Source organism: Adiantum capillus-veneris, chromosome 2, assembly GCF_014529385.1.
Source record: "Adiantum capillus-veneris isolate H3 chromosome 2, ASM1452938v2, whole genome shotgun sequence".
Classification (NCBI taxonomy): domain Eukaryota; kingdom Viridiplantae; phylum Streptophyta; class Polypodiopsida; order Polypodiales; family Pteridaceae; genus Adiantum; species Adiantum capillus-veneris.
In genome coordinates, this window is record NC_140932.1 from 10,934,690 (window position 1) to 11,078,868 (window position 144,179).

Genomic DNA, 144,179 nt, shown 5'->3' on the forward strand with positions numbered 1-144,179 from the left:
AGCAAGGTCTATGGCTTGTAAGGTAAAGATATTTGATAGGGACAACCACTTATTGCAATTCAAGAAGCCAACAGTTAGAAAGCGTCATGATCAACCCATTTTCGACAAGCCGGGTCAAGGGTAATTGATAATGGGTGCATGCAAGCAATATTAGGCAGCTCAGGTAAGCTTTATCTGTGCACTTACTATATGTATTTTTATGTTTCCAATACAGTATCCTACTTGGTAAGGTTGGCAATCGGTGTGGTTAATTTTCTTTTAACTTAGACATCGGATACAATGGGCCAGGCATAAAAACTTGTGGAAGAGCAAAGCTACAAGCTAAATTCAACATAGACTATCACACCATGGGGTGATTCATGCAAGCCACCAACGGGGTAAGTAAATGTTGATCTTCATGAGAAAAATTTTGCATTTAGATACAATTTGTGTGAGCACGGTTTTTCCTAAGCTATCTACTATCAACATTGGACAATCTAAGGGACTTTTATGATTCTCAATAAGATGCATGATTTAGCAAGGCTGATTCTCTATGAGCACTTGACAAGGTTGATTTCTCTTTTGCATTGACATCTATTTAACACTAGGAGCCTATGTTAGCTATAAGCACGGGCTGTCTCTTGTCTTATCTTTTGATGTATGCAAAGCAAGGCTTCAATTTCAAGCATATTGCATAGAGGCTTCCAAAGTTTGGAATATCCTATCACCATACTAATTGGAGGGGAACTTTGCAACAGGTCTGAATATTTTTTCATTACAGGTCAGTATGAACCAAGCCAAAGGGGCATGCACAATTTGTACGATAGAACTCTATTTCTTAATATGCTGGGCTATGAGCTAGATTCAGGCAATGACAACTGGCCACAAAGTGGTGAAAAGGTTAGAAAATTTCAAGTTTTTCTTATTTTTCTATGTTCTAATCTTTTATTTGGAAAAGCTTTCCCTACTATGCAAAGAAAAATACTTTGGCAGATTTAAAACAAAGTAAGGCTTCTACTCCATGCCAAAATACTACCCATTTACATAGGATCCAAGATAATGGCACACAAGTTTGGAAAATTGGCAATAAGAGGATATTAACTCATAGTTTACATTTGCTAATGACGAACTAAGGTGTAGCCATGTTAGTACAAATTGTGCCCGTATGAAATCGGCTCACACTGTTGAGACCTTCATTGTAGCCAAGTGCTTATTGTTCTATTTTTTATATATGCATGTATGGCGTCCCAGTATGGTGGATTCATTCCACTGAATCATTGTTTACACTTTTGCTATAACATAAACTACTCTATTTAGGAAGAGTTGAGGCTAGTAGGTTTGCTTGTGATCGTTGTATATGTCTATTGTGGCAGGCACTTTACATCATTGGCTCTATGCACAAGGTGTATCCACTATGGATGATGCTTTCTATGGATAGCAAGTAGGCATAGCCTTACTATCAAGCAACTTATTCATGGGATGACATGAATAGACTAAGAGTGCCTCAAAGCAGGTAATCTCTTATTTGAACACCCAAGAAAATATAGTATGACTATCTTCTTTTGTTCATAGAAATGGATATGATTATTTCAAGATCTAGTTGTAGAGATTCCAACTTAAGAGGATCTGTTGTTTGATTTATAGCGTTGATTGTGGTTGTAAAAATTGCATTTCCAAGGGTATGACCTAGCTAATATGAAATTACTCCATAAGTGTTGTTGGTCTTTGATTGATCTCTTCACATTTGTATTATCAAGGAAAAATGTACCAAGGGATAGTGGATCAATCAACTTTACAAGTTGATTACAATCACTATTGGATTTGGTAGACTATCTTGGTCATTGTTAACTACTAGTTTACGTAGTTTCCATGCAAAATCTAACCAAGGAGTTTACAATGCAAAAGTTAACCAAGGGGTTTGGATTGCCAAGGCAACACCCACGGATACCAGTTAATTATTCATTGATTTTTTCTAATCTTCATTTAGTGTTTAACAAGTCAAAGGCATACTAGCTCCTTCGAGGCTAGCTTTTGGGTAAGGTACTGATGGCCGGTTTTTGAAGGCCTTAGCCGTGGGTACTAACCCCAAGAAGGGGAGAATTATAAGTCCCAAATAAAAAACCGCCACCACCACCCCTCCTTGTCCTTGCACTCATAGAGGGGCCATCTCTCTCTCTCTCTCTCTCTCTCTCTCTCTCTCTCTCTCTCTCTCTCTCTCTCTCTCTCTCTCTCTCTCTCTCTCTAACCGGGCAGAACCCTAGCTTTTTCCCTCTCTCTTCCCCCCCCCCCCCCCCGGGGCGAGGGGCTGCCCTGTGGGGGGGCGTTAAGCTTTAGCTTGCCCCCCACCCGACTCAAGGCCTGGTTTGTTGCACGACTCTGCACGCCCATGCCCTGCTCGATTCCGCTTGGCCCTGTTCGACTTGGCGGCTCCTGCACGGCCTGGTTGCTGCACAGTTCTGCACGCCCACGCTTTGTTCGATCCAGCCCTTCTCGATTCGATGGCTCCTGCACAGCCTGCATCTCCCGTCGGCCCTGCCCCCAGAAATCGACCCGATTCCACCCTGCAGAATCCTCAAAAAGAGATTGTCCTTACTAAGGTATCAACTTCCTCAAAGAATCAACCTTACTCTGGTTTTCGAATAGGTCTGTGTTTTCGAATCAACAAGAAGGTGAACCTCTTTCAAGCTTTCAAGAGCCCTGAGGTAGGTGACTCTACTGTCAAGAAGGTGATTCCTCTGATTTCAATCAAATCTATTCGGCCTGTCGACCTGAGCTAAGACCTCAAGAATTAGCATTTGAGTTTTTGGGCTTTTGAAGAATATGTTCTCACCAAAGCCTTCAGCAAGCGAGAAGATGGCGACCAATAGTCCCAAAACCTCGGGGAGAGCACGAGGTAGCTTTGCCGCCGTCCTTGCAGCTCCGAGCAAGACAGACCGCATCGGACAATTGCAAGCTGCCCTCGACATGGTCATGGAAGAAAACCGCAACCTCAAAGCGCGCCTTAACACGCTCGAGGCACGATTTGACTCCATGATCGGTCTCACAACAGACAAGGTGAAGGAAGTCGAAGGAAAGGTCACTCAAGTTCACACGATCGCACTCGCCAAAGTGGAAACTTGTGTGAAGACAGAACTGCGGGAACGCCAGCTCCAAGAAGAGAATGCCCTCAAGCTTCGCATTGGAGGGCTGCCCCAAGCATGGGATGAGTGCCAACAAGATTTCTGCAAGTTAATCGACCTCCTCAACGAAACTCTTAAACCGGTCCATATCGACTACGATCCGGTGGAATGTATCGTCAACAAGTTCAACACCAAGCACACACCTAGAGGACATGCCATTCTTGAGTTCAAAGACAAAGAGGAGCGGCTCCGATTACTCCATCAATCGCGTCTCCTTAGAGACACCGGATTTTGGATCGCCGAAGAACTCACCCCGACACAAATCAAGCACAAAGGTGAAGAGCTGAAAAAAGTGCGTGAAGCACGAGCCAAAGGCAAGTGGGCAGTATACCGCGGAGGGAAGGCCATCATCCAGGAGTTTCGAACTCCTAAACCGGCCTCTACCCCATAGGAGCCCCTCTTAGGCTTTTCTTTTTCTTTTGATGGACCCTCAGTCCCTAACTAATATGTATTCATTGCTCGCACTTAGAAGAAGTGGTTGTAATGCTTTGTTTTTGGTCCCATGGGTCATATCTGACCTCCGTGGACGATAATTCAATCTATCTCTCTCTCTCTCTCTCTCTCTCTCTCTCTCTCTCTCTCTCTCTCTCTCTCTTTTCCATACATACACACACACACACACACACACACTCACAAGCACATGCATACACTACACGCATAAGCACGCACACACAATCACATACGCACCAAAAACGCAAACACACGGCACGCACAAGAAGGAAGAAGCAAAAGAAAATGGACATTGATGCATCGACAAACGAAGAAGGACCAAAAAAACATGATGGCGACAACAAATCAAAGAATGACACCGAAGGCATGCCCCAGCCGGCACTCAAATTGACGAGCACGCTACATCAATGCACCAGTAAAGCCTTAGACTCGTCGGAATCTCAACCACGACGCACCTCCTCAGTAACATCCGTAGGGTAACTCATTTTCCGTTTTCCAAGCCAGACTTTGTATTAAAAAAACCATTCTGTATATTCCACCTCTCTCTAGGTGATGGTCACAAAGGCCCACCTAGGAGAATATCATTTTCTTATTTGTCCCAAAACAAAGCACCAGTCAACCGTCCGAGACCCAACTGCCTGCTTTGTCTCTCCAGCTTAGGGCCCTAAACCTAATTAGTTTATACTAAACTAAGCAGCCTGCACCTATAAAAGAGCACTGAGAGGTCACTATCAAGGGAGTCAACACTTGAAAGAGAAGTCATGTACATACACTAACTCCAAGGGTCACTATGCACAGGAGTAGGATCTCCGTACACATGAAATTTCCCTAGAGAATTCACTACTCTCTCTCTCTCTCTCTCTCTCTCTCTCTCTCTCTCTCTCTCTCTCTCTCTCTCTCTCTCTCTCTCTCTCTCTCTCTCTCTGCGGTCTCTATCTCGCCAAAACGAAGGGTTTTGTAAATACCATCTTAAATCAAGTTTTCCCTCACATTCTAAAGGGTTTTCATCGCCATCTCTCTCTCCCCCTCTCTCTCTCTCTCTCTCTCTCTCTCTCTCTCTCTCTCTCTTTATCTCCCTGCGGTGTGTTGTGTTAGTGTTATTTGAATCATTGTTGTCCGCATCCTAGTCGCTCAAAGCTAAGTGGTGCCCCCTATTCACTCCCCATGACAAGATCTGTGTGCACGGGCGTGGCGTAGAGGGCGTTGGGATCCGTTTTGCGCTTGCGCTTGTCATTTGTTGCCCCTACGGAGGAGGGCTTCTTGGAATCCTTCAGTTTACAACGCTGAAAATGATGCACGTCATCGACTATGGACGAGTGGCTGCGAAATTCTCCAATTGGAGAATGGAGGAGGAAGAAATTGAAGAAGCACTAAGAACCTTCATCGAAGTACTGCTGCCGAAATATACCGTCGTCAAGATCCAGGAAGTAAGTTCTCCATCTCACATCTCTCATTCCAACCGTGAATCAAGTGCCACCAAAGGGAGGGTAGCAGGCTGCTCTCATTGACGTCACCCACCGCACTCTATCAATAAGTGCCATTAATGGAAGTAAAGGAGAAGCGAAAGTCCTCTACATCGACGTCCACCGCAAAGAAATCCTCCATATTAAGGAAGGAAAGAGGTTAATGAATCCTCTCTTCCCCAAGGAATCTAAAAATAGAAGTGTAGCCTCGGCTCCTAAGTGGCCCAAAGGGGCTGCTCATGCCAACGGAAAAGGAGGGCTAGGCCAATCCTAAATCACATGACCCCCAAGGAAGAAGAAACACCTGGCCACACAAGTGCTTAGAGTTCGGTTCTAGAAAACAGAATCGTGCCCAAGCTAACAGAAAGAAATTCATCCAAGGTAAAGCGGCGAAAGATCGCCAATCGATTTGCGGTGCACATGTGAGTGCTGCCAGTTCACTTCAACAACCCCCAAGCAGAGGTGATAAGGAGGTTCCCATGCCCTAGAGAGGAGTGGTTTGGCTACTGTCCTCGCTGCTTTGGAAGGCGGGTAGAGGGTCTTCCTTCTCTCCCCATGCAGCTTATCCCGAAGAAACTGTCGTGACTATAGGTGAAACTCAGTGGGCCGAAGATGAGCTACAATTAAATGGTGTGGAATTCATGCAACGAGCCGATTACGGTAACTACTTGCAATTGCTACTAGCTAAAAGGCTAGGAGTGGTCAAACACATCGCCATCACTCCATATGTGATGAGCAATGAAGGGAAGGTGGAGCCTATGAAGGGCGATGACCTCCTGTGGATGTGCCGACTTGTAAACATCGGCATGGTAAGGGTATAATGAGTACTCTACACTTTGTGCATCATGGATAACGGACCAACCGCTTTTCCGTTTAGGTTTCTGCAACAGATGCACGTACACATTTATGTAGATAGGAAGATCTTCTATCAGCAAAATATTGTGTTCTTGTTTGGTGTTGCAGCGCTAGGAGAGATCCTTAGCTCCCCAAATCCCATTATCCTCCCCGTGTTGGATTACCATCACTCCTTTAATGTTTCAATTTTCATCTTGTTTTGATATATCCACCCAACCTTGTAAGAAGCCGCTATAAGCCGCTAAGCTACTTGTGTTTAAGAAAAAAAAGTTTGAAAAAAAAATCTTGTTTTGCAATGGCAAACGTTTCCTTCCCAACCTTCACGGATAAGGTGGGAGAAGATGCTTCGGATTTCCTAGCTAATTTTGAAATAGCATGTATCATCTCTGGAAGGAATGATGATGCTTTGCGTCTACGTATTTTTCCATTGTTAATGAAAGTGGAAGCAAGATCATGGTATAACGCCTTGGTGCAAGCCACCAAGGAGAGGTGGAACCTACTAAGAGCAACATTTCTAAGGCGCTTTGGAGAAGGCACCACATCAAAAAAATTGTGGCAATTGCTCATGGATTTGAAGCAAGGAGGTATGGCTGAATGTGCGCATACGAGTCAAAGTTTGTGGACCTATGGGGACGATGGGTTGCATCGTTGAGGGAGGGCGAAGGGGCACCCGATTTCCTAAAGAAAGACCAGTTTGTGGCTGGTTTATGGCCAATTCTTAAGGAGAAGGTGAAGGGAAGGTTTCTTGCTACGTATGAGGTAGAAGTTGAAGTAGCCCGCCTTAAAGATAAGAAATTGTGTCTACAAGCCAAGACTACCGAGGAAGAGGAACCGGGTAGGGCCCAACCACACCTAGCCGCACTTGCAACAACTGTCCAGAGGAATCAGTCACAACCCGTTGAAGATCAACAAGACCTGCTCAACCAAATCACCAACCAGTTAGAGAATCTTTTAGTACATCTGGTGCAGAAAGGGCATGCACCTGCCAGAAATCCAAACCAAGGAAGAGGGCAGCGAAGACAGAATCAAGACTACCATTGTTACAATTGTGGAGAGGACGGCCATGGCATGTACTATTGTCCTCATCCAAGAAGGCAGAACTTCAATAGAGGGGAAAGACAAAATCAGATTTCTCCACTAAGGGCGAGGCCACCACCACCCAGGCAACCAAAGATGATTCCACCGGTACAAATCCTTCGACCGCCCATACAACCGCCACCACTACCACAACCTCTCATTCCACCCCCACCTCCACCACCTACTGGAAACCAAGCATTAATTGTCATTAGTCTTGAAGCTAAAGGAAAGGTGAAGGTAGAAGAGCCTGTCAAAGAGAAGGGCAAAGAAAAACGAAAAGTAGAAAAAGTAGATGCCATGGGAGTGAAGCGTGCTAGACACGAAGAGGCCTCTCAAAGGGAGGAAAAGATGAAAGGAAAAAGAGAGTCTAGCAAGCATGCATTCAAAAGATCGATATCGTAGATTTTTCGATGGGCGAGTATGCTAAACCATAGAGCCTAGTTCAAGATGTTTTGATGCAGGGTCCGAAAATAACCTGGCCCCAATTACTCCATCTTGCACCAAGGATGAGGAGACAATGGATGAAGATGGTAAGTAGTAGAAATTCAAGACCAAGGATAGTTGGGGCTATCTCTGGGAGGAATCTAGATGACATCCTACCTATCATGGATGCCCATATCAGGGGGCAACACATTCAAACATTTATATAGATGGTGGTGCACAAATATGCATCATGAGTGAGAAAATGATGCACCGTCTAGGCCTAGAGGTAAGTAGGTCGGCACCTTGCCGAGCTAAAATGACAAATAACGTCAAAGTGAAATGTGTAGGCATTGTGAATGTAGTCAAGGTGAAGGCATTCAACACAGAAGTGGAGTTAGACATTTTTGTTATGCCACAAAAAGGGGAGGGCTATCCTATCATCTCGAAAGACCATGGCTCATGGCTATGGAGGTTAAGCAAGACTGGAGTATCGGGATGATCCAGATGATGGATGCTAAGGGAAAGCCCATATTCTATGACATGAAGACTGGGAAGCAACGCAACATGATCTTGGAGACATCGGAAGATGAATTTACCAGTGACTCTTCGATCGCCTCGGGAGAAAAGATGACAACAACTGAAGAGAGCGACAGTAGCATCAAAGTGATGGGAGTCATCCTCAGGGATCCAAAGAGGTTGACACAGTCTGAAGCACCATCGGAGAACCAAGAGGGACCATCAGGTACGCAACCCTTGGTGGATACAAGTAAGTTACATCGGATGCTCTCCAATGAGTTAGCTAGTGAAGAGAGAGAAGAGTACATCTCTATGCTTGGTAACTTCACCACACTTTTCATCGATGGTTATGACATTGAGATCACAGGAATCACAGTGGTGCAGCACCACATAAGACTCAAGGAAGGAAGTAAGCTTGTAGTGCAAAATCTCAAAAGGCTTGGGGTAATTCAGCAAGAGGCATTGCTCAAAGAGATAAGGAATTTGCTATAGGCAAGTTTCATTTACCCCGTCGAAGACTCAGAGTGGGTCTCTCCAGTGGTGGTCATGCCAAAGAAGAATAGTAAGTGGAGATTTTGTGTAGACTACAAACCTCTCAATGCAACAACAAAGAGGGATCATTTTCCCCTCCCATTCCAAGACGAGATTCTCAATGAGGTAGCAGGTCATGAGCACTACACAGTTTGTTATGGCTACTCAGGCTACTTCTAGATTAGCATTGTAGAAGAAGACCAGAAAAAGACAACCTTCATAACACCATGGGGATGTTTTGCTTACAGAGTGATGCCTTTTGGCCTCACCAACACTCCAGCCACATTCCAACGCTATGTGACTTTTGTCTTCCAGCCATACTTTGGTAAGTCAATATGGGTTTTCATAGATGATTTCTATATCTACAACTCTCGCTCCCTCTATTTGTGCAAGGTCTATGATGGCCTGGCTAGGCTGCAAACCTTGGGTGGCCAGCTTAACATAGATAAGTGTCACATCGGTGAAAGCAAGGTCACTCTTCTCGGCCATGTAATTTCAGCCGAAGGAATTGAGGCTGACCCAAGCAAGGTTCAAGCTTTAGTATCTTTGTTATCATCCACAACAGCTAAGAAATTGGTCTCTTTCCTTTAGAAGGTAAGGTATTTGAGCCGGTTCATTCACTTGTTCTCTCAAGTGGTTATCCCTTTACAACAAGTCACGCATGGAGACGTCTTCCTATGGAGTGAAGAAAATGAGCAACAGTTTAGCGAAGTGAAACAAATTCTGGATTCACTTCCCACCATTGCACCCCCTAGATGGGACGAGCCATTTTATTTTAACCCCAGTGTAGGAAGTGATACACTTGGGGCCGTACTAATGCAGAAGGATCCCCAAACCTCTTTCATGTGTTCTATCTACTTCTCTAATCGTGTCATGACCCCATCAAAAAAAGGATTCACCACGGTAGAGCACATGGTGCTTGTATTGATGTTTGCCACTACAAAGTTCCTCTCTTATCTATTGCCTCGACCCTTTGTAATTCTAGCAATGGAAGGAGTCTTTCCGTATGTAATGCAGCACATGGATGTCTCATCTAGAATCTCTAAGTGGCTCCTTAGATTACAAGAGTTTGGTTACACTATGCAAGTGGAGAACTCCACCATAGCTAGTCTAGCAGGTATTCTTACTCATCGTCACTCTATGAGAAGAAGCTAAAGGTCAACACAGAAGGCAAAGGAGTGACACCAATGGTGGAAGTTCCTAAGCTAGAAGGAGCTCACTCTCTTTTCTTTAATGGAGCTTACAAAAGAACAGTGGACCAGGCTACAGCTAGCATCGTCATTTCAATGAGCAAAAGGAAAAGGTCTTCTCTATTGGGCAGTTACTACACTCCCACTCCAACAACAAAGCAGAGTACGCGACCCTACTTCTTGGATTAGAACAATGCGTTTTGCAAGGGGTTCCACGGGTGATGCTATGCTCTTGATAAAGCAGATAAATGGCACTTGGGTTTGTAAAAATCAGGTTTTGCTTGGCCAATTACGCCAAGTTAAGGATCTTTTAAGAAAGTTTGAAGCAGTGTAGTTATTTCATGTCCTTAGGACAGAAAATCAAGAAGCAGGTGCTCTAGCTAAGGAAAGAATACAAGATGTTCCCACAAGAGCAATCAAACTAAAGCTACCTGTCTTCCAGGGTAGCAATGCTATGCCTGATATCATCAGCTTCTTAGATACATGAGAATGTCCTGAAGGGTGTACCAAGGGCCAGAAACAATGGCTTGTCCGAAAGGCAACAAGATACCTACTTATAAACAACACCTTGTACTGCAAGAGAAAATATTAGATCCTTAGGCCAGTGCCAATCTCTAGTGAAATCACGGAGGTGATCTCAAGTTTCCATGATGGTGTTTGTGGCAGTCACTTTGCTTTAGATATTACTAGTCCGAAGATTCTTTAGGCAGGATTCTCTTGGCCTAGTCTGAACAGGGATGTGTATCATTGGTGTAAAACATGCAGATCTTGTCAAGTATCCAATGATCAAACACTAACCTATGAGCCACAGACTCCTATCATCTCATATGGCCTCGGGGGGTTCACCATTCAGTAGCCCCCTATATAACGTGAGTTCGTGGGGTATTAAAAAAACCCCTCTTTTAACATGTCCAAATGAATAAAATGACCCCTTATTTTAAGAAATGTTTCCAAAATTGAATATAAAAACCCCTTATTTTAATGTATCTCTATTAAATTGCCTAGATTTTTTGCATTTTAAAACCCCTCCTTTCTCACGTTATACATCAATATGATTACATAGTGCACCCCCCAAGCCATATGGCCCGCTTGAGAAGTGGGGATGTGATTGGTCCTTTACCAAGGGCCCAGTCGGGTAAACTGTACATTCTAGTTGGTGTAGACTACATGACCCGATGGGTGGAAGCAGCAACCACCACACGCATTACAGCCCAAGAAGTGGCGAGGTTCATATTTGAGCTCATCTGCTGCCACTTTGGTACACCTCTGGAGACAATATCTGATAGAGGACTAGGTTTCAGAGGTGACTTGGTGGAAGAATTGATGAAAAATCTAGGCATTACACGCTTACACTCAACTTTGTACTATCCCCACAGTGCAATGGTCTAGTGGAAAGGTAAATGGCATGATTTGTAAAATCACAAAACAGGTAAATAACCATACAAGTGATTGGGATAAGCATCTCATGGCCGCTCTTTGGGCCTACTGCACGACATTATGAACATCACTAGGTTTCACCCCTTTCCATCTGGTATATGGGAAAGAGGCCATTCTACCCATCGAGGTGCAGATAGCCAGCTTGCGAGTCATGGCTAGCCGATTACAACGCCCAATTCCCATCTCAGCAACCACATCTTGGATCTAGAAAGGCTTCAGTTAGACAGGGAAGATGCGATCAACTACTATGCAATGCAAGCAGAACGACGTCGGCTCACATTTAAGAGAAAGGGTCTAAAGAAAGGCATGTTAGTATTGAGATACGACAACAGATTCGACACTAGGAAAGATAAAAAGTTTCAGCCTAGATGGGGAGAGCCATTCATCGTCAAAAGGCGATACGCCAATGGTAGCTACAAATTGATGGAGACAGATGGTCAAATTCACAAGACCAGAGTCAATGGATGGAGGCTCAAAAGGTACTTCTTAAGGTTTGATCCGGAGTTCATCGTAGATATTCCAGAGGAGGGAAAACCCTCCAACTCCGCTGCTAGAGAATCAAAAGCAGAGCTAGAGGCATGAATGCCTCTAGCCAGAAGGGGAGGGCTAATGATGGACGATTTTTGAAGGCCTTAACGGTGGGTACTAACCCCAAGCAGGGGAGAATTATAAGTCAAAAATAAAAAAGAAAAAATTATTTTCTGTTGGGCAGGTTGCCGCCACCACCCCCCTTCTTGTCCTTGCGCTCACACAGAGAGGCCGCCACTCTCCCTCTCTCTCTCTCTCTCCCTCTCCTCCATTATAAAAAAAGCCAGCTCTCTCTCTCTCTCTCTCTCGCGTTCTGTGTCAGCAATCAACACAAATATATATATATATATATACACACACACACACACACATGTACACACACTCACACACACATACACACACACTCACCCTCACAACTCTCTCTCTCTCTCTCTCTCTCTCTCTCTCTCTCTTATGGAAGCGTCTCAATTGAAAGGAAAAAAGTTATATATATATATATATATATATATATATATATATATATATATATATATATATATATATATATATATATATATATATATATATACACACACACACACACACACATGTACACACACACACTCACCCTCACAACTCTCTCTCTCTCTCTCTCTCTCTCTCTCTTATGGAAGCGTCTCGATTGAAAGGAAAAAAGTTATATTGTTGCTTTGCGGATTTCAAGACAGCTTTTGACATGGTACCACGAGGAAATCTTTGGAGACGTATGCAAAGCCTTCAAGTGCCGAGAGAATTTATGCATGCATTCTTTCGCATCTACCAAAAAGTGATATGTCGACTACGTATGGGAAATGGAATCTCAGAATTTTTTGCAAGCACCATTGGTGTCAAACAAGGATGCCCACTTTCCCCAACCCTCTTTGGGCTACTCATTGATAAATTGGAATGCATGGTTCTTGATTTTATGCAACAAGAAGGCATAGCAGAGGTTAAGATCGGAAATGCGGTGATCATGCTTTTGCTTTATGCCGATGATGTAGTGCTCTTGGCACATACCTTAGAAGACGCACAAACGCTTATGAGTGTCTTGGAACGCTTTTGCCTACATAGCGGGCTGATCGTGAATGGATCCAAAACCAAGATTATGCTTGTAAAGACCCTCAATGTTGAAAATCCATGCATTGTATACAACAATGAGCATCTTGAAGTGGTAGATAGCTTCAAGTACCTTGGCGTTGAGGTTCCATCCAATCATAGATGGAAGGATTGCGCAATGCGTCGCTTGGAAGCCAGAAAGAGGGCTTATTATGCATTTGAGAACATGTGCAATGCTAGAGAGATCAAGTGTTGGGCTCTCAGAAAGTACCTCTTTGACACATTGGTGACATCGGTGCTTCTTTATGGAGTGGAGGTGTGGGGTGGTAGAATCGGGAAGTCTACTTGGAAAGAGTTTGAGAATGTCCAAAAGCGTTTTCTCGCCAACTTTCTCCAAGTCAAGACACAAACACCCTACATGCTCTTACTTCTTGAGTCCGGATTGCTTCCCATTGAGGTCTTGGGTATGCAAAGGGTTGTGGAGTACATGCTTAAGACACAACGTAGCCCTTTGTATTGACTTCCTAGAATCGCATATGAAGCAAGTCAAAAGGTCCAAAAGACATGCAAGAGCAAAATACTAACTTCGGGGCGGATGCTTGACATCAAGGAATGGTTTGGAAGATGGGATGCATGTCACTTGGTCAAGGATGCGTCGGTTGACTCCCAAGTTAATGAGGCCTTCTTACAACGCCAATGTATCACGGCTTGGGAGAAATCCGGAGGTTCTCGCTGCAGTCATTACCACACACACATTTCCCCAAACTACAAATCTCTCTTCTTCTTCGAGCACGATAACCGGACCCATCCCTACATCCTTGAGCCCATCCCATTGAGTGCAATCCGCACCATTGCCTCCATTCTCTTAGCTCCCATTCTCTACGCTGCGAGACAGGATGTTAGGGCACTGGTGAGGAGTCTCATTGACTTTGCACCTTATGCCCTCGTCAAGTGTGAGAGAGTGAGTACCACACACTACTTGAGTGCTCAGCTTTTGACCACATTAGGTCCTCTTTTTCCCATATATTCAGCCATGAGCTCTCCCTATATACCTTCCTCTCCCAACCACGTTGTGGACTATCTATTGCGACGCTCATTTCAGTCATTTTTGAGCATCGAGAGTCACGTATGACCTCCACTCACACCATGTGACATGTTCATTTGGTCCCACAGGTCATATTTGACCTCCTAGGACGATAATAGAACTATCTATCATCTATCTATCTCTCTCGTTCTGTGTCAAAGAAGGAAAAAAAATTTCAGCTCTCTCTCTCTCTCTCTACACACACACACACACACACACACACACAAGCACATACATGTACACACACATACATACACTGAATGCATAAGCACACGCACACAATCACATACGCACCAACAACGCACACACACGGCACACACAAGAAGGAAGAAGCAAAAGAAAACCATTTTGTATATTCCACCTCTCTCTAGGTGATGGTCACAAAGACCCACCTAGGAGAATATCATTTTCTTATTTCTCCCAAAACAAAGCACCAGTCAACCGTCCGAGACCCACCGGCTGCTTGCTTTGTCTCTCCAACTTAGGGCCCTAAACCTAATTACTTTATACTAAACTAAGTAGCCTGCACCTATAAAAGAGCACCGAATCTCTCTCTCTCTCTCTCTCTCTCTCTCTCTCTCTCTCTCTCTCTCTCTCTCTCTCTCTCTCTCTCTCTCTCTCTCTTCTCTCCATGCGGTGTGCTGTGTTAGTGTTATTTGAATCGTTGTTTTCGTCTTAGCCGCTCAAAACTAGGTGGTTCCCCCTATTCACTCCTCGTGACGAGTTCTGCGTGCACGGGCTTGGCGTAGAGGCCGCTTGGGTCCGTTTTGCGCTTGCGCTTGTCAGTACCTTTCACGTTGTATCTTTTAGGTTTTCATAGTGCACTTGACTCCAGGTAAGTGAACAATATTTTCAACCTCTAGGTATGCCTATGATTTAGTTTCATTTCATTTTTGCACATGATTTAGTTGACTTTTCCAAGTAGGATGTATATGGTAGAGTGATTTCATCCATTTTTCTCTTCAGACACATGATAAGGTCATGTAGAAGCAAAGAATGTTGGGATAGTAGTTTGCCATATACATTTTTACACCCTGTCACAAGGGGAGCAACATGGTCTAGGAGCTCATGGAGTTTGGTTTATCCAGTGTGGAGCAAGAGTTATGAGGGCCCCTCTCACTCATGTTGCTGAGTCTTTACAGCTAGCTCCACACACAAGTACCTCTCGTACTTGCTAGATGTCATTTTTCTTGACGTCAATATATGAGACATATTCCACATGTAGAGAATATGAGTCTCTAGGACTGGCACTGGCACCTATTTATTTTAATAATGTTTCATGATAGAGTCCCTGGGTGCTGGTCAAATCCGTTTCATGTACCATTTTAAGCACCTAGTATCAAGTTTAGGCCAAAAATTGTTGGGTACTTAGAAAGACTTATTAAGGTTACAATTGTTATTGAACAACTTAATGGATGGTTGTTTACGCATATAGCAAGGCTATGTATTGTTAATGAAAATATTTCATTGCTTGTACCTAGATTTGAGTTCTGTTGGCTCAAATGTTTTTGCAAGACGTGCAAGCGATTGTAGTAGGAAGTAATTATTCTTTTCAAAACTATTTTTTCTCCTCTTTCATGTGTGCTATGAGCATCATACGCGCCATACACATTGGAAATTATAGTCATAGAAATAGAGTTTTGATCATTTTTTGCTAAATGCATGCACACTAGGTGTTATGGGCCCTAGTGTTTAGCAAAGGCAAATTTAGAGCCGCATGCAAATTCATTAAATTGATAGTTTATAAAGCATTTTATACTATTTCTATGAGATTAATTGTGGGTCTACCAAATACCATCAGAGGTCATGGCTTGGTGTGGATGCTTGTAGATAAGCTTACTAAACTTTGTACAGTTTATCCATTGCCTTTTTCAATCTCTAAAGTTAACCAAGTTGGTTGTTCATAACATTGTTGGTTATTTAGCAATGTTGCAAGTATTTGTGCCCCAAGTTTACCAATCATTTTGGAAAGACTGTCTATAAATGGTTGGGAAACATGGCTCAATATTGCCGATTATCCAGAGATGGACCTTCCCACTATTCCAAATTGCATTCACTTGTTTGAGGGCGTCAATTGCCTCAAAATCACGGACTGGATGTCGATCTGTGAGTGGATATCTCTCCATATTCTTTTTTCCAATAAGCACCTTGAAATAAAAAAATCATGTCTTCCTTGATTGTTAGCCTTCCCACTTCTCCAAGAAATCCTTCAAGAAACATTGTTGTTGCCGATATTCTCCCCCCCCCCCCCCCATTCGACTTCTTCTTCTTTTACTCCTTTTAATTATAACCTGTTCTTTTCTCTACCAAAGTTGAGATCAATTCTTTCAGAACTCTATGCAAGAGTGCCGATGTCGAATCACAAATCACCAATTTGTTCAAAGTTCTTCAAAATTTCCTTCTTCTCAAGTCCTCACACTTTTGCCTTCACAATCCACAAAAGTTTAGAAGCTACGATGAATTAAAGGCTTGTCATACCGATTGTGATCATCAATAAGCATAACTTGTTGAATAAATTGCCGGATTAATTGTCGGTTGATCTTCAATTTGCAAATCTGGTATAACAGATTTAAAAAATCCTCCTTAGAAATTGAAAATCAAGTTGTTGATTTCCACAAACCTTGGCTTTGATACCACTATGGGGAGTTTGAGAGAAAGGATACTTTAACTATTCATTTTTTCCCTCATACACATACCCAACAACCTCTCACCATCTCTCCCAAAACCCAAGTACACACAATTAGACAAGGACACCCCCCCCCCCCCCCCCCCCCCCCCCACACACACACACACACATAATAGACTTGATAGTGAAGCATGTAAGAGTAGGAGATGTAGATATAATTTTTTCACACATAGCTTAGCATAAGAGTTGAGAGAGGAGAATCTTGCACAAGAATGGCCTGAAATTGTAGCCCCCAAACTCCTCGACATCTTGTGGAGTTAATTAATTTTATTATGTAACGTATTTTAGGTGCCAAGTATTTGAGGCCCATCTTTTCACTTTACTCCATGAGTGGTGGCTTCCACTTATTGCATGTCTTTTTATAGGGTGAGTTCTCACTAGATATATACAATGAAGCCATATTGTCTTATTGGCAAAAATAGCTAAAGCGCTGTGCAAATATAAATGGCCGAGAGATATTATTTGGCACCTTCTTCCTAGTTCGCAGAGTTCCAATCTACAAAACATCAATCTCACTATTACTAAAAATAAGAGACAACACCGTAATTAACCATTACATGCCATCTATCCCAATTGTAATGCTAACCACATACAATAGGAGGGTGCCCAAACTCATAAGAGTTAGCTACTAGCATGATTGCCTACTAAGAAGCATTATGTCATGTGTATCTAGCATTGGAGATATGCTAAGAAGTGTGATGGCAATGGCCAAACTCCTAAGAGTTAGCTAGCATTATGGCCTACTAAGAAGCATTATGGCATGTGTATCTAGCATTAGTGCTATGCTAAGAAGTGTGATGGCAATGCTAACTATGATATTGGAGTGTTAGCTAGCATACAAAGCAATGCTAGCAAGCATGGTGGCAATATTAAGCAGCATTATGTCACTTATATCTAGCATTGTTGCTATGCTAAGAAGTGTGATGACACTATTAACTATGATGCTAGAGTGTTAATCATCATATGATGCAATGTTAGTAGCTAGCATGGTGGCACCATTAAAGATCATTATGCCACTTGTATATAACATTGTTGCTATGCTATGAGGCGCGATGAAACTACTAACTGGCATGGTGGCATTGATATCTAGCAGTGTACCTAATACAAATATCATGATGAAATTGCTAGGTATTATATTGTGATTGTTATCAGCATACAAGCAAATCTTATTAGCATAGTTGCCCTGGTATGTAGCATAGTGGTAGTTTTATGAAGCATAGGGACAAAAAACACAAAACTAGCAAAATGTAAAGCTCTTACCATCTCTTCATACCACACTCAACTGATCATCTCATGGAATTTCCTTGGAGAAATATTGAAGCTCACCCATTGATCCCTATAGGCACACAATGTTGCTAATCTCACTGAATGGTATGTGTGCTTGCAAGGCAAGATGATTGGCATGATAGTTTCATCGATGTTATGCATGCCCACACCCAACACAATTTTCAAATAAAGTAGGGGTATCTAGGGTGGGGGGAAGTACAGAAGGTAGAGGTGGAAAGATAAAAACTTGGCACCCACTTTGACCCTACCCATCATCTATTGAAGAAGGGCATGTTGCATCTCTGTCTCCTTGACAATAGCAAGATAGATCTCTATGTTATCATGCAATCAACCAAATGCACTTGACTCATAAGGATTGCGAAATACATCCATGTATTCAAACAACGTTTGGAAATCAAGCCCGATCAACTTACGCTAAGCATGGATTCATTATTCACCTCGGTTGTTCCCCCTCCAAGAACTGCCAACATTGACTCTTGTGCTTCTAGTTGTGTAGCAAGGGTGCTTTTTGTGACATAATCTTCCTCAACCAAAATTTCCAACTTTAACTATGTTACAACAATTTTCTCGTGCAACAATGCAAGCGCTCGAGCAAATTTCTCATCACTCAGGTTTTGCACTTTTGAAGCCTCCAATTTGTTAAGGAGCTTGCATGTTTATCTCACCATTCTCAATCTTAACTTTGCATCTTCAACGAGAGCTTTCAACTTCCATGGTTGGGGAATTTAGTTTGCATGCTGGACTAGTAAGTTGTGGCTTGTTGAGGTGCTCTTGAGATAGGGGTCAAGCCCAAGCAAACACTACTGCCCTTCCAGCTTTCATAATGCATGGGTTGAACTATAGGACATACACTCTAGCAAAGGACACACTGACCTCCATATTCATAGGCTGCTTCTGAAAGACCTTGTTGTAAAACACCAGAAGGTCATGGAATTGCTCTAGTCGAATGCTATGACACTTGGCAGTGCCATATCTCTCGAGTGTGTGAAGATTGAAAGCTAGCATGCCTTGGAGACATCAAAGTCCTTCAATAGCCTTGGGTCCTTGCCTTCTATTTGAAGGCCATAGTGGTTGTGAGAATCTTCCTTTGTATGAAAAAAAATGATTGGAGGGGGTAATGCACCTTAGGTGACCTCCATGTAGCTACAAAAGATTAGAGCATAAGCACTAGGGCATTGACTAAAAATGCACAGTAGGTGGTTGCACGCTACTGGGGAGAGAGAGAGAGAGAGAGAGAGAGAGAGAGAGAGAGAGAGAGAGAGAGAGAGAGAGAGAGAGAGAGAGAGAGAGAGAGAGAGAGAGAGAGAGAGGGAGATATTCAACACACCCTTGTCCATTTTCTGCATCCTTGCTGCGTCTATGTCACTATCGATGTTGAGTGGGCCGCAGATGCTCGACTCCACTTGCCTAGCTTAAGCCAATCAAGTGGAGTCTCTTCTCTTGCCAATGGACTTCTACGCTAGTGGGGAGAAGCTTAACCTTAGACTTGTCAATGTGGAGTTTTTTGAACCTATGGGGAGCTCTCTGTGTGACCTCATAGTTGTGGCTGTGGGGTTCCTTGCACCGATGAGGAGCCCTGCATTTCGAGCAAAGTAGAGAGCGAGCTTTTCCTACTCTCCCTCATGCTTCCATAGTGTATTTGGGACAAACGTGGTACCCACACACTAGTATGGAAGTTTCTTCAAAGAGGTGGAGCGATGATGCCATGCATGAAGACTCAAGTTAGTCTTCATCATTGAGCTCAGTGCTTGAAAATGGGGCATCAAGGCTCGAGTGTGCATGTGGATTTTGTTATCATTTCCAAGTATTTTCTACACCACATAAAATCCATTCGATATATGCTATCATTGAAGTACCCCTTTCTATATTTTACCTAGCATAAATAATATTCTATGCTAACATGCTTCCCCCCCCCCCCCCCCCCACCCCCCCCCCCAAATTGCCAGAGCTATGAGGTGATGCTGGTTCTATTGAAGGGTTGTTGCTTAAGCAATGGTGATCGCACAACAGAAAGGTCAATTTCACAAAAGGTTTTGAAACCTTACTATAGGCTTTGATCCATAAAAAAGATTGACCAAAAAACCAACCTAATACTAAGTGCGTTTATACATTTTTTAGTATCAGGGGACCTACTCACTCATGAAAGGGAGAGTTGTAGCTATAGAGGATTGCACAACGAACCATTCATGTTGAAATGAACATAATGATTGTATTAGACTTCGAGACAATACAAGTTTAGCACGTGGCCTTATATAAGCTCCAAAAAGGAAGGTGACATTAAATGCTAGAAAGTGATATTCATCGCATGTGGCAGAAAAATCAAGCAGCATGTGGCTATACCAAATAGCATGTGGTTATATCAAATAACACGTGACTATAAAGAAGCATGTGTTTATGGAAATCTATGTAGTGGGATGCATGCACACACGTAAGGGTGCATTTTCGTATGCTTGGCTTTAGGGGTTGTTCATGTATCGAGTGTAAGCTAAACAACTTACCCCAACAACTCACCCACCTACGCGCACACGTTTCAAAGAATTACCAATAGTAACTTGTCAGATGCCAAGCTTCCCTCAACCTTCCTACATACGTTTCTCTCCCAACTCCTGAGTTCGCCCTCGCCATCCTCCCAACTTGCATATGTAGGAACAACCACTCCCCCCCCTTTCCTTCTGCAGCCATCAGCTATAGGTGTAGACCCCGATCACCCCAAGCAACGGGAAGCATATTTTACAAAAACATGTGTTCGCCACGTCCTCACACGCACCTTGGTACTCAACGTGTGAAAGCCATTGCCAGTGGGAAAAAAAAACCCGCCTGACAAAAGATGTCAAATCCCGTTGCATGCTATTTCCGAGCGCTCATCGCTTCAGCAGCAATTATGCGAGAACCTTTGCGTGTAGGTATGGAAAATATTGGCTTTTGTCGAGTAGAGTGTAGCATCCAAGAAGCAAGCTCCTACAATGGCTCTGCTGAGCTCCTGTCTGTCTGGGGAGGTTCGTCCTTAAATTGCTAGTGTGCTTGAAACAATTGATGTGCATGTGAGCTGTGTGCGTGCGTGTGCGCAAGGAAAATAACGGCGTTTAGCTATTACTTTTGCGGTCTTTCACTTGCAGATCTTTTAGCTGAGTTTCAGGGGTTTACTCAGCTTAACCGATTGCATTCATGGACTCTTTTTGGTCCTTGTATGTTTGCTTGAGTATGCGAAATTTAGTGCTATTTTACTCATTTTCTGTCCCTTGTCCTGACTTGTATATTCATATCTTTTGGACCTTACACAACGCCTTCATTGCAGCCTGATTGTCACTTCTTCTTTCAATGCAGGTGGCTTGCCGTTTGCTTTTCTCTCCAGTAGGTTCCAAAGTGCTTGCTCGAACAGCATGGTAAGGATATGGAAATGAGACTAATACCGAGTGCTCTTTTTGTTATATGGGTATCTGATATACAAAATTTGTGAGACAGTATTGTTGGGGGATTAGCCATTCCTGCATATTCATCATTTAGAGCTATTGAATCGAAGGATACAGCTGAGCAAGAACAATGGCTTTTTTATTGGACAGGTAAAGAGTTAATTTGGTTTTTAGGAATAACTTTTAATTGCCAACTTTATTAACCTAAGCTACAAGCTCTAAGGTTGTTCTGATCACTTCAAATGTGAGAGGGATAATGGATTATGATCTCTTATTGCAGCTTGTGGTGTATGGTCATCTTTTGTCTCATGCTCACTGCTAAACCTACTTCCAGAGCCAAAAAGCATCTATAGAGCCGAGGGGATTTAGTTCGACAATTCTTTGGGCTTGTTCGCAAGACTTGCATGTCCTGATAAATCCATCAGATTTTGTTTTTGTCAATCAGAACCCTTTGCGCACACTTGTGCTACACTTCAATGGGCATCCAAAAACACCAGCATGTAGCCTAGGATTCTGCAATTTGTTGGTACAGTTTCTAGGTCAAATGCATCACCACGTTGAGAGGCCTTCAGTCCCCTAAAACTATTTGTGTACACATGTGCATGTTGCTACAGTTCCTAGGTCAAATGCATCACCAGGTTGAGAGGCCCTCAGTCCCCTAAAACTATTTGTGTACACATGTGCATGTTTTTGCAATTTTAAATAACTCAAGGGCTGCTTTTTCGAACATTCAATGCACCCCCCTGATCTCCATAATTATGTAAGAGCCCCATACAATGTAGATTGCTTATTCAATGTTCACTGCGTAAAGAGCAATGATTTGTAATCTGCACAAAAATAATCAAAGAGATTAAAAAGAGACACAATGAGGATTGAAAATGGGCAAACCGCCTGAAGGAATATATTTTTGCGAACTCTAGGTACCTTAGGATTGAGCTTAGTTACAATCAACTTGGGAGAGATCTGAAGTACACACTCTCATAAATCATGCAAGATGTTCAAACATCTAAGATGTTTGGCAAATCACACAAAAGAATCTCTTATTTCACATATGTGCAAGAGAGATCTCAATCCATTCTTAGAGCTGGAGAATATTCCATCCTCTTAACTATTTGCATGGTAGAAAGAGCATGAAACTTTGACTAGAGGGTAAGGGTAGCATAGAGGCTTTCTTGGGCTGATGTAGAGGGAATTCTCAGCTAAGGGGACATGTAAGGGTCATATTCTTAGGTCAAGTTGCTTCATGACAAAAAGAGAATGAGGGTGCATTGTGACGACTCTCTAGACGCATGTCAAAGAGGTGGACGAGCTTCCCATCTTCTAGACTTTTTAAAACAAATGTTCTCTCGTTTATTCTTCTAGAAGCTTTTAGAACCTTCCTTCTTGATGGAGATGGTGGCATAGGAGATAGTGAGTGTGGATGAATTGGAGATGACATGACAAAGGTTGTGTGGAGTGCCAGGGTGATTGGTAGATGAAAAATGAACATAGTGCATGTTGTCAAATTGGGTAGTGTGAATGATAGTGGAGGGTGAGGTGAGGCTATTAGATGGTATGCCAAGGGTAGAAGCAAGAGGTAGCGGAGAAGTTTGCAATATGTTAAGATCAAGGTTGACTGGGAAATAAGTTGTTTAAGGTTGGGAAAATTGCTGGTGGCAATGAAAGACGAGAAGACTTAGAAGAGGGAGTGGTAGAAGTGGAAGGTGAACATCGGTGGATGTTCTGCCATCGAGCGATGGATGGAGGAAGATTGGCTGTGCCAAATGTGTGTGTAGAAACTGTGGGGATTTGTCTCTTTGAGATGGTTGGAGATCTTGGACAGTGGACATGGTAGTTTCTCTTTTTGGGATGCCACGTCATTGTTTTGTGACAGATGAATCAACACAGGTAGATACACCCAATGCAACAAGTGACAATGAAATGGGTGTGGATTCAAGTGTAAGTGCGAAGATAATTTCGAGCATTGACCAGTATGGATCGTTTCAGGATCCTTCGGTACCTTAAGATACGCCCACATCCCCTCCTAGAGATTACGAGGCTGTCGATGCTGGTTAGCATAAAAATTGGCTTGATCTGGGGTGCTCATTATACTTTCCTTAGCAATCATGAGCATTTCCTGCATGTCGTGCAGGAAATCGGCCATGAATTGCATCTTAATCCCCTTGATTCCAATAGCAATTGGTGGTTTTGGCTCATAATAATGTGTAAGCATGAACGAGCTATAGCTTGTAGGTGAGGGCTTAGTACTGTTATAAGCAAATTCAATCCGTGGAAGATAATGTGTCCAATTAGATTGATGGTAGGAGACATGTACGTAGCATATCCTTCATGGTTTGATTAGTGCGTTTTGTCTGTCCATCGGTTTCTGGGGACGATATAGCCAAGCAAGCCTCCAGTTTTTAGAAAACTGTTTGCCAGAAATTGCGAGTGAACTTCGGGTCACGGTTACTAATAATTTCCTCAGGCAAACCATACAACTTATATAAGTGCTCCACAAAGAGCTGAGCTAACTCATAGCTCTTTACGGTGGTGCGAGTAGGAATAAAACGTGCCATTTTTGCGAGCTGGTCAACAACGACCCAAACGACATCATGAACATGATTGGTGTGGATGAACCCTTTGAGGTATGGACGGATGCGAGCGATGTTGTGCTTCAGCAGCATGGCCGTCTAGTTGCATTTCTTAGTCGGAAGTTAAATAGTGCAAAAAAGAACTATTTAGTTTATGACAAAGAACTTCTGTCTGTAATTCACTCTCTCAAGCATTGAAAGCATTTTCTGTATAGTAGAGAGTTCACGGTTCGCACAGATCATCAAGCCCACAAGTGGCTTCAGTCTATGCCTAGTGCACATTGGAGTGATCGCCAAGCACGGTGGTCACAATTTTTTGAGCAATTTGGTGGTTTGATTTAGTATATGCCTGGTAAAGCTAACCCTGTTTTGCAGGTGCGTTAAGCCGCAAAGGACAGATCCTGGCTCTTGAGTCAAGATCCACAGTTTCTATTTAGGGTTTGTCTTTCGACATCATGAAGAACTAGTATGCAGATTCCGAGTTTGGTAAGCAATGGTTGTAGGCTCTTGCTTCCCAAGGGCCCAACAACTATCTCATTCGTTTGTTGTATTTTCGTCAGCGTCTATGTGTGTTGCCCTCTCTCAGGACAGCCATATTGTACGATGCTCATGACTCTCATGGGTGGGCATAGGGGAATGAACACCACTTTGGAAGAGATAGAAAGATTCTTTTATTGGCCTAAAATGCGAACAGATGTGTTTCATTATGTCACACAGTGCTCTATTTGCCAAACGGTAAAAGCTCCTCGGGGTAAGCAGCAAGGCCTCTTGCTACCGTTGCTTATTTCTGACAGGCCCTTTCAGGATATTTCTATGGATTTCGTGACTAACTGTCAGGTGCAACGGAAGAGAATAAGGATTTTGCTCATATCTAGTACTTTGCATACAAACACAAGGGACACTTTACTTCACTCAAAAGAACTAAACCGAACTAAATGATAGAGAGAGACGAGAGAGAGAAAAGAGACGTGGATGTCGGGTCCCAACCCTCAAGGGGTTTCTTGCTCTTTTTCCAGAGCAAGTACTTTCTTTATTCTTGCACAATGCTGCTACAATGACTAAATGTCACAAGACGGGCACCACGTGCCAATAGAAAAGAATAGACTGAACAGACTTTCAACACTTCAATAACAACTGAAACTGAAAGAGAGAGACGACACGCGACACCGAGTGGCGAAATTCCACCCCAAAGAGTATTGGCCCCAAACCTTGGCGCCCCTTTCGGTATTTCTTTATATTGCATCAACACAGTACAAGCCGGTACTCCAGACTTTGCACCTTCGCCATGAAGCATGCCAGAGAATGAGCCCTAGCCTCATATTTAAAGGCCCTTGGCTTGAAAAGCAGTTACAGTAAAACGCCTTTAAAACTCAAAAGCTTTTGGTCCAAAAGCAAAGCCAAAAAGCTGCCAGCGTAAATCACGGAAATCCGTACAGCCTGCCACGTCATCAGTCAACGCAAAACGCAGAAATCCGTACAGTCTGCCACCCAACGCGATTTTCGGAAATCTACCATGCTGCCTTAGGGCTAGGGTTAGGTTTGTGCAGTTTTAGGGTTAGGGTTTTCAGAATTAGGGTTTGCAGGTTTTAGGGTTAGAGTTAGGGTTTTCAGAATTAGGGTTTCAGCAGTTAGGGTTTCTGGCAGAAATTAGGGTTAGGGTTTTTGCTCTCGAGCAGCCATGTCATTTGTAAGTTGGCTCCATTCTTTAGGCTTTGACACGTCAGTAGTTTGTTACACTAAATGCGGAGATGTTGATGCTAATGGGTATTGATGCTACTGATGCTGGATACTGAGATATTGAAGGGGACTATGTCGAAGACTATAATGTCGACGACGGGTACTGCGGGTTCTATGTCGAAGACGGGGGGTCGACGACGAGGTCTATGTCGAAGAAGATGAAGTCGACGACGAGGTACTAAGGGTCTTTGTCGACAACGGTACTGTGTCGAAGACGATGATGTTGACGACGAGGTCTATGTGGAAGACGCTGATGTGGACGACATGTACTACTGGTTTATGTCGACAACGATGATGTCAATGACAAGGACGATGGTTACTGTGACGATGACGACGATGGTGTCATCGTCAAGTTTGGGATTGCGATGATGATGAGAAGGTGTCGTCGTTAAGATAGGGATTTGCGATGACGATGGAGATGGTGTCGTCAAGATAGGGACTTTGACGACGATGACGATGACGACGACGACGACGGTGTCAAGGCTGAAAACTGAAAACGCTGGGCTCTATGCTGAAATCTGAAAACGTTAGGCTGATCTGGGTCTTCTTCTTCTTGAGAAAACGCTAGGGCTCTTGTTAAGGTGCTGCTTGCCTGTTGGGTGCCTGCCTCCTTCTGTCCCTGCTTCTTCTGCTTCTATTGATTGCCCAATGGGTTTCTTTTATAGATCTTTAGCAATTTGCCCTACCTACTTTTCCAACAAACTTACAAAAAGAATTCCAAAAGTCACTTTTATTAAAATGACTTATAAGAGGTGGTTCACGCGGTAAAATGCTTGCATGATGAAATGATTGTTCTTGTGCAAGAGAGGTATGCATCTATGACCGGCTTGGGCATGCACGTCTTGCTAAAGGCTCACAAAGGTGCCAGGCTCAGTCCTAAGCTAAGACTCATGCTAGACTATGGTAGAAGTGTGTCCATGTGGCGCAAGTGAAGTGCGGACGTGACATCCCCCCTTGTTAAAAGTGAGGCACAACTGCCGAACTTCTATCTGTACTTCTAATGCTGATTGTGAATGCTTCTGATGCTGTGGATGCATCACCGATGAAAATTCCTCCGAAACTAAGGATTGATGGTATTGCAAGTGCTGTGGGTACTGCTGGCGATGCAAACACCGTGTAAGGGTCACTGTGTAGCCTTACTACGATTGTCGAATATCAGCCTGGGCTCTATACCAGATAGTGCTGACTCTGTCTGCTATAGCAAGAGCTGTTTCCCGAACACTGACTGTGGTGAAAACATTACTGGTGTTGATGGACTGAGGTGTGGTTCCGGAGTCCTTTCCAAAGGTTCAATGACGAGGGAAATGGATGCACGCTACATGCGAATGTGAATGCAGAAGAGGTTAGGGATCCTGTCTCAAACTCCTTCCATATCCGCATACAAGGCTAGAAGATCTTGGTACTCAAGATCTGGGTTCTCGTGTATCCGATGTTGATCTTCCTTCAAAGACATGGCAATGAAGATGGGATCTGGTAAGTCCATGGTCGGGACTCAAAGATTCTCCAGGAAAAAAAAAGTGAGAGGTTCCTTGGGTTCTTGATGGTTCTTGGTTCTTGGTTCTTGAGGTTCTTTGTAATTGATGATTCTTCCCTCGAGTTCGCAAAGTCGAAGCACACACAAAGCTCTAATACCAATGTCAGGTGCAACGGAAGAGAACAAGGATTTTACTCGGATCTAGTACTCCGCATACAAACACAAGGGACACTTTACTTCACTTGAAAGAACTAAACCGAACTGAATGATAGAGAGAGACGAGAGAGAGAAAAGAGACGACACATGGATGTTGGGTCCCAACTCTCAAGGGCCCCCTTGCTCTGTTGCCAGAGCAAGTACTTTCTTTATTCTTGCAGAATGCTGCTACAATGACTAAATGTTGAGATGTTGATGCTAATGCTTATTGATGCTACTGATGTTGGGTACTGAGGTACTGAAGGGGACTATGTCGAAGACGATGATGTCGACGACGGGTACTGCGAGTTCTATGTCGAAGACGGGGAGGTCGACGACGAGGTCTATGTCGAAGACAAGGTACTAAGGGTCTTTGTCGACGACTTTACTGTGTCGAAGACGGTTCTGTGTTGAAGACGATGATGTCGACGACGGGGTCTATGTCGAAGACGTTGATGTGGACGACATGTACTGCTGGTCTATGTCGACGATGATGATGTCGACGACGACGACGATGGTGACTGTGACGATGACGACGACATCGTCGTCGTCAATGTCGTCGTCGTCAAGTCCTGGACTGCGATGATGATGGGAAGGTGGCATCGTCAAGATAGGGATCTGCGATGACGATGGAGATGGTGTCGTTAAGATAAGGACTTTGACGACGATGACGATGGCGATGACGACGATGGTGTCGACGACGACGGCGTCAAGGCTGAAAACTGAAAATGCTGGTTTGTCTGCTGAAATCTGAAAACACTAGGCTGATCTGGGTCTTCTTCTTCTTGAGAAAACGCTAGGGCTCCTGTTGAGGTGCTGTCTACCCGCCGCTGTGTGCTTGCCTCCTTGTGTCCCTGCTTCTTCTGCTTCTACTGAGTGCCCAATGGGTTTCTTTTATAGATCTTTAGCAATTTGCCCTACCTACTTTTCCAACAAACTTACAAAAAGAATTCCAAAAGTCACTTTTATTAAAATGACTTATAAGAGGTGGTTCACGCGATAAAATACTTGCATGATGAAATGACTGTTCTTGTGCAAGACAGGGTATGCATCTATGACTGGCTTGGGCATGCACGTTCTGCTAAAGGCTCACAAAGGTGCCAGGCTCAATCCTAAGCTAAGACTCATGCTAGACTATGGCAGAAGCGTGTCCACGTGGCGCAAGTGAAGTGCGCACGTGACACTAACCTTCCACCTAGTTTGTATTCAAGGAACACTCAATGTTTGACAATTGTTGATCGTTTGAGCAAATTTTGCATGTTGATTTCTTGTAAGGCCACAGTCATTGCACAAGATGTAGCACGGTTGTTCATAAAGCATTGGTATCCCCTCTATGGTTTGCCAAAGTCATTCGTTTCAGATAGGGATGTTAAGTTCACGTCCAATTTTTAGCGCGCTCTCTTTGAAAATTTTGGCACTAAGTTGAATTTTTCATCTGCTTTTCATCCACAATCAGATGGTCAAACATAAATTTACAATCAGTTGGATTTCGATGTTTTGAAGTCGTATGTGCATGATCAACAGTCTCATTGGGAGCTCTATCTCCTTTTGGTCCAAGCAATTTTGAATGACTCTTATTCCTCTGCCATTGGTAGAACTCTGTATGAGGTAGCTTTTGGCCATTCGTTTCAGTCACTTTTGACTCGCTCGGTCAGTCAAATGCCTGATGCCAATACTGAAAGTCAGTCATTGGATGAGATTTCTAAGAGTGTGAAGCTTCGACTAAGCAAGGCTCTGGAATCTTACTCATGACAGGCTAACAAGCATCGTCATGATGTTTCCATCAAGGAAGGAGATTGGGGTTATTTGAGAATCATGAAGCAACGTCTTAAGCAAGTCGGAAAGAAGTGTTCTAAGTTGTTTTTCAGAATGTATGGTCCATTTCCTGTCATTAAAAAGATCAATGAGGTTTCTATGAATTACAATTGCTTAACTCATGGTCAATGCACAACGTTTTCCATGTTTGCTGGTTGAAAGTGTTCAGGGTACACCTCCAAAGGACATTCCCAAAGAAGAAGAGTCCGAGATTATCGATGAAGCTGAAGTCATGGAGCCGGAGCAAGTGTTGTTGCATTGGTTTCGCCATGGCTCAAAGAAGCAAGTTCGACAGTACTTTTTGAAGTTTAAGGATTGGGGAACCCACGAGGCAGTGTGGGTCACTGAAGAATTTTTCAAGAGATTATCCAAAGTTGTTGGCCGACTACAAGGAAGCCATGCAGCTCGGTACCAATACCTCACTTTGAAAAGGAGGGGATGTCACGTACACATCTAACCCTATGTGCATGTGGACAAGCTATCTCAGGTCTAGGGTTCAGGTTAGCCTAGGAAGTGTTCTGGCACCTTTGATAGCCCGTGCGCAGGCCGTGCATGTCCAAGCACTTAATTTAGTTGCATATCCTCTGATTGCACACAACATAATCATTAGCATGGCATTTAGTACTCATCATGAGCGTTGAGCATAGAGCCTTTTTTCCCAAAATACACTTTTTTTCACTTATTTATTAATAAGTGACTTTTGTTGGAAAAGTGAGTAGGGCAAATTGCTAAGGAAATATAAAAGAAACTTGACAGTCACTCAATAGAAGCAGAAGAAACAAAGAGAGAACATGCAATTTCTTGAAACAGGCCCTCTAGTGTCTTCCTCAGCAAGACTCTCATCCTCAGCAAGGCTCCCTCAGCCATTCAGCACCAGCGTTTTCAGCAAGCCCTCTCAGCGTTTTTCAGCAATCTTCATCAGCAGCGTTTTCAGCCAGGTAGTCATAGCGTTTTCAGTCTACAACAGCGTTTTCAGCCCTACAGCGACAGCGTTTCAGCCTAGCAGCAGGAGTGTTTTCAGCCAGATAGCACCAGCGATTTCAGCCGGATAGCATCAGTTTTCAGCCCTAGTCGTCACTACTGTCGTCGCCGTCAACATGACTTAGCTTTCCCTTGCATCATAGTATCAAGCTCATTGCATCAACACCATTGTACCAGATTTGTGCAAATCAATCACATAGACCTCTCTCGATGGCGAGAGAGGGGCCCTTGGAGAACAGCGTTTTCAGCCCTACAGCGACAGCGTTTCAGCCTAACAGCAGTAGCATTTTTAGCCAGATAGCACCAGCGTTTTCAGTCGGATATCACCGCCGTCGTCGCCGTCAACATCGACTTAGCTTTCCCTAGCATAGACCTCTCGCCATGGGGAGAGGGGCCCTTGGAGGAGGGTTTGAGAACCACCTGGCGTCGTAATCTTCTCTCTCTCTTCTCTTAGTCTCAGCACTTCCACTCACATTAGCATTCACTTTGTTTTGTGATCATTGCACTCTCTCTCTAAAGGAGGGAAGGCTCTCCCTTCCGTAAGTAAAAAGAACCCTTGAGCACAGTTTGGAGCACTCATCTTGAGCAATATCAACATTCACTTCCGTTGCACCTTACACCTATAGGTTGCACGAATCATAGTTAATGAACAAACCAGACAATACTTTTGATCTAGATGCATTTCATGTTAGGTACAATGGAATGAATGTTGTATTTTCTCAAGATTAGTGATCTTTATTGCTCAAGGTTCCTTTTAGTTCTTAGGGAAAGAGAGAGCTTTCCGTCTTGTGGAGAGTGCTATGATCACGAACAAAGTGGGTGGATTGTGCGTGCAAGTGAATGAGACTGAGAGAAGGAGAGAGAAGAGATACGACACCGAGAGGTTGTAAAACCCTCCTCCGAAGGCCCCACTCTTGTCGGTGAGAGCGGTCTATTCTTTGATTGCACAAAGGTGTACAATGCGTATGCACTGGACTATGCAACTTGGTCTATGCCGATGACGACGACGACGACGACGACGACGACGACGATGGCTGAAATCTGAGATCTTCTAGATGCTGAATTTCTTGGACTGTTTCAAGGCTGAAAATGGACTGTTTTGGCTGCGTTTTGTCGGGCTAAACTTGGGGGTTCATCTGCGACTGAATGGGGGAAATCTTCTAATGTTCTGCTGCTGAAAACCCGTGTTTTCCCATGGCTGAAAACTGAAAATATGCTGGCGTTTTTGATGGGCTAAAAAACGCTGAAAAAGGCTGAAGTTGTTGTAAAAACGCTGAGGCTGCAAAGCTTACTGATGCTAGCGTTAGTCCAAGGCTGGAATCGTTGAAGATCTGCAAAGCTCGCTGGCGTTTTTATGGCTGAAAACGCTGGGCTGGTCATGCACAAAAACGCTAATGGTTGAGGTACTGCTGATGTCAAAACGTTGATCTGAAATGCTTGGGGGCGATGGTTTGGTGTAGGGGAGAAACACCAAGGAGATGAGTCGATGGCGATGCTGATGATGGGGGCTGCCCGGCGAGGATGGAGACTATCAACGCTAGGGGTGCTGGGGGGTACTACTGAGAAGTTGCCTGTTGAGCGGGAAGCTCCTGTTGCCTCTTCTGCCATTTAGTGCTAACTTGGGTTTGCTTATATAGAAACTTAGTAAAATTGCCCTACCTACTTTTGTAGGAAAGTCACTTAAAAATAATAAGTGAAAATCCCAATAAATAGGAAAATAGGCTAAATGCACTGGAAAATTTCCCTAATTGATGCTAATGGATTCTGATGGGAATTCCGATGATCATGCTGTGTGCAACCGGAGGATATGCATCTATGCTAAGTGATTGGGCATGCACGATCTACGAATAGACTCACAAATGTGCTAGATCACTGCTAATCTAAACTGATTGAACCCTGCTGTGGTGTAGCTTGTCCACGGACACATAGGGTTGGGATGTGTCATGTGACATCCCCTCCTTTTCAAAGTGAGGTACTGGTACCGAACTGTATGGCGTCGAGGGAGATCGCCAAAAGCATCCGGTATCCTGGAAGGGACTCTTTGCCGGCCCACTCTGGTGTGTGGGTCGAGCGGTACTTGAACTTCATAAAGGTCTGCAACGCTTGCTTCTTTGGGCCGCGCCGAAAGCGACACAAAGTCTTCTGAATCTCCTTTCTTGCTTCAACTTCGTTTAGAGTCCTGCTTCTTCCATCTTCAAGAATCTCCATGGCTGAAAATTCCTGAAACCATCTCCAACACAAAACCATGAACATACCCATTCCATGTAAAGTGAAGGAAAAAAATATTGTCTTCTCTAAGGACTGTGTATGCAATGTAGATGAACATAGAGACGGAGTTACAACCCTTTCATCAAACACATGCAAACAATGTGGTCGAATATTTTCTGTTTGATCGAAATCAATCCACTGTGGCAAATCACAGAGGAAATGCCCATGCTTGGTGCTCACACAATCATGTGCTCTTTCCGAAACTGTGTCATGCCAAGGAAGAGACATGGAATGTGACTTCCTGACATACAAACTTTTCAACTTTTCATGAACAATCCGCATACATTCGTGCTCATCCATGAGAGAAACGTGCTCAACATACAATATGTCATGCCTAGGAAAAGGAATCACATAACGATGCTGACTAAAATACAGGAAACCTTCACGAATGAAACACTCGAACAATGCGTGCGTATCAATCCTGCGAACACACAATACTTACTGTGATGGTTCTTTGGACCAAGGCTCGAGAGCCAAGATCTGTGCTTCCTGAAGGGGTTCTTCTTGAGTGGGTTCTTTCTGAGGGGGTTTTGTTGACCTAGGCTCGAGAGCCAAGATCGATCCTTCGTGATCTATCGAATCTTCTTGTGGGGGATTTGTGGACCTCGACTCGAAAGCCAAGATCGATTCTTGGTGATTGATCGAATCTACAACGAGGTTAGCTTCACTAGAAAAAGCATCCACTAACACATCATCCTTGTGGACAATCACATTCTCTTCATGCAACTCATCACGCTTGTGAGAAATCACATCTTGATCATGCAAATCATCATGCTTGTCATTGTCATCCAAATCATTATGCAATTCATTGGCATCCAAATCATCATGCTTATCATTGTCATTCAAATCATCATGCAAGTCGTTGTCAATCAAATCATCATCATGCTTCACACAATCATGCAAATCCTGTGTGTCATGCTTGGGAGAAGAAGAGACTGAGAGAGTCTGCTTTTCCCTATCCTGTTGAATCTGTGCCTGTATTCTAGAAAAGAGTCGCAACATCTCTTGCCTTATTTCTTTGTTCTCGCGATCAAATTCTGCTTCTCTTGCTTTGGCTTCCAAGCGTACTTACTCGCTCTCACGCTCTATGGCTGCCATTCCTTCTTTGTATTCACGATCTATGGTTGCCCTTCGTTCTTCGTAAGCCTTTCTTTCTGCTTCTCTTTCTTGGTCTAACTCCTCCATAGGAGTTAGTGCAATCTTTGTCATAGATGGGGAAGGGTCGGAAAAACCTCCTGGTGGGGAAAATTCTTCCTCGCCTCTCTCATGCTCATCACCTCCAGGCGAAGTATCCATTCCGCTTCGAGTGATGACCATTCTGCAATCGTGGGTTCTTGTGGGTTCTTGGGTTCTTAAGTTCACGAGGAACTTGGGTCCTTGCGGTCCTTGATTCGTGAGAATCTAGGGGTCTTGAGGTTCTTGAGGGTCTTGGGTTCTTGAGGTTTTCTTTCGCTTGCAAATCGCGTTGGAGAAGGATCTTCTCGTCACCCGAGTTCTACCCTTTTCTACGGGCGCACCCCTTGGCGGCCTTGCGCTCACACCAAGGTTGCTTTTTCCCACCCCCGTCGATTGGCCGGCCGCTAAGTGCACGGTCCGCTCTCAATGAGTGAAAAGAGACACAAGGGGAGGCTGGACAAGCCCTTCTTTCTTGGGATTCCTGTCACTCTTCAACAAAACACGATTAGGAATCGCCACGCCCAAGTAAACTTGGGTTCGTGCGATCGCAACAAGCAAAAAAAAATCTTGTGGTTCTTGTGGTTCTTTCCTTGAGTAATGCAGAACACTTCCAAAGCTCTGATACCAATGTTAGGTGCAGCGGAATGAATGTTGTATTTTCTCAAGATTAGTGATCTTTATTGCTCAAGGTTCCTTTTAGTTCTTAGGGAAAGAGAGAGCTTTCCGTATTGTGGAGAGTGCTATGATCACGAACAAAGTGGGTGGATTGTGCGTGCAAGTGAATGAGACTGAGAGAAGGAGAGAGAAGAGATACGACACCGAGAGGTTGTAAAACCCTTCTCCGAAGGCCCCACTCTCGTCGGCGAGAGTGGTCTATTCTTTGATTGCACAAAGGTGTACAATGCGTATGCATTGGACTATGCAACTTGGTCTATGCCGATGACGACGACGATGGTTGAAATCTGAGATCTTCTAGATGCTGAATTTCTTGGACTGTTTCAAGGCTGAAAATGGACTGTTTTGGCTGCGTTTTGTCGGGCTAAACTTGGGGGTTCATCTGCGACTGAATGGGGGAAATCTTCTAATGTTCTGCTGCTGAAAACCTGCGTTTTCCCATGGCTGAAAACTGAAAATATGCTGGCGTTTTTGATGGGCTAAAAAACGCTGAAAAAGGCTGAAGTTGTTGTAAAAACGCTGAGGCTGCAAAGCTTGCTGATGCTAGCGTTAGTCCAAGGCTGGAATCGCTGAAGATCTGCAAAGCTTGCTAGCGTTTTTATGGCTGAAAACGTTGGGCTGGTCATGCACAAAAACGCTAATGGCTGAGGTACTGCTGATGTCAAAACGCTGATGTGAAATGCTTGGGGGCGATGGTTTGCTGTAGGGGAGAAACACCAAGGAGATGAGTCGATGGTGATGCTGATGATGGGGGCTGCCCGGCGAGGATGGAGACCATCAACGCTGGGGGTGCTGGGGGGTACTGCTGAGAAGTTGCCTGTTGAGTGGGAAGCTCCTGTTGCCTCTTCTGCCATTTAGTGCTAACTTGGGTTTGCTTATATAGAAACTTAGCAAAATTGCCCTACCTACTTTTGTAGGAAAGTCACTTAAAAATAATAAGTGAAAATCCCAATAAATAGGAAAATAGGCTAAATGCACTGGAAAAATCCCCTAACTGATGCTAATGGATTCTGATGGGAATTCCGATGATCATGCTGTGTGCAACCGGAGGATATGCATCTATGCTAAGTGATTGGGCATGCACGGTCCACGAATAGACTCACAAATGTGCCAGGTCACTGCTAATCTAAACTGACTGAACCCTGCTGTGGTGTAGCTTGTCCACGGACACATAGGGTTGGGATGTGTCACGTGACGTTTCAAACCCCTCCCAAAGCAAAGGTCACATTCAGGCGGGAAAGTCGGGACTAACACATTGTTGCTTGGTTCTCTTAGAGCAGGAAAACTATCGAGGGTAAAGGATGACCTAATATTTGAGAAGGTACAAGTGATGATTAAGACAGAGTTGAACCTTATGAGGGGAGACTTTGAGAAAGAGATGTATGCAAGTGTGGAGAATTATAGAAATGCTATGTATGCACATATGAGGAAAGAGATGGCAAAAGAGATGCTTGGTAAGCGTGATGAGATGTATATGGCATTGAAAGGGGAGATGGAAGCCATTGTGAGGACAGAGGTCCAGGTAATGGAAGCTGTGATGCAAAAAAGGCTAGAGGAGGCTTTTGCTGTTAGTGAGTGTCACAAACTGGTGACGTGGCAACCCTATAAATTGTCCCAACTACGATGTCAATGACGACGATGCGACGATGAAGTGTTGAAAACGCAGATGCTGAAATCTACGTTTTCTGGGCTGAATCTGCAAACTTCGATGGATCCCACCATGCGGCGAGGAACGGTTGTAGGAAGGTGAGATGTGCAAGGTTCGAGACTTGTTTTGCTGTGTCGAAAGGCTGAAAATTGAAAACGCTGGTGTTTCTTGATGTTCCGTCGTGGTGAATCTGCAAAACGCTGAAGTGTGATGTTGATGCAAAAACGCTAGGGCTGAAAATGGTATGGCTGTGGAGAATCTGCTAACATTGGGAGTCTTCTGCTTCTTGCTGTCGCCAGGCTGTTGTCAAAGCAAAAACGCTGGATGATCTAAGGTTTTGTCCAAAAACGCTAGCCCATCTGCCATGGAGCAAAAATGCTAGGGATCTTTGGGGTTCTGTTGAGAAGTTGCATGTTGAGCGAGTGCTCCTGCTGCCTCTTCTGCCAGAAAGTGCTAACTTTGGTTTGCTTTTATATTATCTTAGCAAAATTACCCTACCTAGTTCCAACAAAAGTCACTTAATAAATAAGTGAAAAATGTCAAAAATATGGGACATAGGTTTAATGCACTGGAAAATTCCCCTGATGGATTCTGATGGGAATGCTGATGATCATGCTATGTGCAACCGGAGGATAAGCATCTACTCTACGTGACTGGTCATGCACCGTCTGCGAACAGACTCACAAAAGTGTCAGATCACTTCCTATTCTAGACTGACTTGACTGAACTGAACCTTGGTCATGGTGTAGCTTGTCCAAAGACACATAGGGTTGGATGTGTCACATGACATTCCCTCCTTTTCAAAGTGAGGTACTGGTACCAAATTGTATGGCGTTGAGGGAGATCGCCAATAACATCCGGAATCCTGGAAATGACTCTTTGCCGGCCCGCTCTGATGTGTGGATCGTGCGATACTTGAACTTCATAAAGGTCTGCAATGCTTGCTTCTTTGGGCCGCGCCGAAAGCGACAGTCTTCTGTGGCTCCTTCAATGCTTCAACTTCGTCTAGAGTCATGCTTCTTCCTTCTTCAAGAATCTCTGTGGTTGAAAATTTCTGAAACCACTTCCAACACAAAAACATGAACATACCCATTCCATGTAAAGTGACTGGAAAAAATTTGGTCTTTTCTAAAGACTGTGCATGCAATGTCGATGAACAAATAGATGGAGTGCCAACCCGTTCACCACACACACGTAAACAATGAGATCGAATCTTGTGTTTCAGATCTAAATCAATCAACTGTGGTGGCAAGGCAATTCACAATGGAAATGCCCATGCTTGGTGCTCATACTTTCATGTGCTCTTGCTACGATTGTGTCGTGCCAAGGAAGAGATATGGAATGTGGCTTCCTTGAATGCAAACAATTCATCTTTTCAGGAGAAATCCGCATACATCCGTGCTCATCCATGAGTGAAACGTGCTCAACGTACAATGTCATGCCTAGGAAAAGGGATCACATAAAGACGCTGACTAGAATGCAGGAAACGATCACGAATGAAACACTCGTACAATGCGTGCTGACTAATCATTCAAACACATAGTACTTCCTGTAAGGGTTCTTTGGACCTAGGCTCGAGAGCCAAGATCAGTTCGTTGTGTTTGATCGAATCTACCTTGGGGGGGGGGGGGGGGGGGGGGGGGGGGGGTGTGCTGTGGACCTCGACTCGAAAGCCAAGATCGGTTCTTCGTGGTTGATCGACTCTGCAACGAGGTTAGCTTCGCTAGAAAAAGCATCAACTAAACCATGATCCTTGTCGTCACAAGAGGGGCACCAGGTGCCAATAGAAAAGAACAAACCCAACAAACTTTTAGCACTTCAATAACAATTGAACTGAAATAGAGAGAGATGACACGCGACACGGAGTAGCGGAATTCTATCCCAGAGAGTATTGGTCCCAAACCTTGGCGCCCCTTTCGGTATTTCTTTATATTGCATCAACACAGTACAAGCCGGTACTCCAGACTTTGCACCTTCGCCAAGAAGCATGCAAGAGAATGAGCCCTAATCTCATATTTAAAGGCCCTTGGCCTGAAAAGCAGTTACAGTAATAAGCCTTTAAAACTCAAAAGCTTCTGGTCGAAAAGCAAAGCCAAAAAGCTCTCAGCGTAAATCACGGAAATCCATACAGCCTGCCACGTCATCAGCCAACGCAAAACGCGGAAATCCGTACAGCTTGCCACGTCATCATGTCAGTGCAATTTTCGAAAATCTGCCACGTCATCAGTTTTTGCGTGGGTGTGTGTAGGTCCTGCTTTATTTTAATCCTTTGTCAATTGGGGCCCCATCGGACTGGGTTTCCATAAGTTGGTAGGACTTCTTCTTCTTCTGCTACTTCTTCTTAGGGTTTAGGCCCCTCGGCCGACATCTGCAAGTTGACTCCATTCTTCAGGGCTTTGACACGTCAGCAGTTTGTTACACTTGTGAACAATTACGTCTTGATCATACAATTCATCATGTTTGTGAGAAATCACATCGTGGTCATTATGCAAATCATCATGCTTGTCAGTGTCATCCAAATCATCATGCTCATCATTATCATCATGCAAATCTTGTGTATCATGCTTTGGAGAAGACGAGACCGAGAGTCTCCTTCTCCTGAATCCGTGCAATCTTCGCCTGCACATTAGAAATGAGAGATGGAGAATGAACAACTTGCTCTCCACGAATGACAAGGGGAGAGTCACTTTTGGCATTGAAAGTGAACATATTTTCCGCCCAATCAATGAGAGGGTTATGCTCACGAAACCATCTAATACCCAAAATCATATCACATCCTGAGAGAGGAGAGACATAATTTTTTTTACGGAAAGTAGCTTGTTGAACTGTAAACAACACATCAAGGCACTCTTTCGTGATGAGAGAGTCCATACCGGGAGCGAAGCCAGAGACCTCGAGAGGAGATTTCTGACTAACCTCTAGGCGTGCTTTCTCAACAAGAGAGGGACTAATCACATCATGCATACTGCCTGGGTCAAACAATATGATAAAACGCTGTCCCATCGTATGACGATGACATTTAATGAGAGACTCATCAATGGGAGGGTCATGAGCAACTTGGGGCACACTCGTGTTCTTATTTATTGCATTGACAGAGGAAGTGGGTTCTGTGGATTCTTTAGATTCATTAGAGTCAAGCTTAGGACATGTTCTTTTTATGTGACCCTTAATGTGACAATGAAAACAACGACCTTCCTTAGAATAAGTGCTTTGCTCTTCTGACGTGATGTATCCTCCTAAAATTCCTTGTGCTACCTTTTCATATGGAGTGAGCTTAGGTTTAGCAATTGTGGTAGCTTTACCCTTAGGTTCATTTTGAGAGTTCTTTTCTGAGAGACTATTGGAAGATTGGTTAGAAGAGTTACCGTTCTTACCATTCTTACTGTTCTTACCGTTCTGAGGGTTCTGAGAAGTCTCAGAGGTACTTGTGGAAGTCTTGTTTTCCTTAGGCTTTCCCTTGTTGTGCTTCATCTCCTGTGCGAGAGCAATCGCTACTGCCTTGTTGAGATCAATTGGATCGAGCACCTCGACATCATACTTGATATACTCGTCTAACCCATAAAGGAATGCCTCCTTGCGCTCCGCATCCGATTTATGTAATTGAGTGCCGAGCTGCAAAACACGATTAGAGAAAGACATAACTGGCATACCATTTTGCTTGAGACCGCACCAATCGTCCTTCAATCGTACGAGGTAGTGCGAGGTACTGAGGTGGCATAAACCGTGCCTTGAGCTTGTCTTGGAAATCAGCCCAACTGAAGGAAAGGGACGTGAATTCGTTGGCTTCCTCTAGGTGCGCGGTCAACTGTGCCTCTTGCCATGCGTGGTACCAATTTATGGCATCACCGGCAAGGTACATAGCTACCGTCAAAACCTTGCTATTTCTTGTCTTCTTAGTTGTCGCAAAATAAGCATTAAATTGATGCAACCAAGAATGAATAACCGTAGCATCCATCTTACCATCATACTTACTGAACTGGATCTTCTATGTGACTGGGTTGTTGGGAGTCTGAATCTCTGCTTGCGCCACTTGATGAACTACCAACATCTTTGGCTGGCTTAGACTTCGAGGCGAGAACCTGTTGAACCAATTCTTGCGTGCGTAGGTCTCTTTGAACCTCACGATCGGCCTCCAAGGCCGCTCGTCTTTCTTCGGTTGCCTCCTTTCTTTGTACTTTTCTTTCTTTTCGTGCATCGCGCTCGCATTTCAAAGTAATGCGAGTCGCTTCTTGTTGTGTCACCGCAACGCGATTCGCTCCTTGTTGTTGTGCCATCATGTCCATCATGGACTTGACCAAAGCGTCCATAGGATTTGGTACAATCCCTGGCGTAGATGGCGTAGGGGAAGGGTCAGGAAAACCTCCATGGTGAGGAAATTCTTTTTCACTACTTTCATACCCATCACCTCCATGCGAGGTATCCATTCTGCTTTGGGTGATGACCATACACTGTGATCTTTGGTTCTTAAGTTCACGAGAAACTTGGGTTCTTGTGGGTCTTGGGTTCTTGCGGGTCTTGAGTTCTTGAGGTTGTTCTTTCGCTTGCAATTTGGGTTAGAGAAGGATCTTCTCTTCACCCGAGTTCTGCTCTTTTCAGCGGGCGCACCCTTTGGCGGCCTTGCGCTCACACCAAGGTTGCTTTTTCCCACCTCACGTTGATTGGCCGGCCGCTAAGTGCACGGTCTGCTCTCAATGAGTGAAAAGAGGCACAAGGGGAGGCTGGACAAGCCCTTCTTTCTTGGGATTCTTGTCACTCTTCAAAAACACGATTAGGAATCGACACCCCAAGAGGACTTCGGTTACGTGTGACCGCAATAAGTAAAAAAAAATCTTGTGTTTCTTTCCTTGAGAGATACAAAACACTGCCAAAGCTCTGATACCAATGTAAGGTGCAGCGGAATGAATGTTGAACTTTGCTCAAGATGAGTGCTCTGAATTGTGCTCAAGGGTTCTTTTTACTTACGGAAGGGAGAGCCTTCCGTTCCTTTAGTGACAGAGTGCAATGGACACAAACAAAGTGGATGAACACTGTGAATGAAGGTGTTGAGACTGAGAGATAGAGAGAGAAGAGAATACGACACCAGAATGTTGTCAAAACCCTCCTCCGAAGGCCCCACTCTCTATGGCGAGAGCGGTCTACTTATGATTGCACAAATCTCTACAATGCTTGGACTTGCCGACGATGTCAACGACGATGAGGATGACGACGAGACGGGCTGAAATCTGAAACTGCTAAGGGCTGAAATCTGCAAATCTTTATCTGCTGAATTCTGACTCTATGTCGATGACGACGATGCGACGACGACGTGCTGAAAACGCAGATGCTGAAATCTGCATTTTCCGGGCTGAATCTGCAAACTTCGATGGATTCCACCGTGCGGCGAGGAACGGCTGCGGGAAGGTGAGATCTGCGAGGTTCGGGACTTGGTCTGTTGTCTAAAGGCCGAAAACTGAAAATGCTGGTGTCTCTTGATGTTCCGTCGCAGTGATTTTGCAAAACGCTGAGTGTGATGCTGATGCAAAAATGCTAGTGCTGAGAATGGTCTGGCTGTGGAGAATCTGCTAACGCTGGGAGTCTTCTGCTTCTTGCTGTCGCCAGGCTGCTGTCAAAGCAAAAACGCTGGCTGATCTGAGGTTTTGTCCAAAAACGCTAGCCCATCTGCCATGGAGCAAAAACGCTAGGGATATTGGGGGTTTTGTTGAGCTCTCGCTGCCTCTTATGCTGGAAAGTGCTAACTTTGGTTTGCTTTTATATTATCTTAGCAAAATTTCCCTACCTAGTTCCAACAAAAGTCACTTAATAAATAAGTGAAAAATGTCAAAAATATGGAAAATAGATTTTAATGCACTGGAAAATTCTCCTGATGGATTCTGATGGGAATGCTGATGATCATGCTGTGTGCAACCGGAGGATATGCATCTACTCTACGTGACTGGTAATGCACGGTCTACAAACAGACTCACAAAAGTGCCAGATCACTTCCTATTCTAAACTGACTTGACTGAATTGAACCCTGGTCATTCTGTAGCTTGTCCACGGACACATAAGGTTGGATGTGTCACGTGACATCAACGGCCTCGTCTGACACACCATCAACGAGACGCCTTGTTACAAGAAGGCCGATGCTTCGAATGTTTCCAAACAGGGCATAAATTCAATACATGTCTTGAGCGAGCCTCGACGTCCTCAGTGCAACCTTCTGCTCCCACGTTAGACAAATCCCAGGGCCACCTCCGGCCAAGAGAGCTAGACCTGCTATTGGACTAGTATCCGATAGATTATGGTATACACCTCGAGAGTTTTAATGAATTATGCAGAGCTTAGGGAAAAGTCAACGGCTTGAAAGCCCTTATTTTCTTTGACCTCGGAGCTAAGGAGAACTTCATCCATCCAGAATTCTTGAAGCAGATGTACTTTGATTATGATGCAAAGGTTGGAGAAATTGAAGCTGAGCTAGCCATTGGGCAAACTGAGAAAAGTGGTACCGCTCATTGGTACACTTCGAGTGACTATACAAGATTATCATGGAAAAGCCGATTTTCACATTATGAAGTTGGGCAATTGCGACGTTCTCTTGGGCATGCCCTGTCATGACAAGAATGATGCACTCTCCAGTTTCGACCGAACCATCACTGTGATGTAGAAGGGCAAGCCAGCTGTCCTCAAAGTCCGATTGTCCAAACAAAGCTCTGAATGACCTCTCTAGTTGTTTTCTAGTTAGATACTTTTGAACATTGTTTGACAAAGTATTGTTTGATTTTACTCTTGGGTGGAGAAGTGAGAAATATTGTTTTGGTGTTGTTTGAAGCTCAGAACGACGCAAGCCGATGCCTGGGGAGCGTTTCGTTGTATGTTTGAAAACCTCGGAACAACGCAGGACATGTCTGGGGAGCGTTCCATTGTATGCTAGAAAACCTTCGAACAACGCAAGTCGATGCTTGGGGAACGTTTGGTTGTATGCTTGAACCTTCAAGCGACGCAGATTGAGGTGTGGGGAGCGTTTGGTTGTACAGTCCTCTGAGCTCATGGCCCGGACCTTTTTAGGTTATTTGCGGGGAGAGTGACGAGGTAGTCGTTGAGTAGCTTCATACCGCAGACCGTTTGTCTCGGGAGCATTTGTGTTGCATTGTGATGTGCCAACCACTGAATATTTCTAATTGGATGAGATTGCCTGGGTATGTAATTTTAGTGCATCAAGACACCCGTGGAAGATCTGTGCGGTCTGGGTGTGATGGCTAATTTTACTACGCCGCAATATCAAGAGTTCCGATCTGGACGAAAGGAGAAGCCAACTCCTTAATCAAAAGAGCCGAAAGGAGAAGCCAACTCCTTAACAAAAAAAAGAGCAAACAGATTGTCCCTCGGATTGGCCCTCAGAATGTCCCTCGGAAAATTTTTGATCTAACTTGAGTTGTTTTGCAGATATGCTGTAATCGCGGACGATTACTTTCTTTCAAGAAGGGGGGATGTCATAAACTGCTGATGTGTTAAAGCCCTAAAGAATGGAGCCAACTTGCAGATCCTGGCCGAGGGTCCTAAACCCTAAGAAGAATAAGTAATAGAAGAAGAAGTCCTACCAACTTATGGGGACCCCGTTCAATGGGGTCCCAGTGACATAAAGGAAGTAAAATAAAGCAGGTCCCACACACACACACACACGCAAAAATTGATGACGTGGCAGTTGTACAGACGCTCCGCGTTTTGCGTTGACTGCTGACATGGCAGTTGTATGGAATTCCACAAAACGCGTTGGCAGATTTTTGGCATTGCTTTTGGACCAGAAGCTTTTGAGTTTTGAAGGCTTTTCACTGTAAATGCTTTTTAGGTCAAGGACCATTAAATATGAGGCTAGGGCTCATTCTCTGGCATGCTTCTTGGAGAAGCTGCAGAGTCTGGAGTACCGGCTTGTACTTTGTTGATGCAATATAAAGAAATACCGAAAGGAGTGCCAAGGTTTGGGGCCAAGACTCTCTGGGGTGGAATTCCGCCACTCCGTGTCGCACGTCGTCTCTGTCTCTTAGTTCAGTTGTTATTGAAGTGCGAAAAGTTTGTTCAATCTGTTCTTTTCTATTGGCACGTGGTTCCCGTCTTGTGGCACTACTTGATGAAGAAAACGATGTTGTGCGTTACACAGCCGTTGAGGGAAAAGGTTCTAACTGAATGCCATTGTCCACCTTTTACGGGTCACCGCGGCATTGACACCACCTTGAAAGGTGTGGAGCATTACTTCTTTTGGCCGAGACTCAAGAAGGATGTGGACGACTTTGTATGCAGTTGCTTCGTATGCCAAAAGGTCAAGTTTGACAGGCATAAAGCACAAGGATTGTTACAGTCTTTCTCCATTCCCACCCGCCCCTGGGAAAGTATTGCTATGGATTTTCTTTTTGATCTCCCGAAGACACAGAGTGGGCACGATGGCATCTGGATTGTTATTGACAGATTTAGCAAGCAAGCTCATTTCATTCCAGTGAAGAAAATAGTCAAGCCGGACCATTTAGCGAGACTGTTCATTGTCCAGATATTTCGATTACATGGCATGCCTGAGACAATAGTCTCTGACAAAGATCCCCGATTCACGAGTTTGTTTTGGAAGGCTATTTGGGAGAACATTGGCACACGGTTGCAGTTCTCGTTATCTTTCCACCCACAGACAGATGGGCAATCTGAGATTGCAAATTCAGTCGTACTGGACCTATTGAAGTCTGACATCTCTGATCAGAAGACTCAATGGGAATTTTTTTCCCCTTGGTGGAATTTGCCTACAATAACACGATCCACTCTTCGACAGGGAAGGCGCCATTTGAGTTCATCGAAGGTGCTCCGAAGGTTCCACCCTTTCTTAGCACGAAAGATAAGATTTTTGAAGCCGACCAATACACGAGGGACCTGGACACTGCTTTTGCCAAGGTTCGGGAGGCTTTAGCGAAATCTCAGGAACGACACAAGAAGGCAGCAGATCGACACCGTCGCGACTTGAAATTAAAGGAAGACGATTGGGTGCTCTTACGTTTTGATAAGGCATGCCCGAGGAAGAAAATGGGAAAGGAGAGGCTTTTTCCAAAGCTTAATGAGACACTATTGCCCTTTCTAGATAAAAGAAAAGATAAATGATGTCTCCTTTAGATTGAAGCTGCTCGATACTTGGAAGATTCACAATGCATTTCATGTGAGTCTATTGAAGCCTTTTAAAGGTGATGTGTCCGATAATGGGGAGCCAGATGAACAACCCGAAGTGGAGGAAAGCGAGGAGATACTCATTCCAGAACAGATATTGACACACATGGATAGAAAGATTAAAGGTAAAGTGATTAGGCGGTTCTTGGTTAAGTTTAAGAACTATCTTGCATTGGATGTGAAGTGGATGAGGAAAGCGAGGAGATACTCATTCCAGAATAGATATTGGCACACAAGGGTAGAAAGATTAAAGGTAAATTGATCAGGTGGTTCTTGGTTAAGTTTAAGAACTATCTTGCATTGGATGCGAAGTGGATGGAAGAGGACCTAGCAGATACTCCTCAGATTTTGAAACTTTACCATGAAGCATTCGGTTTAGCATAGTGTACTCCGATAGAACCCCGATTTCAGCATGGGTGAATCTAGTTCAGCGGGCTTGCACAAGAGGGGAGTCACTCCGCTCCTTTGTCAACGGATTACCCTGATTTTGAATAGAGTCACTGATTTCCCTTTGGGCTTCAGGGATACTGATGGGTTGATAGTATTCTGCTGTATGATTTTATGAATTGGAATTCTCGAAAATGAAAATGATTGATTTGTACTTGACTTGTTTGAGTGCAGGAACTGAAAGACGAAATGACTGCAGCATTTCGGTCTCATAAATCTCTGTAGACATGATTGCAATAAGGATTAGTTAATCGGGCATCTGTGAGGTCGTGACTGGATCTAGATGCGATTACTAAATACGTTGCCGATTAATCATGGTCTGAGATTTGGAATGAATTTGAATGTGATTTGTCATGTGATGTCAAGTGATGTTTTGTGATGTCCGGTGATGTTACTGTCGATTTGTACAAGTGCAGATGTGTTGTGTCTAGTGCGTTGGTACTAACAGTCAGTGTCTACTAAGATTATGGCCTTTGTCTGTTTTGCAGGCGTAATCGAGGGCGATTACAATTCTTTCAAGAGGGGGGTATGTCACAAACTGGTGACGTGGCAACCCTATAAGTTGTCCCAACGTATGGCCTAGTGACTAGGGGACCCCCGGGGACACAAGAAAATAAAGCAAGCGGTTGTTGATGTGGCTGGCGTACGGAATTCCGCAAATAACGCTGACTGTACATATCTCTGCAATTTGCACTGAGTGTCGTATGGACCTGGCGAAAATTACGCTGACTGTTTTTAGCAGCTTTTGGGAACTTTGCTTTTGAGTTTGAAGCTTTTGGGGGCTCTGCTTTTAGCAACCCCATGTAATCTTTATAAGTGGCCTTTGGGGCTCACTTCTCAGAGCATCTGGACGCAGAGTCTAAGGGTGCAGGCTCATTGTACTTTGCTCAAAGATTAATATAAAAATAAATACCAAAAGGGGCGCCAGTCTTTGGGGCCAATACCTCTTGGCACGGAACTATGTCGGGCCGTATCGTCTTTGTCCACTGTTTTGAAGTGAATCTTTGTTGTGTCGCGGTAGAATCTTGACTTGGTTTGTTACAGTGAGTCTTGGAAATAAAATATAGAAAAACGCACAAGTGCAAAAGATGCATTGATTGAAGAACTTAAGTGAGAACTGGCAACTAGCCTATCAAAGGCACCTTGTTGTCTCGATCCCCACTTGAAAGGTATCTTCTTCCTTGTTAGGTCATGGAGTGGTCCTGCTACTTGAGCAAAGCCTCGGATAAACCTCTGATAGTAGGAACACAATCCCAAAAAGCTTCGTACATCATGTACCGTACTGGGAGCTGGCCAATCTTGTCCGACTTTGATCTTTGCGGGATCCATTCTCACTTGGTTGTGTAAGACTATATGGCCGAGATAGTGTATCCGAGTGAGGAAGAACTCACTCTTCTGTGCATTCACATGCAACTCATGGTTTCGCAATTCTTGAAACCTATGTCCAAGTGCTTCACATGAGTTGCATTCACGTGCCAACTCATGGTTTCACAATTCTTGAAACACTATGTCCAAGTGCTTCCAATGTTCCTCCTCAGTTTTTGAAAAGACGAGTATGTCATCAAAGAACACTCTTGTGAAAGCTCGGTGTGGGCTGAAAATTCGATCCATCATTCGATTTTGAATGTGGCTTGCACCCTGCAATTTATCGAGAATATCATCAATCCGAGGAATGGGAAAGCGATTCTTGATAGTGATCTTGTTTAGAGATTGGTAATCTATGCACATTCAAAACGTGCTGTCTTTCTTCTGCACCAGTAGAACTGGAGAGCAATAAGGCGAAGTACTTGGTCGTACTAGACCTTTTTCCAGAAGCTTGCAAGACTAACCCAGTAAGGGGGTTGGTTTGGGGGAGAGCTACTCGGTACCAGATCAATGCGATGATCTTCCGGACGCTCCGGAGGTAGCTTGTCCGGTAGAGTATCCGTGAAACAATCTTTATACTTTTCAAGAAATTGAAAACGTTCAATTTCCAAACTAGAGAGCGAACCCTCATTAGTTTTATCTCTTTCACGTGCGAAAATCAAGTAAGCAGAAACACACTTCTTTATTTCCTTAATGGAGATATGGCTTACAATAGGGAATAGGCAATCCCTTGCACCATCAAAAATTTTAACGTTCTTGTCCTCATGCTCAAAAGCGAGGGTCTTTTCTACATAATCTGGGACCGGTTGCATATGGTAGTGCCATGGCATACCCAAGATGATATCACATCCCTCGATGGGTGCCATCAAAAGCATTCGCGGTCCTTGTACTCGCTAATCCAAAGATTGAGTTGTCCTTTGCACGGGAGTTGCATTGGTGGTCAACCCCTCGAATGCCGATCCGGAAGTGACTCCAGTTTCAAGCTGAGCCGGTGTAAGGCCAAGCGTTCTGCAGTTTCGAGGGAGATGAAGTTGTCCGTCGATCCAGGGTTGTAGAGGATCAACACTCGTTGGTTATTCACAGATCCCCAGCCTTTAAGGAGCTGACGCTTCCCTTTCTCGCTTTCTGTATTCCCTTGCACATCAGGAATGGAATTCAAGCTCGGTGGAGCAGGTTCCTTCTTCAATTGTTCCTTCTTCAAAGATTCTTGTTCTTGCCGTTGCTGCCGGACAGGGCAGTTGGGCTTTATGTGTCCTTTCTCACCACAGTAGAAGCACCTTCCTTGTTCTTTGAAGGTCTGCACTTGGTTCGGCGTGAGATACTTGAGCCGTTTTCCGGTACCCTCTGGCTTCTTAGGCTTATCCGGGTCCTCTGGGGGACGCTTTTTGCCTTGGTTGCCATGGTCACCATAAACCGCTCTTTGCTTTGCACGGTACGTGCTATGTTCCATCCGTCTGGGGGTACCAATGGAATGTAGATCCTCGGCAATGATTGCCGACTCCATCCTCCGCTGAAGGGTGTCGTGTGGGTACACCTTCATGCTCTTCCGAAGCGGGGGACTGAAGGCTTGCTTCAAACTTTCGCATCTTTTCTTCGTTGGATATCTTCATAAAAGGCGTAACTTTCAGAATAACCGACCCAAACTTGTCAACATAAGCCGTGACTTTCGCTTGTTCCTTTTGGGCAAGTCAGTTCCATTCCTTCCGAATGTTGTCCTCGAAATCAAGTGGAAGAAATTGTTCATAAAATTCAGCTTTGAATTGAGCCCACGTTCTGGCTTGTGTACCTTCCAGAATTTTGGCTACCCACCAGTTGCTTGCAGTCTCTTTGAGATGCATCCCAACATGACACAACTTGTATTTTTCAGTGAAGTTTCCGTTGGCAAAAGCAACTTCAAACTGCCCGATGAAAGACAGTGCCTTGGAGATATCTCTCCGTCTTGTGTAGTTGTCAAACTTCACATCTTAGTCACTAGATTTGAAAATCCGCATCTTGCGGTGACGTCTGCGGTTATCCCTTTTGAATTGGGGCCTCTCTTTAGTATTATGTAGGGAAGTAGTAGGAGTTTTTTTCTTGGGAGAAGATTTAGATACTGTATAAGAAATAGTTGTAGTAGTATAGTCAGGAGAGTATGATGGAGAAGAGATAGAGACATCCTTGCTTTCATTAAGCAGAGAAAGTTCTTTTTCCTGGCCCTTGCTCTTGGAAGGCCGTTTGTTCTGATCCAAAGATCCCTTGTGCGTTTCGACACCTCTTTCTGCACCATCCTCCTGTGGATTGCTTCCATTGACAGGATTTTCGTGACGCCCATCGGCGTCCGTTCCTTGCGGCTTCTTGATTCTGTCCAAAGCCTTTTGGACAGTCGGCAACGAAATATGTTGTTGCAATTCCGCGAGTTGAGCTCGCACTTGTTGAAGTTCGTCTTCAACGGGTTCTTTCGTTGCTTATCATGGTTCTTCCTGTTCAAGCGTCTGCTATTCCCAGAAAAACACTTACAATGTTTCGATTTTTAAGAAAAGCTTCTCAGAACCTATCTTTAATCTTGTGCTTGCGTCTTTACGCGTATTCCTTTTTCTAGTTTCAAGTTTCTTGCCAAACCCACGGAATATTCCCTTTCCGATGCTTCCCGTCACCCATCACGTGACGCATCGAGAATATCCGTTTCCCGGTCTCTCCTACGGAACTAATGGTACAACCCCTTTGCGATGCTTAATGTCACCTATCATATGACGCATCGGAGTTTTCTGTTCTTGATGGCTTTTAATAATTCCAGTAGATCTACGGTTCCTAACCTTATGGTTCAAGTCCACATATTTAAATATTCTAATTTCAATAAAAAGAAATTACTCAAAAAAAAAGAAAATAGTCCATTTAGCAACACCAAGGGTCCGCTGTGCACGCAATTGGCAATAAAGGTCTCTCCGCACTCATCATCATACCAGCTGTTCTATGGCATAGGTCCTTTGGGGGGGGGGGGGGGGGGTGGCTTGTGTGGGTGGTGTACGCGAAAGAGCCAATGGCCGATGTGTGAAGGACAAATGTGATGTGGGAGGTGAGCACGGGTAGTGGTGTAGAGGGGTGGAGTAAAAGGAGTCCCTTCTTGACCTTTGTCGAGTATGGGGGCTAGCTCATGTGAAATGAATCGTGGTGTGTGTGGGGGGGGGGGGGGGGGGGGGGGGGGGGCGTGTCGTGGCTGTGGTGTTTCCGGCGAGGGAGAGCAAGATAGGTGTGATCAGCTTCGATAGGTATGGGCGGGATGGTGAAAGAGCTAAGTAGGTGGGTGGCCTATCTAGATCCCATGAACCCTGCCCCCCAACTGGCTGTAACTCCATGTGGTATACATGTCAGCCCTCTTGAATTGGGCCATCCCATTATAAATAACGACCCCCCTCCCCCCCCCCTCGGCTGTAACTCCATGTGGTATACATGTCAGCAATCCTGACGTGGGCCATCCCATTATAAATAACGACCCCGCCCCCCCCCCCCCCCCCCCCCCCCCCCCCCCCCCCCCCCCCCCCCCCCCCCCCCCCCCCCCCCCCGCTGTAACTCCATGTGGTATACATGTCAGTCCTCCTGAAGTGGGCCACTGGTCCATTCCATTATAAATAACGAGACGGTGTTGAGAGCCTAATCTGAGAAAATGGTGGCAGTACTCTGTGATGCGGGCCGTGTCTGTTGAATCTCTCATGGTAGTCTTCTCCTGTGTGGTGTGCAGTGCCAACGGGTCCTCGATGTTGTGCGTTTCACACCGGTCACGACATGTCTTGGCATTGAAGTCTCCCATAAGGAAAACTCCTCCAATGTAGAGTACTTGTAAGGTGCAGCGGAATGAATGTTGAACTTTGCTCAAGATGAGTGCTCCGAACTGTGCTCAAGGTTCCTTTTACTTACGGAAGGGAGAGCCTTCCGTTCCTTTAGTGAGAGAGTGCAGTGGACACAAACAAAGTGGATGAACACTGTGAATGAAGGTACATGAGATTGAGAGATAGAGAGAGAAGAGAATACGACACCAGAGACGTTGTAAAGCCCTCCTTTGTAGGCCCCACTCTCTATGGCGAGAGTGGTCTACTTATGATTGCACAAATCTCTACAATGCTTGGACTTGCCGACGATGTTGACGACGACGAGACGTGTTGAAATCTGAAAATGCTAATGGCTGAAATCTGCAAACCTTTATCTGCTGAATTCTGACTCTATGTCGATGACGACGGTACGACGACGGCGCGCTGAATCTGCAAACTACGCGGGATCTGACGGTGCGGCGAGAATCTGCTGCGGGAAGGTGAGATCTGCGAGGTTCGGGGGTTCTTCTGTGATGTCTAAAGGCTGAAAACTGGAAACGCTGGTCTTGCTAGAGGTTCCGTCGCGGTAATTAGCAAAACGCTGGAGGTTGGTCTGCAAATAAAAAACGCTAGGGCTGAATTCTGTGCTTCTGCAAAAACGCTAGGCTTTTGCTGGCTCTTGCTGTGTCGCCGGGTTGGTCTGCAATGCAAAACGTTGGGCTGTCCTTGGCTGAAAACGCTAAGTCTCCTGCCGGGGAGGGGGTCTTGCTCAGAAGTTGCCTGTTGAGCAAGGTGCTCCTGCCGCCTCTTCTGCCAATTAGGGCTAGTCTAGGTTTGCTTATATACAAACTTACTCAATTTGCCCTACCTACTTTCCAACAAAAGTCACTTAAAAATAATAAGTGAAAAATGTCAAAAATAGGGAAAATAGGCTAAATGCACTGGAAAATTCCCCTGAAGGATTTTGATGGATTGTGATGGGAATGCTTATGATCATGCTGTGTGCAACCAGAGGATATGCATCTACACAAAGTGTTTGGACATACACGGTCTGCGAACAGACTCACAAAAGTGCCAGATCACTTGCTAATCTAGACTGACTGGACTGACTGAACCCTTGTCGTGATGTAGCTTGTCCACTGACACATAGGGTTGGATGTGTCACGTGACATCCCCTCCTTTTCAAAGTGAGGTACTGGTATCGAAATGTATGGCGTCGAGGGAGATCGCCAATAGCATCCGGAATCCTGGAAGGGACTCTTCGCCGGCCCACTTTGATGTGTGGGTTGTGCGATACTTGAACTTCATAAAGGTCTGCAATGCTTGCTTCTTTGGGCCGCGTCGAAAGCGACACAAAGTCTTCTGTGGCTCCTTCAATGCTTCAACTTCGTCGAGAGTCATGATTCTTTCTTCTTCGAGAATCTCCATGGCTGAAAATTCCTAAAACCACTTCCAACACAAACCATGAACATACCTATTCCATGTAAAGTGAGTGGAAAAAATCTTGTCTTCCTAAACGATTGTGCATGTAATGTAGATGAACAAATAGACGGAGTGCCAAACCGTTCACCACACACACGCAAACAATGAGATCGAATCTTTCTCTTATGATCTAGAGCAATCAACTGTGGCAATTCACAACGAAAATGCCCATGCTTGGTGCTCATACTTTCATGTGCTCTTTCTACAATTGTGTCGTGCCAAGGAAGAGACATGAAATGTGACTTCCTTGAATGGATACTTTTGAGCTTTTCATGAGAAATCCGCATACATCCGTGCTCATTCATGAGTGAAACGTGCTCAACGTACCGTATGTCATGCCTAGGAAAAGGGATCACATAAAGACGCCGATTAAAATATAGGAAACGATCACGAATGAAACACTCGTACAATGCGTGCGTACTAATCATGCGAACACATAATACTTACTGTGAGGGTTCTTTGGACTTAGGCTTGAGAGCCAAGATCGGTTCTTTTGGACTGATCGAATCTGCAGTGAGGTTAGCTTCACTAGAGAAAGCATCAACTAACACATCATCCTTGTGAACAATCACATCATCATAATGCAAATCATCATGCTTGTGAGAAATCACATCTTGATCATCCTGCAAATCATCATGCTTGTCATTGTCATTCAATCCATTATGCTTATCATCATGCAAATCCTGTGTCACGTGACACATCCCAACCCTATGTGTCCGTGGACAAGCTACACCACAGCAGGGTTCAGTCGGTTTAGATTAGCGGTGATCTGGCACTTTTGTGAGTCTATTTGTAGACCGTGCATGCCCAGTCGCTTAGCATAGATGCATATCCTTCGGTTGCACACAACATGATCATCGGAATTCCCATCAGAATCCATTAGCATCAGTTAGGGGAATTTTCCAGTGCATTTAGCCTATTTTCCTATTTATTGGTATTTTCACTTATTATTTTTAAGTGACTTTCCAACAAAAGTAGGTAGGGCAATTTTGCTAAGTTAATATATAAGCAAACCAAAGTTCACACTTTCTGGTAGAAGAGGCAGCAAGAGCTTCCCGCTCAACAGGCAACTTCTCAGCAATACCCCCCCCTCATGACCCCCGATCGCCATACCTCCCATCTCTCCCTTGGCGTTTTCCCCACAGCATCAGCCTCACCGTCGATTGGCATTGCTAGCGACTTCCTACAGGCATTCAGCCCAGTGCTTTCATCGCCAAGAAACCCCATTTTCAGCCAGCGTTTTCTCATGCAAAAATGCCAGCAAACCTCAGCTCTTCCCAGCGTTTTCAGCTCATCAAAAATGCCAGCAGATCCTCTGTTTCAGCATAGAAGGAAACACAGATTTCAGCCATTGCAGAAACGCAGTTTTCAGCCATTGGAAAACGCAGGTTTTCAGCAGTAGAACATTAGCAGATTAGCCCCCATTCAGCTGCAGATGATCCCCCAAGTCTAGCCCAAGAAAACGTAGCCAAAACAGTCATTTTTCAGCCACCGAAACAGTCCCCGAATTCAGCGATTAGAAGATCACAGATTTCATCCAACAAGTCGCCGTTGTCATCACCGTTGTTGTCATCGGCATAGTCCCATTGCATCAGTCCATTGCATACGCATTGTACACCTTTGTGCAATCAAGTTAGACCACTCTCGCCGACGAGAGTGGGGCCTTCAGAGGAGGGTTTTACAACCTCTTGGTGTCGTATCTCTTCTCTCTCCTCCTCTCAATCTCATTCACTTGCACGCACAATATCCCCTCACTTTGTTCGTGACCACAACACTCTACAAGACGGAAAGCTCTCTCTTTCCCTAAAGAACTAAAAGGAACCTTGAGCAATAAAGATCACTAATTTTGAGAAAAACAACATTCACGCACCTTACATTGGTATCAGAGCTTTGGAAGTGTTCTGCATTACTCAAGGAAAGAACCACAAAGAAGGGCTTGTCCAGGCTCCCCTTGTGTCTCTTTTCACTCATTGAGCAAGGAACCCAAGACCCTCAAGACTCAAGAACCTCAAGAACCCTAGATTCTCACGAATCAAGGATCTCAAGAACCTCAAGAACCTCAAGAAACCAAGTTGCTCGCGAGCTTCAGACCCCCAGATCATAGTGCATGGTCGTCACCCGAAGCGGCATGGATACTTCGCATTTAGGTGATGAGCATGAGAGAGGGGACAAAGGATTTTCCCCACCAGGAGATTTTTCCAACCTCCCCCTTCGCCATCTACGCCAGACCCTATGGAGGCAATGATGAAGCAAATGATGGCCATGATGGATAGATAGGAAGACAAGCGCCTTGCTTTAGAACGTGAGCGCGATGAAAGAAATGACAAACTTGCTGCAAAACAAGAAGAAAATCGACTTGCTCAGGAACGTGGGCGCATTGCTCTTGACGCAAAACAAGAAGAACAACGACTTGCTCTCGAACGCGAGCGCGCTGAACGAAAAGAACACAAAGCAGAAAAGGAGGCCGAGCGTGAAGCTCAAAGGGAGCTTCGCAATCAAGAATTTATAGCCCAAATCCTAGCCTCGAAGACCGAACCACCCAAAGATCGTGGGAGTTCATCAAGTGGCGCAAGCCGCGATGCGGATTCACACAATCCAGTCACAGAGAAGTTGACTTTCAGTAAGTATGATGGTAAGATGGATGCTACTGTTATTCATTCTTGGTTGCATCAATTTAATGCTTATTTTGCGACAACTAAGAAGACGGGAAATAGCAAAGTTTTGATGGCAGCTATGTACCTTGCCGGTGATGCCATTAATTGGTACAAGGCACGGCAAGAGGCACAGCTAGCCGCGCACCTAGAGGCAGCCGACGATTTCACGTCCCCCTCTTTTAGTTGGGCGGATTTCCAAGACAAGCTCAAGGCGCGGTTTATGCCATCTCAGTACCTTGCACGACTGAAGGACGATTGGCGAGCTCTCAAGCAAAACGGTATGCCAGTTATGTCTTTCTCTAATCGGGTTTTGCAGCCTGGCACTCAATTACGCAAATCGGATGCGAAGCGCAAGGAGGCATTTCTTTACGGATTGGACGAGTATATCAAGTATGATGTCGAGGTACTTGATCCAATCGATCTCAACAAAGCGGTAGCAATTGCTCTCGCCCACGAGATGAAGCACAACAAAGGAAAGCCTAAGGAGAAAAAGACTTCCACAAGTACCTCGCAGACTTCTCAGAACCCGCAGAACGGTAAGAATGGTAAGAATGATAACTCTTCTAACCAATCTTCCAATAGTCTCTCATCAAAGAATTCTTCCAATGAATCTAAGGGTAAGGCTAACACAATTGCTAAACCTAAGCTTACTCCAGATGAAAAAGTAGCACAAGGAATTGTAGGAGGATATATCACTTCGGAAGAACAAAGCACTTATTCTAAGGAAGGTCGTTGTTTTCATTGTCACATTAAGGGTCACATCAAAAGAACATGTCCTAAGCTTGAATCGAATGAATCTAAAGAACCCACAGTACCCACTACATCTGTCAATGCAATGAATGATAACACGATTGTGTCCACCGTTTCTCAACACCCTCCCATTGATGATTCTCTCATTAAATGTTATGGTCGTACGTCGGGGCACCGTTTTGTCATATTGTTTGACCCAGGTAGTATGCATAATGTGATCAGCCCCTCTCTTATTGAGAGAGCCCGCCTTGAAGTTAGTCCGAGATCTCCTATCGAGGTCTCTGGCTTTTGTCCTGGTATGGACGCTCTCATCACGAAGGAGTTCCTTGATGTGTTGTTTGCAATTCAACAGACTGCCTTCACTAGAAGATTTGTTGTTTCTCCTCTCTAAGGATGTGATATGATTTTAGGCATGAAATGGTTTCGTGAAATAAACCCTCTCGTTGATTGGGAGGCTAGCACTTTAACTCTCAATGCCAAAAGTGATTCTCCTACTGTTTTTCATGGAGTGGACACTTCTCCTTCTCCATCTCTCATTGCTAATATGTAGGACAAGATTGAAAGGATTCGAGATAAGGAGACTCTCAGTCTCTTTTTCTCCACAACATGACACAGGATTTGCATGATTATGAGAAGCATGATGATTTGAAGGATATAAGCAAACCAAAGTTCACACTTTCTGGCAGAAGAGGCAGTAAGAGCTTCCCGCTCAACAGGCAACTTCTCAGCAGTACCCCCCCCTCATGACCCCCGATCGCCATACCTCCCATCTCTCCCTTGGTGTTTTCCCCACAGCATCAGCCTCGCCGTCGATTGGCATCGCTAGCGACTTCCTACAGGCATTCAGCCCAGCGTTTTCATCGCCAAGAAACCCCATTTTCAGCCAGCGTTTTCTCATGCAAAAACACCAGCAAACCTCAGCTCTTCCCAGCGTTTTTCAGCCCATCAAAAACGCCAGCAGATCCTCTGTTTCAGCATAGAAGAAAACGCAGATTTCAGCCATTGCAGAAACACAGTTTTCAGCCATTGGAAAACGCAGGTTTTCAGCAGCAGAACATTAGCCGATTAGCCCCCATTCAGTTGCAGATGATCCCCCAAGTCTAGCCCAAGAAAACGCAGCCAAAACAGTCATTTTCAGCCACCGAAACAGTCCCCGAACTCAGCGATTAGAAGATCACAGATTTCAGCCAACAAGTCGCCGTCGTCGTCATCGGCATAGTCCCATTGCATACGCATTGTACACCTTTGTGCAATCAAGTTAGACCACTCTCGCCGACGAGTTTGGGGCCGTTGGAGAAGGGTTTTACAACCTCTCGGTGTCGTATCTCTTCTCTCTCCTTCTCTCAGTCTCATTCACTTGCATGCACAATATCCCCTCACTTTGTTCATGACCACAACACTCTACAAGACGGAAAGCTCTCTATTTCCCTAAAGAACTAAAAGGAACCTTGACCAATAAAGATCACTAATCTTGAGAAAAACAACATTCATTCCGTTGCACCTTACATTGTGTGTCATGCTTTGGAGAAGAAGAGACTGAGAGAGTCTCCTTTCCCCGAATCTCTTCAATCTTCACCTGCACATTAGAAATGAGAGAGGAAGAATGAACAACGTTCTTGCGATCCAATTCTGTTTTTCTTTCTGCGTACTTGCGATCAAATTCTTTGGCCTCCAAGCGTAATTGCTCGCGCTCACGCTCCATGGCTGCCATTCTTGCTTCGTGCCATGTTGTCATCATGTCCATCATCGTCTTGCACCACGCTTCCGTAGGATCTGGTGCAATCCTTTGCGTAGATATGGAAGGGGGAGGGTCGGAAAAACCTCCTCGTGGGGAAAATTCTTTGTCGCCTCTCCTGCTCACCTGTATGCAAAGTATCCATTCCGCTTCGGGTGATGACCATGCACTATGATCTTTGGTTCTTAAGCTCACGAGGAACTAGGGTTCTTGAGGGTCTTGGGTTCTTGGGTTCTTTGAGGTTCTTGAGGGTTTTCTTTTGCTTGCAATCTGTGTTTGAGAAGGATCTTCTCTTCACCCGAGTTCTGATCTTTTCCACGGGCGCACCCCTTGGCGGCCTTGCGCTCACACCAAGGTTGCTTTTCCCACCTCACGTCGATTGGCCGGCCGCTAAGTGCATGGTCCGCTCTCAATGAGTGAAAAGAGTCACAAGGAGAGGCTGGACAAGCCCTTCTTTCCTGGGATTCTTGTCACTCTTCAAAAACACGATTAGGAATTTACACGCCCAAGCGAACTTGGGTTCGTGCGACCTCAACAAGCAAAAAAAATTCTTGTGATTCTTGTGGTTCTTTCCTTGAGTGATACAAAACACTGCCAAAGCTCTGATACCAATGTAAGGTGCAGCGGAAGTGAATGTTGAACTTTGCTCAAGATGAGTGCTTCGAACTGTGCTCAAGGTTCCTTTTACTTACGGAAGGGAGAGCCTTCTGTTCCTTTAGTGAGAGAGTGTGGTGGACACAAACAAAGACTGAGAGATAGATAGAGAAGAGAATACGACAGAGATGTTGTAAAACCCTTCTCCGAAGGCCCCACTCTCTATGGTGAGAGCGGTCTATTTATGATTGCACAAATCTCTAGAATGCTTGGACTTGCCGACGATGTCGACGACGATGAGGACGACGACGAGACGGGCTGAAATCTGAAAATGCTAATGGTTGAAATCTGCAAATCTTTATTTGCTGAATTTTGACTCTATGTCGACGATGTCGATGACGACGGTATGACGACAACGCGCTGAAAATGCAGATGCTGAAATCTGCGTTTTCCGGGCTGAATCTGCAAACTACGCAGGATCTGACCGTGCGGCGAGAATTTGCTGCGGGAAGGTGAGATCTGCGAGGTTCGGGGGTTCTTCTGTGATGTCTAAAGGCTGAAAACTGAAAACGCTGGTCTTGCTAGAGGTTCTGTCGCGGTAATCTGCAAAACGCTGAGGTTGGTCTGCCAATAAAAAACGCTAGGGCTGAATTCTGTGCTTTTGCAAAAACGCTAGGCTTCTGCTCGGTCTTGCTGTTCGCAGGGTTGGTCTGCAATGCAAAACGCTGGTCTGTCCTTGGCTGAAAATGCTAAGTCTCCTGCTGGGGGGGGGGGGGGGGGGGGGGGGGGTTTTCTTGCTGAGAAGTTGCTTGTTGAGCAAGGTGCTCGTGCTGCCTCTTCTGCCAATTAGTGCTAGTCTAGGTTTGCTTACATACAAACTTACTCAATTTGCCCTACCTACTTTTCAACAAAAGTCACTTAAAAATAATAAGTGAAAAATGTCAAAAATAGGGAAAATAGGCTAAATGCACTAGAAAATCCCCGTGAAGGATTCTAATGGGAATGCTTATGATCATGCTGTGCAACCAGAGGATATGCATCTACACTAAGTGTTTGGACATGCACGGTCTAACAGACTCACAAAAGTGCCAGATCACTTGCTAATCTAGACTGAGTGGACTGACTGAACCCTTGTCGTGCTGTAGCTTGTCCACAGACACATAGGGTTGGATGTGTCACGTGACAGTACTCCATAATCTCATCTGATAGACATGCGCATGGAGATGGTATGTCCTCCCCATGCCTCCCCATCTCTGTAGTAGCAAATCTGGAGCTAAAAGGGGGGGGGGGGGGGGGGGGGTGGAAGTAGTAGAGGGCAATGTAAATGATCCTATCCCGTGCTAGTTCAAAGAGAATCCAAAGGTAGCGGGCTTGTGGGTCCCCTGCAACAATCTATATACTGCTGTGGAGTCTTTGTCTGAAGAGTATAGCTACCCCATCCGACCCTCGTGTAGTGTGCTGGTGTGTACTCCTCGATGTGAGGACTCCCAATGAAATCCATGGATCCTTTGTAAGGATTCTAGTCGCTAATCCTTAATTAAGTACTTAAACTCATGATTAAGACTTAAGAAACTGAAACTGAACTTAGAACAAGACTTAGAAGACTCTGTGTTTGATTGATTGACTTGTTGAAAACTGAGTACAATAGGCTCCTTATATAGGAGACGAAGAGACACAAATGAAAAGACACGTCTCATGGTGAAGAGACGCGACTTTAGACGTAAAGACACATCCTTTCGGCGAAGAGCTGTAACCATTGGGTGAAGAGTCGCACCCGTAGAGCAAAGGGGTGTGGCCAGTCGTCGAAGGAGTGTGGATTTTGGCAAAGAGGCACGTCTCTTGAGCGAAGGGTCGTGACCATCCAAGCGCAGGGGTTCTGCTTGGCATGGCACTTCGCATATCTACAACTAGGTGTAGATGTATTGCTGTTAACATAGTCACAATCGTGACATTCCCTCCCTCTTTAAATTAAACCCATGGTAGTTGTAGAAACTCCGGGAGAAAGAAATGTATTGTTGTTGTGCTTCTGCATCCAAAGCTCTTTCTGTTAAGTCCCACGTCATGGCACTATTATTGATGTCACGAGGACGTGGCAGTTATTAACCATGTCACAGAGATGTGGCAACTGCTAACCTTGGTTGTTGGTTTCTTTCCAATGGGGTTTATTTTATTTGTTTTGAGACCCTCTTTTTGAAGTAGCAAACGGTCGGACATTGTATGGCCAATGTGAACGGTATATTCACCCGCAGACGGGAAGTGGTCGGCACTGGAATTCGTATGGTAAGAGGATGTCTAGGCTCAGAGCAAGATCATATAGGTCCCCCCGTCGCACTTAGCAAGTTGGTGGATACTAGGAAGTGAACTCAATTAAGGCGTAAAGTCAAGGTGGGACTACCAACAAAAAGTATCCAACAGTTGGGCCACATTGCACTTTTGGATGCGGTCCCAATGAGGATAGATGGTCAGAAGACCAGTGAGAGCCCAACGGAAGCATCTCCTAAAAATTAGGGAACTGCTATTTTGGGCCGTGAAATGTGTTCGCGTCATTACCTCCGGTATGACTAGGGGAACATTTTATAACTCTGCCGCGAAGTCAACTGACGCGTCGGTTGGGATATTTTTAAGCGGCGAACCCGAAACGGGAAAATGCTTGTAAATGCGCCAGTGTCACATTTTCATGGACTTGCCTCTTCCATAAAAATGGGCGCTGAATTTTTAAGCTGGGATGAGCCTCCTTTTGCATTTTGTCACAGTTTAAGAGCTATGGAGTGCTTCCTTTCCCTCTCATGTACAGTGTGGTGCTAGGAGTGATGCCCTGCACACTACACACTGCTCTCTCTCTCCCCTACGTGCAGTTATGTGATGCCCCACAAGAGGGCTACTCATTTGACTGATGTACAGTTGTGTGGGTTCATGCTTTTGTGCTGAGGCAAGAGCCTCCTTGAGCAGGAACAGGGGTAGCTAACTGTTGCTCCAAAGCAGGCACTGGTGAGGGTCATAACCTCACCGTACAGGTGCAAAATCAGCGCTGTGTATGCGCTGTAAATTCACTGTTTTTCAGCCATACGGACGCCAGGACCATTGGGAATCGTGCCCCATTGGCAGAGGACAGTTAGGGGACTGTTTGGGGCTGAAAACAGGGCAAAAACCAGTAAATACAGCGTGCTGAATTTACTGTTTTTGGGCAGGAAACAGAGGGTATACGCCAGTGCAAGTGAGTTCTAGCAGGGAAATTGGTTTCGCGCAAATTTTGGGGCTGTTATGTTGCCGAAATTTGGCCAAATCAAATGGTATTTAGGTGGATACACGTGAAGGATTCCCAGGACCTTACCTTGTAATTTACCCTCCTAAAGAATAAAGAAATACCGAAAGGGGCGCCAATTTTGGGGCCTACAGGTTGTCGGCGTCTGCTCGGAGCATTCTAGCTTCCAAGCCGTGTGTGTGATTAAGTGTTAATTCCCATTACAGGTCTCCTTTGCAAAGTGCTCTGTGTGTGTGCTTAAAGTAAAGAATTTCGGGTGAAAGCCAACGCCTACCTCCCTACGGGCCGGTTTCAATTGACCATGACTATTTTGCCAAATTGAAAACTGATCATATCTGCAACTTGATAAGTGCCTTTGTCAAAGTCTTTTGTAACTTCGAGCTTTGTCCAAGAAAAGATTGAATCTGTATCTGCTTCGAGTGAAATTATTGGTAAACTGACTTGAGTTTTCTGTTGAGTGATGACCACTGGTTGAAAATTTGCAAAGTATTCCATTGGTTTGTCTGGAACAGTAAAATCCTTTTGAAGGGATGTCGTAGACTGAGATAGAGTAGTGCTTGAAGGTATATCCATTTGTAAAGGTTTATCTATGGAACAAGTTGTGTCCAAAGATTCAATTGCAGCGACTAAAGTCGTGCTGCAAGAGTCTGTATCCGCTTTATCCTTTGCACTGCTTAAGGCAAGGAGTGGAGTCTTCAAGTTTGAAGAATTATCATTCACCATAGCATCTGGTATCTGTTTAGAGACAAAGACTGTTGTCTAGTTGTACTTTGCGTCTAGTTGTCTAGTTGTCTCTGAGAAACCATGCTTTGGGTGAGAAAATTTTGGCTGCGAAGGCTTATGTTTGAGTGGTTCTTTCTGGTTGACCATTGAAGCGTCGAAAGAAGATGCCTGTATTGTCTGAGAAGCTGTTGAGTGACTCCGGGAAGCGTTTTGCGTCTGGATCTGCTCGAAGCGAGTGTGAATTGATGCGAGGCTCCTGGAAAGTGCTACCATCTGCTTTTATTGTCGTCGCCATCTTGTGATCCAGTCATGCTGACTGCTTATAGAAAATAATTGATAACTTGGAATAAGCTCACTCCGAGACTCGAGAACTGGAACCTGTGCGGGAGTAGGTGATGCTACAAAAACAGGTTCTGGGTTGGGAACAGATTCTGGAGTTGGAGAATTGGGAATGATGACCGCCTCGTGTGTAGGAGAACTCTCCAACAAGATTTTGTCGGGAATCTTGTCCAAGAGCGGGTGATACGGAACGCACACTATCGAATAATACCACGTGCAAGAGGGAGACAAGACGCCAGCTCTGTAGGAAGCGAAGGGAGCTGATATGTTGCAAATGTCTATTCCGGCTGTTGGTATTTCTTAATCGTGGATCTTCTGTGGTTTTTTTGAGTCATGTGATTTTTTTAAAAGTCACATGAAAAGTTGTTGGCCTTTCACACTCGGTTATTTGGGTTTAATTTTTTTGGGAGTAATAAAGGCTACGTAGATTAAAAATGCTGTAGTGCAATGTTCTGTCCAGCGCAACACAAAACTCCAGCGTGGGTGTACTTGGCATCGTAAAAAAAAGAAAAAAGACCAGCGCAACGCTTCAGCCCAGCGAAGTGCGCAAAGTGAAAGCTCTCCGGCGAAGAGGTGCGAGCATCGGCTGATGGGGTGGTGGCTTTTCATACGAAGGGGCAGCCAGTGATTGGGTGCAGCCAGCAGTGTTGCAAAAATTTAGCCCAACATTGCAGAATTTTCAGCCCAGCATGTGAGGGAATTCAGCAGAGGGGTACAAAGACGAAGAGGCACACCTATATACGAAAGGGTGCCAGCAAGGTGAAGAGGTGTTGCCCGTTGATGTGCCCGTTCGCGGGAAGGGGTGAGAGGGTGGGTTTGAAGGGTTACCACCCAAGGGACGGGGTACGCAAAGAGTCACCACCACGAAATTTTCCCAGAAAATCACCAGGTACGTGGCACGCCGCACACACACATCTACGTGTCTGTCTGTTATTTATGTAATTGGAACAGAAAAAATCATGTTACCTCATGCTCGGGGGTGTGTGTGTACCACCTTTCTTCTGCTTCCATGCAACTCTGGGAAGGGGGGGAGAGGGTAGCGACAAGGGTGAGAGGCTCACAACCTTCGGGTCCTGGGAAAAATTTGCTCCGATACCACTGTAAGGATTCTAGTCGCTAATCCTTAATTAAGTACTTAAACTCATGATTAAGACTTAAGAAACTGAAACTGAACTTAGAACAAGACTTAGAAGACTCTGTGTTTGATTGATTGACTTGTTGAAAACTGAGTACAATAGGCTCCTTATATAGGAGACGAAGAGACACAAATGAAAAGACACGTCTCATGGTGAAGAGACGCGACTTTAGACCTAAAGACACATCCTTTCGGCGAAGAGCTGCAACCATTGGGTGAAGAGTCGCACCTGTAGAGCAAAGGGGTGTGACCAGTCGTCCAAGGAGTGTGGCTTTTGGCGAAGAGGCACGTCTCTTGAGCGAAGGGTCATGACCATCCAAGCGCAGGGGTTCTGCTTGGCATGGCACTTCGCATATCTCCAACTAGGAGTAGATGTATTGCTGTTAACATAGTCACAATCGTGACATCCTTGGTAGACTCCGCTCTGGGCTCTCGTGTGTCTCTGTCAGGAAAATGAGGTCCCGTCCTCTCACCACCTCCTCAAGTCTCTCTGGGTGTGTCCATAGATCCCCGCCGCAGTTCCAAACTACAATGTGGATCTCCTCATGTGTCTCATAGGCAGCGAGTCCCTTTGCGTTGGTCTTGCCATCGATGATGACCCTACCATCTCGGTATACCGCCTTCTTCCCTTCTTTGAGAGCTTTTTTGAATCTAGGCATGCATGCACGGTGGTCTTGTTGCATTTGTGTGAGGTCGTTGTCAAGGTAGATAGGTGGGCCCTTTAGCCCTCTCAAGATGACCCTCTTTCGGATGAATGAGGTTTGAGACTCCTTGGAGGCTCTTTTCTGTAAGCCTTTACCAGCTCTCCAAGATCTGGAGAAGGGTAGCTCTTTGTCTTCCTTGTACCCGAGCTTCATGCATAGGGCTTTCCCATTGCTCTCGTGTGTGGATCCCTCCTCTTCTATGATGCCAGTCACTTGTACATTGAGGCGGCGGGCTTGTCGCATCTTCTCTTCCTCAATGGTTGTGTATGATGAGCGCCTCATCTATTTGGGCTTCCACTCTCGCTTCTTTTTTGATGTTCTTCTTGACTACTTTGACCCATCCTTCCTTGGTGGCCCCCAATTTGTTGTCGATGCTTGCCGTGAGAGCTTTGGTGATCTCCTTCTCGAGGGCTTCCTTGGCTTCCGTTTTAATCTCTTCTTCTTTGGGGGTGAGGGATGCGATAGAAGCACGGAGGAGTTCAATTTGCTCCTTCAACTCTTCCTTTTCTTTCTTCCATTCCTCTTTCTCCTTCTCTCTCTTCTCCCCCAGTTCTCCTTCTCTTGCTTACATGCTTCCTTCTCCTTGGTTAATCCTTCAACCTCGTTCTCAAGCTTGTATAGCCGGTTGGCGATGACGTTGAGGGTGTCCGCCATGTAGGACATTGCCTTATCTTCAGGCTTGGCCACCTCCTCCTTCGTGGCGTTCTTCGGCATGTCGGTGTTTTTTTTTTTTTTTTTTTGGGGGGGGGGGGGTGTTAGGGTTTTGCTGGCGCAGGACGGAGGGCGGAATTAGCAGTGCGCAGGGTCAGCCCCAGCAGGCAGCGAGCAGTGCACAGGCAGGGCAGAGAGAGAGAGAGAGAGAGAGAGAGAGAGAGAGAGAGAGAGAGAGAGAGAGAGAGAGAGAGAGAGAGAGAGAGAGGCTGTAATGGCCTATGTGACGTCAATATATTGAATGCTACATTATTAACTTGCGAACGACTGGTTTTACTTGATTCATGCAGTATATGGCTGCCTTAGTGCAGGGGAGGTTTTATCAGACAGGCTTCTTTCATGGTAATCAGAGATCTATGTTTTAATGTAATAATTACGTACGTTTATGCACACAAAAGGTAGAGCACTTATCTTGTTAGAGCAGAGTAGTTGTCATAGTAGTCTTTTTGAAAAAAAGTTGAAAATACGAAAGGGTCGGCCTGATGTTTGGTGATGGAGATAAGGATCATCTTGACTTTTATCAACATGTTTGTGCCCTTCTTGCAGCACATGAATGTGCTCTTTTTGGATTTTTAAGTTGAGGAAACATTTCTGCAAAGATGAAACTCTTGCTACAAGAGGTGCTAGCAATTTAACTGCTATAAATTCGAGGAAGCTGCATTCCCTGCATTGATGCAAGAGTATCTTGGGGAATTTTTCCTGCTGCATTGCAAACTAAAGCTGCAAACCTTATTGGTCGGCTCAAGTTCTTCATCACAATATATATGTTCATTTGTGATGGTTTTCACCATTAAAGTCGTAATACAGATGCCTTCTAATCCCTGATGCTAAGAGCAGCTGACATCAAACCAGAAAAATTGAACCTTAATAGGCTTGAGACACAATTTTGATAGATCTATGTTTTCTAAACCACTGCTTAGTTTCCTACCTACCCATTCAATTTCTCAAGCCTAATGGCAATTACATCAAACCAGGAATTACAGAATGTAAATGGTTTAAATCCAAGTGACTGCATAGAAGAGGGAGGCGTGCATCAATGCATGAACTTTTATAGTCACAAATATGCCTTTGCATGTGTTGTGTCTATAGTTACACACAATTCTTTCAACTGTTTTGTTGGGTCATCTTTAATTTTCACATTATTTCAGCTTTATTTGTTTGGTCATCTTGATGTTTTTGATGTAGTACTTGCAGATCTTGTTTTGCCTTCGTGATGGATAATTGGGCTAGAGGATTTTACTTTATTTTACTGTTCATTTGTCTTTATACATCTGCTGTACATTCGTTTGTAGTTGTCTGAGTCACGATCTTTAATCTCATCTGCATGAAGTTCTCATATGTGATTTTGGGACTGGTGTAATACTTGCTCAGCTCTTTTTCGTGACGTATCTTGCATACAACACCTGGCCTTTTCCCTTCATATGATGTTTATTCAGGATCTAAGCCATACATTCGATCTGGGGTCACATGTGCCTACAAGAATGTATTCTCTGCTCAAAATGTGAAATGTGGGACTTTGCACATGCTTGAGGAGCCTCAGCGAGCTCAAAAGCAGTAAGCTTACAACAAGCTTCACCTTAAAATGCACCACGTGCTTATATCGTCTTGTAGATTATGAACAAAAAAACTGAAGCTTGGCAAGCCTTTTGGACTGTTTTCACTCTATTTGTGATTTGGGAAAAGTATGAGCGCAGCTGTAACTTCTGTTTTATCAATTTTGTAGGCTACCAGGGTATTACCATGCAAAACTAGCCTTTCTTATGTGGCTCCAACTCCCGCTCAAAAATGTAAGTTTATCTCTTTTCCTTCTCCAGATTATATGTTAAAAATCCAATATATCAAGACCCTTGTTTATGGTGGGTTCAGGATAAGTTTTATTATGACAAAATAATTCTTGAAGTAGAGATACCATGGGTTGAGAAAATATCATAAATTCTAGTTTTCTTCAGGGTATTCGAAACCTCATTGCAAATTCATAGACATTTTTCCTTTTCTCAAATGGGGGCTACGTGCACGTTTTTTTTGTTCTAACCAAACCTAAGTGGTATGATACAGGGCTCACGACAATTAATATCAAAGTACTTTCGTCCGCCATTGCTGAGGTACCATTGTCTGCTAGATGGAGTGGTTCATGGTGTTCAGAGCGATATAGTGAGTCTTTTCTTCACTCTCCTTGGTTCATTCTTACCCAAACACTAGTCATGGTCACCCTTTCTTGAAAAGTGGTGACTGGAAGTAAGAGACAACCATAAAAACGACTCTTCAAGCGCTGAAATTTGAGTTTTGCAGAATATTTTTTTTACGTTTTGTTGAATTACAAGTGCTGCATTTTTGGTGCGATGTGCAGAACAATTTTCTTGTTGCCTACTTGCAAGAGCTTAAGTTTATCAAAGCTGTCGTTCGCAAACTGGCTCAATATCGTGAGTTGGCTTTTGTGCAACCTTGTTTGTTGAGAATCCGGTGTCTGCTATTTGTATAGCTCATGCTGGGGTGTATTTCCTGCAGTTTTGGCTCCTGAGAAAAGTGTGAAGAGCTTACCCAAGTACATTGACGATGAAGCTGGGTCGGATATAATACATGTATAACTTTTTTCCCAGTCAAGGTTTTTGTAAATGTAATTCTTTGTAGAATTTTATGAGGCCATATTAATCATGGAATCTTCTTAAGAAGGCCATGAGTGTATATATCTTATAATGCCACTTGGGAGATACAAAAAGATGCAGATCACAATGGAGCAGGGTGATTATATAATTTCTCCTAACAAAACCGGACGCTCACTCAACTGATTGGTTTTGGGTTTGAGGTTTGGTGGATTGTCTGATTTAGCTTGAGCCGTTCATTGCTGATTATGATGATTGAGATGTGGCAAAAAATTAAAGATAGGCTTCATTGCTGTGAGTTGTTTGTTCCCTATTAAAACAACAGTTGGTAAAAAGTTATCTTGTATTGAATGTATCGTACAGGAAAATGTATCGTACAAAAAAACGTACAGATTGAATCGGTATGCTGTACATATCCTAACTTGCAAGAGTCTGGGATGATTGCTGGTTGAGAGTTTCGAAGTACCATTGCCCACATTGGGCTTTCCTTGCCAAGCAACAGCAGGGATTTTGAAAACTAGTTGTGAAAGGTCCTCGTAAGAAGAGTGTTAGGGTTATATGCGATCATCGCAAGCATGTCTACATTGTTTAGGGTACACTCGTTTAATAAAGAATGGCCTTGGAAAGTGCAGATTTTATGAGTTCATTGTGCAGTAGGTGCCCCCAATTAAGATTAAATGAGAAATCCAGTAAAACCATTGAGGATTGAGAACCCATGGGAGATAACCAAGTAGAAGGATTTGGAAAGTCAAAAGTCACTTTGCTTACCTCAGCCTAATACAAAAAAAATTGAAACTCGTGTCAAGATCTACTAAAACATTGAAGTTTGGTTGAATTCTTGCCATGGGAATCTTGGCTAAGTTGTCAAAACTTGGTGTGCAAGGGGAAATTTGAGTTCAAAATATTTGGTTAAGTTTTTCCGAAGGGAAACAAGCACACTACTACCTTCTGATGATCCTCAAACACCTTTGCTTGATCAGACACATGTTGCTCAATGTGATTGATGAGGCATCAAGACTTGCTTGATTCACCAGTGTACAAAAAATTCAATGTTGTTTATTGAAAAGTTTCTTTTCATTGAAAGGGGATTTGGTGCCTTTAAGAGATGTAGGAAGAAGTGGTCATGAAAGTGCCTTCCCTCGTGATCCTATATCCAATTTTGTCATGTTAAGGGTTGGGGATGCTTGAGGGGGAGGATTGATGGCCGAAATTGCTAGTGAATTGTGCGACACCTATTCTTGATTGTGGATTCTCACTCAAGGAAGTATGTGGGGGCAGTGTTCCCAATGAACATTTTTCTATACGAATGGAACCAAGGTGACCCCTCATTATACATATAGAAAAATAAATGTCATCTCTCACAATGGCTTGCAAAAGACAATGCTTCTTGTATGCCTCTCGTATTTCTTAATTATTGGTTTTCCATGTGAATGTAATCGGCAAGCTTTATCCGACGGTCTACAATTGCTTCCAAGGTATCTATGCTTTACTAAAGTCTTAGGTAGGCCTTAAAAATTGGGCATTTGAAATCTACAGGTTGCTTGCAATGTAAAGAAAAAAGTACTACCTGAACACTTGGGTGCCCCAACAAGGCGGTAATGATTCAACCACCAAATGAACATGAAATGTTGGCTTTGGTTTGTCTTGCTAAGAGCCCCGTCCCACCTGGCTAGTAAAAAGGGTAGTGTGCATTGACTCGGAGCCAGAAATAGAGGCGTTGAACAAGGTAAATTTTCACGAATTCAATAACCTCGTATCGTGTGAGTAGCATCGAGAGCATGACTAATGCTTGCCGTTGCAACCCCCAGAAGAGCTAGGTGGGACGAGGCTCTAAAACAAGCATAGGTTGTCTCAACGCCATTTATTGACTTTGAATTGTCCTCGCTTTGCATGCTGTGTCTCACCTTAAAAACGTGCCGTTTTTAATCTCAAAAATGTCAATTGAGGGCAAGGGGAAAAGGAGAAAATTTGCAAAGAGCAGTGCAAAAATCTAGAAAAGTAACCTAACTTTATGAAATTTCCTCTTGGCTAATTCAGGGAAAGGAATTTTGTATGTTTGGGAGAATGATTTTTTCCGGAACATTGAGGTCCCCAAGGGTGCGTTTCAAAATGCACCCTTGCTAAGGGCATCGTCCTATTTTGGCCCTTCGATGTCTTTTGTTACACATGTACACGATTATGATAAGAGGGCTCCTTCATAGACCCTCTAAAGGTGCTATTAAGGGGCCCTTGAAAAAAAAAAAAAAAAACAGTGCCTCATAAGCCTTCACTTTTGTGAAGGGCCCATGTCTCACTGAAAATGTAAGGGGTCCTTCAACCACCCCCTACACTTGAGAAACACCTTTATAACTTGGTATAGAAAGTCAACAAGTCAAAAAGAGAGAGTTTCCACCCAATTTCACGGTGCAAACTACTTGGAAACCTTGTTGGTGAAGGGTTTATGGGCACACAAAGGAATTTTTATAGGGCCCTTTACATTTAAAAGGCCTTTTCTTAAAGTTTGATTTAGAGGGTTTATGGGGGAGCCCTCTTAAGACATTTGTAGAGCTCTCGGAAAATCAAGACCACGATCTACAGAATGCTCTTGACGAGATGATTGCGATGACTCCTTATAGTCAAAGATTTAATTATGACGATCATGCACATTTTGCCGTCTCAATTTTGGCTACTTACCTAAAGGTTTTCATTGGGGCAACTCGCACGAGAGAGAGAGAGAGAGAGAGAGAGAGAGAGAGAGAGAGAGTTTTTAAAGAGCGAGGAAGGTAGAGAGGGATGTCTTAACAAGCAAGCAACCCTCAGGCCTCCTCTTTTTTTTTTTGGGTTATATAGAGATATCCACAACTTGAAATTACAAATCACACCCCCCCCCCCCCCCCCCCCCCCCCCCCCCCCCCCCCCGCGACTATGTTCGATTCCAACAGGATAAGGTAGGCCAAGGTGGGCATATTTATATCCCAACCTGTGATTAGTGTTTGATGTGAACTATCCATTTCCTTTGGTTAAAAATGCAATTCTAGAATTTCTTGAGTTTTATCCAATGAAATGTATGTGCAAGTAGGGGGTACCGGCTGGGGAAAAATTAAAAAACAGAGTTGATACCCTCTGCATCAAATGTGAACTATCCATTTCCTTTTTTTTTAAAAAAGCAATTCAAAATTTGCTAGAGTTTTATCCACAATGAATTATATGTGCAAGTAGTAGGGGGTATCAATTGGGGAAAATTTGAAAAACAATACGAATTTGAGTTGATACCCTCTGGCAGCAAACATAGTTGGCATAGCCACCAAAGCGAGGAAGTAACGACGAACGCATGTGCGACAACTAATTCCACGGTAACAAGGCAAATGGAGCAGGAGCGTGCCGTGCCGTGCCGAATCTGTGTTTTCAAAGGGGTTGATGTTGAATATGTTTAACAACAAAAGGGCGCTTGGGGTAGCAAGCTCGCAGTTTGTGTTGTTGGGCTATGCCATCCACACAGATGCTCACGTCACTTTGGTGAGGGTTCAAATCCTAGTTGTTCCTTTTGTAAAGGTAAGAGAGTCAAAATTCAAGGGGGGCGAGGATTGGGATCACGAGGAATCTTGATAATGTTTGAATAAAATGTAGAAGCTACCAGTAGAGTGCTTTGTTAACCTCATTTGCATGAATTAGAGTTCAAAAAAATCGAGTAAAACACGAAGCAATAACATTATATCTCTATCCGAGAATATGTTAAAACAAACAATTTATATCTTTTTCTCTTCTACTACTTTTCAAAAGATGGTTTCCATAAAACAATCGTAGTGGAAGGCAAAAATTATGTCTTGAGATGCGTTTGATGCTACAGTGTTGCAAAACAAGATGGGATTCCCATCTGAATATATTTAAATCTAACTTGTATCTTGTTTTGCCAAGGAGATTTTCGGCCTATAGAAGGCCTTAGTAAAACACTAGTGTGGCATGCAGACCGGTTCCACTTTTGCTTTTGTCCGAATGATAAAGAACCAACCAATCAAACACTAATTTGCCACGTAAAGAGGTTTAACATTCCTCATTCCCCTCTTAGGTACGTCTGCATATGTGACATAGGCATAGATTTAGATTTGAACGTGTATGCACATGTTTGCAATTGAATTCTACCTCTAATCCACTCCAAAGTAGTCTTACAAAGTATCACCACAAAAAAATACCTTGTGTTTGGACCAAGAAGGTGAGCAAAGTTTATGGAACATGTGGCTCTCTCTCTCTCTCTCTCTCTCCAAGGAAGGCTTAAAAAATGGCAAGTAGCAAAACTCAACAAGCATCTCATGCTTGCACTCAATGAGCAACAGACACTCGCCTATACCCACCCATCAACCTTCATATAACATTCAATGCCGAGCATGCAAGAGGGAGCATGAACACTCATGCCATTTTGTCCCTCGAGGGTGTAATGTACAGCAATGTACAGTTGTAAATACATGATATGTGTAAAGTTTCTCCCTACTACCTTCCCTGCGCTGATGGAAAAAAAACACTCGTGCCATTTTGTCCATGAGGGCTACTCATGTATGGCTCTTATTAGATCAAAAGTCTCTTGTTGGTTGAACTCTACACTAGATACAACTAGCACATACCCATTTCCTCCTTATATCTTAACATGAAAGTGCCAAATCCCACCATCATGTTTCAACAATCATGCTTTCTATAAGCTCGCTTAAATTTCACCTACCAAAGTCCAACCACAAACACCTTCAAAATCTCACTTGGCAAGGCCATGACAACTCAGGTTCCCCATGGCCATGAGATTGGTACCATCGCGGACTTGTTAGCTGGCTTGGTGTACTCTATAGATTGCTTGTAGACAATGCGGCAAACAAACTCGATGCCACAGATGGCGGAGATGAGAGAGATAGAAAGAGAGAGGAGCAAAGCGGAGAGCGTGTTTGGATGTGGGCTTGCCACTAGGAAACGAGTGATGAGGAGCAGCCAAATGCGAATCGTAGGTGTGTGAGAAGGATGCAGGAGCTACATTGGAGTGGTCGCATGGTGCTCCTGGAAAGAGCTATAGGAGTTTGTGCAAAACAGATGGGTTGATCGCAAGGGGCGTAGGTTGCAACAGGTCAATTAATTCAGTGAGCTTGCAATTGCAATATGCCGCATGAGCTTGCAATAAGTAGCATGGTGCGATGGCAAGGAGCTCAGGATCTTGCGCACAACCTTGCATGTGCAACGACCTTGAAGAGGGTGGGGATGTGGGTTGAAGCTTGCAACGAAGCAGTGGGAGGTGAGATGTTATGGGGCCTGGCCGCGGGACCTTCAAACTTGACTTGGTGTTGCGGGCGACCGACAATCTTTCAATGAAACAAGTTAGCCAACTGAACAACTGAACAAAAACTTGCAACGACAATCAGTGGTCGGGAAAAATCATTTTTCCAAACGAACCAAATTCCTTTCCTTGAATTTGCCCAGAGAAGATTTTTATAAACTGCGTTACTTTTTTAGGTTTTTACACTATTTTTCTCTATTTTGGGGTGGAATTTCTCCTTTCCCCCTTGCCCTCAACCGGCATTTTTGAAATTGAAAACGGCATGATATTAAGCTGAGACACATTTTTTCCGAACACTGGGGACAATCCACAAAAGGCACGAGGACACAGTTTTGTGAAAAACCATGAACAAGAACTTTGTATTGATTCCAAAAAGATGATTACAAAAAAGGTCGTTACCAATGTCTTTGTTGACAGCAGGTTACCTAAACTTCAACCTAGAATGGAAGTTGGGTTTATTGATGTGAGGATTGCCACCCCAACTTTCGGCTGGCACTCTTCGAATTATCTTGGCTCAATACATCCAGATCACTTAAAGAGGAGTACCACTCTCTTATAGTTGTATGTAATTTGGGTAGCCCGGCAAACTGCCCAAGCCTCTAAGCCACGAGATAGAAATCTTGATAAAAAGGTGGCCGTCGACTTGTTCACAAGTTGCGGTTTAAAAATTTGTCAAAAATGTCAAAATAGTCCTCTCGAGTGCCGAGTCGTTTTGGGACCACGAGGACTCGGGGCTCGATTACGACCCAAGTGGCACTATAGGCAAGAAAATGTCCCTGCGAGGGGCTCCCGGAGCCGCCATGGCTCATGGGAACAATGGGTCCAAAAACGGTGCAAATACGAGGTAGGGATGCTGTCAAGAAGTGCACTGTGCGGTTAGGAAAGTGTTGGACCTTTGACTGCAAGGGTTCGGAGCAAGATCAAGTGAGTCATAGAACCTTTGAAGCAAAAGACACACTCAAAAAGACCAAAACTCCATCCATGAAACCATCATTTTAGGAAACAACCAATATCAACTCAAAACTCTACATCTGCACAGATACGATGCTTTTTTGTTAAAGGCCCTAAATTTACTGTTCAATTCTTCGTCATCGCGACCATTTCATGGAAGCTTCAGAACTTCATCAGAGAAACCCAAGTGATTGTTTGAAGAGGGGAAACCCTAATTGGTTGCCTCATAGCCTAGAACATGCAGAGTGGAAATAACATGGGATTGCACTAGCAACCTGACTTGGAAATGTTGTATCTCCTTTGTTAGATATCCAAAAGAGCTCATTCTTAGCTCTATAAACTCACCTTTCTATGGCTATTTTTAGCCCAAAAATGCCTTTTTTTTTGTTCGTACGGAAGAATCCCTAAATTTATGAGAAAATTTTATTTGGCTCAAATTTGATGGTGAATCTCATTTTCCCACTTTGGACGTATCTTTTATGACCACACACAAAACTTGCTATTTTTGGCCGAAATCGTCCGCATTGAACTTTCTACGCAAAACGAGCATGTCACTTCAAAACACTTGACATTTGTATATCTTTAAATCAAATTAGGCATGTTTTAATGTGATAATACATGCATTAGTGCTACATCCAAGGCCTTACGTAACTTCTCCGTAAGGTATGTACGCGACTGCAATCGTGGCATCCATTTTTGCATATATCACACTATGTACATTATATCACTTAGTCCCATATATCAAAAGCATTAGGAGTGAGGTAGATATCTTAGTTTCACATTATTCACGTGCCAAAGCACGACATCCACTCCCTCTAAACTTGCACATCCTTTAGTATATGCCACACGTATTTCTTGCATGTTCAAACTTCATTCAAGTCAACATACATGTCAATCTCATTTTCATCTTCAATAAAGTATAATGCATCATCCTCTCTTCATTCATCCTCATCCATAGCATTATTATCATGATCTTCATTTTGAATTTCTTGTGAGTTAAAGGGATCTCTATCATCTCTTCTTTTGAATAGCTTGATCCTTTTTCTTGCAATTGGAATCTTCATTTCTATCCCATCCAACTCATGCAAAGTGTAAGTTGCATTCCCATGCACATGCTTAACCACATAAGTACCAAACCATCTTTTTGAAAGCGTTCTTATTATTGAATGTTGGTTCTCAAGACTACTGTTATACACAAATAATATCCCATCTCTCCGTCTGCACCATATCCAATGAAGATGAACTTGTGTGATTTGGGGTCCTGCTTTTGTCTAAGCACTTTTGGCACATGTGAGAATGTCTCACACCCAAATACATGTAATTTGTCATAATTGGGCTCTTTGTCCATCCAAATCTCTTACAGAACCTTTTACTTTATTGGTGTACTTGGTGACCGATTGATTAAGGAAGCTGCCGTCGTAACAGCTTCTCCCCAAAATTCTTGAGGTAAGTTAGATGTAGACAACATAGAAGTGATATGTTCTTGAATGGTTCTATTCATTCTCTCAGCCACACTATTTTGGGCGGGTGTGTAAGGCGTGGTAAACTGTCTTCTAATGCCTCTTTTACTGCAAAAGTCCTTGAACTCGGAGGAAATGTACTCGCCTCCGTTGTCACTGCGCAAAGCTTTAAGCTTTCTACCCGATTGGTTCTCTACCAATGCTAAGAACTTCTGAAAGACACTAAAGATGTCGCTTTTCTGCTTTAAGAGATAAACCCACACCTTTCTAGTAGAGTCATCTATGAATGTCAGGAAGTATAATGCTCCCCCTAGAGACTTGAATGGAATAGGTCCGCACAAGTCTCTATGAACGAGTTCTAAAGGACTCCCTAACTCCTTGTCCAAAGGTGCTGATGTCAACCTAGTCTGTTTTCCATAGATACAAATTGAATGCTAACATAAAGAGAAGTTAGAGTAATCTAACACATGGAGAACGTTGCAAGACTTTCATTCCCTTTTGACTCATATGTCTTAGCCGGCTATGCCACAACTTTGTAGATGGCAGCTTGTCTACACAAATAGAATTGTCTTTCACTGAAGTGAGTACAATGAGCCAGATTTTTGGCCTTTAAGCATGACTTGATTTCCCTTCTTGATAATCCAAGAACCATGAGCAAATATGGTAGTGTAACCCAAATCATCCAGCTATCCAACAGACATCAAACTCTTTGTCAATTTGGGTACATGTCTGACATTATGCATCATAAACTCAATGCCATCACGCATAGAAAACTTGATGCTTCCCACACCGCATATATCAAGCTCATAAGAATTGCCTAGCTTCACTGTGCCATGTGTGGCAGTGTATGTAGAAAAGCGCTAGGAGGGTGCCCGCCAACTGCATCTACCAAACACAATCCCTTCCTAGCCATTGCACGTCCTCGTGTAAGCTTTGTCAGCTGCTCTTCATTACTCAAACTCTCGCTTTTCCAATATCTTTGTGATGCAAGTGAACTTGGTAGCTCGAGCTACTATGTTGGTGTATATTGATAGATCCTTGAAAGGGTTGTTCAATATGGCACTCTGGTAGGCAATGTGCCTTGTTGGTAGATCTTTGGTCAGGGGATTGAAGATGATGGAGTCCATCTCAAAGAACCTTGTCATAAATGCCTCCTTAAATGTGTACATGTAGTGCAAGGGGAGGAACATGAGCCTTGCATACATCCCCATAAGAATGTTTCTATTGGAAGATTCAGTTTCTAGGTTCTAGGCATTGCCTAGATTCTAGGCAATTTCTTTGGTGCCTTCAAGGAGCACCTACCAAGGATGCTCTATTGCATCAATATCTTTGAAGGCCTTTATACATGTGATCATCATTTTTGCTATATTTGTCAGCATATGGCATGTGAGGTTAGGAACATCCCACATTTGAGCAATCACCGCTTTCATGGTATGGACCATGTATGATTCTGCCAGCTTGTAATTGTTGATTGGCTTTGAAAGTATTGGGTAATTCAACACAAAAGGTCTTCTACTCTTCCATGTGTAAGCTATCTCAGGATCTGTGTCTAGGGATTGGATGATAGGTTGGGTTGATCCTAATATGTCGAGGGACATTCCTGTATGTGATCTCATCCTAGGGTCTTTTCTCAAACCATTTCTTTTTCCACAAGGGTTGACTCTCCAAGATAAGGAGCACTTGGTCTATGATAATTGGCACATCCTCGTAGTCTCCCTTTGCATTTGGTTCCAATGTTGGTAAGAGCTTCTTTTTTCACAATATGGTTTCTTGTTTCATTAGCAAAAGTGTTATCATATCATGGTCAAATTTCTTCACTATTTCACCTAGCTTGATCATCAATAGGGCCGCTGATTCTAGCTCATAAATCATATATTCTTTTTGTGAGCTAGTTGGCATGTCTCTATCAAATTATTTAGCTCATCTCCGTTTCCTCTTCAAATTCATGCAGACCTCCCCCGGATGATGTGCTTGGTAAATCCACGAGGGGTAGATTTGTACTTTCAAATTTAACTACTTATTGTGCTGGTTGGGCAGGGACAATAGCCTTGGATTGTAGGGAACTGATTGACAAATCTTTAGCTTGTAAACCTTTGGTCTATCTTTCTGCTTAGCTGGTCAAATCTGCTTTGGCTTTGGCTAATTATTTTTGGAGATCCTTGATTTCCTGCTCCCTTTGAGTGTTAATTGCCATTGATTCAACCATCAATATCTATCTTTGTAGATTTTCCTAGGCCAATGCCACCTTCAATGCTTTGATTTCCTCTACAATGGCCATTGGAGCTTGAGATGTTGAAGCAGGGGTGGGTACTTCTTGGAGTGTCAAGAGAGTTGACATTGTGTGCTTGAACACATCATATGATTCACACAGTTTTGTATATTTCTTTTTCTCTCTCGCCAAGGTCTCCTTGAGAGCTTGATGCTCTACTTGAAACTCATTGTTGGCCTCGATTTTCTTTTCTAGGTCTTGAAAAATACTGACCAAATCTTGTTTTTCTCAAGCCAAGGCAGATTTAAGCTACTCCTTGTCTTCTTAAAGGCATTTGACTTGCTGGTGGAGCCTCTCAATCTCTTTGATGGCCACATTGGCCTACACCTTGGTAGAGTCTTGCATCTAGTTCTCATAGATTTGAAACCACTCTTTGACATTTGAATTGTAGTCTTATCATTTCTAGTCTTCTAGATCAAACCTCTTGATGAGTTTTTCTGTTGCCTCAACCTTTTCTCTTGAGAGAGGTGGTACCTCTCTGTGCACTTGAGTTGTTGGTTGCCATTAGCTCTCAAGCACCTGTTCTCTTTTTTCCTGATATTATCACTTCTAGATGGTCTTCTAGATCAAACCCCCTGATGAGTTTGTTTGTCACCTCAGCCTTTGCGCTTGAGAGAGGTGGTACCTCTCTGCGCACTTGAGTTGTTGGTTTCCATGAGCTCTCAGACATCTGTTCTCTTTTTCACTGATCTTTCTTGGGCTGGTCTTCAGGTTGCCTTTGTTATTCTTCCTATTCGATTGTGCTATGTCAGGATCTTTAGGCTAGGCTTGAGCTTCATCTCTCTTTATAGTAGATTATGTCTTGTCTCCTTAATCTTTCACTTCTTCTTGATCCTAAACTTTTTCAGTAGGAGGAGGAGTTGTAGGTTTGGGACCCTCTTGGTAAATTGTGGTAGCTATGTCCTTAGGAGAATCTTTCTGCATGGATTGTTGGATCCTTGGAAAATCCAGTGGAGAATCCAACCCCGTCATCCTTTGCCGTTTGGTACCTTCTTCTTTTCTTTGATTGGCTTTTTGCTTCTATATGACATGGATATTTTTCTTGAAATATCTTGCTAATTCTTCTTTAGCAGATGCTTTCTAGCATTGTTGTCGTTTAATATTTTCAAGAATTTTCACGTTGAGTTGTTCAAGCTTTCTATTGAGATCTATAACATCATATTCATTGTTCGGGGGAGCTTCCTCCACTTTCTTTTTTTTGACGGCTACCTTCGCCATCAATTCCTCTCAAAGTCATTGTGCTTCCTCCATTGATATTTAAACTTGTGTCTTGGGAATCCGTTCAATAGTTTGTGTTTTCTTTCAGACAAATGGGATGGTGACGTCTTCTTCCTCTTCAGTAGATTGATATTCTAAAGGAATGTCCTGCTTTTTTCCTCTGATCTCTCCACTTAGCTCAAAATCTGACTCCATGGCCTCATTGTCCGATGTTTTGGCCCTGCAGCTATGTCCTCTTGTTCTTCTCTTGGTGGGTGTTGTGGATGAGCTGTCCATCAACTTCACTACGTGATTTGCCTTGTGTAATAAAATCAATTGGTATTCAACCTCCAATATCTCATCTATCATGTACAATGCTTGATATGCTATTCTGGTTAGCACTAGATCGGCATTCATGTATCTTTTGTTCATGTCACTTCCCTTCAGATTTTCCTCAAGCAGGTTCTCTAATATGTAATTCCCTAGGTTCCATTGGATGAATCTTCTTTCTGCCAAGCCCATTGCTATCAATACTGCACTATGTGGAGGTTGGGCTTGGTGTACCTTGGTGGCTTTTGGACTTTGAGATGCTGGTCTTTGTAGGTCAAACGTGTGCCCCTAATGCTTCACAAAGGCATTGTCATTGTTGATTGCCATTGTCTTGTGGACTAGATTGTGATTGCCTGCTAGTAAGTGTAGGGCCTGGATCAATTCATATGTGATTCTGACTTTGACTTGAGCTCCATCCTTTCTCATCAAGGTATCCAATTGTAAGCATCTTGTTCCTTCCAATACTTCTCTTTGTTGATGTGAGGTTCACAATTATTTTAAGAAGATGGTGGTCTTCACCTTGGTTCCGTTTGTAGCTTGGAACTTGGCAATGAACACATTTTCCAGTATTTTTGCTAGCTCCTCATCCGTGATGTGGAATTTTTCATTGGAAGAGATATCCACAAGTTCATATGGGGCTGCTTCCCATTCCTTTTAATCCTTGCAATGAGGTATCGTGCTACCAAAAAATCAAGTGTTTAGGCCTAGAAATTGGTTGAAATTTTGTTGAAAATTTTTGAAAAAAATGCAAACTCGACCATAAAATGAAAAACGAGTATAACTTGATCAAAAAAATTCCAAATTTGACCAAATTTCACCTGTGTAACTAGGAAAACTATGGGCACTAGGTCAATAGATGCATGTCAATTTTGGATCAGAGGTACATATATCGCAATCCATGTTTTAACACCTTTTAAAGATCTAATTGCACCATTTGATTATGTATGTTATAGGGATGCTATGGTTCAAAACTTTTGTTATTTGGATCACTAGTTTCCTACCTAAGCTAAAAAATTGGAGGTTATTTGTAAACTTAGAGAAATTTGGTATCTTTTCAAGGGTTTTTATATCCAAATAACTTGAATCTTCAGGGTTAAGATTTACTTAGATTTGGGAGCTGATGGCTAGGTTTTGGTTTGAAGATGTGAAAAAGGTACATGGATTGTTTGGTCACATCTAGGGATGAAACTTTGGGGACATGTCCGTATAGTCTATCCTAGCACACTAGTAAAATCTTTTCAAATTTGGAAATTTTTTTCCTAAGCATACCCAATTTCCCATTCTATGGTTCAATTTTTTCCAACTTTGCCACATTCGTTTCCTAGGGCCAAATTAAATTGATCTCTGTGGCTAGAATGTGTTGAACTTTGTTGATATGATGCTTTGAGGTTGAAGTTTATGCCCAAGGACAATTGACTATCCAGTTTCATTGCACTTGGAACCTGTTTAACCCCTCTAACTGATCTCAAAAAATTTGCCTAGCTGGCAAGTATTTTAGGACTCATTTTTGCACCATTAAGAATACCATAACTTCATATTCCTTTGTTTCTGATAGATGCCCTACCTTTTCTTGAATGCTTTGAATTTGCACAACTAATGAAATTGGAACAATCTTGTATTAATTCCTTGATACATTGAGGATATTAGCCTTTGCAGATAATGTGGACTCTTGACTCTACCAAAATTTCCCCTTAGGTACATGGATTCCAATCCATGTTTTGGAGCACCGAATCACACCAAACTTGGGAGCAAAGTTCGTGATAAGCCCCCTAAGCTATTGGTCACACTATTTTGAAATTTCGACCAAATTTTCTTTGTCTGGGTCCAAAGGACCATGTGCAAATTGACTTTTCAATTTTCTAGGGCTTTAGGATCTATTTCTCCCCAAACTTGCATGGTGATATCCCCTAACTGAGATTTAGATGTTGGTCAACTTTTTGTAGGATTCTGACATTGTTGGGTACATGGATTATGATCCATGTTTGGAAGCATTTCTCAACTGTGAATGCATGAGTTGATTTTCTCTGGATTTGGAGGTGACCCCCAAATTGAAATGTGGTCACATGGCTGGGTTCTTCCCTATTTGAAGAGTTCCTTGGTGAATTATTTTTGTGTTTGGATAAGATTTGATGATCCAAAGAGACTCTAATAGTTTGCAGGCAATTGGTTTTGGATTTGATCCATGTGGTTGATTCGGTGTTTTTTGGTGTGGGCTATATACATTTGTTTGTAAATAGTAGAGGAGCATACTTGTCAAATATGGTGGTGTGTGGTAGCTTTGAGTGTCCTCGTGGTCCATCATAAGTTGGCCCAAAATTTGACTTGTGCCAAATTCTTCCAAACTTGACATGCTTGAAGCTCTTGCTTCGTTGATTTGGCGTTGGCTTTTAGAACTTGATTTTGATTTCCTTGGCACACTTATTTAACTTTTTATCCTTATTAGCTTAAAAGTTAAAGAAAATTATTGAAAATTGTTATTATTTGGGAAAAAATTAGCTAAAATTTTTCCATACACTCATATATACATACTCTCAATCTAGGCATCATGTTTGTTAAAAATTGTCTTGATAAAAAGAAACAAAAAAAAACAAAAAAAACACACTTTGTACACTATATACATAGATTATCCCCATTTTGCAGCTTGAGATCGATCTTGCAATAGGCTGCCAGGGCTACTACCACTCCCCCCTTCTCATTCTGAGTTGTCTCGAACAAAGGTTTGTGCTTTATGACTAGGTACAAACAACATGTCTATGCAAGGCCGTGTGATGTGGCCCTATTATGCTAATGGAAGAGATGCATGGGGTAACAATACGTTGTGCAAGATGTGTGTACTGAACGGATTATTCAGTGGCTTTTGTTGGCGAGACTCCATCTAGACTACATTGACCGAATAAAAGTTTTTGAAGATGTCATGCTGCTCTGTCTTTGATTTCTTCTTTTGTGAGTACCATTGGCTAGATATTTGTGGTTCTTTGTTTTAGCTTTTGTACCCACTTTGTACTTTGGTTATGCAGATGACAAAGGTGTATGGCGTGGTGGTTACTTTGGTCTCCATTGCCAAATTGGTGTGGAATTTTGTGGCTTATTCTCTGATTTGTTCTAGGGTATCCATTTTTACGTGGGTTGGCCAAGTGTAGGTTGGTCTTTGGTTTGGGCTTCCACTTCCAAGTATAACTTCTTTGAGGGTTGCAATATGTTGCGGGTTGTTTTTTCCTTGAGATGGTAGGCTCATGCGAGGCTTGTGGCCTTGGTAACCATATTTTTGTCGATTTGTCTGCCATGATTAACTTCTTTACCCATACTTGCCTGATTTGTTTTTTATTGGGTAATTGAGCAAATTTAGGCTGCAATTCAAGCCATGGTTTGGTTGTAACATGCCATACATCCCAAATATGATTAGTTTGTGCTAAGGGAGTGACATAAGAGGAGCCGTTAAGGTTTCCTCCTACCAATTTGGAACTTATTTATATGTATGCAGCTATGAGACACCCAAGATGATTGCCTCATTGAGATCTGTATCCGCCATTACATGGAACTAGTGTGGGCATTGATGGCCGTCTATTTTGATTGAGACATTGGCTTGACTTGAGCTGATCATTGTTCCTTTGTTCACTACTTTGAGCTCTAACTGAAGTGGCATCATAGGTATGTTAAATACTTTATGGAATTCACTCGTGCTCCAGTATCAACAAGTGCTTTCTCATGTGATCCATCTATCAGCTATTTACGGATGTGTACATCCATACCTCCAAGCCAATTTGGCTCTACCTGAATTGTTGTGGTAGGAGGAGATGGGGGTCCCTATTGTTGAATTTGGTATATGGTTTTTCATTCCCTACGCTTTAAAAATTCACAATTTTGCTTCCTCCTAAGTTCTTGCTTGAATGGATTGAGTATTTTTCTTCCGTTTTTCTGCTTAATGAATACTTTCTAGCGTTTCAGTGGTTAGTGATATATTATATTTCTTCAACCTGCAACCATTAATCTATTTAGGCATCTCTTCTCCCTCTAATGTTGCAAGTTTTATGGTACCATTGAATGATATGTCGCTAATCACAAATGGGCCACTCCCTCACTTTTTCAACTTTTTGGACTGTTGTTTTGAGGTGTAGACTAATACATAGTCACCCCTTTGAAATTCCTTGCTGATCACATGTTGATCATGGATCTCCTTCATGTGCCATTTTTGTGCGTAGATAGCAGTGTTAGCTCATACACGTAGTTTATCTAGCTTCTCTAGCTAGTTTATCTTGTCAGACAGTTCCTGTCATGTCCACTCTAAGTTCTTGGCTACTCGAATTGTAGGAATCAAGAATTCCATAGGCAGTATGGCATTAATTCCAAACACCATTTTGAAAGGAGTTGTTCCTATTGTTGTTTTGCAAGCAACTCGATATGCCCAAAGAGCTGAATGTAACTGTTGTTCCCAGTCTGCTCTTGATTCGTCCACTATTTTGGTGAGCACTGTACATAGAATCTTGTTTGTGCTCTTCGCTTGTTCATTTGCTTGAGGGTGATATGGCACAAATTTACGATGAATCACCATGAATTCCTTCAACAAGAATTCAATCGTTTTGTTTATGAAGCGAGTCCCTCTGTCACTCACTGTTTCAATCAATAGTCTATATCTTGTAATGACTTTTTCATACAAGAACTATGCTATCATTCGGGCATCGCTTTTCTATATCAATTTGGATTCTATCCATTTGGTTAAATAATATGTGGCCACAATGATAAATTGTGCATGTGCTCTTTTTTCAAGAGGTGTGATAGGTCCAACAAAGTCAATTCCCATTTGGCAAAAGCCCTTGCTCCCATCATAGGTCGTAATGGCATTTTGTCTCACCACATAAATGCTTTGGTACGTTGGCATTCATCACAACTTTTCACATATATTTTGGCATCCATGAACAAGGTCGGCCACCAAATTCTTGCAAGGAGTATTGCTTTTGTATTTTTATCTATAGAAAAATCTCCTACCTATCTGGCATGAGCTTGCTCAAGAGATGGTATATAGTCACTCTCTGTGGCACACATTTGCAAATGGTTATCCTTTCCTAGCTTGTAGAGGGAGTCCTCAATTACCACATAGCTCTCTACTTTAGCCTGAATGGATGTTCTCTTGAATTTAATGGTCCCCTCTGGCAAGACACCTTTTTTCAAGTAATCCACAATGTATGATCTTTACTTGAGTGCAACTGTGACTTGGAATAGTGTTGCATGCTCCACAGGTGCCTGGTTTGCACAAATTTCACATGAGCTAATGTAGTCATAAACATTTCCTTGCATGTTAGGCAAGTACACACCAAGTCTCATCAATGCTGAAATGTTTGCGCTTTCTCATCGTGAATCCTTGTTGTTTGCACATGAGCTTGGCTCAAGTACACATTCTTTTCTATTGGTTCTATACATAGTCTCAATAATCCATCATTTCCTTGCTTATATAGCCTTCCAGCTATTAGCAGAAGTGTTTGTGTTTTCTCAATGACTGATGATTGCCTCTCAATCTGTAATGAACCAATGGTGAGAAAAGGTATGACATGTTTGCTCCACCTCAATACCATCTCAATATTGAATAGATAAGAGGCAGGCACGTCATTGTTAACTCCCTTCGGTGCTTCCCCATGAGTCATTCTAGATAGATGGTCAGCCCTTTGATGTGTAATCCCTTTTCTTACTACCACACTAAAATAAAACTCAAGCAATATGATAAACTATCGAACAATGCGTCCAATGTTCCATGATTTTTTCACCAAGTATAATATTTCCTGATAATCCACAAAGAATACAAATTTATTTGTGAGAAGGTAGTGTCTAATCTCTTTTATGGCATAAACCATTCCTAACCCTTCTCTTTCTGTGGTCGTGTAATTTTTTCTCGCACTATTAAGCTATATAATAGAGTGACAGATGGGAAAATCCATGTTGTTCTCTCCAGGTTGTGCTAAGATACATCCAATTACATATGTTGATGCATCGACATGGACATGAATTATCTTATTCCAATTAGAAGCCTTCATAATAGGAGCAAAAATCAATCTCTGCTTCAATTGTTGGAAAAAATGCTCACACTCGTTGGTCCACTCAAACTTTGTAATGAGAGCATAGAGAGGTTTGGCAATGACTACGTACATATAGATGAATCTTCTATAGTAACCAAAATGGCCCCTAAAGACTTGTACCTCTCTAAATTTTGTGGTTCTTGGAAGTAAAACAATCACTTGTATCTTTTAAAGATCTATTGAAATGCCATTCTTAGACACGATGTGCCCTAAAGTCTTTTCCTACCTTACCACGAAGACACATTTCTCTAAATTTAAGCAGATGCGATACGTAGTTCATTTCTCAAAGATCTTCTTTAGATGCTTTATGTGTTCATTTTGCAAGAAAGAATGCACCCATAAGTCTTCCATGTATATTTCAAAGAATTGTTTTAAATACTCTTTAAACACATGACTCATCAACCTTTGGAATGTGGCAAGTGCATTGGATAAGCCAAACAACATTATTCTATAAGTAAATATGTCCCATTCTATTGCAAATTTTGTCTTACATTGATCCTCTAGCCTTATGGCAAGTTGGTTGTAGCCTAAAAAGCCATCAAGAAAGTTGTAAGCGTTCTTACTTGCAACTCTCTCAATCACACGATTAGTAATCGGTAAGGGATAGTTATCTCTAATGGTGGCAACGTTTACCTGCTTGAGATTTACACAAACTTGTAATTTTTTGTGTTTTTTGGGCACTATTATGATCAATGATACCCAATCTGTGTGTTCAATCTCATATATAAACTCCACTTTCTTAAGCTTTTTTATCTCCTCTTTGATCTTTTTGGCAAACGTTTCATTGTACGTATAGGGACGTTGTCTTTGAGGTTTTAGATCACTCTTAGGGGGTATTGTGTGTCAAAAAATTCTCGGATCCACACCCTTAAGGTCCTTGTCTGACCATGCAAACACATCTCTATACTATTTTAGGGTAGCTATTAATAGGGGGTATTGTGTGTCAAAAAATTCTCGGATCCACACCCTTAAGGTCCTTGTCTGACCATGCAAACACATCTCTATACTATTTTAGGGTTGCTCCTCCTTGCCAGTGAGGTCTATGGCAATGTATTTCAGCTTTGGCTCTTCTCCTGGTTCGGTGAGGTGAATGCGCTTAGCATTTTCCTGGCCATCATAGGACGTTCTTGATTTCTTAGGTTCTCTCATTGGCTACTGAACTATGATTCTTCTATCTTGTATCATATACTTTTTGTAGTGAGAGAGTGTGTCAAATTTGTCAGTGTCGTATTCCTCTTCACTTTCCATTTATGTGGTTCAAATATCTTTCAAGATTTGCTTTAGCTTTTGGTATTCACGTTTTTGCTCAGTTTTGTTCATTTTTTATGATGCTTCAATTGTGTCTTTGATCTTTCATGTATGTCGTTTCTTTGGATTAGTCTTTGTAGAAGCTGTTTCATTGGTTTTCGTGTAATTTTGTCCCTGACATAGTCATTTTCTCCCATGAGTATCAAATATTGTGTTTTGCTCATCAAAAGAGGCATAGGTTTCTCTTGCATGTTTTTTTGCTTTCTCATTCGTTTCACTCAATACCGCTTTTGTCTTCTCCATTTTTGGTTGGGAAAATTATAGAAGAACCCCTCATTCTAGTTTGGTTTAGTTTTGTTTTCAAAGCTACTCGATAGCTCATCCTTAACTTCAATCTCTAATTCATCGTCTCATGAATCGTGGAACTCTTCATCACTTTCATTGCTCATATCCTAGATGGAAACCTTGTCCACTATGCATTTGCTTTCAATCATTTCTTGAGTCCCTGTCTCCTTAGTTTCCAACCTTGATTCCAAGATAACACTCACTATCTGGAAGGTCATTATGTCAAAACCATCATCATCACAAAATTTTGTTGGGGTTATCTTGTTCACACACACATCTAGAGTTGCGATTATTTGGTCCCATCCAAAAGGCTTAAACAAACCTTATGAAAATGGCTCTCAAACATAGTTCTTATCCTCTATTGATCTCTCTAGGATGCAATCTTCTTTCATTAGGCTCCCACATTTGACTGTACGCATCCAAATATGTGTTTTGTTGTGAAACCATGCAGATATTTGCTTTTCATAGACCGTAGTTGAGACAAATTCCTCTACAATAATTCAATTGACATCTCTATAACTATGGTCATGATGTTGACCTCATGGCAATATCCTTATGTTGTAAGTAGAGGTGGTCATAGCCCCAACCTTGCACCATTTTAAGTTGACACATGAATGGTTTCCCCAAAATGATATCAAAAATTTTTCTCTTCCCAAACTCTACAATGGCAAAGGTATGCTCATACTCAATTATGCATGAGGATATGATGATCTTCTCTACCATACCCAAAGGGTCTTTTTACGAATCCATTTTCAAGCTGCAGTTTCATTTTTGTTTTCCTGAGAGATGTTCTTTCCTACTTTTTCCAAATTTCTTTTGTAGCTATGGCCATTCCTTCCTTGCTATCAAGTATAGCTATGATTTTTATTCCCTGGTGCTTAAACAACAAGGCGGTGTTTCCCTCTTCTCCTTTACAGTAATCGCCCATCTAATTTACAGACATAGGTTTTGCCTTTGATTTCTCTAGTGGAGTTTTACTCATGTTTTCATCTACGGGAACATCTTGAGGAGGTATTTTTCAACCCCCTCTTCTCCAAGTTTTCAAAATCCCACCTCAACCCATAAATATGGTCTAATTTGCAAAAAATCAGAGAGAGTTATTTTATATTTTATAGAAGTGGACATCAATTCATGGAGGCTCTTTGTGTCCATCATCCTTGGAATTGACTTCCATTGAGAAGCAGCAACCTTGAGCTCTGATTTTGTTGCATGCTCCTCTATAAAAGACGGTAGAGTCTTTAGCTTTTCAGGTTTACTCTTTGAAAATACTTATGTTCTTGCATCACCATATAATGATTGTATATCCCTCGGATAAAGCTCATGATCCATATTGATCTCTGTGATAGGTGCGGACTTAAAAGTTGCACTACCATCTTTGCGGTTTCTGATTGTTTTCCACAAGGCTTGTGGCCATGGCTCTTCCACTTCAGGAATGGGCATCATTCCTTGTGACTTGGCATCATCAGTGGTGTTTTCCACTACCCTTGTATCCAATGATGTTTTGATTTTAGGTCTCTTTGATCAATAGATTCCTTTTCCTCATGCTCATATCCCCTCTCCTTTTTGTGTATCGTCATTTCTTGGCTGGAAATGTTTGTTTGTTTTTGTTGCATAAGAGCTTGAGTGGTGTCTATGGCCGTTTGCACATTTCCAATCTCTTTGTTTTGAATTTAGGATGTGGGTATGTCAACCATCTTTTCTCTAAATTCTAGTTGGTCTTCAGTCTTGCCTCGTAGGCTTGCAACAGAGCCTCTAAGGTTTCTAGTACTTTGTCCACTAAGACTGAACCACCTGATGAAATTTTGGAAGAAACTGCTCCTTCTACCTTTTTCTTTTTTACTTTTTTGTGTGTTTCTCCCTCGTTTGTTGTAGATCTGTCTCCAAGGTAGTCTTTTCCTTTAGCCTTTTAGCTTTCATTTTGTCTCTTTTTGCTTTCCATGATTTTCTCCAAGTCCTAATCTCAAATTCAGTTTGATTTGATCTAGCAATTTTGGCTCATCCTTGACCGGCATGTTTCTTGCAGCTTCTTGAGCTTGAGCTCTAATTACCAAATTGATAGGAATTTTTGGCTCAATTTTAGATCCACTCAAACAAAGAAAAACTCCAATGAAATTCTTGACCGGCATGTTTTAGCTCATCCTTGACCGGCATGTTTCTTGCGGCTTCTTGAGCCTGAGATCTAGTTACCACATTGATAGGAATTTTTGGCTCAATTTCAGATCCTCTCGAACAAAGAAATCCTCGAAGAACATCCATCGTCGCTTTTCCTTTGTTTTCAAGATTTTTGGGGCAGTTTGGAAGCACATGATATATCCCTCAACCCTCACAAAACCCAAAAATCTTTGTTCACTCACCCTTGTGTGGATAAACTCTTGCCCAATGATTACCTCTATATTCATAGCAAGGGCCTTGTGGCTAATCGGCTTGTTGAGTCCCCATTGAATTTTCCTAAGAGGATATCCTCTAGGGTTGTATTTTTTATTTTCTATGAACATGAATGTATTTCATCCATTGTATAATGATTTTTTGTTGTCTGAGAAGTGTATGAAGGTTTTGCAGCCTCGTTTGAGCTTACCCAGGAAGGAAAATCATCATTAGCGTACATTTCCTTCAGGCTCTCTCCCGTAAGTTTCCAATGGTTGTTCATAATACAAAGTTGGCGGTAGCATTTTTTGGCCCATAAGTGCTTCTAAAGGCTGCATATATCAAATAATTTCCATAGGTTGTGGCTTATCTCTCGGTCCCTTGTGCTCTGTTCTTTGGGTCCATTTGGTACCTCGGTGGTGGCAACAAAAGTTGCAGCCCCGGATGTCCATATGGCCTTTCCCTCACGTAATTTTTGTTGTAACAACACTCGTTTGTTGCATGGTTGGTTTATTTCTGCTCAATTGCACACAACCTTAAGGCTCTTGGTACATTGGCTGCTTGTGGCAACTATTTTCATAGATTGGGATTTTGTCGATAGCTCTGGTTCATTCTTTTGATCACCTCCTTGACCGTTTGATCAACATTTGATGTATTAGAAGTAGAGACACTCCACTTAATTTATGGTGTTACCATATACATGTGGTAGTGATGTGTGTGAACACACTAGGAGCGCCAGGGCATTTTTTCCCTCTTTAGGAGGTTTTTCCCCCCGTGCATTGTATATACACCCATCACTCTAGGGCTATCTATCTTTCCATTGCACAGTAATACACTCTCTTTTGTGTGCCTTGAGCTTCCTACATCTTCTCCAAGCTGTGTGTGTTTTCTTGCAACCCTGATTCCAACAATTGATATCAGAGTAGGTTGCATCCTCCCGGGCTTAGTCGCCAGCAGCTCCAGCACACACCTGCTCACTTTCTCTGATTTCAGTGAGCTTTGGCGAGAGTTCGTAGGTCGACAAAAATTTCGGGAGTGCTCATAGAGCTTAGTTTGCTCAGATTTTTGATTTGGGCTCATTTCGGTCTCTGTTTCCACTACAGGCAGTACTGCACATGCTATTTCATCATTTTGTGCAAAATTTCTGTCATTGCCGTTTTCTGCATAAGAGGTGCCTTACAGTCTTCTACGGTTTGTGGTATATAGCACGTGTTGTTCCCGCTTCATTTCTCCTCTTTTCGGATAGTTTTCACATTAGGTGCAACATTTACCATAGCTGACAACAACACATATGTGTTCAAGATGTTTGTTGTTGAGGATAGATTGGATGGGGACAATTACCCTATGTGGGCTTACATGATGCAACATTGTTACGAGACTGGACACTTTCCTGTTGTAGTGGTTAGCTGCAATTGGGATAGTTGGCGTAATGGTTAATTATGTGCTGTCTATTTATTTTACTAATTGAGTTGATGATGATTTTGTAGAGTGGAATACGGGGAGTTGATGAAGAGGCGACGGCAATTACTTTATATTCTAATATAAAGTGACCAAGAGTAATTGCCGTCGCCTCTTCATCAACTCCCCGCATTCCACTCTACAAAATCATCATCAACTCAATTAGTAAAATAAATAGACAGCACATAATTAACCATTACTCCAGCTATCCCAATTGCAGCTAACCACTACAACAGGAGGGTGCCTAGTCTCGTAACAAACATGTTCTTGTGTCAAAGGGCGTTTGGAATATTGTGCAGAGCATTGATGTACACCCTGGTTCTGAGGATGTAGGCGATGTTGAGGATGTTGCAGGTCTTGCTGCATGGATTGTTGCTGTAAGAGTTGTTTTGCCTACGGTAGAACAAGCTCGTTGGGATGTAAACGATGCGCAGGCTCATGCATTGATTGCGTTGTCTGTGAAGCGCACCATTACTCCTCACATTCGTTCAACGAAATCTGCAAAACAGGCTTGGGATATTCTGGCTGGTCTTTATGCAAGTCGCAATGAGGCTAAAATTTCATTGCTGCGTAAAGAGTTGAAGTCGAAGATTATGCATGAGGAAAATGATATGGACACTTTCCTTGCTAGTGTCAAGGATATCAATGAGCAACTTATTTTTGCAGGTGAAGTCATTTCAAACAGTTCCCTTGTGCAGACTGTTCTTGATGCCTTACCAGACTTTTGCTAGTACTTGGAGACTTATGACCCAAGGAAATCTTGAAGTTGTCAAGTTTGATGCATTGTGCACATTGCTGTTGCAAGAGTCACTTTCCAGAAAAAACAGGACTAGACAGCTTGCAGTTGAACAGGCTTTTATTGCCTCTCCAAGAAAGGGTGGTAACATCAATGTAGCCACTTCTTATGGTTCTTCTGCGAGTGAAAAATCACCTGTTCCTAATGCTTCTGCTGGCAGCAATTTGTTTGGAAATTCTGGTGATAAGGGCAAAAAGAAGATGCCTTGCCATTATTGTAAAGCTAATGATCACTTGATCAAGCAGTGTCCTAAGTTGAAGGCCAAAGAGGCTAAGAACAAAGAGGGTGGTTCCATTGCAAATACTGGTTCCACTACAAATGCAGCCATTGTTGAGTCTTTTGTGAAAAGAGATTGTGATGTTGATGTTGATGCAGAATGGGCTTTTAGTGCAGAGTGCACTTACAATCCTGTTGTCCATAATGCATGCATGTCAGTTGGTGAAAATTCACATGTGTGGTATTTTGACAGTGGTGCTACAAAGCACATTACCTCACATCATGAATTGTTCACCCCTCTCGAGTCTGTCCCTCATGGGAATTCAGTCACTTATGCCAACAATGCCTCTTATCCGGTTCAGGGGGTTGGAAAGATTGTACTTACTGCTACAAATGGCAGTTCTTTCACACTTGTTGATGCACTTTATGTACCCGGGATCAAGAAAAATCTTTTATCTGTATCTGTACTTGCTAGACTTGGACTTGTAGTCAAAATTGTGGATGACATACGTACAGTTCATGATCTCAGTTTTGGTGATGAAATTGCCACATCTGGCTTTTTGTGCCGTGGGATGTATAAACTTACTTTGTATGACAAGTGTGGACAAAATTTTGCAAATGCTGTTGCAGATTCAAGGGCTATTTCAGATGCAAAACTGTGGCATGCACGTTTTGGGTATCTGAATTTTGCCAGTTTGCTGCGTTTGTAGAAATCTGATATGGTTGCTTCTGTGCCGCCTCTTGAAGCACCTGTCAAACATGTTTGTGAAGGCTGTATTTCGGGTAAGATGCAACGTTCGAAGTTTCCAAAGGATGGTTCAGTTAGGGCCACATGCAGATTGCAGCTTGTGCATAGTGACGTTTGTGGGCCCATGCAAACTCTGTCCTTGGCAATTACCTTTACTTCGTGACTTTCATTGATGATTACTCCAGGCATGCATGTGTATTTTCGCTTAAAGCGAAGTCTGAAGTTTTTATGTGCTTCAAACAATTTCTGGCTATGACTGAAAATGTATCGAAATGTATTATGGGCACCCTCCGTTCCGATCGAGGGGGGGAGTATATGTCTCATGAATTTAATGTATTTCTGGTTAGTATAGTGCCTTATATACCTCATCAAAATGGTGTTCCTGAGAGGAAAAATAGGTCACTTACGAAAATGGCACGATGTATGGTCAATAGTCAAGCTTTGTCGCATTCTTTTTGGCTTGAGACCAATATGTATGCCACTTATGTATTTAACATGTGTCCTACGAAAGCTTTGTAGTCTATTACTCCGTATGAAGTATGGCATGATAGAAAACCTTCTATTGAGCACATGTGTGTTTTTGACTGTTTGACATATGCTTTGGTGCCACAAACACAACTCAAAAAATTGAATGATAAAGCTGTCAATTGTATTTTTGTTGGTTATAGTGTTGAAAGCAAAGGTTACAAAGAGAGAGAGAGAGAGAGAGAGAGAGAGAGAGAGAGAGACTATGTGTTCATGGCTCCTTTCCAATAATTTCTTTGTAAAGAAGCTCTCTAATGTGATGTACCAAACTTCTAAAGAGTTTCTACACCCCGCGCTACTAACTATAGCCTGGCCTCCCAAGTTTGACTTTCCTACCTTTGCCGCTATCTTCAACAATGGCCTGTGCAAAGCTTCAACAGACTCTTCTTTCTGTAGCCATCGCTACTCTATAGAGCTCGGCTCCTGAATCCCACCTTGGCTGGCTATGTCGACGATGGGTTGTGGTATGCAAGAGGTGTTGAGAGTATCCTTGATCAGCTCTAGTTTATAAACAGCTCTCTCTCTCTCTCTCTCTCTCTCTCTCTCTTTTGTGCGCTCCCAAAAGATAAGGAGGCTTTTGCAGCTGCGAACGAGCTGTTTAATGAGCCTTTTGCAGTCGTGCAACGCTGAGGTTGAACTAGCGCGCTCTCTCTCTTTCTCCCCTTCAAGTCCCTCGCATGTCTCTCTCTCTCTCTCTCTCTCTCTCTCTCTCTCTCTCTCTCTCTCTGTCTGTCTCTGCATGGACCAGTAGTGTTTGGAAAAAACAAGCTCTGAGTTTAAGGAATGAGAAAAGGAACATAACATCAAAACGCCCACATCAGCAAGCTCTGCCGAAGATGTCTCTCTCTCTCTTTCTCTCTCTCTCTCGTACACTTCATTTTGTTCATTTGAACAGAGGGGAAAAGGAGAAATTACTCCCAAAATAGAGAAAAATAGTGTCAAGCCCTCAAAAATAAACCTAATGATTTGAAAAAAAATGATTTTTCCCAAAAACTGCTGTGGAGAGAGAGAGAGAGAGAGAGAGAGAGAGAGAGAGAGAGAGAGATTTTGCACTATTTTTGTTTGCGTGCTGTATGGAACCGTCTGCGTACTGCATGGAAAATTTCCTTTTGAGAAGATCAAGGAAATGAATTTCCTCTTGAGAAAATCAAGGAAATGAATTTTGTATGTTTGGTAAAATGATTTTTCACAAACACTGCCCATTGCCCTTGAATTGGTTGATATCAGAGCAAGTTGTATCCTCCCGGCTTAGTTGCCAGTAGATCCAGCAGATGCCTGCTCACTTTTTCTAATTTCTGTGAGCTTTGGTGAGCGAATGCAAGTCGACATATAAGAGCTTAGTCTGCTCAGATTTCTGATTCGAACTCATTTTGGCCTTCGTTTTCACTACAGGCAGTACTGCGTAGGCTATTTCGTCATCTTGTACAAAATTTTTATCAGTGCCGTTTTTTGCATAACAGGTCCCTTACAGTCTTCTATGGTTTGTGCTATATAGCATGTGTTGTTCCCGCTTTATTTCTCCTGTTTTTGGGAAGTTTTCACATCAGGTGCAACATTTACCATGCTGACAACAACACAGAGGTGTTCAAGATGTTTTGCTGTTGAGGACAGATTGGATGGGGAGAATTACCCTATGTGGGCTTATATGATGCAACATGTTCTTGTGTCGAAGGGCGTTTGGAACATTGTGCAGGGCGATGTTGAGGATGTTGCAAGTCTTGCTACAAGAATTTCTGTTGTTAGAGCTGTTTTGCTTACGGCTGAGCAAGCTCGTTGGGATGTAAAATATGTGCAGGCTCATGCATTGATTGCGTTGTCTGTGAAGCGCACTATTACTCCCCACATTTGTTCAGCACAAAACAAGCTTGGGATATTCTGGCTGGTCTTTATGCAAGTCGCAATGAGGCAAAAATTGCATTGCTGTGTAAAGAGTTGGAGTCCAAAATTATGCATGAGGAAGATGACATGGAAACTTTCTTCAGGTGAAGTCGTTTGAGACAGTTCGTTGATGTATTGTATGTACCTGGAATCAACAAGAATCTTTTTGTCTGTATCTGCACTTGCTAGACTTGGACTTGTAGTCAAGTTTGTGGATGACAGATGTACAATACATGATCTCAGTTTTGGTGATGAAATTGTTGCATCTAGCATTTTATGATGTGGGCTGTATAAGCTCACTTTGTATGACAAGGGTGGAAAGAATTTTGCAAATGCATTTGTGGATTCTAAGGCTATTTCAGATGCAAAACTTTGGCATGCACGTTTTGGACATCTGAATTTTGCCAGTTTGTTGCGTTTCCAGAAAGCTAATATGGTTGCTTCTTTGCCACTTCTTGAAGCAACTGTCAAACATATTTGTGAAGGCTGTATTTTGGGTAAGATGCATCGTTCTAAGTTTTCAAAGGATGGTTCAGTTAGAGCAACATGCAGGTTGCAGCTTGTGCATAGTGATGTTTATGGGCCCATGCAAACTCTATCCTTGGGCAATTACCTGTACTTTGTGACTTTCATTGATAATTACTCTAGGCATGCATCGGTATATCCGCTTAAAGCTAAGTCCGAAGTGTTTTGTGCTTCAAGCACTTTCTGGCTATGGTTGAAAATGTCTCGAAATGTACTATGGACACCCTCCGTTCCAATCAAGGGGGGGAGTATACGTCTCATGAGTTTAATGCATTTTTCGCTAGTCGCGGGATAAAAGACGAACGTATAGTGCCTTATACGTCTCAACAAAATGGTGTTGCTGAGAGAAAAAGCAGGTCACTTACGGAAATGGCATGATGTATGGTCAAAAGTCAAGCTTTGCCACATTCGTTTTGGCTTGAGGCCATCATGTGTGCCACTTATGTACTTAACAGGTTTCCTGCGAAAGCTTTGTAGTATATGACTCCATATGAAGCATGACATGATAAAAAGCCTTTTATTGAGCGTGTTTTTGGCTGTTTGGCATATGCTTTGGTGCCACAAAAGCAGCGCAGGAAATTGGATGATAAGCTGTCAAATGTATTTTTGTTGGTTATAGTGCTGAAAGCAAAGGTATCATCCACAAACAAAGCATATCTTGGTCTCACGAGATGTTGTGTTTGTGGAAGATTATGTTCAGCCCTTATTGTCATGTACTAGAGAGAGTAATGTAAGCTCACATGACATTTATGACACTTGTTGTCTCTTTTCAGTGGTGGAAGTTCGAATGTGAATTCCAATGAGGCAAATGTACAGTCTATGGGGCTTTCTGAAAATGTTATACATTAGCCTATTACTGATGCCGATGTACATGATGTACTTGATGAGGAAAGGACTGAGAATGAGCAAGCTAGAGGTATGCCTAAATGACTGGTGCATACTTTGCGTGACTAATAAATTGGATGCACCTTTGTCTAGTCGTACTCGTTCAGGTTCTCGCCATGCATCTTATGCATCAGATTGTTATGCTTTTGCTGTGTCTAGCTTACATGATGTTGAGGAACCTTTGTCTTTTGATGAAGCACATAATTTAGAAAATTGGATGGTTGCCATGCAATTATAGAAAATGACACATGGACTTTATGTGATTTTCCTCATGGCAAAAAGGCTATTGGTACGAAGTGGGTTTACAAGTTGAAACGCAAGCCGGATGGTGAGATTGATCGCTATAAGGGTAGACTTGTTGCAAAAGGTTATGCACAACAGAAAGGCATAGATTATGAATAGGCTTTTTCGCCCACTTTTCGTATGACTACTATGCATTTTCTATGTGCATTGGCATCTCATTTTGGTTGGGATGTACATCAGTGAGACATTGTTACTTCTTTCTTGAATGGTGACATATTTGAGGAAGTTTATGGAACACAGCCTCACGGTTTTGTCAAGAAAGGACAAGAGGATAAAGTGTGCAAATGTTAGAAAGCTTTGTATGGGTTGAAGCAATCTCCTCGTGCTTAGTATGAGAAGGCTGACACTCATTTGGTCAAACGAGGCTTTCGTAATAGTTCAATAGAAAACACATTGTATGTAAAAGCGTGAGGGTGATGTACTTCTCATTGTTGTTCTCTATGTGAATGATTTGATGATCATTGGACCAAATGAGAGACATATTACTGAATTTAAGGCTTATTTGAATGCTACTTTCAAGGTGAAAGATTTGGGGTTGTTGCATCATTACTTGGGTATACAGTTTAAGCAGTGTGATGGTGGCATTGTCTTGTGTCAAAAAAGTTACATAGAGACATTGTTATGTAAGTTTGGACTTCAAGATTGCAAACCTATTGCCACTCCCATGGAAACAGGTTTAAAATTGAGTCTTCATGATGGTGGTTATCTTGCAGATGTCACTCTTCACCAAATTGTTGTTGGATGCCTCATTATGTATGCAACACGAGGTCGGATATTCACTTTGCAGTCTCACAGGTCAAGAGATTTATGCATAGCCCAGGGTCTCAGCATTGGCAGATTGTTAAAAGGATTTTTTGCTACTTGAGTGGCACTTTATATCTTGGTTTCTTTTATCCCAAGGGGGATCATTGCCGCTAGATTTACATGCTTTTTCGGACTCAGATTGGGCTGGTTGTTTTGACACACGAGTGTCTACAAGTGGTTTTTGTTTCATGCTTGGAGGCTCATGCATATCATGGTTAAGAAAGAAGCAACCTATTGTGGCCACTTCCAGTTGTGAGGCTGAGTACATGGCAGTCTTCATAGCTACGTTTGAATGTGTATGGCTCAGACGCCTTATGAGTGATTTGGGTGTTGGGAAAGGACACTGCAAACACTATCTACACTGACAATCAAAGCGCATTGACAATTGCGAGGAACCCAGTTTTTCATGCAAAGCACATTGAGGTACATTACCACTATGTCAGGGAGAGGATCTCAATAGAAGAGATCAGCTTGGCTTATGTGCAACACAGGACAACCTTGTAGATCTTTTCACAAAGGCGTTGTCTCATGAGAAGTTTGAAGCTTTCCGCAAAGATTTGGGCTTACTCCCCTTTGTGGAGTGATCATGTCCTCAGTGCATGACACTTCCCTATACTCTATGTGCCAACTCTCGTTCACCGCATGACTCTCAGGGGGCATTTGTTACCATATACATGTGGTAGTGATGTGTGTGAACACATTTAGGACCGTTGGGGTATTTTTTTCCTCAATAGGAGGTTTTTCCCCCCGTGCATTGTATATATACCCATCACTCTATAGCTAACTTATCACACTAAGTAATACACTCTTTGTTGTGTGCCTTGAACTTCCTTCGTCTTCTCCAAGCTGTGTGTGTTTTCCTGCAACCCTAATTCCAACACAAAGGACATTTACAATTTGGCCTGCTTGAAAAAACGGGTCTTTAGGATTGTTCCTACAACATAAAAATCTGGGATCGTTCTTGCGATTGTTTGAAGAAACCCTTGGTCGTTTTTTTGTCTTTGAGATCAGAGATGAGGGGTTGAAGAGCAATCTATTGGCATGCACTATAAGTGAGACAAAGAAATCTCACACTATAGGCGCTCAGATAACACACCCCATCATGCAACATATCTATTTAAAGGATTTCTTGCAACGCAGGCGCATATGTGTATCCTTTTCTTTGAGTTTTTTGAACACAGTGGATGGAAAAAGAACTTGACATGTAGGACAAGTCGTTGTACTGTAAAATTTGATAAAAAACTATTACATTGTAGTGGTTGCAATGTGACGATGAAGCTCTCTATACGTTGCAACAGCCTCGCGAGACCTCAGATTTTTGGTGCTAAGAAGACTTCAAGCTACTCTGTGGGACTTAAAGAAGACTTCAAGGCCCTGTGGTCCATGTGGCTGTGTATATTAATAGGTGTCCTTGAGCAAAGGTGGGTGGAGGATGCATCTGGATAGAGAGAGAGAGAGAGAGAGAGAGAGAGAGAGAGAGAGAGAGAGAGAGAGAGAGAGAGAGAGAGAGAATTATATATTTTATTATTGTCCTCTAAGGTCAAATATGACTATATGGCATTGGTGAGTCTATATAACCTGCATACGACTGTATGGCATTGGTGAGTCTTGACCCTATCTTGAACTCTTTTGGCCCATCTCATCTTCAGATTATCTTCCACCTCCAACTATGCCTTGAAGCCATGCAAATGTGCTCTTAAGATAGCAAGGGCCATGCCTCAAGCAAACTCGACGCTTGCTTCAGGTATTTTCTGAACCTAATGATTGTTGTTTCTACTATCACATGTGCATATTTCTTTCTTTTTGTTTTTCTATTCTGTGACACCGTATATGCTAGATGGGATTATCACCTCAAAAATCTTGTAGCAACAATTGTTGCAATGTCCTTATGAGTCATTCTCTTGTAGACAGTAACACCATGTGTTTTATTTCCTTTGATAAAAGCCACTTGATGGTAGTGGTGGATGCTATCAACGTTGATGCAGGTTGTAAATTGCAGACATTATACTTCATTATTTCCGTGTACAAATTCTTGAGGCTTGCACACAAGCATTGTGTACTAATCATTTTGTTTATTCTTGCGGACAACCAAACATTGGTGGTGTGGGGTTCTAAATTTGGGAAGACACCATACAAAAGCCCTGATATCCGAGTTAAGATTCCATTCTGTATCATTATAAATCTGGATTTCATTGAATGTGCATGTTCCTTTTTGTGCCATCCCTAATGAAAAGCTTATGAAGATCTTTTTGTGCTTTCATAAGGACACCACATTTGCCATACATATTGACCAAACCATCGCCACAAACTACAAGTTTTGGCAGCATCCCATGACTAGCAATCTCATAATTGTCCCATCAAGGACCTTATCTTGTGCAATGTTTCACGCCTACAAGGTGCAAACATATGTGATTGGATCTAGAGAAAAGCCTTCACTTCACATCTGGTGATATAGGCTGGGCGTGCATTGAGCATATCCTACCATTAATGCATTACAAGACCCAACATCCCGGATAGTAACTTCAACATGAACTTTCCTTGCTTTTGTGAGAACACCATGTTTGGCATACAAGTGGACCAAATCACTCCCAATAGCCCTTGACTAGAAATCTCATCATGAACTACTGACTTGTTTTCAGCTCCTTAATCATGCTTTGCTTGTCCATGCTTGAATTGTGTGAGGGATATTGCTTCTTTAGTAACCTTTCTTGATACATCATTCCAACAGCTACCTCCTTCTGAGCCCCATTTCTAATTGTCATTCATTCAATGTTGAATGCATCCTCCCACCTGTCTCAGCGGCTGATGTTGAACATCGCAATTTTTGGGTTCTATAGCTTGCTCAAAGGCCAATCTTTGAAGCTCCACATTTCCCCGTTTTTTAAAAGCACCAAGAAGTGTAAATTGGAGGTCAGTCAATCAAGTTTACTACTCATAGCTTCATCAAATCGCCTTGTATGTCGAAAGAGAACAACCATGCAGCCCTGAAGCTCTTTTTCTGATATTTTTTCTTCCTTCTATCTAAAGCCATTGCTTGCTCATCCAAATCAACATTCGACTAGCAGTAGTAGCATTTTCAACCTCAACCCGCTGCCAAGAACTTCTGATTGATAATCTCAATGTGAATTTGTTCACTAATGCAGACGTTTTTTGTAATGGCAAACATACTGCATTTGGAGAAGGACCTCATTTCACACCCAAAGCAAAGAATAGAGCTTATTTGTTGTGCCAATGTTGGGACAAACCCTGCGACAAGAGACGACATTCCAGAAACTTTTCACGGCTGATTGTGCTCGGACAAGTGCACCACACTAAGCCTTTAATACTGACTAGCATGTTCCCCAAGTACATGGTTTTTAAAAGTGACCTGCTATCTCAAAACATGAGCATGTAGTCTACCAGTTTGATACAAACTAGGCTTTTAGTGAGGTCACAAAAGAAACACCCATTTCTTTCATCATGGTTGATTTGTCTAATTAATAATCCTTCTTTTGTAATTTTCTCAAGGGATTTGGAGCTGCTCTACAAAGACAACCAATAAATTGACTAAACTTTCAATAGGCATGAAAAGAGAACTCATGTTCTACTCACTCTACTCTTGTTGAAATCAGCAAGTAGAAAAAGGGTGGAATTTTTTCTGATGTTTGCCAAGGTCTGTATAGCACCATTGAACTCCTGTTATAACAATATCAGCATGGACATCCTCTCCTCCTCAATTGCTCCTATGTTGTGACAAGCTTTCAAGATGCATGCAAAAGTCTATCACATGTGAAGAGAGGCCCTCCAACTTTATTGCCAAAGGTTAGATTATTATGAGTCTTTACTTTGCTCGACTTGTAAGAGCCAACATCCTGCGTGAGAAAAGCTTGGGGACTTACAATGACTTTGGGAAGAGGCCTTCCATCCTACAATCGCTTGAATTGCTTGAGTGCTCAAACTCAACCACTTCATGGAAATCCCAACATTCACGCATGTTCTTTTGAATGTAAATTTCTATCCCTTGTGTAGTGTTGACCACACAAGAGATGACTAATGTCACTTTGCATTTGCTTTTACATAGCCATAAAGTCATGGCCAAGCCCCTTTTGAAATGCACTTATAGGAGAATATGCACAGCAAGGGCTGGCTGATCTAGATTGTTTTTGTTGAATGCAACAAAGGGGCCCCTCCTAAACATCAATCAATTTTGTTCAACTAGATGTCATGGGATTATTGTACAAAATTTCATTTCTAGGACACGTTGATTGGAGGACATGTACCATGAAGTACACCCACATAGTTGGTGCAAGCAATTTGGATGCTACGAAAACTATATTTTGTTTGTGACCCAGTTAGGCAATCCAAGAGATGACACTCAAGACAGGACACTCGTTAAGAACTTTTTGTGATGCTACATTCAGCATACAAGTCGACCAAAGCACTGGCATGTCACGTGCACATCTACCCCTATCTGTATGTGCACAAGCTACTTCATGGCATGGGTTCAGTTCAGTTAGATTAGTAAGTGTTCTGACACTTTTGTGAGTCTGTTCGCAGACCGTGCATGTCCAGGCACTTAGATTAGATGCATATCCTTTGGTTGCACATAGCATGATCATCTGATTTTAGTCAGAACCCATCAAAAGCATTTTTACAGTGCATAGACCTATTTTCCCTATTTTTGACATTTTTCACTTATCATTTTTAAGTGACTTTTGTTGAGAACTGGGTAGGGCAAATTTAGCAAGCAAGTAAATAAGCAACGCTAGCGCTAGCACATTCTGGCAAAAGAGGCAGCAGGAACCCAGCATTCAACAGGCACCTTCTCAGCAAGACCCACCTCGACAGGAGACTTAGCGTTTTCAGCCAAGAAAAGCCAACGTTTTCCTTCCATTGCAGATCAGCCCTAGCGTTTTGCATTTGCAGGACAACCGGCGACAACAGAACCACAAACCCACTAGCGTTTTTGTAGCAGACTCCAATTCAGCCCTAGTGTTTTTGGTTTGCAGATCAGTCCCTAGCGTTTTGCAGTTCCATCGCGACAAGACCACAAGAAGCTTCAACGTTTTCAGTTTTCAGCAGTTAGATACCACAGTAGAACACCCAAACCTCGCAGATCTCACCTTCCCGCAACAAATCCTCGCCGCACGGTCAGATCCAACGTAGTTTGCAGTTTCAGCCCGGAAAACGCAGATTTCAACATCAACATTTTCAGCGCGTCGCCGCCGTATTGTCGCCATCGACATCATCATTGACAAAGAGTCGGAATTCAACAGATAAAGATAAAACAGATTTCAGCCATTAGTGTTTTCAGATTTTAGCCCGTCTCGTCGTCGTTCTCATCGTCATCGACATCGTCGGCAAGTCCAAGAATTGTAGAGATTTGTGCAATCAATAGTAGACCGCTCTCATTATAGAGAGTGGGGCCTCCGGAGGAGGGTTTGACAACATTCTGGTGTCGTATTCTTCTCTCTCTATCTCTCAATCTCAGCACCTTCATTCACAGTGTTCACCACTTTGTTTGTGTCCATTGCACTCTCTCACTAAAGGAACGGAAGGCTCTCCCTTCCGTAAGTAAAAGGAACCCTTGAGCACAGTTCAGAGCACTCATCTTGAGCAAAGTTCAACATTCGCTTCCGCTACACCTTACATTGGTATCAGAGCTTTGGCAGTGTTCTGTATCACTCAAGGAAAGAACCACATAATTTTTTTTGCTTGTTGAGGTCGCACGTAACCCCAAGTCCTCTTGAGTGTCTCGATTCCTAATCGTGTTTTTGAAGAGTGACAGGAAACCCAACAAAGAAGGGCTTGTCCAGCCTCCCTCCCCTTGCTCTCTTCTCACTCATTGCGAGCAGACTGTGCACTTAGCGGCCGGCCAATCAACATGAGGTGGGAAAAAGCAACCTTGGTGTGAGCGCAAGGCCGCCAAGGGGTGCGTCCACAGGGAAGAGATAGGTCGGGCGAAGAGAAGATCCTTCTCTAACATAGATTGCAAGCGAAAGAAGAACCGCAAGATCGCGCACTGCTGCTCGCTACTGCTAAACGTCCCCACCCCCCCTGCTGCATCGTCGCTCCCCCCCCCCCCCCCCCCCCCCCCCCCCCCCCCCGCCTCGCCTGTCCATGTGGGTAGCCTAGCCTGCCCGTCCCCCCTGCTACGTGTACCCGTCCGCTGCCCTCCTCTCGCAGAGGTGGGCAAGATCTTGGACGTACAGATACTCGGACGAGGTTACTATCAGATCGAGTTTGAGACCTCCGAGATGGCCTCCAAGGTCATCGCCATGAGTCCATTGACCATCCGAGCAGCACGAGCCCACTTTCGACAGTGGAGACACGGTTTCGACCCTACTTCGGATGTTCTAGTGGAGGCAGACATCTCCATCTCCGTCTGCTTTCAGGGTTTGCAGAGGGAGTACTTGCCACTTTTGTCCAGGATCGGCTCAGCCATTGGGACTGTCCTGGAGACACCTCGCACGACAACCTCAGTAGCTGCCAGGGCGGCTAGCATTCCCTCAGTTCGTGTTTTGGTCAGAGACACTCACACGCTCCCGAAGGTTATTCTTCTGCCTCGAGTGAGTGGGGGTTGGTTTAGACAGAGTGTAGAGTATTCGGGCCTCCCGAACCAGTGCTTCATTTGTCGATAGATGGGCCATCTAGCGAAGGCCTGTCCACGAAGGAGGCCTCAACCTACACCACAGCCTCAGCCCCAACCTGCAAGGGCTGGCCAGCAGACACAGACAGAGACAGCGCACATATGCAGAGCCACCCTCTGAGCCTGGGGATCCAGCGGAGGAGGAATGGTAGCAGGTCTGTGGTTGACGACGACAGGGGCCACAACGACAGCCTGGCACTCAGAGTGGTCCTCAGGCGCCTACTCAGCAGCAGTGGGTTCCCACAGGGAACCGGTTTGGTCCTCTTGAGCAGGATGAGGTCCCTGCTCCAGTCCCCACCCCAGCTTCACCCTCGACAGCCCCTCCCCCCCTTGGACTTGGCAGTTGGCTTCTCCTTTCCCCTTTGTGGCAGGGACCGGACTGAGGAGGAATGGTAGCAGGTCTGTGGTTGACGACGACAGGGGCCACAACGACAGCCTGGCACTCAGAGTGGTCCTCAGGCGCCTACTCAGCAGTGGGTTCCCACAGGGAACCGGTTTGGTCCTCTTGAGCAGGATGAGGTCCCTGCTCCAGTCCCCACCCCAGCTTCACCCTCGACAGCCCCTCCCCCCCTTGGACTTGGCAGTTGGCTTCTCCTTTCCCCTTTGTGGCAGGGACCAGACTGAGTGGACTCTCGACTCACTGTTGGGATGGTTGCACACACAGGTCCTAGAGTTCTCTCACCACATGGGAGAACTAGGAGTTACAGACATGCTTCAGACTTTGTGGCCATTGGCCAAGTTTGCGGTGACACCTCCAGATTCAGCAGGATGTAGACACATCGTGGTTTACTTCTTTGCCGATACACAGTGCTTGCCATGCTATGTATACATTCACGAGGACTCCTGGACAGAGGAGGTTTCTTTACGTACGGCTCGCTCTGCTTGGGCTTGGGCCAGGCACTTGTTGTAGTCACGCCTATCTAGAGGACACTCGGATGCGGATTACTCCCCATCCAAGCCAGTCTCGAAGATAGCCCGTCTAGCTGCTACGGCAACATTTGTTCTCTCTCGCTCCCCATGAGGATCGTCTCATGGAACGTGCAGGGACTAGGTGGGCCCCAGTTTCAGCGTCAGCGGGGCCGACTGCGTCAGGAGCTTCAGCGCTGCCTTGTGGGAGGAGAGATTGATCTCCTTATGCTTCAGGAGCATCATCTGTGTGAGAGCCGCATTAGACGTTGCGGTCAGCTCTTGCGTGGACAATATGATACTTTTTGGTCAACTGCTTTTGGACCTAGAGGCATCCAGGGTGGGGTATGTATGACTATTGCGGACTCTTTGCAGCAGGTCATTGTGGGCAGAGGGATTATTGTGCCAGGCAGGGCTCAGTGGATTACTATGCAGGTTCAAGGTTGCCTAGTGGGCTTCCTGAACATCTATGAGCCCAATGTGGCGAGTGCTCGAGCAAAGTTTTGGTCACAGATAGTTGAGTCTTTGCCGCATGCAAAACACTGGTGCATAGGAGGGGACTTCAACATGTTGGAGGACCCTTCTGACAAGATTGGTGGTAGCCATGCTATTGTGCATGGAGTTGAACTAGCAGCTTGGAGAGGTTTTGTACGACTCTAAGGGTCTCGGATGTTTGGCAGCACTATGGTTTTGTGAGGCCCCCAGACAGCATTGCCTTCTCTCGTTCGGATTGCAGAGTGGGAGGAGTGAATCTATCGCGGATAGATCGCTTCTACACTAGTGACCATTTCAGTGACTTGGGAGGGACATGGGCATTCTGACAGGGACTTCCTTCTAGGTCCATGCACCAGTGATCCTCACAGTGGGCAGACAGGCAGAGGAGTGGGAGCACGATGCTTCGCATCCCAGAGAGGGTCTTGTTGGATTCAGCACTCAGAGAGCGGGTAGAGCCTCTATGGACAGAGAGCTTGGACAGGCAAGATTCTCCAGCCGACAGAGTGGCCTCACGCCTAGCTCAGATTAGCCGTTTCTTTCTCTAGGAGTCTTTGGCTCGACGGCCTGCAGGGAGAGAGGAGTAGCGTCTCAGACGGGGCATTGCTTCGTTACAGAGAACACAGGAGTAGCATCCAGACAGTCCTTGGTTGGAGGAGCAGCTACAGCAGGCTCGACAGGAGCCTGTTAGCACAGAGGAGAGGCGTCATGAGTTTGCTTTCCACCGACAGGCATCTCAGTGGACCCAGGTGGGCGACAGAGTGACTGGTGCTTTCTTTGAGGCAGTGGGACCTTGGCATTCGTATACCAAGGTTAGTCAGTTGAGGGGGCCCGACGGGTCAGTTGCTACTGAGCCCGAGGATATGCGTGCAGTTGCTACTGACTTTTACCGTGAGTTACTGTCTACAGAGTCTTAGTCAGAGCGTCAGGATGCATGCAGGGAGCAGGTTTGGACACAGATGCCTTGTCTTGTGACTGAGGAGATGCGTCAGATGCTTGAGCTGCCACTTCAGCTTGAGGAGCGGCACACGGCTCTTAGGGCCCTCCCCCGTGGTAGCTGTCCAGGTGAGGATGGGTTGACTCCCAGTTTTTTCTTGGAGTACTGGGACCTGCTTGGCCCAGATCTCTATACTGATTTTCAGTACATTTTGCACACAGAAGTGATGCCTGACAGCATGAGTGAGGGCCTGATCTACCTCATTCCCAAGGAGGGTGGCTCCTTGCATGAGATTCGACAGTGGCGCCCCATCACCATCCTCAACTCAACCTACAAAATTCTTGCCAAGGCTCTGAGTTAGAGGATTCAACCACTTCTAGAGAGCCTTATACATGAGACCCAGACAGGTTTTGTCAAGGAACGCAGTATCCTTGACAACATCTTTACTTTTTGGGAGGCTTCTGCCCTAGCACGGCTCCGTGGTGAGAACCTAGTGATTCTTCTTCTCGATTTTGAGAAGGCATACGACAGAGTTGACTGGGACTTTCTAGAGAGCACTCTACGCAAGATGGGCTTCTCAGATGCTTGGATCAGAGGGGTGTCAGCTTTGTACAGACAGACTCACATTCAAGTACTTTTGGCAGGAGGTAGAGGTGATCGCTTCATGCTCACACGTTCGGTCAGACAGGGTTGTTCTCTTGCCCCCTTCCTCTTTCTGTTCTATGCGGAGGCGATGAGCAGGTTTTTGGTGTCGCAGCAGGTTGGTCTATGGGGCTTAGCACTCCCTATTCGGGGAGATGAGCTACTGGACGCTGAGTTTGCTGACGACTCAGCCTTTGTACTTAGATGGCCAGGAGGCCAACCTTCACAGGTGTGAGCAGGCTCTGGAGACCTTCTGTTGTGCATCCGGCGCACTGATCAACTGGAGAAAGACAGTGGCCTTCTTGTTTGGTAGTGCTCTTGTGCCCGATTGGATGCCAAGAGAGGGTTTTAGGTGGATTCCCCCAGGGACTACAGTTCGGTACTTGGGCTGTCAGGTTGGTTTGGACTTGTCTCCCGAGCAGCAGATTTCTCCCCTTCTCCTGTCTATCAGGAGGAAGTTGTAACATTGGAGCTCAGCACGACTTTCTTTGGCTGGCAGAGTAGTAGTGGCCAACCAGGTGTTGTTGGCGACTATGTGGTACATCACTTCTTGTTGGATCTTCTCGAGTTCTTGTATCAGCCAGGTAGAGAGGCTGATCAAGAACTTCCTTTGGTCAAGACGTGACACTCAGATAGCCCGAGCCAAAGTGGCTTGGCAGGTCATCACTCTTCCTTGTTCACAGGGAGGGTTTGGGATCATTGACCCAGCACAGCAGAGCAGAGCCCTTCTTGGGAAGTTCATCATTAGAGGGCTTCTTCCAGGTGAGGAGCTCTGGAAGGAGTTCTTGCTATAGCGGCTTCGTGCTAGGGGTGCCTCAAGCAGGAGGCCCCTTGCAACCTTCGACCAGATGGATCTTCATAGAGATGCACAGAGTTGGTTTGAGCAGGAGACTAGAGGACCGCTTCGCTATGAGTTTGCTTCGATCTTGGGAGCTCTTGAGGCGAGGCCTGGAGCAGAGACAGCCTACTTGCACGGAGGAGCGCCTACGGCAGCCCCTTGTCTGGAACCCCATGGTTAGCACCCAGAGAGGCCACTTGGTTGGTAGTCGGCCTCATGTTTCCTAGGGTCCCATGGCAGCGGGTCCAACGCGCTCTTTAGGTGACTCGTTAGAGTTCACAGGCTTGTCAGAGGAGGTGCAAGGTTTCCAGCTACATGGCATGAGAGGGATGCAGAGCATGTGCCGGACATCTCAGAGGCAATTCCAGCTGAGTGGCTCATGTCTCTCGAGCCAGTAGCACCCAGGTGGATGGGAGCCTTCACACGACTGGAGGTTCTCATCTCAGTCAGGGCCTGCTCAGAGACTGTTCTATCCCTTTTCTTCGAGCTTCAGGGTGGGGGACGCCTACAACAAGTTGCAGTAGAGGCCCCGCAGGTAACAGAGTGTTGTTTTCAGAGGATCCGAGTAGTAGGCATCTGTGAGAGTGCTGTCCATTGGCACGAGTATAGTGGGATCTTGGTGAGTGGCTCTGGAGGGACCCTTTCAGGTAGAATAGATAAAGTCTTAGACATTAGTCAATCGTACTTAGCGGGTAAAGGATCCCTTTTTACCCTACGACATCTTTCCAAGATGGATGACTAATCCATTTGGTGCTTGGGAGACATAGCTGCCGCAAGCATGTGTGCTCTTTTAGTCCATTTCATTCTCCCATAGTAGAGTGACAAATTCTACTTGGTGTTTGAGAGATGTCGTCATCACAAACATGATTCTAAGCATGCATACTAGTTAAATTTGTGCACAATTAAAAAGAGGACTAGTCATATAAGACAAAAACATGAGTTATTTAAAAGAAATTTGTACATTTGCTTACTCTAATGTAGCATTGTAAGCCAGGTGTCCCGTTCTTTCAGTACACTGTTCGACTGGGACGTCATATACTAGCAACACAGAGAGAGGCCCGCCCCGCTGCAGCACCTCATTGATAGGAGGAGGGTCTCACAGCCGCGTTCTTGGAAGCCTTTTGTGAGAGGTTGTGGGACTGCAGACAGCCGAGGCGAGTCACCTTGTTTCAGTGGCTGGTCGCACACAGAGCTACAACAGTTGGGAGCTGGCTAGTGCATAGTGGTCTCTCGACCGCATGTGCATCTTGTGACAATCTTGTGGAGAGCCAGCGTCACTGTCTTTGGGACTGTCCCTCGGCCCAGCAGGTGTGGCTACGAGTTCTTCGGCTGATAGCTGCTCTCTCCACGGCTCGACAGTACACTTGGGGAGCAATGGCTTGGTCCACCCTCACGGGCCCGGCACTTCAGTTTGAGCTATCTTCCACCAGCAAGATGATAGTGATGCAAGAGGGGCGACCTACACTCCAGCCTACTACAGAGCTTACTCCGCAGGAGTGGTGCAGTGAGAGAGAGGAGTGTTGGGAGCTCATCAGTGGCCTGACACTCTGGTTCATCTGGAGGGCCCATTGCTTCCGCATCTTTGAGGCTCGCCCTGTGCCACCAGCAGAGACTGTTCACGATTTTTGGCTAGAGCTGATCCATACTCTCAAAGAACAGCTTGAGGGACTACAGGGCAGCTTCGACTGCATGCGGGAGCGCAGAGAGGCTTTCCTTCGACTCTGGCGTCCTGGGCCTTTTTACACCATGGTCCAAGGTGTACTCCGATGGCACTACCGACCACCTGTGTGGCTTTTCCCTCCCATTTCTTGATTTAGCCCCATTGTACATATGCTGGTTTTTCCATTGGGAAAGTTTCCCATCATGGTTGTTATAGCCCTCTCTTGAAGAGGTGGTTGTAGCCCTATGGGCAGTTTCAGTAACTAGTAGAAGGGTCTTTTTCTCGGGAAAAAAAAAAAGAACCGCAAGACCTCAAGAACCCAAGAACCAAGACCCACAAGAACCTAAGTTCCTCGTGAACTTCAGAACCAACGATCTCAGTGTATGGTCATCACTCGAAGCGGAATGGATACTTTGCATGAAGGTGGTGAGCATGAAGAAGGTGAAGAGAAGAATTTTCCCCAGGTTTTTCTGATACTCCCTCTTCCCCATCTACGCCAATGATTGCACTAACTCCTATGGAGGCTTTCGACAAGCTGATGATGGACAAGAAGTTAGAAAGTGAAGAAAAAATAGCAGCCATAGAATGCAAATATGAAGAAAGAATGGTAGCCATAGCACGTGAGCACGAGCAAGCACGCTTGGAAGCCAAAGTAAGAAAAGCCAAATTGGATCGTCAGCGCGAAGAAAGACAAGCAGAATTTGATCGCGAGAACAAAGAAAGACAAGCAGACTTTAATCACGAGAACAAAGCAAGACAACAGATGAGAGACCAACACTTGAAAGAGTTGTTTCGACTTTTTTCTAATGTACCAACGCAGTTTGAAAAGGAACAGCAGAAGGAGACTCTTTCAGTCTTTTCTTCTCGAAAGCAGACACACATGATTTGCATGATAATGAGCATGATGATTTACATGATCAAGATGTGATTACTCAGAAGCATGATGATTTGCAGGAAAAAGATGTGATTGTTCACAAGGATGATGATTTAGTTGATACTTTTTCTAGTGAAGCTAACCTCATTGCAGATTCGATCAATCACGAAGAACCGATCTTGGCTCTCGAGTTGAGGTCCACAGAACCCCCACAGGACGATTCGATCAATCACGAAGAACCAATCTTGGCTCTCGAACCTAGGTCCAAAGAACCCCCACATGAAGTATTATGTGTTCCAATGATTAGTCAGCACGCATTGTTCGAGTGTTTCATTCGTCATGCTTTCCTTATTTTAGTCACCGTGCTTATGTGATCCCTTTTCATAAGCATGATATATTGTACGCTGAGAAGGATTCACTCATGAATGAGCACGGATGTATGCGGAACTCTCATGAAATGAAGAAATGTTTGCATTCAAGGAATTCACATTCCATGTCTCTTCCTTGGCATGACACAATACCCAAAAGAGCACAAGAAAGATTGAGCATCAAGCATCGGCATTTCCATTATGGTTTTCCACAGTTGATAGATTTAGATGAGAAAGACAAGTTTCGATTCCATTGTTTGCGTGTGTTTGATGAACGGTTTGACACTCCATCTCTATGTTCATCTGCATTGCATACACAATTTTTTCGAAGGAATGGTCTTTTCCCAATCACTTTACATGGAATGGGTATGTTCATGTTTTTGTGTTGGAAGTGGTTTAGGGTTTAGAGTAGACGCATGACTCTAGACGAAGTTGAAGCATTGAAGGAGCCTCAGAAGACTTTGTGTCGCTTTCGGCGCGGCCCAAAGAAGCAAGCATTGCCAATCTTTATGAACTTTAAGTATCGCATGACCCACGCATCAGAGTGGGCTGGCAAAGAGTCCTTTCTAGGATTCCAGACGCTGTTGGCAATCTCCCTCGATGCCATACAGTTCGGTACCAGCGCCTCACTTTGAAAAGGAGGGGATGTCACGTGCGCATCTAGCCCTATGTGTACGTGGACAAGCTACTTCATGGCATGGGTTCAGTTCAGTTAGATTAGGAAGTGTTTTGGCACTTTTGTGAGTCTGTTCACAGACCGTGCATGTCTAGGCACTTAGATTAGATGCATATCCTCTGGTTGCACACACTATGATCATCAGATTTCAATTAGAACCCATCAGGAGCATTTTTACAGTACATAGACCTATTTTTCCAATTTTTGACATTTTTCACTTATCATTTTTAAGTGACTTTTCTTAGGAACTGGGTAGGGCAAATTCAGCAAGCAAGTATATAAGCAAAGCTAGTGTTAGCACTTTTTGACAAAAGAGGCAGCAGGAACCCAGCGTTCAACAGGCTTCTTAGCAAGACCCCCCTCGGCAGGAGACTTAGCGTTTCCAGCCAAGGACAGCCAACGTTTTCCTTCCATTGCAGATCAGCCTTAGCGTTTTGCATTTGCAAGACAACCGGCGACAACAGAACCACAGACCCACTAGCGTTTTTGCAGCAGACTCCAATTCAACCCTAGCGTTTTGCAGTTCCATTGCGACAAGACCATAAGAAGCTTCAGTGTTTTCAGTTTTCAGCAGTCAGATACCGCAGTAGAACCCCCAAACCTCGCAGATCTTACCTTCTTGCAGCAGATCCTCGCCGCACGGTCAGATCCAGGGTAGTTTGCAGTTTCAGCCCGGAAAACTGAAATCTGCGTTTTCAGCGCGTCGTCGTTGCCATCAACATCGTCATCGACATAGAGTCAGAATTCAACAGATAAAGATAAACAGATTTCAGCCATTAGTGTTTTCAAATTTCAACCCGTCTCGTCGTCGTCCTCATCTTCATCGACGTCGTCGGCAAGTCCAAGCATTATAGAGATTTGTGCAATCAATAGTAGACCGCTCTCGCCATAGAGAGTGGGGCCTTCGGAGTAGGGTTTGACAACGTTCTAGTGTCGTATTCTTCTCTCTCTATCTCTCAATCTCAACACCTTCATTCATAGTGTTCACCACTTTGTTTGTGTCCATTGCACTCTCTCACTAAAGGAACGAAGGCTCTCCCTGTCGTAAGTAAAAGGAACCCTTGAGCACAGTTTGGAGCACTCATCTTGAGCATGTTGATATCATTGAATTACATACATATGTTTACGACTGTGATTAAAGACATGACAAAGTAAGCCAATGAAGTATCTCATGAAAGAGACCAATCCATCTTTGCTTACAAAAGAGTCTCACCATAAATGTGATCTAATTCTACAGAAACATCTTACACTAAAACAAAAAGATACACCCCAGTAGAAGACACAACTTGGGAACACATGCACAAGAGTCCGAGTTCTATATTTGAGATTCGCCTAGCATGCATGACTTGGGAGCCGATCTTGCTCAATCCAACACATGTTGCAGCAACATAGAAAATGCCAAAGAATCTTAAATGGGAGCAAAACTTCCTCAAAGATGAGCATGATCCAAATGCACAGTGTGAGCTCCTTTCCAAAAATTGCTCAATTAAAGTCCTTGTTAGATCTACACCTTAGCAGTGTAAACCAGGAATATGTAGTAGTGATGGTAGCAGGCTTATAAGTGGTATACATAGCAGTTACCAATGTTGGACCTGCAATACATCGAGTGCTAAACCTATACTGATTGGGTGGGCTCTTGCTCTTCTACTGCCATCTACAAGATAAACATGACCGAAAGAACCCAGCTTATGTTCGATCCTGTATTACTTGTAGATCTTGAAGACTATATTCTGGCCATTGCACGCCTTGATCATTGATTCCCTTCTCTCTGCAAAAGAGAGAAATTGTGCCCGTCTTCACAAACTAACGAACATGATGTCCAACTATGAGTCCCCCCTGCGTCATCAGTTACAACAAAAGCTCGAAGCAGGTGCATGTGTGATGTCACTTAAATTTTGGCCATCAAGCAGCATTTCATCGTCGGGCCCAACAATCCCGGAAACAACAGCATAATGATAGTTGCAATGTTACTCAAACCATCGTTTAAAATCACTTGAAGCTGTTGTAGCACCTGTAGCCTTTTTCTTTCCCTTGTCCGAAAAGTACTTCTCCCTATAGGCAGCCACCAGTTTATCTAATTTATCTTGGACTTCCAACTTTGAACCCTTCTTTTCCTTTGCCTCCTTTGGTTTCCTCTGTTGGCCATAAATACCTAAATTAGAATCACGTGCTTTCAGCACAAGCTCGGCTTTATCCATTTTCTGTCATTATGAGTAGAGAAAGTAAGCATTTCTTGTAATCATCAGATAGACCATATTCACATATGCGCAAACCATGATTTAGTGAACTCACCAATTTGGACTCATTCGCATGACCTTTTGCTGCACTGTTACTACCAGAGAAGGGCTTGCTCCTCTTAGATCTTTCCAAGTCACTTCCTTTATCATTACCCTTTGTGAACAGTTTTTGCCTCTTAAAATTTGGCATTGATAGGGCTTTGATTGTGTTTTCTTGGTTTGAGCTTGTATCTTGCCACTTTCTTTTAAAGCTCGAATCAGCCATGTGCTGCTCGTTGGGTTTTACTTTTTTCTTCAATTTTCCTCTTGCAGCTTTTCCCACACCTGAATCTAGGCCACCATGCTCCTTTCCATTTAGCCCCTCTTCCTCCATTTCCAAGAGTCTGCTTTCATTTTTTTGTGATTGTCTTGAGTTTCTTTTCTTTCCACCACCTTTGAGCTTCCTAAATTGAGCATTACCTTCAGAGTCCGCCATGCCCTGTTTGCCTGCAGCTGATTGCCGTTCTTGTCGCTTCCTCAACCTCTGAAGATTCTCTATTGCAAATTCTACAATTGGCCGCCTGTCAGGACCAAAAGTCTCTAAAAGAAAGCAAGAAGCATCATGAGCTACTAACAGTGCAAACGTCTCATCTGAAATTTTTGACAAGATGTACCAGGATTATTGTTCAGCACTCTGAGAGCGACCAGAGCATGTTCGTGTTCTGTGTACTCCACAAAAGCGATTCCTCTTGACTCTCCACCTTTGGCTTCATCTCGTAAAATTATAACCTGGACGTGCAATAGACTAACATAAAATGAACTACTTTCTACACTTGGTAAGTTTTTTTTAAAAAAAGAAACTAAAATCACCTCCGTTATGACAGGCTGCTGCTTTGTTGCCCTTAATTTCACAGCTTCTATAAAGAACTTCCTTAGCTCTGCCTCCTTCAATGACTTGGGTAAGTTATGTATAGCCAATCTTGTCTTCGAAACATGAAACTTGGGACTCTTTAACTTAACCTTTTTAACCTGCTCCAACCTGCCAAAAGGCACCTTGGCTTATTATCCACATTAAAACACAAACAGGCGGAAGCTCTAGTGGTTTTTGTGCAGTCACGTACTCTTGACGTTTTTGCATGTCTTGCTCAGATACCCCAATGGCAGCAGGAGACCCAACCTCTATTTTTCCCTCCTGTTGAGCAGTACAGCTTTTTACTTGCTCTAGATTGAACCTTTCAAAGAATCGAGCAGGATGCTAGCATCCAAAACATACCTTGAGGAGATAAAGATTACGGCGATCAGTAACATTTTTCTCTAATTTCTCCTTTTCTAATGCTGCAGCTGACTTCTTCTCCAAAGCCTTTAAGACCTCCAGTTTCCTCCCAGCAAGAGAAATCCCAGAGACAAACTGATTGTTAAGACTTGAGCCTGAAGCGGCTCCAACTGCAGCTTCTGCACTCTCTGCGTTTAAGAACTCAAGAAACGCAGTTCCTTTTGGCCTCCTTCCAGACGAAACAAATAGAACGAGTCAACTACAGTACAAGCTTTACTATTGTGAGTATAGCAGAGAGATAACATACAGGTGAAACAGAAGGGTTAAAAGCAAGTATAATATGCCACTCACTTTGTTTCAGGATGCCTCACCAAGTATGTCGATTTGACCTTCCCAAATGCTGAGAAAAGCCTCTTTAACGTAGCTTGATCCACATCAAGAGGTAGGTTCTTTACGAAAATTGTTTTCATGATATCCCCTAGTGATGTGCGTTGTATGCTCTGATCCTCATGTGCTGCTGTTTTTCTTTCAGACTGAGACCCCTTCAACTCCTCGGCAGAACTCAGAGAACCCCTTCCATCCCCTTCTATCTGCTTCGGCTCAACATTCTCAGGTTTTGTGCAGCTGATGGAAGCAGAAACCACCTTGTTGAGCACTCTTTTTGCCAAGTCCATTTCCACGGAACCGGCAAGCAGCTCATTTTCAGCCCTTTCATCTTCAAATTCTTCAAAGGAGGAGTTCTCTTGCTTAGCAAAAACCTCATCATCATCTTCGCTTGCTGTTTCATCCTCCTCGATGTCCGATGGCAATTTCTCCTTATCATCTTGGATGAAAAGAACCTTCTACATAAAGACCAAACCCAAACAGACAGAAGAATACGGAAGAGAATTAATACAGACCTATGTGCACACTTGTGCTTGGCTGGTAAGCCTCCTTCTGTACAGCCCAGTCTACTGCTATTGGCCTTTTTTGCACCACTTTTCCATTCATGTTTTGAATAGCCTGCATTGCAGACAACACTGAGCTCCCACTGAATTTTGGCAAAAGCCACAATAAGTTGTAAAAGCTAAGACATCAGATTATTACCTTCTCTGCATTAGCCTTGCTTGTGAAACTGACAAATGCAAACCCTCTAGCTCTACAGGATAAAAAGAAAAACAAAAAGCCACCATGAAGCTCTTTTGAACCACAAAAGATCTTTTCATTAGCTGCAAAAGTATCAGGCAAATCATGCAATTAAGGGCTTATATATGTAGGGGATTGATGCCCCAAATCTACCTAAGCGGACATTACACTAAAAATACCATGTTGTCTCCTTTTTCTATCACACTAGTACTCCTATACATGTAGTCAGATACGTGATCTTGCAGTTGGTAGGCGGTCCTAGTGCACTTGGAGGACAAGTGGAAATCACTCAAGTCGGCGACCCAGGAGCCAAGGTACCAGCAGGCCCAGTGTACCTGAGTGTTGTGTGTACCTCAGTGTACCTGTGACATCGAGTGAACCAAAGTGTACCAATGCTGCCGTGTGGACCAAGGTGTATCGGTGTAGCCGGGTGGACCAAAGAGTACATCCTGTACCTATGGGACCCAATGCCTTTGGGTGTGTAGCTGACAGTTGAGACAGCTAGCCTCTCAGTCAGATATTCTATATGGATAAATCTAGGTTTACTGTAGTACCTCAAACTCAGTCTCATTTGCCTTACATACCATCACCGCTAGTCTGTCCAGGTTCTATAGCCCACTACACTACTACCCTGCACCTTGAGCCTCTACCACCCCCTTGTATCTTTGCCCTTGTTCACACCAGCCAGTCACTTGTGTATTGAACTGTTCAGAGTCATTTGGAAGTGCACGGTCCTGTCAGTTCTGCTTAGTCTGGCATCTTCGCATCAGGGTAGTCTGCAGTGTTCTTTCTATTCTGAGGTGGCTTGTGTGTGTTGCCACACCCTGTCTACTGTGTACCTTGCTTGTTATACCAGTCTACCACGAGTGAGATTTCAGCATATTGCAAAGATCACAGTAGCCTCTTTCTCTCCATAGGTGCTTTATTTTGGCGGCCTAAAAGAACCCCTGCGAAGTCTCACTTAATGGCTCCATAGCTCTTTGAGTCCATTTGGGCCAGTCCGAAGTATTGTATCTATCTAGTCATTTATCAATGTTGACTTTGAGAGTGATCAAGTGGGAAGCTCATAGTTCTTTGGTGGTTTTTCCAGTTGTATTAAGTATGTTCCCGGTGATTTTCCCACTGGCAAGTGGGGCCGGCCAGTTCCATCAGCACTAATGGTGGAGGATGAAGCTCAAGCTTGCGTGCTAGCAAGTTGGGGTCGCTAATCTATAGGTGCCTTGACCATGCCCACAAGTTCTTTTTCATAGGGTAGCTGCTCAACCTGGTTTGCCATGTGTGAAACCCCTCACCATTGAATTCTTCTCTCCGAGGAACCAATGAAGGGGTCTTCTCTCTTGGAAACTCTCCAAGGACAGTGTCTTACCTCTTTACACTAGCACTAGTACACTATCACAAGGCTATTATTAAGCGTTTCAAGGGGTTAATTCGACTCAATTACAACGATCAAGGGCTCATTTAAGAGCCATGACAAAGGACTACAATCACACACAATTGGCTCAAGTGTGTGAGCATTGAGCATTAAGGCAAGAGATGCAATGCTACAAGATTGGCAGACAAACGTGCACAATCAAGGCCTAAACGATAGAATTGAAAATCTTAATGTCATGAGTAAAGCAGCCATGCACCTAATGTACTGTTTACTGCAATGTCCACGTGCATGCTCTATAGTGCTATGTCTTGTGTGGGGATACTGTAACAATGTCACTTTTCGTAAATAATTAATTAGTTTACTAGTAAAATAATTATTTAATCAGTTGTGTGCACATCAGAATAGAACTAGTAGTTCTAGGGCCTTAGGTGTGCCCAAATATGGCTAAGAACACCTTAGGAGGACTCTAGCAAAAAATACCCTGAAGCCCTAGTGATTGGGAAATCAAGCCTTCAAAAAGGGGTAGATGGTAGCCTCAGATTTCAAGCTCAAAAAATTATGCGCGCCAGCACGAGCACAGGAATGAGATGGGGTCCTTAGAACAGTGATCCTAGGGTAGGAATTATTTTTAATAAAGCGCTAGGATAAGCTAATTAAATTAAGTTTAATTATTTGTGCCCGGACCAAATGGCCGGACAAGTGCGAATAGGTGGTGCAAGAGAAGTGCCGGTACGGCATTGTGCCGGGGAACAGCTAACATTTTCATAAGTAGCATTTCTATGTGCAATTGTGAGTTAATTGTACATTTCATTAATGGCCTACAAAAGTGAAAAGTTGAATGGTTTTGAAGTTATAAAGTAAGTGTGCCAAGTGGCACACTTACCCATGCAAAGTGACTCTCTCTCTTGCTCTCTCACCCTCCCTCATCTGCTAGCACCCCCTCTTCCTGCTGGCTACTTAAGAGCAACCCCTCCCCATCATGGGAGGTTGACAGTGCACCTACCCCCCCCCCCCCCCCCCCCCCCCCCCCCCCCCCCCCCAAATGTGAGTGTGCTCTACACGCTGGAGCTCTCCATTGAAGCTTGAGAGCAGACCCTTGCGACTTATGTGGTAGCCTTGAGCTCCCATAGTCTAGAACAAGGGCTCTCACAGCCATAGCCGTTCTCTCTCGAAGTTTTGTCGCGAAAAGTTGCTGCATACACTCTCCTACTCGAGTGTAGTGGTTGCCAATTCTCTGTTTTCAGCCCCTAATCACCTCTATTAGGGTGGATATCAGCAGAGTACTTGTAGAATCTCAATCTCCTATACCTCCCCTACACATACACAAAGTTTGGTGCAATTCCATCGCAGAAAAGGCCTCCGTTTCGGCATTGGTGCGTGCACAAATAAGAATTTCAGGTTGTGTGTAGAAAATTACAGCAAGCGTGTGTGTGTGTGTACGCGCGCGCGTTTTGCGTGTTTTCTCCTTGGGTTCATTGCAGGATGATTACATGTGAAGGGACACATTTACCGAAAGATAGACTCTCTTTGTAGAGAGCTTCCGAGGAGATTTGTGGGAGATAGACTCTCGCTTGCGGGAGCTTTTAAAATCTCACAGAGGAGGGGAAAAACCCTCTCAGTTGTTAGAGAGTAGACCTCTCACTCTCTCAGTCACAAGCAGAAAAAGATTAAAGAAAGAATAGAGGACGGGCATTTGCCCCGTTCCTCTGCTTGTAAAGATTCTCCCTTAGTAATAAAGATAATCTCTTTATGGGAGGGGGGACCAGCCCATCTTCTAGTCCCCATGATGTGCCAAGCTCTCTCTCTCTCTCTCTCTCTCTCTCTCTCTCTCTCTCTCTCTCTCCCCAATTCTCTTGAGTATTTGAATTACATTTAAAAGTCAATTTACGCTTCCGTCTCTTTGTGACAGTGGTATAAGAGCAAGGTCATCTCTCTCTTTCTTAAGGGATTGACGACTCTTGGCAGACTACGGAAATGGAAGGACGTGAGATAGAGTTCACTCTCCTCCAGCAACATGGCAGAGTTGCAGATAGCTCTCTCTCATCCAGAAGTTCAAAAGATTCTTCATACCCTTGAAGAGAAAATGCCGTTGGAGTTGGGAGAAATCCCGCAGGACCCAAAGAGACAAGAGCATCAGAAAGGCCCTCTAATGAAGCCTTGGCACTTACAAAAGGCTATGAAGCTTTATCCTCGAGGCAATCTACAAATACTTACGGAATCCGCTCGCATAGCTGATGCTATACACGAGAAGGGAACTCCCATGAAGATGGAGCAAAGCACCTATCATGCCAAGCAGAAGGCTCCCCATGAACAACCTACTTCCACTTCTTCTTCGCAGAAAAGAACTGCCTCAGATGTCGAAGCAAAGTCAAATCAGCCCAAGAAAGAAAGGTACCTCTCTTCTACAGAGTTGAGAACCTATATCAATGACGTGAGATGCTTCAAGTGTGGAAAAGTTGGACACATGAAGGGTGATTGCCCCACTAAAACCCCGCAGCGCCCTTCTTCTAATGCAATAACAGATGTGCAAGGAAATACAAAAAAGGAAGGTAAAGAAAGAGCTCTTCTTAAAGCATGGGGTAGCATCAACAATCAGCGGGCCCTTATTTTGTTTGATCCAGGCAGTACGGACAACTTCATCTCTACGAAGCTTGCTGAAGATCTTAATTTACAACCCAACCTCTTTGGAGTTTCTATTCAAGCATCATCTGCTTTCAAAGGGCAAAACTCCACTTCTACTCCTATTATAGGGAAGTTGAATTTAAAGATAGATAATTACAAAGATCAACTTACTAGCCTTACTTGAAGGATGTGATGTAATCTTGGGAATGCCATGGCACTACAAGATGCATCTCATTCCTGATTATGTTTAGAAAACCCTGTCCTTCAACCATAAAGGAAAGCAATATGTTGTAACTGAAGATGCAGGTGAGTGGCGAATTCCCATTCCAACCACATTGCACGTAAGAAAATAATGAAAAAGTGTGTTTCAGCGTACTTGATTTGCAAAAGAAAGAGAGATGTGTCTTCTTCACAACTTTCTTCCTCTTAAGAGAGAACAAGAATTAAGTTGTTAGAAAGTTTTGAAGACTGTTTTGCAGATGAACTTTCAAATGAACTTCCACCCTCTCGACCTGAGGATCATACGATTGATTTGATCCTAGGGAGTTCTCCTCTAAATCAGCCCCCTTATAGAGTCAGTTTAATGCAACAAGAGGAGACCCTCAAGCAAGTTAATGAACTTTTGAAGAAGGGTCTAACAAGGCCTAGTACTTCTCCATTTTGTTTGCTGTTAGTACAGAAAAAGAATGGCACATTCCCTATGTGCATAGATTATAGATCTTTAAACAAGATCACAGTCAAGAACCGATTCCCAATCCCTCGAATTGATGACGTTCTTGATAAGTTACAAGGAGCAAGTGTCTTTAGTCATATAGACTTGAAGAACGGATATCATCAAATCCGCATTGCTCCTCACTATGTGAATAAGACTTCATTTGGAACAACCTTTAGGTTGTATGAGTTCTTAGTGATGCCTTTTGGACTCATAATGCACCCGCAACATTAAACAGAATGATGGATAGAATCTTCCATTCATATAGAAAATTTACATAGTCTTCTTTGATGATGTCTTAATCTTCTCAGAGACGGAAGAAGAACACTACAAACATCTCGCAACAGTGTTTGAAGAACTACGCAAATAAAAATTATTTGTGAATGCTAAGAAGAGTGAGTTCTTTCACTATTTGGGCCATATAGTATCTCACAAGTAGGTGAGAATGGATCCAGATAAGATTCAAGCAGTACATGACTTACAAAGTTCTCAGCCTCTGTTCCTATTATCGGCGTTTCATCCGATCTTTTGCCGCCATAGCCGGTCCTCACCATGATTTGACGAAGAAGCGGATTCCATTCCATTGCGAATCTGAACAAAACCAAGGTTTTGAAAAACTTAAGTGTTTACTCAGTCACGGTGAAACCGGCCTGTAGGGCAGTAGGCGTTGGCTTTCACCCGAAATTCTTTACTTTATACACACACAGAGCACTTTGCAAAAGAGACCTATAACGGGAGTTAACACTTAAACACACACGGCTCAGAAGCTAGAATGCTCCGAGCAGACGCCGACAACCTGTAGGCCCCAAAATTGGCGCCCCTTTCGGTATTTCTTTATTCTTTAGGAGGGTAAAGTACAAAGAAGAGTCCTGGGAATCCTTTGACTGTATCCCACTAGATACCGCCTGTTTTGGCCAAATTTCGGCAACAAAACAGCCCCAAAACTTGCGCGAAACCAATTCCCCTGCTGGAACTCGCTTCTACTGGCGTATACCCTCTGATTCCTGTCCAAAAACAGTAAATTCAGCACGCTGTATTTACTGGTTTTTGCCCTGTTTTCAGCCCCAAACAGTCCCCTAACTGTCCTTTGCCAGTGGGGCACGATTCCCAATGGTCTTGGCGTCCGTATGGCTGAAAAACAGTGAATTTATAGCGCATACACAGCGCTGATTTTGCACCTGTACGGTGAGGTTATGACCCTCACCAGTGCCTGCTTTGGAGCAGCAGTTAGCTACCCCTGTTCCTGCTCAAGGAGGCTCTTGCCTCAGCACAAAAGCATGAACCCACACAACTGTACATCAGTCAAATGAGTAGCCCTCTTGTGGGGCATCACATAACTGCACTTAGGGGAGAGAGAGAGCAGTGTGTAGTGTGCAGGGCATCACTCCTAGCACCACACTGTACATAAGAGGGAAAGGAAGCACTCCATAGCTCTTAACCTGTGACAGACTGCAAATGAGGCCTCTCCCAGCTTAAAAATCAGCGCCCATTTTTCTGCAAGAGGAAACTTCACGAAAATGTGACACTTGGCGCATTTTCAAGCATTTTCCCGTTTCGGGTTCGCCGCTTAAAAATATCCCAACCGATGCGTCAGTTGACTTCGCGGCAGAGTTATAAAGTGTTCCCCTAGTCATACTGGAGGTAATGACGCGAACACATTTCGCGGCCCAAAATAGCAATTCCCTAAATTTTAGGAGATGCTTCCGTTGGGCTCCCACTGGTCTTCTGACCATCTATCCTCATTGGGACCGCATCCAAAAATGCAATGTGGCCCAACTGTCGGATACTTTTTGTTGGTAGTCCCACCTTGACTTTACGCCTTAATTGAGTTCACTTCCTAGTATCCACCAACTTGCTAAGTGCGACGGGGGGACCTATATGATCTTACTCTGAGCCTAGACATCCTCTTACCATACGAATTCCAGTGCCGACCACTTCCCGTCTGCGGGTGAATCTATCGTTCACATTGGCCATACAATGTCCGACCGTTTGCTACTTCAAAAAGAGGGTCTCAAAACAAATAAAATAAACCCCATTGGAAAGAAACCAACAACCAAGGTTAGCAGTTGCCACATCTCTGTGACATGGTTAATAACTGCCACGTCCTCGTGACATACCCCCCTCTTGAAATCGCAAACGTCCTCGATTGCATACCATAAATACACGCCACTGATGATCTTGTGCTATTAACACTCTTTTATCATCGCATGTATCCGCAAGAAAGGTCGTAACATACATAGATACAAATGACTTAATGAGGCCTTCATACTTTTGCCATTTCCATCTATGGCACTGAATTCATATGTACATTTGATGTACTAGCTCTATCATTACCCCTCCTTTGCACACGTTGGGTTGGGGCATAAGTAGGCTGTAACCCAAAGGCTTCAAGGTAAAGCTGCAATACATTTGGTGACTCTGACAGTTCATGCTCTTCCATCCACTTTGCATCCATAGGCGGATAGTTCTTGAACTTCACCAAATAGCGTCTTGCAACTTGTCCTTTAACTTTTATGTTCTTATGTGCCAAAACTTGCTTAGGTACCAGGATCTCATCAAGTTCCTCAACTTCTGGCTGATCCTCAACTGGCATATCTTCTGGCACATCACCCACGAAGGGTCTTAGAAGACTCACGTGAAACGCATTATGAATCTTCCACGCATCAGGCAATTTCAGCCTGTAAGCCACATCGCTGATCTTGTCAAGCACTTGAAAAGGCCCATAGTAACGCATGCTGAGCTTAGGAAACAGCCGTTCCTTGCCCTTCATCTTCTTTAACCTTGCCTTTTCGAACCTTAAGAGAACCCAATCACCAGGTGATAGTAACAATTCACGACGGTGACGATCAGCAGCCTTTTTCTGCTTTGCCTGAGTCTTCTCCAAGGCAACTTTAATTTTCTTATACATCTCATCCATGTTCTCAACATATCGATCTGCCTCAAAGATCTTGTCCTTTGTGTGCAAAATGGGAGGAACCTTTTTGCCGCCTTCAACAATCTCAAAAGGTGCTTTGCCAGTAGACGAATGCACCGTATTATTGTACGTATACTCAAGCATAGGCAAATACTGTTCCCACTTGCCCTTATTATCTGACACATAGCATTTCAGCAGATCTAAGACAGTAGAATTGGCCTCTTCTGACTGTCCATCAGTTTGTGGATGAAACGAAGACGAGAACTTGAGCGTAGTACCCATGTTCTCAAACAATCCTCTCCAGAACAAACTGGTCATGCGAGGATCACGATCACTGATAATCGATTGTGGCATACCATGGTACTTAAACACATTGTACATGAACAAGCGTGCCATCTGATCAGATTTTATCTTCTTCCTGACAGGGATAAAATGGGCCTGCTTGCTGAACCTGCAGATAATGGTCCATATACCATCATTCCCTGTTGGTGTCCTTGGAAGATCAAAGATAAAGTCCATAGCAATGCTTTCCCATGGCTTATCCGGAATCGGCAGTGGTTGTAACAACCCTGGTGCCTTTTGCCTGTCAAACTTGACCTTTTGGCAAACTATGCATGCTCGCACAAAGGCATCCACATCTCTCCTCAAGGTAGGCCAATAGAAGAACGTCTCTACCGCTTTAACTGTTGCATCAATGCCACGATGCCCTGCATACGGTGGGACATGACTCTCTTCCATGACCTTATGTCGCAGTGGCCTAGTGACACACAGTCTGCCATGCATCATGATAAAACCATCTCTGAGGAGGTAGTGCTCGTGATGTTGCCCCTCTTGTAACTGCTCAAAGATCCTTGCAAAATCTTCATCAGCAGTATACTGTTCCTTCATGTCAGCTAACTCATGATGATAAGGAATTGACACAGCTGAAATTTGTGGCTTTCTTGATAACACATCAGCCACAACATTCTTCTTGCCTTCCACATGCATAATCTGGAAGTGGAACATGGAAAGAATGTTTGCCCATCACATATGCTTTTCGGATAACTTTGACTGTGTCAAGAAGTATCGCAAGGTCTGATGATCTGTTTGGACAACAAATCAGCACCTAAGAGGTAGTGCTTCCAGCTAGGAAGCGCATGAATCACGGCCAAGAGCTCTTTCTCATAGACTTGCATAGTCCTCTCTGGCCCTTGCAAAATTCGGCTTTCATAAGCTACTACCCGTCCATCTTGCATTAGCACTGCTCCGATGCTACTGCCACACGCGTCACACTGGACCACAAATGACTTCCTGAGATCTGGCAAAACAATAACTGGATCTGAAGTCAACTTTTCCTTTAAGAGACTAAAAGCTGAAATCTCTTTTTGGGTCCATCTGAAAGTGACCTCTTTCTTTTGCAATGCGTGAAGAGGCGATGCTATCTCTGCAAAATTTCTGATAAACCTTCTATAGTAGGAACACAATCCCAAGAAGCTTCTGACATCGTGCACAGTCTTCAAGTTTGGCCATGTCTTGATAGCTTCGACCTTTGCGGGATCCATTCTAACACCATCCTTTGAGACTATGTGGCCCAGAAAGTGGATCTCTTCAAGGAAGAATTCACTTTTCTTAGGATTGACAAGTAACCTGTGACTGCGCAGCTCTTCGAACACAATGGTCAGGTGACGCCTATGCTCCTCTTCATTCTTCGAATACACAATCATGTCATCGAAGAATGTTCCAACAAACTGTTGATGCGAGCAGAAAATCCGGTCCATCATTCTGTTGAACGTGGCAGGAGCATTTGTTAGCCCAAACGGCATTACTAGAAACTCATAAAGACCAAATGTCGTTCTAAACGCAGTCTTGTGCACATCCTCTGGGCTTATACGAATCTGATGGTACCCACTCTTAAGGTCTATCCTGCTGAAAATTGCAGCACCCTCTAAACGATCAAGAATATCATCAATGCGAGGAATAGGAAACCTATTCTTGATGGTATTCTTATTCAACGCACGGTAATCAATACACATGCGCCATGAGCCATCCTTCTTCTGCACTAGGAGCACTGGGGAGCAAAAGGGTGAAGAACTAGGCTGAATCAGCCCCTTCTCTAATAACTCCTCAACCTGGCCCATAATCTCTTTCTGCTGCGCCGCACTAACCCTGTAGGGCGGTCTATTTGGTGGACTACACCCTGGCACCAAATCTATCCGATGGTCCTCAGGTCTCTCTGGCGGCAATTTCGACGGTAATGAATCAGAAAAACAGTCACTAAACTTTTGCAAAAATGCTAACCTTTCTTTATCTAACACAGATAAATTTGACTGATCACTATCTGAGATATCACGTGCAAAAATCAGGTACACAGAAAGATGATTCTTTATTACAGAAGTGATAGCAGAAGCAGATACAATAGGGACTGACTCTCCTTTAAGCTTTACATCCAAGATGTGAGTTTTGCCCCTATGTTGTACAGTGATCTTTTTGTTGTAGGCATCCAAGACTCCATGCACTCGGAACATCCACGGGATCCCCAACAAGGCGTCACAACCTTCCAGCGACATGATGTAAAACTCTTCAGTGTCCACATACGACTGAATATGCAGACGCAGTTTTCCAATGATGGGAGTAACACACTCTGAGTAGCCAGGACATGCCAACCCTGCCTCTGCTGTGTACCCCATCTCTTCAGCTCTGATGCCCAGCTTCATAGCTAACTCTGGTGAGATAAAGTTGGCTTTGGCACCTGGATCAAAGAAGATGAGTGTTGTCTGATCCCTAACTTTACCCCATGCCCTGCATAACTCACTGGCATCTGTGCTGGGCCTGTCACCCACCATGTCTGGCACTAAACCTGCCGTGGGTTTAGGCTTCTTGCCTTTCTGGTCTTCTTTATCCTCTGAGTCAGCTGGCCTTTTCCTTTGTGGACAATTGATAGAAATATGACCAGGCTGCTCGCATATAAAGCATTTGTTCTCAACCATTAGGACCTTCTTTTCCTCGAGCGACTTGCGCACAAAAGGCTTCCTTTTCTGTTTCTTTGCCTGCGCTCCAGAAGTCCCAGCTGAATCCTTGTCCTTGGTGGCCTGTTCTGACCCCTGTGACGCATCAGGAGCCGTTTTCACAAAGGGCTTCTTCGCTGAATTTTTCTTTTGCTGCCCTCCTTTGTCACTGCTCGGAAATCCATTGTCCTCTCCTTTCAACAAGGCAAGACCAGTGTTCGCAACTTCCATAAGCTGAGTAAGGGTAGCCACTCTGTTCTTTGTACAGTAATCGCGAAGCCCTTTAGGCAGCCCACAACAATACTTCTCTATCTGCTCTGTCAGTGGCACAAATCTGTAGGAGGTCACTGAGAGTAACGCTTTACAAAACCTCCTATTGTACTCCAGCAAGCTCTTGCACGAAGCTGCTGTAAGCTGGTGCCAATCTGTCAGGACATCGGATTCAAATTCATTTGATAGCCAAGCAGATGCAAACATTTGCTTGAAGTAAACCCAAGTGGCGGGTGCCTGTCCTTGCATTAACAATGTCGTCCACCATGTAAGCGCATTGTCCTTTAAGAAAGTGGCAGCTTTCGTGACCTTCGAGGCCTCTGTAAAATTCCCTCCCGCATAAGCTGTATCAAACTGCTGGAGGAAAGTGAGTGCCTTTGTCTTGTCCTCGAAACCACTGAAGGTACTAAACTTTACCGCTGCACCACCTTCTTTGTAAGCCTTCGGCTTCTCTAGTACCCCCAAGTTGTCATACGGGATGGTCTGCAACATGGGCACTGTACTAGGCATGATCGGCACGTGTTGGCCATTCACATTTTGCGTCAGAGGTGCGATATCTGGCTGCTGTCCAGAAAAACCAGCCATGCCAAAATGACCCTGTGGCACCCCAAACTGACCCTGGTTGCAGTGGAAACCTTGTTGCATGCCGATAGTACCATACATGGGGTTTGGCATGATGCCTTGCATACCCCCGAACACTGTTCCTGGCATGTATGGCTGACTTCCATACGCATAACCAGCCATACTTTGGAACACTGATCCACCCCCGAAAAACCTAGGATGTACCGTGGGTGGTGGAAAAACTGAGTGCATAGCCTGGTATCCAGCTCCCTGCCCATTCAAGACAGCATGCTGGCTCTGAAAGGTGGCGGGCTGAACTGGCATAACCTGTGGAATAGGCGTTCTAGCCACCTGTTCAAGCACGGGAGGAACCTGCTTTGGAGCCCCCGACTCCACAACATGCGAGTGTTCCCTTTCCTCCTGCGCCTCATGAAGTACCTGGGCTTGAGCTTCAACAAGCTCTGTACGCGGCGTAGGTTGCCTATTTTGCTGTTGCATTGGTAGCCCTTCCAAGAATTCCATAAACCTCGGATTCTGCACCAGCTGCGAAAAGACATTCACCGCGGCAACTAACTGAGTCTTAAACGCATCATCCTCAAGTTGCCCTGTCATAAAGCCCTATACTACTGGAGGGACATTCACGTTGACAGGAGGTGCAGACTGACGTGGCCGTGAGCTCTCGCCAATCTCAAAAACCATAGGAATCTCCTGCCTGTCCTTTGGAGAGGAACACTCTTCCATAATTCCCTTCCCCTTGTCGGCCATAGTGTAATCCCCGTGTTCTTGCACTGTGTGTCTTTACCCTGAACAATCGAGGCTCACTCTTTGAGGAAAAAGTGATTGATGTCTCGGCAGCGGAACCATGAAACCGGCCCGTAGGGCGGTAGGCGTTGGCTTTCACCCGAAATTCTTTACTTTATACACACACACAGAGCACTTTGCAAAGGAGACCTGTAACGGGAGTTAACACTTAAACACACACGACTCAGAAGCTAGAATGCTCCGAGCAGACGCCGACAACCTGTAGGCCCCAAAATTGGCGCCCCTTTCGGTATTTCTTTATTCTTTAGGAGGGTAAAGTACAAAGAAGAGTCCTGGGAATCCTTTGATTGTATCCCACTAGATACCGCCTGTTTTGGCCAAATTTCGGCAACATAACAGCCCCAAAACTTGCGCGAAACCAATTCCCCTGCTGGAACTCGCTTCTACTGGCGTATACCCTCTGATTCCTGTCCAAAAACAGTAAATTCAGCACGCTGTATTTACTGTTTTTGGCCTGTTTTCAGCCCCAAGCAGTCCCCTAAGTGTCCTCTGCCAATGGGGCACGATTCCCAATGGTCCTGGCGTCCGTATGGCTGAAAAACAGTGAATTTACAGCACATACACAGCGCTGATTTTGCACCTGTACGGTGAGGTTATGACCCTCACCAGTGCCTGCTTTGGAGCAGCAGTTAGCTACCCCTGTTCCTGCTCAAGGAGGCTCTTGCCTCAGCACAAAAGCATGAACCCACACAACTGTACATCAGTCAAATGAGTAGCCCTCTTGTGGGGCATCACATAACTGCACGTAGGGGAGAGAGAGAGCAGTGTGTAGTGTGCAGGGCATCACTCCTAGCACCACACTGTACATGAGAGGGAAAGGAAGCACTCCATAGCTCTTAACCTGTGACAGACTGCAAATGAGGCCTCTCCCAGCTTAAAAATCAGTGCCCATTTTTCTGCAAGAGGAAAGTTCACGAAAATGTGACACTTGGCGCATTTTCAAGCATTTTCCCGTTTCGGGTTCGCCGCTTAAAAATATCCCAACCGATGCGTCAGTTGACTTCGCGGCAGAGTTATAAAGTGTTCCCCTAGTCATACCGGAGGTAATGACGCGAACACATTTCGCGGCCCAAAATAGCAGTTCCCTAAATTTTAGGAGATGCTTCCGTTGGGCTCCCACTGGTCTTCTGACCATCTATCCTCATTGGGACCGCATCCAAAAATGCAATGTGGCCCAACTGTCGGATACTTTTTGTTGGTAGTCCCACCTTGACTTTACGCCTTAATTGAGTTCACTTCTTAGTATCCACCAACTTGCTAAGTGCGACGGGGGGACCTATATGATCTTACTCTGAGCCTAGACATCCTCTTACCATACGAATTCCAGTGCCGACCACTTCCCATCTGCAGGTGAATCTACCGTTCACATTGGCCATACAATGTCCGACCGTTTGCTACTTCAAAAAGAGGGTCTCAAAACAAATAAAATAAACCCCATTGGAAAGAAACCAACAACCAAGGTTAGCAGTTGCCACATCTCTGTGACATGGTTAATAACTGCCACGTCCTCATGACACACGGACCTATCCTCACCGTCCCTGATCTTCGCAAACCTTTCGAGGTATATTGCGATGCATCTGGAGATTATGTAGGAGCAGTTTTGAACCAACAGGGTCACGCCATAGCTTATGAAATCTGGCGCCTTAAAGATGCAGAATTGCATGCTTCCATTCATGAGAGAGAGCTAATGGCAGTAATTCATGCTCTTTCCATTTGGAAACATTATCTTTTAGGAGCTGTTTTTTTAATTAAACAAATCATCAAAGTCTTCGCTACTTTCTCACATAGAGAAAGTTAACAAAAAAGCAAACGAGATAGATGAACTTTCTTTCAATGTTTCATTTTCAGATTTTACACACTCTGGAACAAAGAACGCAATGGCAGATGCTCTTTCCAGGAGTCCAAAGATCAATGCGTAGACAATTCTTTATCATGAGGAACTAGATCTCTTAGTGAGATGTGTCCTCAAGATCCAGACTTGCTACATCTTCAAGTAGGTCACTCAAGGTCACCTTATTTCATTAGAGATACCACACTATCATCAACAAGCTATATGCATAGCTCATCTCCTATGACAGAAGGTGATGGATGAAGCACATAATCCTCCCTATGCAAGGCATCGGGAAATTTCTGCTATCACTAGTGCTATAGAAAGATATTTCTTTAGACCAACACTCCGGACGAACATTGAAAAATATGTTCGTGAGTGTTTAGTATATCAAAAAGTGGGATATGACAAACAAAGTTTATGGCAAGCTTCAGCCACCCCTTGTGCCTCACACGCCATGGGAAAGCATTGTCATGGATTTTATTACAGACCTTCCTAAATCAAAAAATGGAAATGATGCAATCTGGACTATTATAGACAGATTTAGTAAGCAAGCACATTTCCTTCCAGTTAAGAAAATGATCAAAGCTGATCACATGGCTAGAATCTTTCTAGCTCGGATTTTTAAACGTCATGGGTTGCCAAAAACTGTTGTCAGCGATAGAGATCCTCACATGACTAGTTTATTTTGGCAAGCACTATTCGAGAATTTGGGAACTAAGCTTGATTTTTCGACAGCTTATCATCCTCAAACAGATGGTCAAAGCAAAATCGCTAATGCCACCGTTTTAGACCTTCTCAATTGTTATGTTTCGGAAAGACAATCCGAATGGGGACAATACTTACCATTAGTTGAGTTTGTGTATAATAATACCATACATTCCTCAACTGGTAAAGCTCCATTCAAAATTATTTATGGGAAGCCACTCTTACCTCCTATTTTGGTTACCAAAGAAAACATCTTTGCCACAGACGAATTTGTATGCGATATTGATACTACCTATCAACAAGTAAGACAAGCAATTCTTTGCACTCAAGAGCAACAGAAGAGAAAAGCAGACAAGCACACAAGGGATCTCAAACTTGAAAAAGGACAATATGTCATGCTTAAGTTTGAGAAAGCTAGATTGGAAAAGCCGGTCGGAAAAGGGAAGGTCACACTTTCCCATAGATTTTACGCCCTTTCAAAATTACAAATAAAGTCAATGAAGTGACATTTGGATTGAATTTGCCCTCTCATTGGCGCATCCATAATGCTTTTCATGTTAGTCTCCTCCGATCATATGTTGGTTCTCCTCCCGTGGTTCCAGTACAAGAAGATCCTCCAGAAGTCGAAGAGACTGAGGAGATCTTTCAACCAAAACAGATAATACACCACTCCGAGCGACGACTAAAGTCCGGGAGACTACATCCAAAGTATTTAGTCAAGTTTAAAAAATTACACCACTTTAGATGCAAAGTGGATGACTAAGTCATATCTCAAGGATTACCCAGACATCTTGCACGGTTATGTTGACGCTCTACAGTTGAGGTCGACTGATTAGAACCAAGAGGGATATAACAATGTCAGTTTTTTTAAAATAATTAATTTATTTACTAGAAATTAATTATTTAATCAATTGTGTGCACATCAGAATAGAACTAGTAGTTCTAAGGCCTTAGGTGTGCCCAAATGCGGCTTAGAAAATTTTAGGAGGACCCTAGCAGAAAAAACCCTGAAGCCCTAGAGATTGGGAAATTGGGCCTTTAAAAAGGAGTAAACAATAGCCTCAGATTTCAGGCTCAGAAAATTACGCGTGCCAGTGCGAGCATAGGAATGAGATGGAGTCCTTAAAACAGTGATCCTAGGGCTGGAATTATTTTTAATAAGGCCATAGGATAAGCTAATTAAATTAAATTTGATTATTTGTGTACAGACCAAATGGCCGACCAAGTGCGAAACGGTGGTCCAAGAGCAGTGCCGGTAGGGCATTGTATCGGGGAGCAGCTGACGTTTTCATAAGAGCATTCCTATGTGCAGTTGTGAGTTAATTGCACATTTCATTAATGGCCTAGGAAGTTTTAAAAGCTAAAAGTTGAATAGTTATTAAGTTATAAAGTGTGTCAAGTGGCACACTTACCCATGCAAAGTGATTCTCTCTCTTGCTCTCTCACCCTCCCTCATCTTCTAGCACCCCCTCTTCCTACTGGCTACTTAAGAATAGTCCCTCCCCCTCATGGAAGGTTGGCAGTGCACCTACCCCCCCCCTAATGTGAGTGTGCTCTACACGCTGGAGCTCTCTATTAAAGCTTGAGAGCAGCTCCTTGCGACTTAGGTGGTAGCCTTGAGCTCCCATAGTCTAGAACAAGGGCTCTCATAGCCATAGCCGTCTTCTCTCGAAGTTTTCTCACAAAAAGATGATGCATACACTCTCCTACTCAAGTGTAGTGGCTGAAATTCTTACCTATGCACGCACCAATGCCGAAACGGAGGCCTTTTTCGCAATGGAATTGCACCAAACTTTGTGTATGCGTAGGGGAGGTAGAGGAGACTAAGATTCTACTAGTGCTCTGCTGATATTCGCCCTAATAGAGGTGATTACGGGCTGAAAACAGAGAATTGGCAGGTTATGTGCAAAAATTACAACAAGCGTGTGTGTGTGCATTTTGCGTGTTTCCTCCTTGGGTTCATTGTAGGAATGATTACGTATGAAGGGACACTTTTAGCGGAAGATAGGCTCTCTTTTAAAAGATCTTCCGAGGAGATTTGCAGGAGATAGACTCTCGCTTGCGGGAGCTTGCAAAATCTCACAGAAGAGGGAAAAAACCCTCTCATTAGTTAGAGAGTAGACTTCTGACTCTCTTAGTCACAAGCAGAAAAGATCAAAGAAAGAATAGACGACGGGCATTTGCCTTGTTCCTATGCTTGTAAAGATTCTCCCTTGGCAATAAAGATAATCTCTTTATGGGGGGGGGGGGGGACCGGCCCATCTGGTCGTCCCCAATGATGTGTCAAGCTTTCTCTCTCTCTCTCTCTCTCTCTCTCTCTCCCCAATTCTCTTGAATATTTAAATTACATTTAAAAGTTAGTTTACGCTTCCGTCTATTTGTGACAGATATTGTTTGGTATGGTAAGTGATGAGCATGCTCGTATAGTGTAAGTTGTCGACTAATTCTAAATTTCTATGTGCTATGTCTATTTTGACAGGGGTAATCGAAGGTGATTACTCTTTTTTTTAGTCTATTGGAGGCCAAATCAAATATACATGTGTGTGTCCTCCACCCATTGGGAGGAAGTAAAATTAGGAAGTGCATCCTCGAATCCTCTGTTGTAGTCTCCGTCGATGTTGTGAAGCTCCTCTTTTCAGTCGTGGACATCTCGATCTCCCCAGTTCCAACGCTTGGTCAATGAGAATACTGAAGGTGTGAGTATGAGCTGAGCTTTGCAGTGGTGGTTGCTCCTCTATCTGTCCGGTGTTTGGCGTGAAGAAATCAGTAATCTATCTCTGGGATTGTCTCTCTCCAAATCTCCTCCCTGTAACTCAAGTAGATACATGCAAACACACCTCTGGTCCTGATAGGTCATGACTCTCGAGAAGGGTCCGAAGCCTTCTCTGAATAGGCAATGAAGCGACCCCGTATCTCGTAAAACAAAGTGCACTGACATATATGATGTGTCTTCATCTCTGGCTTTGTATGGCTAGCTGCTAGTATCCCTCTGAATCTACTAGTCTCAATCTCAACATGGTGTGAAGATGTCCATATCTGACCAATGGCACACCGTAACCCATGAGACAGATGTGTATCCATATAGCTGGGATGAATCACAAACCCATCCACTGTGAGTTAAAGAAGATGCTATTTATAGAAATCCATCTTCGTGCCCAAGTCATGTGTTGGCTCTATCCATGTCCTCTTGGTGTCCAACTGGGTCAGGTCTTGGCGAATGAGTCTAGTAATCTCCATCCGTGTAAGAGACAATGATGGTGCATCAAGGGAGTACTAGAAGGGAGGCAAGCTGTCCATGCCAATCTGGCATATGTGTCTCTGGTAGTATCCCATAAGTTGTGCATAAAGGAGACTGATCTGGTAAGCGCCTCTATCTCCATAGGGGGGGCCGCTAACTCCGCTCTAATGATCTCGTGTGGCATGGAGGCCTTAGCTCTAATCAGCCGAGAGATCATAGATACCAAGGGCCTCTCCATACCTCTCCACCCATCCTGACCCACAGAGGGTCCCAAACCTGAACCCCATAGAGCATAGCTGAAGCTACCAAGCTATCAAAGAGCTAGAGCTTTGTTCGGGGTTCCTGAAATTGAACTTGCAAACACATCCTCTCCAATCCTCCCAAGGCCACATACGCTCTGGTCAGTCTAGTCTCTGCTGCTCTCTCCAAAGAAAACTTTGGCCTAGTGAAGACTACCCCAAGATAAGTGTAGGCATTGCGGATTGCCCAAGAAAATCAGGAACTACTGCACAAAGACTACTGTCATGAATATGTTTCAATTGATTGAGAATGCAAGAGTGGACAACAATCTATCGAAGGGAGATTTCGATGGATTTAATAGCCACAAGAAAGGGTCCCAAGGCAAACAGTTTTCAGCCAAGGGCAATGTTGCAGCAAAGCCTTCTGTGCCTCCCACAAAGCAGCCCTCCAATGTAGAAGCTGACACGTCCAAGAAGCAGTCTAAATCTTCTTCGAGACGAGGAAAAGGACAAAAAAGGCATTTTTCTGGCAAAACCTTTGAAGAAAGGAAAGCTCTTAGGGAGGCCAAGAAATGCTACATTTGTGAAGAGGAAGGACATTTTACAAATGAATGCCCACAGAAGAAGTCACAAGATAAGGATGACAAGTCAGACCATAAAGGGAAGAAGTCAAAGCCGAGTGCAGGACTTGTCCCAGATTTGGTTGGAGACCAGCCAAACATAGATGCCACGGAATTGTGCAGAGCTTGGGGCAAAGTTAGAGACTAGACAGTGCTGGTTTTCTTTGATCCAGAAGCCCGTGCAAATTCACCAGAATTGGCATCAAAGTTGGGCATTCTGTAGCCTGCTACAGTGTCACTTTCACTTTCATATGACAGTAGTTTACAGTTGGGCTTTGGTCAGTTGGTCTTTGGTCTGGTCGGTTCACACTTGGGCAGAGACACGTGGCAGGGTGGTCTAGGGGACATCGTGGCCAGGTCACCACCGCCACCCAGTGGGGATAGACTCAGACGATGTTCTTTATGAGCCGTTGGTGGCTCTTGATGATTGTACATATGAGTAGTCGTTTTGGGCCAGTGGCATTGTCTTTGTACGTAGTAATCGTCTAGAGTGGGTCTTTACACAGAGCACCTCTGCACCATCCCGGCACATCTGAGCCTCCACACCTCCATTGTACCTGAGAGTCTTGGGCTGGAGCTGAGTGCGCTGCCACGCCAGAGTCTGTATCAGTCTTTGAGATAGTCGAGTCATATGTTCTGGTCTACTGTTGTGTCTTTGAGAGCTCTGTTGATGTCTATTGTTTCCTTTCTGTTCATCTGTTTGAGGGAGATTCACTCTGTTTGAGTGAGATTGTCACGCACATTGCACTGAGGACCACCCACTGTAGAGAGCGAGACACGTTATCCGCGCTACAGGTGCTCTCATTTTGGCGATCACGGTGGGACCTCAAAGGAAGTCTCACTCTTGTGGAGATAGAATCGTGAAGCTAATCGATTGTTACCTGGCTCTGCACACTTGCTTACACTGAGTAGATAGTTTGCAAGTCCTCTCTCGCCTTGGTCCAAGTCCTGGTCTTGGTCCTAGTCCTCGCCCCTAGTCCTTGGTCTTTGGTCCTAGTCTAGTCCTCGCCCTGGTCCAACCCTCCTCGTCCTGCCAGCTAGGTGGTCTAGTCACTGGTCCTGGACCAGGTGGTCTAGCCACTATCCTCACTTGTTCTGTGTTAGACCTGTGCTCTTCACTGTTCACTGCATGACACATACAAGGCGGTCAGTTGAGCGTCAAAGCGCACTACTGAGCCCTCTGAAGCACTATAACAGAAGACGCCCGGTGGTATCTAGTAGAAGTCCATTAAGCTCATCAACCTTACCTCCACATACACCATCCCCCATTCCTTCATTCCCCATTCCTTCATCAGGTTCCACATCTTCCAGATCACCTTCTCCAGTAAAGCTCTCTCCTATTCTGCTACAACAAGGGGCCATGGAGGCGTTGGCTAGCGTGTTGGCCAAGGTAAACATCAAGTTCCCCACCTTCAAAGGACTCTCCTCGGAAGATGTGGACGACCATGCACGGAGGTTCGTATCTCTCTGTAGAGGACATGGTCTTAACAGGGAAGATGCTTATCTGGTACTTTTTCCTTCCACCTTGGACGGCTTAGCAGACAAATGGTACAGCCAGTTTGCAGAGAATCATTTTGCAACTTGGGCAGACTTAAGACAACAGTTCTGTGCAGCGTTCACGCCGAGCGACTACCAAGAGAAAGTGTTGGATGAGTTGGCCAACATGGTTGTCCAGCCAGAGGAGACTTTTGCGGAGCTTATGACCAAAACTAAGTCTCTGGTTGCCAAGCTTCCCCAGCAACCCAGTGAATTCATGGTTAAGAAGTGGGTGGAGAAGGCGCTTCCAAAAACCTCTCAGCAAAAACTCCGAGAGAGCCTCCGACCTGATGCCACTCTGGAGGAATCCATCGCAGCTGCTACTAGAATAGAGGGGGCTAGGAAGCTGTTCAACAACTCTCCTCATATAGATACTCCCTCTGTGTTCTCCGAAGGAAGTCCTGCTGATCCTTTGACTTCCTTGCGCAGGGAACTCGAAGCCCTCAAACTACAACGCGCCCTCCAAGAAGAGAAATCAATTTCTCTGAGACAAGAGAAACCATCGCACCTGGAGGCTTTCGATCAAATCAAAAGAGAACTAGAAGAGCTTCGGTCTCAGCAGGAGACCAAAGCTATGGTATGGTGCAGCTCTTGTCGCTCTCCTGGACATCCTCCACAGGACTGTCCCTTCGGGCTTATTGCCACTTCTACGAAAAATCTGGGCACGAAGATAAGGATTGTTACTATATCAAAGGATTGCGGCAAATACAACAAAATCTAGGTCCTTCTCTCCAACAAGGGCTAGCACCTGCATCCAACATGGTCTCACCCTACGGCCATCAAAACCCGTTGCCTCCTCTGCTGACAACACCCCCTATGCAGCAAGGTATGCACAACAACTTTGCACCCCACAGTTTTTATCATGCCAGTACTCCCTCAGTTCCCCAAAGTTTCTACACCTCAGCCTCCAGCACCATGCAACAACAAGAGCAGCGACCACCTCGTCCCCCGTTTCGTCCGTCTAATCGGCCAATCCTATGCTACAGATGCGGTGAATATGGGCATTACCAAAGTAAGTGTCCTTTACCTGAAGGGTCTCCTCCTTGCAGACATTGTCCGGAGTCTAAGGACCACTACAGTAAAGATTGTCCCAAACAAAGAGCATCCTCATCTTCAGGCCCAAATCAAAATCAACAAGAGTTTACATTCCCGAAAATCAATCTAATCACAATGAACACCACCCCTCAGCCAACACCTGCTACACATACAGTTCAGCCACAGCCACAGCCACAACAAGCAGCAGAGCTACTGGGGTGCTCACTCGAGCACAAAGAGCAGCCCTGGGTGTAAGTTTGCCAACTGGACCATCCGGTCCAACACTTCAACAACCTGTTCAAAATGTCGCACCCGTAAATGGTGCAAAGAATAGGCCAATCTCTATGCTTTCGGACATTGATGGAGCCTTGGCAGCAGTAGCTGACTTGCAACAGGTCAAAGTTTCCGAGGAGGCCTAGGTTGTAGAAGCTAGGCCCACTGCGGAAGCAATCCTAAAGAACACCTTTCAACAAGTATCTCTTTATGAGATGCTTCGGCTAGATGCAACTCTTAGAAGTGACACCCTCTCAATAATTCAATCTTTGTACTCTGGTACAGGGCCTAGTGGCGGGCACCTATCTGTGTAGCCCCTAGAGTCCTACATGATTTCATATCCAGCTGCTCCCCTCACCGACTATAAAAGTCCATGTCTTACTGTATCTATTCTTGGGCAGTCATTCTCAGGCGCCATAGTGGATGGTGGGTCTGGAATGAATCTAATGCCTGAATTTACCATGTCAGCCTTAGGTCTGCAGCGTACTCGCCCTGCTCCGTTCACTGTTACATTGGCAGACCAGAGGACAGTCTATCCTGTGGGCATAGTAGAGAAGGTGCCTTTGAAGATACAAGACTTCACATTTAGCTTGGATTTTGTGGTGGTCAGTCTTCCTCAGGTGGAGGGAGGATTTCCCTTGCTGATTGGTAGACCATGGTTGCGGCATACTAAGGCACTTCATGATTGGGGAAACGACGCCATGTGGATACACACTCCCGGCTCCCAAATGCAACCAATCCGGCTTGAAGGAGGGATGGATCCAGTGGCTCAGCACAGCTCATTGACAGTACAGTCCAACTCCGACCCTGAGCAGGCCATCCCACCTGACGGGTCTGACGAGGACTTGCTACAGTGGTTGGAAGCTACCACTTCGATGCCATGCTACATGGTCTCTACTCAAAACTTACCTGTGCCGCCAGTAACACTCTCTCTTCAAAATCCTCAGGAGGACACTGATGTCCAAAGTCCTACAGCAGACAGTACAGTAGTCGAAGAAGTAAGTGTGTCAGCCCCAAATTCTCATGCGTCGAATGACCCGCCGATGGAAGCCCTCGGTCTTGGGGAACCTATAACACATCACCAAAGAGGGAAGAAATCTCCTCTGCATGCACTAGCCAAAGATTTCCCCCTTCCTGGAGCATCTCCCAAGTCAGACCCCTTCAAAAGCACTCTGTCATGACGTCTGCATCTGAAGATTTACCCTTCGAGGAGCTCCCACAACGATGGTTACAAGAAGAGTATGCAGAGTTTCCAATCGATCAAACACCTGCACATGATGTCTTGAAGCTCCAAGAGGCAGCTCACCTCTAATCTTCAGAAGCACCCTCTCCAGCTACAACCCCAGACCCGGTCAGAGAAGTCAACCTGGGAGATCCTGACCACCCTCAGCACGTACTGTTAGCAGCTTGGTTATGGGAGCATCCCGCATTACTAAATCAGGTAGTCTTTGCTTGGTCCTACAAGGATTTAGAGGGGATTCCACCAGAATCGGGTGTCCACACTATACCTCTGGTTGAAGGGGCTAAGCCTGTAAGAGGCCGAGCTTACAAGCTCAACCCAAAGTATGCTGAGGCGGTCAAGGCAGAGTTAGAAAAAATGCAAGAGGCAGGGATCATAGTACCTGTGGAGCACTCTGAGTGGTTATCACCCATGGTGATAGCGCCTAAGAAGCAATCCAACAAAATCCGTGTGTGCGTCGATTACCGTGCTCTGAATAAGGTAACTATCCCACATGGTTTCCTTTCACTGAGCGTGTGCTCGAAGATGTAGCAGGGCATGTATTGTACAGTTTCATGGATGGGTTTAGTGGATACAATCAGTTGGGCATCCATCCAGGTGATCAGCTGAAAACGGCCTTTGTGACTCCCTGGGGTATTTTTATATATACTCGAATGTCTTTTGGGTTGAAAAATGCCCTACCTTCTTTCAATAGGGCGGTATATCTCATCTTTTGTCCTCTGCTTACGGATCATCTTCGCATCTTCATGGACGATTTTTCGACCTTCTCAGGTGCTCAATGTTCAACCCCAGTGGAAAACCTAGAGAAACACCTCGCTCAGCTCTCTGCTGTCTTCCTCAGGTGCAGAGAGGCACGCCTAAAGCTAAATCCTAACAAATGTCATTTTTTGGTTACTGAAGGCACACTTCTAGGCCATGTGGTGTCTGCTAAAGGTTTAGCGCCTGACCCAGAGAAGATTGTGGCAATCTTAAAGTTACCACCTCCCATCAACCCAAAAGGGGTACAGAGCTTTGTAGGCCACACAGGGTATCATCGCAGGTTTATACGCATGTATGCACAGGTGGCTCAACCCCTGACCCGCCTAACCAGTGCTGCTGTTCCCTTTCAATGGTCAAAGGCAGAGGCTGAAGCTTTTGCATACCTTAAAAAACGCCTCACTGAAGCGCCTATCTTAGTAGCTCCTGATTGGTCTCTCACCTTTCATGTACATACAGATGCCAGTCAACTGGTTGTGGGTGCGGTGCTGACTCAACCTAGTAAGGAGTATAACCTGGATCGCCCTGTTCACTATGCAAGTCGCCTACTCACCAAGGCAGAGTGCAACTATAGCACCATAGAAAGGGAAGGTTTAGCTATTGTGTATGCTCTGCAAAAATTTCGACACTACTTCTTAGGGGTCCACTTCACAGTTATTATTGATCACCATGCCCTGCGATATCTGCTCAACAAGCCGCAGGTTGCAGGTAGAGTATGGCGATGGCTACTCTTATTTCAAGAGTTCAATTTCGAAGTGGTACTCAGGCCCGACAAACATCATGTCCTCGCCGACCACCTTTCTCGCGTTCACATTGGTGAAGAAGCAACAGAGGTTGCTGACGACTTTCCTGATAGCAGTCTCTTTAAGGTGGATACCACACCGGAATGGTACGGCGATGTTTTGCATCTGCTTTCTAGTGGCCTCTACCCAGAGAATGCTTCTCCCTTGCAGAAGAGACGCCTGTTGCTGAATTCTAGGCCTTTCACTCTCATTGGGGGCCAGCTATACAAATCAGGGCAGGATGGTGTTCTGAGGCGATGTGTCTCCCCTCATGAAGTCGAGTATATTTTAGAGGATGCCCATAGTGGTCCCACTGATGGCCATTACCCTGGCCATATTACTGCACAAAAGATTCTCCAGTGTGGCTTATGGTGGCCCTATATTTTCCGCGATGCAATTGCCTATGTAAAGGTATGTGATGTATGTCAGCGATGTGGCCCTAAACCAAGCAAACAGTCAAACCGTCCTCTGCAGGTCTCTATGGCATGGCAACCCTTTGAGAGATGGGGCATAGATTTTGTAGGCCCAATTACTCCCTCTGCCCAACCCGGCAATCAGAAGTATCTCTTGGTGGCTACCGACTACGCAACAAAGTGGGCAGAGGTACTTGCAACAACAGACTGCACTGGCACTATGGTAGCCAAGTTTCTCTATGAAAATATTTTGTGCAGGTTTGGATGTCCCTTGGAAATCACCAGTGACAAGGGTAGTCACTTTGTGAATGAAACAATTTCTACCTTGCTGGCCAACTACAAGATTTTTCACAGAAAATCTTGTTCCTATTACCCTAGAGCAAACGGGCAAGCAGAGAGCACTAATAAGGTTCTGATAGCACTCCTGCGGAAAGCATGTCATCTTCAACCCTCGACTTGGGCTCAAGCTATCCACGGTACACTTTGGGCATATCGAACTTCTTTCAAAGCCACAACTAATCACACCCCATTTCAATTGGCTTTCGGTTTGGAAGCGATAGCACCTTTCAAATTCAACTCAGGATCCCCGCGAGTGGGGAGTCTTCGTGCCAATGGAAATTTGGGGTCGGCATCTGTCTCTCGTCTTTTCCTTTTGGAGGAAAGCCGAGGTTTGGCTTCACTGGCTCTAGAAGCAGAGCAGCTTCGTCGTAAAGCTTGGCATGATCGCCATCTCAGGAAGCTGCAAATAACGCAAGGAGCACTGGTGCTACTTTATCAGGCCAAGTTTCTGAAAAAAGCAAAGAAGTTAGTCCCAGCATGGCAAGGACCATATAAGGTGATGGAGATTCTACCCCACGGCGCTGTACAATTAGCCACTCTCGAAGGAGTTTCTCTGCCTTTAGTCAATGGATCTCGGATCAAATGCTATCATGCTTAAGAAGCCGCTCAAGGGTCTAACCGCGACAATCAAGTGTTGAGCTTCGCCGACTTCTGAACCTTTAAATAGCCTCGGAATCACTATCTTCCGCATCTTGCTGTTCCGTTTTATCTTATCTCTTAGACCCTCTCCTTAGACAGCTCTCCTTCTGCAGACTCTGTTAAGCTCATAGTTTGATTTTGGACTTGGATCAACTCTATCCTTCACTCTCTCTGTCTTCAATCCCTGTCGGTCTTGGACATAACCAAATCCCCTCAGTCCTTAATCTCCAATCAGTACCTTTTCTCAGCTTTTGCCTCTCAAGTGAATCACAGTTCTTCGATATGCATAAATGCCTTTGTATCATTGAGTCGGGTATTTATGAAAGTACTTCGCGTTTTATCTGCCATTGCTCATTCTTTCTCAGTACCTCGAAATTATCCATGCTTTCTATTAATCAAGTCTATGTATTGGCCGTCGCTAAATCTTTAAGATCTCTGGGATAGTTCCTACGTGTTAAAACTCCCTCTTTATTTTTTCTACCCTCAACTTTGTCTATCCTCTCAACCCCCAGCCCTAATCCTAGCCCTAGTGCTTTCCCTATTCCCTCGCCCTCGCCCTCGCCCCTAGCCCCTCGCCCTCAACCACTATTCCCTCGCTCCTAGCCCCTCGCCTCTCGCCCTAGCCCCCCTCACCCTCTCGCCTTGTCCATCCCCTCGCCCCTAGCCCTAGCCCTCCCCTTCACCCTCTTGCCCTCGCCCCTAGCCTCTAGCCTCTAGCCTCTAGCCCTGGTCCCTAGACCTAGCCCTTCCTCCCCTCTCCCCTCGCCCTTCGCCTTATTAAAAAAAAAGAAAAATAAAATAAAATAAATAAATAAATAAATATATATATATATAATTATTTTTTTTTAAAAAGCAAGCGCCGCGTATCTGCGAAACGCAAGTTGGGCGGTTTCTCACTTCTCAGCAAGGGCATATTTTACCTGCGAAAAGCAACAAAGAAGAGGAGAGAACGTTTTACATGCAAAAAGCCAACGCCAAAAGCAGAGAGCCTTTATTATAGCCTTGGTACTCTGTTCAGTCCGTCATCCAGTACCGAAGTGGGTCTCGCCCTTTTGCTCCTACTACAGTGGGACTCATCAATCACTATAGATTCTCAGGCACACTTGATAAAGATTGTTAGAACTCGCAATAAAGAAAAGCATCTCCAATCTGAGGAAGAGTCCTCGGCCTCTAGGGATGGCTCTGACAGTAAATCAGATTACCCTCCTAGTTCAGAGTAGCTTTCAGAGGAATCTTCAGAGGAAGAGTCGCCCCAGTCAGTCACTGGTGAGACAGGGTCACCACTCTCCAGGTGCCTTGCCCGTCTGGTGCCCTCTCCAAGGTACCTCTAATAATGATATATCATTTACAGGCTCTGAATCCAGCACTCAAGGATGTGTTCTCTCAGCAGCACAACGAATACACTTGGGTCTTCAAAATTTGGCTTAGACCGATTTGTCTGCCAATATCTCTACTGCCAAGCTATGTTCCCTCTTGCTAACTTTTCCAAAGCTAAATGATACTGCACTTACAACGGAGGATATAGGACAGGCTATGGGAATATTGATTGTGCTGGCACCTCTGCCCGCAACAAAAACCTTCTCGAATCTCTCACCAGAAGAAACTGCAAATGCTTGTCAGGAACTTTTGCTGGACTGTAAGCAATTGTATTCAGTGTTATAGTATTATTTTTTACTGCGAGCACATGAAAGAACAGGGGTTCCATCTTCTCCAGATTCTCCAGCAATATGCGATACTCTTTTTTGTCTCTACCACTGCCTGCCATACCCATTTCACAATTTGCTGTTTAAAGCGCTACAGGACAGGGCAAAGCGTTTTCGGACTCAGCATAAAGGCAAAGCGGAAAGGTTCAATTGCTATGCAGCGCCTATTATGTATTGGGTAGTACAGATTATGCAGCAAAAGACAGATGCAAAAGCAGTTCTCACCCTTCAAGATGATCCAAAAGAGCAAGAACGTTCCAAAATGGCCAAAGGGAAAGGCATCTTGCGCAAGAGGACAAAGGTACAAAAAGATTCATCTGAGCAGCTGGCAACACTACCTTTCTCAAAATCACAGGTCAAAATCTTGGACGTCCATACTACAACACCAGTAGTGCGTATGTCTACTTCTGTGGCCACCTCCACTTTCACACCACCTCTTGTGAGTAGTGTTGCAATCACTAAAACACAACCTCCAGTTGTGTCGCCAGCACCACGTACTACTCTTACTGCTGGGGCACCGAAGGATACTGCAGGGGCATCTAGCTCTGGGGCGCCTACATTTGACAAGCATGACATGTATGATACTTTTGCGCCTTAGGCCGACAGACTTTTAGAGGCAGACAGAAGAGCCATTTCGACGATTATCAATACAGCCCTCTCATTGCAAGGTACCAACGGTATGCATCGCGCTTGCTATGACGGTATGACAAGGGAAGTGCAAACGCATCTTCAACGAGCGATGGATAGGGACAATTTCATTGCTATAGCTCAAGATCGCATAAGAATCTTAACTCAACAGGTAGTGGACCTCAAACATATTGTCCACACTCAACAAAAACAGTTAAAAGAGGCAAATGATATGACCGCAGTAGTTCAGGACCTCTCTCCGGTGGTACATACACTGTCCTTCTTGCGCAAAATACCAAGCTGTAGCCATTTCACAGGCAGTTCCAGCTACAGCTACAACTACAACCCTGGTTTCTCATCAAGTTCCTGCTATGGCAACACAGGTACCGACACAAATGGACGTTTCCAAAGCACATTCATGGGATTCTTAAACAGCAGAGAAAGAAAATGGAGTCTAAACCAACAGGATCGGTCTCATCACACTTTCAGGGT

General features: G+C 44.1%; 2 protein-coding genes across 4 annotated transcripts in view; one reads left to right on the top strand and one right to left on the bottom strand.

The window, feature by feature from the left end:
• The first annotated feature begins 20,569 nt into the window (after positions 1-20,569).
• Positions 20,570-67,463, top strand: LOC147462368 (HVA22-like protein k). 2 transcript variants are annotated; one of them, XM_086526042.1, is made up of 8 exons: positions 20,570-20,658; positions 21,084-21,142; positions 21,222-21,319; positions 64,856-64,907; positions 66,289-66,352; positions 66,621-66,716; positions 66,913-66,985; positions 67,071-67,463. In XM_086526042.1, the coding sequence occupies exons 1-8, from the start codon at positions 20,587-20,589 to the stop codon at positions 67,148-67,150; spliced, it is 594 nt and encodes a 197-aa protein (XP_086382168.1). In that variant the 5' UTR covers positions 20,570-20,586; the 3' UTR covers positions 67,151-67,463. The 2 variants fall into 2 exon arrangements, with proteins under 2 accessions (XP_086382168.1, XP_086382173.1); XM_086526047.1 differs by having other exon boundaries at positions 20,618-20,755.
• A 44,674-nt stretch (positions 67,464-112,137) lies between these two features.
• Positions 112,138-144,179, bottom strand: part of LOC147462369 (RNA-binding (RRM/RBD/RNP motifs) family protein) — a 108,870-nt gene continuing 76,828 nt past the window's right edge. Inside the window, exons 11-19 of one of the 2 annotated variants that reach the window (XM_086483716.1) lie at positions 115,416-115,467; positions 115,229-115,331; positions 114,681-115,152; positions 114,330-114,558; positions 114,178-114,248; positions 113,927-114,095; positions 113,731-113,845; positions 113,133-113,656; positions 112,138-112,975 (exon numbers count right to left, since the gene is read on the bottom strand). In XM_086483716.1, coding sequence (XP_086339842.1) covers positions 112,808-112,975; positions 113,133-113,656; positions 113,731-113,845; positions 113,927-114,095; positions 114,178-114,248; positions 114,330-114,558; positions 114,681-115,152; positions 115,229-115,331; positions 115,416-115,467 — 1,903 coding nt within the window. In that variant the 3' untranslated portion in view covers positions 112,138-112,807. Of the gene's footprint in view, positions 113,042-113,132; positions 113,657-113,730; positions 113,846-113,926; positions 114,096-114,177; positions 114,249-114,329; positions 114,559-114,680; positions 115,153-115,228; positions 115,332-115,415; positions 115,468-144,179 lie in introns of both variants that reach the window. The other variant, XM_086483714.1, reaches the window with a different exon arrangement.

Bases quoted from the DNA above. Each gene is read 5' to 3' on its own strand.
- LOC147462368 (XM_086526042.1), top strand. From the start codon at position 20,587: ATGTCAAATCCCGTTGCATGCTATTTCCGAGCGCTCATCGCTTCAGCA. The intron at 21,320-64,855 runs GTAAAGAGTTAA...TGATTCATGCAG, and splicing joins ATGGCTTTTTTATTGGACAG to TATATGGCTGCCTTAGTGCA. The intron at 64,908-66,288 runs GTAATCAGAGAT...TCAATTTTGTAG, and splicing joins TCAGACAGGCTTCTTTCATG to GCTACCAGGGTATTACCATG.